At 35.8% G+C, this 144,179-nt stretch overlaps 1 protein-coding gene across 1 annotated transcript; it reads right to left on the reverse strand.

Moving 5' to 3' along the window:
• Nucleotides 1-37,406: 37,406 nt before the first annotated feature.
• On the reverse strand, nucleotides 37,407-111,365 carry LOC133332887 (nuclear pore complex protein Nup154). The gene is made up of 16 exons (XM_061541255.1): nucleotides 111,327-111,365; nucleotides 111,116-111,275; nucleotides 110,989-111,065; nucleotides 110,776-110,932; nucleotides 102,124-102,428; nucleotides 101,898-102,070; nucleotides 84,986-85,685; nucleotides 84,590-84,929; nucleotides 84,286-84,534; nucleotides 84,044-84,199; nucleotides 83,584-83,984; nucleotides 73,950-74,095; nucleotides 73,382-73,889; nucleotides 49,429-49,895; nucleotides 37,614-37,736; nucleotides 37,407-37,546 (listed from the first exon to the last, which is right to left on the reverse strand). The coding sequence occupies exons 2-16, from the start codon at nucleotides 111,273-111,275 to the stop codon at nucleotides 37,414-37,416; spliced, it is 4,095 nt and encodes a 1,364-aa protein (XP_061397239.1). The 5' UTR covers nucleotides 111,327-111,365; the 3' UTR covers nucleotides 37,407-37,413.
• Nucleotides 111,366-144,179: the final 32,814 nt, after the last annotated feature.

Here is a 144,179-nt window from a genome sequence, read left to right on the forward strand (position 1 = left end):
GAATAATTGTGCCAATTAGAGCTTATAGATTTTTCTGGTTTTTGTGTTGTAATTATCATCATAATAATTATTCATCAAACGAACCAATTAGCCGAATATGTAATGTATTTAATAACCTTTACTGTTACATTGATTTTGACATGGATGTTTGTACTGTTAAATCTACACTATACTACATGACTAGAGATAGTATTTACCGGGTAAATATCCAAGGGGTGGGAAATACCCATTTGCGGGTTTTTATTTGGGTGTTTACTATATTGAATCGGTAATACAACATCTTACACCCTATTTCCGGGTTTCCGATACCAAATCGACTTAGAATGGATAGTTTTACGATACTTTAAAGACGTGGGTAAATACCCGAGTATTTACCCAAAAATTGGGTATAAACTCATTAACTGTCGAACCACTTGACATAGGCGGCCAAAATTTTGCTTACATGTTTTTAATGTCAAAGCAAATATTGAAATGCAAAATATTTTTTTATAGCCCCCATATAACCGTACCTCCTGGTTTAAGGTAATATTTGTCTATTAGACACATTTTACGACCGAAATGGCTGTAATTTGGCACAGAGTGTTTTCTTTGGGTACCAAATGTCCATGCAAAAATTTATATATGTAGGTCACCGTTTTCTGGTAGCCCCCATACAGAGGCAACCCTCTTTTGAGTATTTACCCAAAATTTGGCTCAGATGTTGTTTTTTTAATGAATTTATACCCAATTTTTGGGTAACTACTCAAAATAGGGGTACCTTTGTATGGGGGCTACCAGTAAACGTGGACTTACTTATATAAATGTTTGCATGGACATTTGGTATCCAAAGAGAACTCTCTGTGGCAAATTACAGTCCAGTTGGCCGTAAAATGTGTCTAATAGACAAAAAAAACCTTAAATCGGGAGATACGGTTATGTGGGGGATATATCAAAACATGGACCCAGGGACGCCATATTGCATTTTAATATTTGCTTTGACATTAAAAACATGTAAGCAAAAGTTGGCCCGCTATGTCAAGTGGTTCGGCAGTTAATGAGTTTATACCTAATTGTTGAGTAAATACTCGGGTATTTACCCAAGTATTTACCCACATCTTTAAAGTATCGTAATAGCGTGTAAGATGTTGTATTATCGATTTAATTTAGTAAATACCCATATAAATACCCACAATTGGGTATTTACCCAATTTACCGGGTGTTTACCTTTTGGGTATATACCCACTGTCTATCTCTAGAAATGCCCGTAAGAACATGGCATAAGTAATAATTAGTATTTAAATAGTAATCGTATGTAATAATACAATTAAGATAGGTGTATAAGAATATAGGAGTAGAAAGGAAATGAAATAAAGTTTAATTGTTTTAAATTGAACCGCGCCTTTTCCAAATAATGATAAATAAATTAACTTTATAAAAAGAATAAGTACAGTAGTGTTGGCGGGTTATTTGGGATACCATTTGTATTTTGTTTTTGCAAAATAGTCAGGCTTAATCCCAGTTTGTTGTTTTTATAAAAAACAACTATTTATTAGTGGGGAATGTATGACATTGTCCGCCGAGGGGTAAGGCAGGGAAGACTATAGTTTCGGATCTCGCCACTGATCCTCATCAGTTCCCTTAGTTTTTAGTTGGGATATTCTCCCCAGAAGTTAATAATAGCTTCTTTACAAAAACCCTTTCAAACCCAAATGTCTCTTGTGACAATTCGAAGTTCTTACGTTACCAGCGATACGACCCCAATAAGAAGTTCGTTTTGTTGGCGCCTGACTTCGTGGTCAATAAGGCATTTGCAGACAACTACAATACATTTCCCACTGTTATGTGTCGTTACTTTGTGACGAATGCACATAACATTGTTGTTGGTATTGCTAGTTAAAGCAGTAAACCCAATAGTATGACCGTGCCTCGTCTACAACTTCAGTAGTGTTGGCGGGTTATTTGGGATACTATTGCATTTTGTTTTTGCAAAATAGTCAGGCTTAATCCCAGTTTGTTGTTTTTATAAAAAACAACTATAGTCTTCCCTGCCTTACCCCTCGGCGGACAATGCCATACATTCCCCACTAATAAATAGTTGTTTTTTATAAAAACAACAAACTGACTAAATTAACTTTATAAAATAAAAAGAATAAGTACAGTAGTGTTGGCGGGTTATTTGGGATACCATTTGTATTTTGTTTTTGCAAAATAGTCAGGCTTAATCCCAGTTTGTTGTTTTTATAAAAAACAACTATTTATTAGTGGGGAATGTATGACATTGTCCGCCGAGGGGTAAGGCAGGGAAGACTATAGTTTCGGATCTCGCCACTGATCCTCATCAGTTCCCTTAGTTTTTAGTTGGGATATTCTCCCCAGAAGTTAATAATAGCTTCTTTACAAAAACCCTTTCAAACCCAAATGTCTCTTGTGACAATTCGAAGTTCTTACGTTACCAGCGATACGACCCCAATAAGAAGTTCGTTTTGTTGGCGCCTGACTTCGTGGTCAATAAGGCATTTGCAGACAACTACAATACATTTCCCACTGTTATGTGTCGTTACTTTGTGACGAATGCACATAACATTGTTGTTGGTATTGCTAGTTAAAGCAGTAAACCCAATAGTATGACCGTGCCTCGTCTACAACTTCAGTAGTGTTGGCGGGTTATTTGGGATACTATTTGCATTTTGTTTTTGCAAAATAGTCAGGCTTAATCCCAGTTTGTTGTTTTTATAAAAAACAACTATAGTCTTCCCTGCCTTACCCCTCGGCGGACAATGCCATACATTCCCCACTAATAAATAGTTGTTTTTTATAAAAACAACAAACTGGGATTAAGCCTGACTATTTTGCAAAAACAAAATACAAATGGTATCCCAAATAACCCGCCAACACTACTGAAGTTGTAGACGAGGCACGGTCATGCTATTTGGTTTATTGCTTTAGATAGCAATACCAACAACAACGTTATGTGCATTCGTCACAAAGTGACGACACATAGCAGTGGGAAATGTATTGTAGTTGTCTGCAAATGCCTTGTTGACCACGAAGTCAGGCGCCAACGAAACAAACTTCTCATTGGGGTCGTATCGCTGGTAACGTAAGAACTTCGAATTGTCACAAGAGACATTTGGGTTTGAAAGGTTTTTCGTAAAGAAGCTTTTAATAGCTTCTGGGGTGAATATCCCAACAAAAAACTAAGGGAACTGATGAGGATCAGTGGCGAGATCCGAAACTATAGTCTTCCCTGCCTTACCCCTCGGCGGACAATGCCATACATTCCCCACTAATAAATAGTTGTTTTTTATAAAAAAAAAACAAACTGGGATTAAGCCTGACTATTTTGCAAAAACATAAAAAGAATAATTTACCTTAAAATAAAGGTAAACAACAGCTATTAGTACTAATGGATTTGATGAGTTTTAGGATATCTTATTTGACAGATGGTTATACCAAAGAAATCATGTTTTAAATGTTAAAGATCGCCTACTAGTTTGCTTTTTTCCCTCCACAATCGACATTTCCATAAATTGATGCTGTCCACTTGTTTAACATGAAGATAAATACCACCCTACCCCCTCGATTAATCTTGAATTGAAAAATAATAATAATGGATCTCTGCGTGTAAAAAATGTACATTATGAATTCAACTTCAAGAAAACAAATCTTATTCAACATAGATCTACATTATCCTACATAAACTTGTTCTCCACTGGTGATATTAATTCATGTTTTTTCGTCCTAACCGAAGACGATTGCGTAATTTTAAAAGAAGATTTTTCAAGAAGTTCAGAAAGTGTAATTCTTTGTAGAACTATTCGCCCATGCGATATGTGCTGAGAGTTTTTGAATTCGCATACTTTTTTAGATTCTCATTTTGTGCAAAATAGTGTGTTCAATTTGGATAGAAAGTGCGGTTCGAAAGATTAGCTTGGTTCAATATGTTACGAACTGTATTCACTTACTATTAACAAAAACATATGCTTTATTGATGTATTTTCTATTTGTTTAACAACAAAATTAAGAAAATTGTTTACTGGCTTGATAATTGCCCTGTTTTTCTACTAGAAGAAGGCTAATGATATTAGAAGGTGTTAAACAACGTCGCCTTAGGAAATCTGTGTAAGTACACATTTCCAAGAAATTTGACATCATCATCTGATTATTTGGAAATATATATTTGACTTTGCCGACTTCTTTCAATTGTCTTGGTTTTATTGAACGGTGGACAAAAAACTTCGATGATACTAATGCCCCTAAAGGCCTTTTTTAAATCTGGTCCGTCCAGTTTTAGAATATGGGTGTGTATTGTTCAGTCCATTCTATAAATATTACTCGGAAAAGATTGGGTCGGTCCAAATTGAATTCCTCTTGTTCTCGAGAAAGATCCATAGTTTTTTTGGGAATATGCATATAATCACTTTCCTATTTGTGAATGTCTGTCCATGTTTATTGTAAACAATGTACAGGTCACATTTATGATTAAATTTGGCAAAGCTCCCAAGGAAGCCCCTATTGAATTTGGCAAAAATTCGTTCGCATTTGGATATAGGTCTCATAGTTTTGACCAAATCGTTTCAGATTTATATATATCTCTCATATTAACCAGACTGTTTGACTGAGTATATAATGACGGTAATTGGTGCAACAAAGATCCTGTACTTGTCTGACTTGCACAAAAGGCCACACTAAAGCGATTTCTTGAAAAAGCAAATACAATTAAAAAAAAAAAACGTAAAAGAAAACCAAAACCCCCAAAGTAGACGACGCTAGCAAACTTATAAAGGACTACGTTGTACATAAAAAGTTATCGCTTTGGAGGGTGTACTCAAGAAGTACAAAGCCGATATTATTGCCTTACAGGAAATGCGATGGAAAGGGACTGTATTATAGCTGCCATGAAAAGAGGCGTGAATTTTATTGCCTTACAGGAAATGCGATGCAAAGGGACCGGCGTTAGTAAAAGGAAATGTATTATAGCTGCCATGAAAAGAGGCATGAATTTGGCGGCGGATTTATTGTTAATGGGAGAATAAAAGACCTCGTCTCCAGATTCACTCCAGTAGATAAGCGAATTGCTATAATCCGTATAAAAGCGAAGTTCTTCTACATCAGTCTTATTTGCGCCCATGCTCCGACGGAAGACAAAGGTGAACAACCAAATGCATATTTTACAAGCGCCTAGAAACAGCATACGACCGCTGACCTGGTCATGACATTAAAATTCTGCTAGGAGATTTTAATGCAAAAATTGGAAAGGAGGATATTTTTGGAAAATTCAGCCTCGTCGGAAAAATCAGCCTCCATGAAGAAACATCCGACTACGGCATGAGGTTGATTTACTTCGTAGCACCAGATTGAAGCATCCCGATATCCACAAGGCCACGTGGATTTGTCCTGAACAAGCAACGAAAAATCAAATTGATCATGTTGTTGTAGAAGGAAGGCATTTATCTGTGTTTTAGAATTCCGATCGATTCGAGGAGCGAATATCGATTCGGATCATTACCCTGTGGCAGTCAAGGTTCGCATCCGTCTTAATGTAGCCACAAAGGTGCGATCTAATGTAACACGGATACTCGACGTGCAAACACAACAGCCTACTCCGCTCAAATTAACCACCTGCTTGACGAAAGCACTGGCAAAGAATTTCCCACGCTCTACAAACTGCAACAAAAGCAATATTGGGGACCAAAGACCACTATCAAGAAACCGGTGTTGCGATCAGGAGTGTCGTAACTGTCGTACTGATGTGAAAAACGGAGCGTATAGGGTAACCCTGCAGACAGTAGCAGCACAAAATGCGAGGGAGTAGTATAGGGAGAACAGGAGAGAAGAAAAGCGTATTTTAAGAAAAAAAAAACAGAAACGCGTGAGTGGGAGCAAATTGAGATATACAGGAGTCAGAACGAAGTCCGGAAATTTTACCTACCAGTGAAACACCAATCTGGTATCAAATAGTGATAGGAAGAATATACCCCAGAACCAATAAGAGATGATGGTATAGTTTGTCAGATGAGGTCAGAGTAGCAATCAGAGTAGCAGCATGCACCAGCTGATTAGTACAATTTGGCTAAAGGAATGCATGCCCAATGATTGGAACCTCAACATCCGGTGTCCCATCGCATATAAAGTGCTATCCAGCGTACTGTGTGAATGACTGAAGCTAATGGTCAATGACATTATTGGACTATACCAATGCGACTTCAGGTCTGGCAAATCCACCATTGACCATTTTCACTCTGCTCCAGATCCTGGAGAAGACCCATGAAAAACACATCGACACATTCCACCTATTCGTTCGACAGCCCAATATGTTCTGAGGTGTTTAAAGACATGTCTGCGTTCGGCAAACAGGATAACATTAAGTGTCACAAGGTCAGCAGTTAAAGTCGGAAAGGACCTCTCGGTGCCCTGGCACAAGCCAGCTAAGAATTATTTTTGTTATCATAATTGTATGCTGCAGTTAATTTACACATACGATTTTAAACCGACTCGATTAACGAATTCCAGAAATACACCCTAATTGTTTACACATGTTTTTAATCATGATCTAAATATCGATCAGCTGATATTTGTTAGTATTCATACGAAGTTATGAAGTGTCGAAAAAAATATTTGTTTGCAATTTGAAAATAAATGGAAAAACTACAACTATGGAGATGTTTTTACAATGTTGTAATCGTTCGAATGTAAAAAATCACCTAAAACACAAAAATTCTATAAATAATTTTTGTTTCCTTTGATTTTTCATTTTTGGGTTTGACAACCGATAAATAAAAAAACATTCAGCATGTGAAACTGTTGAAAATTTACAGTGATCATGAATTTAAATAAACCCTGCTGCAAAATGATTTAAATTTGTATGATAAATCATGGTAAATTCGGCCTAATTAAGAAAATAACCCTGATTAAGCCTTTAATCATGATTAAAAGCGTATTTACATATCGTTAGCTAAAATGCAAAAAGGCGTAACTAACAAAAGCATAATTGTGTAGGAGAAGCAAAAAACTGTTTTGAATGAAAACTATAAAAATGTCAAATGAAGATTTTTCTAAGTTCACTTTTAATACACTGACAGATGTATACCTAAATAAAACAAAATTGTTTTTCAATTATTATATTATTATTATAAACCCATTTGTAATTACGTCTTTTTGTTTTTTATTAATAGAAGCTCCTTTTTTGACCGCAGACGTGTAAAACTTTGTCAACACATGTAGTTTATTGACATTCACAATATTCATTCAAAAAGTCAATTTTCAATTTTTTGTTAGTTACGCCTTTTTGCATTTTAGCTAATGATATAACATTTAATCATGATTAAATGGTTAAAGTACTGGTCTGTTCCCGTACTACAAGGATCTACTAGACTTTACTATTTTCTTCGATATCATAAAGGAAAATTTGTTATCTTAGTAAAAAGTAGTAGATTCTTGCAGTATACATTCACATATACTACTATAAATCGACTCCATTATCGAAATTCAGTAATACACCCTAATTGTTTACAAATACCTTTAGTCATGATCTAATAGCGCATTTAAGACTACGTTTAGACTACTAAATCCACTCGATCTCAAACATTAATTCCATTGCGTATACGTCACGTTAATCCAGTTCACAAATCCAGTGGATTATATTTGACGTATATGCTATGCTATTGACATTTGAGATCAAGTGAATTTCGAAAATGTAAACGTACCTTAAGGTTATTTACAATGACTTTGTCTGCTTTTCCACAGGCAAATTTTTATTTGGCAAATACTGAGTTTGTAGGCGAGAGGGGTGTGAGGAAGAAAAACAAAAATTTGCCTGTTCAGAATTTGCCGTACACGCAAATTCTGCTTTGCTCTGTTCGTTGAAAACAATTTTGTTGACATTTCCTTTTGAACCTATTCGCTTTACTGACACACAGCCGGCTTTTGTTTAGAAACCTGTTGCTTTAATTTGTGCAAGTGAAATTTAATTTTTGCAATTTATATAATAAAATATATAAAAAATAAATAAAATATTAAAAAAAATCTTTAAAATGCAAACACTTTTGACTTTTATTTTTTTTCTTTTGTATTTTGATTCGCAAATTTGGCAAAGAAAAATTTGCTAATGGAAAAGCAAGCGAAAATTTCAAAAGAGAAAACAAAAAATTTGCCAAATAAAAATCTGCCTGTGGAAAAGCAGACTTTGAGATCATTTCAAATGGCTGTCAGCTGGCATTTGTTTACATATACATATAAAATTATTACGAAATTTTTATTAGAGTTTTACATGTGTATTTTTTTTATTTCTCCAAATACGTATTTTCGGTTTCTCCTATATGAAAATCATCCGAAAAAGACGAAATTATTTCAGCCGATCTTTGCACATATCGGTTAACTCCATGAAAGGGCAAATTGAGAAATCCGATGATATATGTTGTTTTTAAAATACCTTCAATAATATGAATTGAACTATATCATATAGAATGAATAACGGCGATAATTTATATTAGTCAGAAAAGTTATTATATGTATAAAAAGTTGTGACTATACCAAGAACTGATGACTGCAGGTGAGAAATGGATCACATACGATACCCCTGTGTGAAAACGATCGTGGCAAAGAGCGGTTAAATACCTCAAACAGTGGCCAAAGCAGGACTCACGGCCGTGAAAGTTCTGCTATGCATTTGGTGGGACGGGAAGGGGATTATTTATTATGAGTTGCATTCATATGGCCAAACGCTAAACTCTGATCTCTACTGTCAACAACTGGACCATTTGAATATAGCAATTGACTTGTAATCACATTTAAAAATATATTTGCACCAACAAATATTTGATCAAACTGCCAGTAAACATAAATGTATTTGCCCGAGATTGAGAGAAGTTTGCGTCAAATTGGATTATTTTTTTAAGTAGCAAAAAAGTCATTAAGTTCGGTCAGGTCGAATTTTATGCGCTGTAATTCAAAATATCTATAATCGACCAGGGAGAAATACCAAATAATGCGTGGCAGTTGAAAACCATATCTGAAATCCTGAAAATATCGAAAATTGAGAGTACCCCAAAGTAGACCTATATTGATAAGTTTTGATAGGATAAGCAAAAATAATAAAAAAATATCTAATTAGATACAATTTCGTTGAACGAACTCATGACATATAATAGGGGATACCGATAAATAGGGTTCCCTTGAAAGTGGGAAAGGGAACAATTCTTGGTGAGATGCCATATCTAACAAAAACAATAACACGAAATATAGAGAGCAGACAATATGCTTAATTAGGCAACACGACTGGCCGCCTGACAATACCCTGAGCAGTTCGGACATCTACTACACGAATCTTGCCGTCATCACCGGGATAAGTTTCAACAATACGTCCTAATCTACAAGACGTAGGTGGCAATTTCTCATTCTAAATCATCGACCTCAAAATTTCTTTGTGGATATTTCCTTCATATTCAGACCTGACGTGAAACCAATGACCATTCCCTATATTATGTTGAATGCGGCAGACCCTATTTGTCACAAAGCTTGTTCAAGTAGTGAGAGTTTTCCTTAACCACGCTAACACTTTGTCGAATCGGTCCAACAATAGATATTTTAAATTGGAATCTCTAAGTCATTTAATAAAAGCTTTAAGAGTTCCGATGTTAATACAGCATCAGACAATTCTAATCGAGGAAACGAAATAGTCGGGTATGTTCTGAAACTCACGGTGTGTTCTTTTCACTTCACACATACACTTCACCTCAGAAGTTACCTCCTGTTCTGCATCTCACGTGAATTGAAATTTTCGAACTGTGACAAAAATAAACGCCGACATTGTACTTTGCAGTAATAGTGTTGACATACAATATAAACTGTATTCGTTTTTAACAAATAGTGTAATTTTATTATTTTTTTTAAAATTTTATTATTCGCAACATAAAATATATGTATGGAAGACTCTGTAATATAATTAATTTGTTGATTGATTTATGTGGATCATTTGGTAACCCTATCTTCTTCGGCCTTACTTCAAATCAGCTGTTTGTGTCAAGCGAGCAATCCAGTTGAAGAAAATGCAACACAAACCTTATACGCAACTGGACCCGTGGCGCATCGCTGCCCCTGCTAAAGTGATTAACATAGGATAGTTCACGTAGAAAACTATTTGTATATAGTTTAAATGCTACTATTTATTGATAGGATTGATATATTCGACTATACCGTAGCAGCTGGTTAATGTATACGTTGTTTGAAACAGCTTGACTTGTGTCAGTAAGATTATACACTAATATATTTTCTACAATATTCACATGTTTTGCATTAATCGTTCAAAGACCAATTAAATCATTCATTCCCATTACCACCTACCTTTATGTCTGTATTCTTATCTGATTTCCCATTATATGGCTGGGAACCCTTCACATTGTAATATTTTTAACGAACTTAGATTTAGTCCTCTTCTTAACTCATGGTTGTATCATGTTCTTAACTGTACATACCTTTGTATTTTTAGGAAACCAATTTCAAGTCCACAGATAGAATTTTGTGGCTATTGAGTATGTAGTTTCCTCTACACATCCTCGAAATAATAGTTTTATTAATATCGGTTTGATCAACTAAACTTAATTTCTCAAGTAATGTACACATTTTGTTTTTAGGTCAGCTATGAAGATAACCCACCATAGATTTCAGATCATTATAACTTTTAATCCATCATCCGCATTTCGCTTCTGGATATCCCCCAATTATTGCTTATGCATACTTTTATTGAATTCATGTTCGTTTTTTCAAATGGTGGTAGAATTATTAAAATTAAAAAAACTGATTTTTTTCAAAATGTAAAAAATATAATGTCAAAAATTTTTCATTTTACACAAATTTTATTCCAATGTGTATGAATATGACAATGGATAGATGGAAAGCAGTAGACGTTAGCGGAATTACTGAACTGGTGGCTATTATAATTACTGATAATAATTATGAGTAGAAAATTTCTGATTTTGACCAAATTTTACTTCCTGGACATTTAAGATTGGATGTGTACTTATCGGAGTATCATACATACTTTTATTAACAGAATTATTCAAGATATTCAGAGGTATGATTACGGTTGATGCCATAACTCTTCGCGGAATTTTGAAAGTTTATTTTGCATATCTTACTTTCATGGGATGGCATGCCTGACTGCGAAAATTCCCAGTAAAATCTGTTGAGCGGTTTTTGACTAATCAAACAAAAAATGTTATTTTCGTGGTATGTAAATTATTTAAGTTCAAGAGTGAGTGCATTTTCCCCAATCGCACCACGCTCATTTTTGGATGATATGTATTTAAACCTACGTTATTCAGACAAATTTTGAAGACGGTATCTACTACCGTTCTAAAGATATACGCATATTACATGTACAGAAATTTTGAGGTATGTCCACTATTGACGCTATAACTCTGCATACACGCGGATTTTTATATAGTTTATATAGCCTATGGTACTTTCAGGACACGTCCTGTGTAAATCTCATTAACACCCGTTCAGCGGTTTTTGCGTCTATCGGTAACATACAAACAAACAATTTCTTTTCTATTTTATATATACTGTAGATAGTTTTTTTCAAGGCAATGACAATCCAATTAATTGATACACGAGGGATCTTACGCGGATACTGTCCGCGGAGTGAAAGCACTTCTGTATTGTTTGTGGTGCATTTACACACTAATTTATTAATATAAAAAGTGTTTCTTAAGAACTAATTATTACAATATGACTTAACCTATCTTAGACTAATGTGTAAAAGAGAGAGAGTGCATCTGCCATAACACATGGAGTGGACACACACAATTCTTTATCTCAATGTGGCAAGCACGCAACACTTACTTATCAGTCTGTAGTGAAGATTACCCCCCGTAATCTCACCCAAACATACCACATGTGGCAATAGAAAACTCCTATCTTATTAATGTGTACAAACATTTTACCAAAATAATCTCTTATCTCAAGTGGACTGTAGACAAAAATAGATCCCTGTTTAACTAAATGTTCTCTCTTCTACACAAGAGACCCACAGCAAGACATTCACTATCTTTATTATTTAAAAACCATGTTCGCTACGTGAACACCATAATTGACAATTACTTAAAGATATACGCTGCCCATTTTCGGCCAAAATATGTCCAAAAAGAACTACGAAGAGATGAACCATAAAGGTTTGATATAAAATGTGTGGAAATGCTCATATCTTTCAAAATATATTTTGCAATATTTTCGCGGATTTTTCTTTTTTAAAAACCTTTCCACTTCAATTACAGACTACTAACAGAAACTTTAAGTCAAATCGGTCCAACCGTTTCTTTAAAATAATTTTTACCAGATTTCCGCGGATTTTTCACAATTTTTTCATAAAAACCTTCCCACTGTAATTACCGACAACTGAAAAAAATTTTGAGTCAAATCGGTCCAGCATTTCTCAATTGATGCGTTAGTATACATATTTCTTGCTCCATTTATATATATTGTTACGAATATAACTTTAGATTTAAGTTAATTTAGATGAATTCCGTTAATTTAAGAATTTGAATTGTAACGTAAATTTCTACTACGCAGTTTATTTGAATAACTTCACAACAACAACCACTGTATAGATTTTTCTACATCCTTCCATTTCCTCTTTCATTTTCTATTTTGTTATTGTCGTACAATTCTTGTTAAACGTCATTCCTCTTTCTTTGTTATTCCCTCGCCTGTATATGTGTTGTTGTTATTGTAAGTTTGTTTACTCAAGTTTGTTGTTGTTATTGTTCACTCAGTAAGTTTGTTGTTGTTATTGTTACTCAATGTGTTTGTTGCATTGGTAGATTGTTCGTGATCTAGGTGTTACCAGATCGTCTAGAAACTTCTGTAGCGACAGGCAGGGCTCATATAAATAGAGGGAATGGAAAGGCAGTGAGTCAGTTGTGAATCAGATCGCGAATTGAAACCGTCGTGTAAAGTAAAGTGCAAAGTAAAGTTGTGTGAATAAAATCATTGTAATAATCGTAATCAGAAAGAACCCGCGTTTTATTTGGTACGAATTGTATCGGGAAATAAAACAACGTCTACACGGGATTTAGTAAAATCCAAGAACGTAACAATTGGTGTCAGAAGTGGGATTACGATAATACTACGATGAAGTTTAAGGATCTACGAGTGGAAGACTTGAAGAAGGAGCTGAATAAATTGGAATTGTCCTCTACTGGCAACAAGGCTGAGCTACAAAAACGTCTGTTGGATGAGTTCGAGCGCCGTGGTATGAACATCGATACATATGAGTTTGACAGTAAGGATGAAGTGGATTTATCGGAAATGGGCGAATCCAACGGTGGGGAAGTCTCGTCAGTAGCTGCCAGGGGTGACGATTTCAGAGAAATGCTGGCTAAAATGTTCGAAGAGAATTCCAGAAACACGAGACGAATGTTCGAAGAGAATTCCAGAAAATTAGAAGAAAACTCGAGACGAATGTTCGAAGAAAATTCGAGAATAACGAACGAGAAACTCGAGTACATTACAGAAGTTATTGGAAGGAGAGTGGAAACTGTGGAGGTCCAAATTAAAGAGTTGGATAAGAAAGTGCAGTCGGTTGACGAGAAATTTCTGGCCCACGACCACAGGTTTACGAATCTGGAGAAGAAAATTTCGGAACTGGAAATTAAAGGTGGTCCGGTGCGAGTTCCTGATAACGCACTAAAAATCAAACCTCCTGTATTCGACGGCTCTACGTCATTCAATGTTTTCAAGTTACAGTTCGAGACAGTGGCTTCTAGAAATTCGTGGAACGACAGCGACAAAGCGGTTGCACTACTTCTGGCATTGAAGGGCAGTGCTGCGGATGTTATACAGAGTATTCCTGTCGCTTCTAGAAGCAACTATGAAGATGTTATTGCTGCACTGGAACGTAAGTACGGTGGCGAACATAAACAAAACATCTACCTTATGGAACTAAGGGGAAAAGTACAGAGGGCAAACGAGACGTTACAAGACTTTGCAGCTGAGGTGGAACGTTTGGTGCTAATGGCGTATCCAGGAGAGAATCACCCATTGCTGGACCGTATGAAAATCGAAACCTTTGTGAATGGCATACGTGACCCTGAGATTAAATGTGCAACATATGCGTCACCAAAAGCGTCGTTTGCCGAAACTGTGTCGTTTGCCCTTGCCCAAGAGACTGCAAGAATGATTGTTAAGCCCCAGACCCACAAGATTAGCCAACTGGAGACCGAATGTTGCGAACACAAATCTCTCGTTAACTGGATCAAGGACGCCATGAGGCGGGTAATAGAAGAAACAAAGTTTGTAGGGATGACTAAGCATAGGGTTAGATGCTACAACTGCGATAAAGCAGGTCATATTGCGCGCGAATGCAGAGCTAAGCGCAAACGATCCAGGTCATCGTCACCACCTCCAACGAAAGATGGTAGAAGAATGGCTCAACAGTCCACCAATGAGTCACCGTTAAACAGAATCGAGCACAGAGAAGGCGGAAAACACGGTAATGCTGATGCCCTGTCTCGTCGGCCATGCAAGGTAGAATACAGCCACTGCTCAAAGGCTGAGTGCAAAGAGAATATCGTGGATGTCCGACGATTGCAGTTTGAGTCGGGAGAAGATTGGTCGACGGAACAACGAGGGGATCCCATTCTGGGCAAAATAATTTCGGCCATTGAAACGGGCAAGCGACCTAGTCGTAAAGAAATTACCTCCGAAAGCCCTCTTTTAAAATCCTATTGGGCCCAGTGGGACAGTCTACTTATAAAAGATGGCTGCCTATATCGCAAATGGGAAAGTGAGGACGGTAAATCTCACCGGAACTTGATCGTCGTCCCAGACTCCAAAATAAGAGATGTCTTGTCGGAGTTTCACGATGGGCCAAGTGGAGGACATCTTGGCATAGCAAAGACCGCTGAAAAGGTAAAGCAGAGATTCTACTGGGTCGGCTGTCAAAAATCCATTGCCGACTGGATCGCCGATTGTGAAAGGTGCATAAAAGCTAAAGGTCCAACACGGAAGAGTCGAGGCTGCATGCAGCAGTATAATTCAGGAGCCCCTTTTGAAAGAATCGCAATGGATGTAGCTGGACCGTTCCCCACAAGCGACTCTGGGAACCGGTATGTCTTAGTGGTCATGGATTACTTCAGTAAATGGCCGGAGGTTTATGCTATCCCAAATCAAGAAGCCAGGACAATTGTGGATGTGTTCAGCAAAAATTGGATTTGTCGCTATGGTGTTCCATCTGAGGTTCATTCCGATCAAGGTAGGAATTTTGAATCAGCGATCTTCAAGGAAATGTGTGACTCCTACGGAATTAAGAAAACCGGAACGACGCCCCTACATCCACAATCAGATGGCATGGTGGAAAGATTCAATCGCACCCTTGAAGAACATCTACGGAAAGTGGTGGACAGTGGCCAACGAGACTGGGATGAGCATATTCCAAAGTTTTTATTGGCTTATAGATCGGCCATTCATGATTCCACATCCCGGACCCCAGCCAAAGTTCTGTTCGGAAATGAATTAAAGCTACCTGGCGATTTGATATTCGGCGCTACCCCAAACGACGATGTGAACCAAGATGAAGACAGCCAAAACTCTTTTAGTAAAGTCCACGATGCAGTCCGACATCGAATAAAAATGGTTAGCAACCGCATGAAGGCAAGGTACGATCGAGCGGCAAATACCGATGGGTTTCAAGAAGGGCAACTGGTACTATTGTTCAACCCACAACGAAAGAAAGGACTATGCCCCAAATTGCAAACGCACTGGGAAGGACCCTACAAGATTGTCACGAAAATAAATGACGTCGTTTATCGCATCCAGAGGAGCGACAGTCCCAGGTCGAAGATGAAAGTTGTACATTTGGAGCGGCTGACCCCCTACGGAACGGGAACTGTGCCTATTCGGGACGAACAGGCTTAAGCGGGGGGCAATGTTACGAATATAACTTTAGATTTAAGTTAATTTAGATGAATTCCGTTAATTTAAGAATTTGAATTGTAACGTAAATTTCTACTACGCAGTTTATTTGAATAACTTCACAACAACAACCACTGTATAGATTTTTCTACATCCTTCCATTTCCTCTTTCATTTTCTATTTTGTTATTGTCGTACAATTCTTGTTAAACGTCATTCCTCTTTCTTTGTTATTCCCTCGCCTGTATATGTGTTGTTGTTATTGTAAGTTTGTTTACTCAAGTTTGTTGTTGTTATTGTTCACTCAGTAAGTTTGTTGTTGTTATTGTTACTCAATGTGTTTGTTGCATTGGTAGATTGTTCGTGATCTAGGTGTTACCAGATCGTCTAGAAACTTCTGTAGCGACAGGCAGGGCTCATATAAATAGAGGGAATGGAAAGGCAGTGAGTCAGTTGTGAATCAGATCGCGAATTGAAACCGTCGTGTAAAGTAAAGTGCAAAGTAAAGTTGTGTGAATAAAATCATTGTAATAATCGTAATCAGAAAGAACCCGCGTTTTATTTGGTACGAATTGTATCGGGAAATAAAACAACGTCTACACGGGATTTAGTAAAATCCAAGAACGTAACAATATATATATAGATTATAACATATTAATCTATCATCATGTGCCATTTTTATTTCAAAAAAGATTTTCTTTTATATAGAAAAACATGAATACACCCGACTCTCACTATGAAAATGTAAGTGTAAAGAATACACCTCAAATGGGTGTAAAGTGTGTTACAGAACACCTCGGCGTGTGTTCGATACACTTCTGCCGTTGAAGTGAATGCCAGACATGCCAGAGTATTAATGGGTGCTACTCTTGTTTTAGAGGACGACCTATCGGTAAGACTCTGTTCCCAGAGTGTTACTGTAAGCTTAGGAAGACGCTGCTTAGGGATACTTTTAAAAATAAAAAAATACTTGTTAATAGTCGTTTGAAGCTTTTATTCGACCTTGCCTCATTGACAAATGAGACGAGTTCAGGCAAGGTCGAATAAAAGCTTCAAACGACTATTAACAAATATTCTTTTATTTTTAAAAGTATACCTAAGCAAGACCAAAACTTCTGTGCGAGAGCGGAAACTTAGCCACGATTTCCCTAGCCTCACCTTTTGTTTTTTGTACTAAGTGACAAACTTTCAACGTCACTTAGCCTAGAGTTATTAATAAACATGAAATAAGGCCACGGAATGTGGACCATGACAAAAATTCTACGTGGAACTCATCAATATCACACGGTGACAAATTCAGATTATGCATAATATTAGAAACACTGGGCGCCAATTAGAGATGGAAATATTGGAAAATAAAAATAAACAAAAAAGAAAAACATAACCAACGAGTTTTTTAATTGACATAGAGCCAAAACAAAAATCCACAACAAAGTGAATTTATTTAAAAACTCCAAAAATGCGTTTTTAGGCAATTTTTTTCAAAGACAATTCAAAAATATTTTTAACAATTTATTTTTTAATTTGTGGACGACGAACCCCGCACAAAGAAGAATAGAGTAGTTAAAACTATCACACCTAAACCAAACCGACGGCAACGATCCGAAAGTGAGAGTTGGGGAGAATACAAATGTTGGTAGGTTTGTGGATTATAAACGGAGGCTAAAAAGACGATTGGAATATTAGGTGTGTCTGGTTACTTTTCCAGTAACATTTACTCAGTAAGTTCTAGTTCAGAGAGTAAGCCTTTTTTACTCTCTATTGCGATAATACTGAGAAAAGTAAAAAGACAACATTTAGTAAGATTCAGCAAATAAACAGCTGATTCAAGAAAACATTTGATTTGCTCCAAAATAAACAACACACAAAGGACGAACACAATTATTTGTATTGCATTTTATATAAAAAATATAATGAATAATAAAAGAAAGATTGATTTGGTATGCTCCCCGGGAACATTTAAGCTTCCTGCATCAATACATTGCCCTCTATCTGGAACTTGCCTAAAAATATATAAGGAATTAGTATCTAATTTAATGAAACTTTGCACTACTTACGAATGTTCTTCCATTTTCTGTAATTTTTATACAACTTAACTTTAAATTGAACTTTGCAAATTAAAAAAATGTTTTGAATAACTTTTGTGTTTGGTCATAAAACAGCTGATCCAAAAATGGCTGAGTTTGCAAAATCTTACAGCATAAAATTGTTTCAGTAAACTCCAGCAAGTTTCTTGTTGTTGAACTGCCAAACTTGCACTCTCACTTGACTCTCTTTTACTGGATTTTTGGTTAAACAGACAACATTTAGTAACAATTGTTACCAAATATCGAGTAAACAGACAGAGCTATTATTGAATTGCTGTTGCGAATATTACACGACAAACAAACCAACGACCACGATCCAACAGAGCGTGTTGGGGAGATAAATAAATTATTGGTATTTTTAAAGACAATAATTAAAGGCAGAATAGTATTATTTTTTGTTGTTGATGTGGAAAGTGTGGAAAAAATATAAAGGGAATATAATCTCTATAATCTCAACAGATGAAGTGTGTGTAATTATATTGGTATATGGCGGGTGGCTGCAGCAGTGATGATGTCTCGGAAAATCCTCTCAAATACCCGAGGATCTGAGGGAATGGGCACATCTCTGAAATGGTTCAGGAAAGTTCGGCGTTCAGAGGTTATGAAATCGTGTGGTCTATTTACGGAGATGATGATGGGAAGGTGGTCTGAATCAAGAGAAATTACGGTTTGCCAGAATACGTCATTTATCAGATCCGGGTCACATAGGCGATGGTCGGCCAGCTGTGGCAATCTCCTCTAATTCTCGTGGGGGCATCCTCATTCACCGTGCAAAAGTGGAGCTTTCAATTTGCTATGCCAGCGCTGCACCTCCTCGAATGCCAGAACTCATGATGAGCATTTAAATCCCCTAGCACCAGACGTTTACTACCATCCAAAAGTAAACTAATGTCGGGTAAATAACGCAAAAACCATGCATTTCCTGGCCGTTGTACAGCAACCTGATGGTGTTAGATTCTGTGTCTGCTGTATATGAAACTATGGGGGTGTCTCATATTCCGATGACGATAACAATGGCGACATGTCGTTGAAGGCGATGATGATGAGGTCACTCTGGGAGATACGCAAAATAACTTCTGTCACAGTAGACCTGAAGACGGCCAGCCAGCGACCTGTTGACCTGTTCAGGTCAGCCTCGAAAATGCACCCATCCCATGCATCTATTCATCTCACCGACGTTGATCTGTGGTGGATTCAGTTCCGACAAACGTAACAGAACCAAGATCCGGTTTTCTTTCTATCCCGACGCGGACCAGGAGTGTTCGAAGCAGGCAACCCGGGATACAATGCCTCTCCCATGTAAAAAAATACGGCACGAACATGTAGTAGTTGAGGTGGCAGACCCTGATCGAAGAATTCCTCCGAGTCAATCCGGTGCATAGAACCGGCCGCCGTGGGATTGCTTTACAGTATAAATTGTTGCCAATTTGAATAGATTTTACAGATTTTTTTATTTCTTTTCTTCTTAAAATGACTAATCAGACTTAATTTACTAACACGGAGTTTTTTTTTTGTTTGTATATTTTTTTTAATACCAACGGCATTTTATTAACAATTCCAAAGTGTGCTAATTAGGCGTCCCTTTCAATATTTGACTTGTTTCCTAAATACCGTTTTATTTTACAAAATTTCCCATGATTATTTTCTATTTCCACACTTAACAGAGCAATAAACATAAACATTTGGAATAAAAAATTATTTAAAAATATTCCAAACGAATCGAGGGTTAATCAAAACACCTTACCCTTCATGTGTGTGCTAATTAAGCGACCCCCATTGTACTTTATGGGGTGTTGCAAACGGAGGGAAAATAGGTGGAGGATATGAAAACTGTCGACCATATGTGGAGAATATGACATTGTAATTTGTAACAATAAGTTTTTGTCTTGCTAGACTTAGCACAATATTTTACACAAGATCTGGTTCACGAGGACCATTATGTTTGTGTTTCTGGTTTTTATTTGCGTTCCTTGGTCGGTTTCACGTTAAACTTGGTTATTTTTGAATTTTATTAATTATAATTTTTATGGAAATTCCATCGAGATCTTTTATTGAAGTCCAGTTTTATCCCCACAGTCTTCATACTTTTTGCAACCACTGTGCAAAACAATATATCAATAATTTTCGGAAACTCTAACAATAGCATACTCGGATAACGTTTTGGCAAATAACAATCGGCTTATATTGCTTTGATAACGTAAATTTATGAATTTGGATGAATATTAACTACTCGGTATTTTTCTTAGGCCAAAAATTATACCTCAATAACTCCATCTATTTTGGCCACCATTAATATGAAATCGCCAAATAGTGCGACATCGTATCTTTTCTTCTACCATAGTCTTCTTTATTAAAAATGTTAATCCTTTTTTGTTTAGTTTTTTTTATAAAACGATTACTTAGCTTTTTTATAAATTTTATTTAAACGCATATTAATAATATAACAATACTTTAAGATAAATTTCTTTGAAGGTTACATTGGAGTTCTTTTAAAGTTTGCTGCATGCGTTCAGTACCAGATAACAGATATTAAAACAAACAGACACCATATCGTGACCTTTCCTATGATACGTCTTCTTTGATATAAAAAATGAAAATCATATGTAGTAATAAGTCCAACGTTTAGATTTTTATATAAATACCTAGATCGGGACCATAGTGCATGCGCGTTATTCGACAACAAGGATATTACACGTATTGACGATTGGACCAAATGTCATTCATTGCCTTCATTAGCCCAAATTCTTTCATTAATGGAGATCATCCAGTAAAAGAAATTATAATATTGACGAATTTAAATAACATTGCTCCATATTTTCTTAAAACATCTTTAAATTTTATAAATTGTTTATGTTGGTTTTTACAATATGTATGTACGAATGCTAGGAACGATTACCATTTTGTTCGTTTTTGCAAAGTTTATATTCATAATTATAGTTCCGCCAACTTTGTTTTCTATTTCAGGAACGTTGCAGCCTGATTGGCTTCGGCCAGTGTGAATCAAAAAACATCATCGTGTTCTTTCTTTATTAGACTTTCGTCTAGCCAGATTTCTTCTAATGCCATGTACAGACGAGCGTTGTTCGCTCTCTCATTCGTTGTTCGACCCTTAATTATGAAGTAATTACTTAGTTCCCCATACAAAATTTTCTGAGCGAACACCGAATTTTGTACATTGTTCAATTCGAATCACTCTCTGAATAACCAAGAAAATTGTCCCATCCCTAACAATTGAGAGCATTTATCGAAAAAAAATTAATTTTGATATTTATAAAATTTTCAAACTTTTTTAGTAAAATTGAAAATGATGAATGACATGTAAAAAATTGTCTAGTTTTTATATGCAGCAGGATGTAATTTTTGTTATCTACATAATGCAACATGAATTTCTTTCCTTTTTGTTCTAATTAGCGTAAAAAAAATTAGAACAAACAAAAAATTCTCCAAATTTTTATATGTGACATTTGAATTTAGAAAATATAAACAATATTTTTAGAAAAAATGGAAAACATGAATTAAAAGTAAATAGATATGGGTTTATACTATAGTCAGGAGAAAGAGAATTCATTTTTCTATTTAGATCCATATGTGATTCATGCAAATTTTAGAGTTTGAAATAAAAGACTCTGATGACATGAATTAAGAATGACATGACAAGAATTCATGTATGTAATTCTGAGAGCGAACTACGTTGTTCGTCAGAACATGGCATAATACGATGCGGAGTTTGGTTTTTACAATCAACCCTATTCCGTATGTCGTTTCTTTGTAGACATCATTTCGGCATTGATTTGGTATTCGTAACACTCAAGGTATATTTAATAAGGTAGCCGCATCGGCCCAGCTTTTGGACTAATAAATGTCAAAAATGTTGTTGTAATGTTGAACCAAAAATTTAAAAAACAAAATTATAAATGAAAATCTCCGAATTTCGAATAGATTTTTTGGCAATACTTTTATTAACATTTTCTACAAGAATTTGTGTAAAAAAATCTTGTCAATCTGTTTGTTTTGGCAAAATATTTTTGACATATCAAAATACAACAACCGATGTTTGTTGTAGAAATTCGCCGATGCGGCTACCTTGTATATCTACCTTGGTAACACTCATGCGACGATGTCGACTATTTATCGATAATATCAACAAAACAAAAAACACATCTCTAAAATGATAGTCAGCTGTTTATTTTGTTTGATATTTTGGCTTATGTTGAGTTTAGGGGCTTATCTCCAATTTTTCTGAAATTTTTACCACAGGTAGATCTCGTCTCCCTGATGACGAAATATATAAATTAATCACCGTTGATGGTAATATTGACGGCTATTAAGAATTGCATGATTAAAATGTTCGATCGCGTAGACGAATTTTCCATTTGTCATAGACAGCCATCCAAGAATGGTTATTAAAAAAAAAACAGTTGAAAAAAAATTGATTTCTGCCTGTCCATAGGAGAATGTTTTAAATCACTGACCGAAGGTTGGCTATTTTGAATAATTTTTAATTAAAACGAATTTATGTGAAAATATAATGTGTACGCTTTGCAATCATACCAATATTACCTTCATCGGTCTATAAATGACGAACTTATGAACAAAGGAATTTCGGAACTTCAAGGGTCTATATTTTGGGATGTTTGGCTTCTCCAATATCATAACATTTCCTGATAGGGAAGACGAGACCCACGTGTGGTAAAAATGTCATCCCTTTTTAGTATATATGTACATAGAATTACATTTTGAGTCGATTTATGCACTTTTTTCCGTTCATGTATAATTTTAAACAAGTTACAGGTCACCTTTTGATCCGAATGGGATAAAATTTGGTACACTCCATCCGATAGGGCGAAACTTTATTTGGCACAAAGACGAGCCCAATTGATATTGGTCAAAATAGGTTCAGATTTATATATAGATCCCATATATTTTTCTTTGTTTATTTACACCTAATGTTACATTACGCAAGAGTTTTCCCTAGACCGAAGTTTCCTTAATTTCAAAAATTACTAGCCTTTACCAATGCCCACTCTGCGGTATAGCCTACTATTCTCTATAGCATAATCCGTCTCGACATGCTTCGTTTCGTTGGCTTCTCCTAACTCTTAACTATTTAAAATATTGAAAAACATGTTTTATCTTACTATCAGAATTTTGTTGTTGATAAACTTAGTCATTTATATTTTTTATTAATACGAGAAAATTTTCGGTTGTCTTGATGATAGTATTGGAATTTTGCTCATCTTCACACCAGATCGACGTTTCTTTGTCGACCTCGCTTCGCATCGACATTTAAATATTCTATTTGGAGTCGTCGACACAAGACGACGTCGTTTATTGTTAATACGATTTCTCATTGTCAATATTGACATTAATCGACAACTATCGATATAGTTTGGTGACAACGATGTCGCCTTGAATTGTCGTCGCCTTTTTTGAAGACGACTTGAATTTATTTAGTGTTTTTTTTTTACAAAATATAAAATAAAATTCAAAAATCTCAAAAAATTTTTATAATAAGTTCTAGACAATTCTATGATATAGTTAAAGAATTGGAAAATAATTATTTAGGGAGCACAATTTTATGTCTAGTTCATTCAAAGTGAACTAAAGCGATCGGAACATTTAATAATATTATTACAAAAAAAATGTAAGAGTATAATAATTAACAATATAATTTAAAAATCAGGTACATATTAAAACAACTGTTATGTAAAGATGTATATATAACAGATTTTGTATCTACATAGATTCAATTATCCCCTGTGTGTTCCAGGTGTCGTCTTGGTGAAAAATTCCGGTAATGAGCAAATATCGTCGTCAAATGTTTCGTTTACTGTGCCTACGGGAGAAAGGTATGTAGATCCTGTCCAATCTATGTTATGTTCAGAATTATAAATATCGTTTAATAGGCTGTCTTCATGTACCACCAGATGTTCTGTAATTTTTTTCAGAAGATTAAATCCATGCTTGAATCACTACCAAGCTCTATTAATTTGTATACAATCCCTTTGTGATATTCGTAGTCAAATGCCGTTTGAATGTGCAGGGAAATGGCTATTTTACACTTTTTCTCCCTCAAGTTTATTGTTACGTGATTATGTAGCTAAAGTAAGGCATGATTCGTTGAATACGCTGCTTTAAAGTAGCAGTTGTTCAGGCATTATTAAAAGCAATGGTAAGGGAATTTATAGCCGTTTCAGGAATTTTTTTCATTACAAAGTTGGATATGCCATCCTGGTCAATGGATTTGTACGGGTGATAAATGACTACTGAAAATACTCAGGAAATGATCATGAAAAATATTCACATTCTCGCCTTATTCTGCTTAGGAAGATGCTGAATAGGATTCCAATGATCCGTAACAATGTCATAGCACACAAACAACCATTGATGCCCATTGAAAAGTATTTTTTATCCTGAACTCGTCTCATTTGTCAATGAGGCAAGGTCGAATAAAAGCTTCAAACGACTATTAACAAGTATTCTTTTATTTTCAAAAGTATCCCTAAGCAAGACCAAAACTTCTGTGCGTCAGCGGAAACTTAGCCACGATTTCCCTAGCCTCACCTTTTGTTTTTTGTACTAAGTGACAAACTTTTAACGTCACTTAGCCTAGAGTTATTAAGTTGGCTGAAATAAGGCCACGGAATGTGGGCCATGACAAAAATTCTACGTGGAACTCATCAATATCACACGTTGACAGATTCAGATTATGCATAGTATTAGAAACACTGGGCGGCAAACCCCAATTAGAGATGGAAATATCTGCGGGATTCTGAACATCAGGAACAGTATTGAAGGTAGATTTAAACTGGCACTAGCAATATTTTCCGAATTAGAAACACCTGACAGACAAACGAAATATTTTTCACGAGTACTTTGATATTTGCCATCGGCAGCAAAAATATCTTCTGAAGAAGCACCCTCTACGCTAATCAAATTATCAATACAATTATTATAAGAATCAGAAGCCTTATTCCACAGATTCTAGAATTCGATACCTCGAACTGAAAACCCTATGATCTACCGCCTGAATATCACTAAAGGCAGTAGTAAATTTGAAGACTTTATCGGTGGTAAGGCGATGACAGACATTTTGCTATATTGGATCAAAACTCAAACAAATGTAGGCGAAAACTGGTAATTTGCATCCGCAAAAAATAAAATCAAATAGAATTTGACGGAAATCCCGTTAAAAAAACAGAAATTGGTAAGCAAAACTAGATTGGTGGAAAGATTAGGAAATTTCCCGAAAATGGGCAAAAAAATACTACAAATTTTAGTAAGAAAATGCGAATATATTTTTGAGGAAATGCTTGAAGAAATTGAAATATCCTGTTAAAAAAATTATTTATATGTAGCTAATAATAATAATAACAAAATATTTAAAATTTGGGTGCACGATTTTTCAACAAATTGTCATTTATTCAATTTCTAACATTGTGTTAACATACATTTACCACGAATGTTTTTCAAAATCATTCAAAATAACAAAAAAAACATATATTTTCTCATAAATTAAGATGTTTAACTATGCATATTATTTAACAAAAGTGAATTTAGTTGTTGTTATTGTTGACCTGTGATATGTTAATTCTTGTGGATTTTTGTTTTGGCTCTAGGTCAATTGAAAAACTCGTTGGTTATGTTTTTCTTTTTTGTTTATTTTTATTTTCCAATATCATCTTCAGGGGAAATATTTTATGAGAAAAGCAAGCGACAGTCGAAATATAGGAAAATAAAAATAAACAAACAAGAAAACCATAACCAACGAGTTTTTCAATTGACATAGAGCCAAAACAAAAATCCACAAGAATACCTGAGGGAATGGGCACCTCACTGAAGTGGTGATTGGTTAAATAGTTCAGGAAAGTTCGGCGTTCAGAGGTTATGAATCGTGGTCTGAATCAAGAGAAATTACGGTTTGCCAGAATACGTCATTTATCAGATCCGGATCACATAGGCGATGTCCGGCCAGCTGTGGCAATCTCCTCTAATTCTCGTGGGGGCATCCTCATTCACCGTGCAAAACGTGGAGCTTTCAATTTGCTATGCCAGCGCTGCACCTTCTCGAATGCCAGAACTCATGATGGGCATTGAAATCCCCTAGCACCAGACGTTTACTACCCTCCAAAAGTAAACTAATGTCGGGTAAATAACTGCAAAAACCATGCATTTCCTGGCCGTTGTACAGCAGCATGTGGTGTTAGATTCTGTGTCTGCTGTAGATGAAATTATGGGGGTGTCTCATATTCCGACGACGATAACGATGGCGTCATGTCGTTGAAGGCGATGATGATGATGTCACTCTGGGAGATACGCAAAATAACTTCTGTCACAGTAGACCTGAAGTTGGCCAGCCAGCGACCTGTTGACCTGTTCAGGTCAGCCTCGAAAATGCACCCATCCCATGCATCTATTCATCTCACCGACGTTGATCTGTGGTGGATTCAGTTCCGACAAACGGAACAGAACCAAGGTCCGGTTTTCTTTCTATCCCGACGCGGACCAGGAGTGTTCGAAGCAGGCAACCCGGGATACAATGCCTCTCCCATGTAAAAAAAAAATACGGCACGAACATGTAGTAGTAGTTGAGGTGGCAGACCCTGATCGAAGAATTCCTCCGAGTCAATCCGGTGCATAGAACCGGCCGCCGTGGGATTGCTTTACAGTAGAAATTGTTGCCAATTTGAATAGATTTTACAGATTTTTTTATTTCTTTTCTTCTAAAATGACTAATCAGACTTAATTTACTAACACGGAGTTTTTTCTTTTTTTTTTGTATAATTTTTTTAATACAAACGGCATTTTAATTAACAATTCCAAAGTGTGCTAATTAGGCGTCCCTTTCAATATTTGACTTGTTTCCTAAGTACCGTTTTATTTTACAAATATTTTTCACAAGACCTGTTTCACGAGGACCATTATGTTTGTGTTTCTGGTTTTTATTTGCGTTCCTTGGTCGATTGCCTTTTCACATTAAAAAATTCTACGTGGAACTCATCAATATCACACGGTGACAGATTCAGATTATGCATAGTATTAGAAACACTGGGCGGCAAACCCCAATTAGAGATGGAAATATCTGCGGGATTCTGAACATCAGGAGCAGTATTGAAGGTAGATTTAAACTGGCACTACCAATATTTTCCGAATTAGAAACACCTGACAGACAAACGAAATATTTTTCGCGAGTACTTTGATATTTGCCATCGGCAGCAAAAATATCTTCTGAAGAAGTACCCTCTACGCTAATCAAATTATCAATATAATTATTATAAGAATCAGAAGCCTTATTCCACAGATTCTAGAATTCGATACCTCGAACTGAAAACCCTATGATCTACCGCCTGAATATCACTAAAGGCAGTAGTAAATTTGAAGACTTTATCGGTGGTAAGGCGATGACAGACATTTTGCTATATTGGATCAAAACTCAAACAAATGTAGGCGAAAACTGGTAATTTGCATCCGCAAAAAATGAAATCAAATAGAATTTGACGGTAATCCCGTTAAAAAAACCGAAATTGCTAAGCAAAACTAGATTGGTGGAAATATTAGGAAATTTCCCGAAAATGGGCAAAAAAAAATAAAATTTTAGTAAGAAAATGCGAATATATTTTTGAGGAAATGCTTGAAGAAATTGAAATATCCTGTTAAAAAAATTATTTATATGTAGCTAAATATTTAAAAATATAATAATAATAACAAAATATTTAAAATTTGGGTGCACGATTTTTCAACAAATTGTCATTTATTCAATTTCTAACATTGTGTTAACATACATTTACCACGAATGTTTTTCAAAATCATTCAAAATAACAAAAAAAAAAACATATATTTTTCTCATAAATTAAGATGTTTAACTATGCATATTATTTAACAAAAGTCAATTTAGTTGTTGTTATTGTTGACCTGTGATATGTTAATTCTTGTGGATTTTTGTTTTGGCTCTAGGTCAATTGAAAAACTCGTTGGTTATGTTTTTCTTTTTTGTTTATTTTTATTTTCCAATATCATCTTCAGGGGAAATATTTTATGAGAAAAGCAACCGACAGTCGAAATATAGGAAAATAAAAATAAACAAACAAGAAAACCATAACCAACGAGTTTTTCAATTGACATAGAGCCAAAACAAAAATCCACAAGAATACCTGAGGGAATGGGCACCTCACTGAAGTGGTGATTGGTTAAATAGTTCAGGAAAGTTCGGCGTTCAGAGGTTATGAATTTACGTGGTCTGAATCAAGAGAAATTACGGTTTGCCAGAATACGTCATTTATCAGATCCGGATCACATAGGCGATGTCCGGCCAGCTGTGGCAATCTCCTCTAATTCTCGTGGGGGCATCCTCATTCACCGTGCAAAACGTGGAGCTTTCAATTTGCTATGCCAGCGCTGCACCTTCTCGAATGCCAGAACTCATGATGGGCATTGAAATCCCCTAGCACCAGACGTTTACTACCCTCCAAAAGTAAACTAATGTCGGGTAAATAACTGCAAAAACCATGCATTTCCTGGCCGTTGTACAGCAGCATGTGGTGTTAGATTCTGTGTCTGCTGTAGATGAAATTATGGGGGTGTCTCATATTCCGACGACGATAACGATGGCGTCATGTCGTTGAAGGCGATGATGATGATGTCACTCTGGGAGATACGCAAAATAACTTCTGTCACAGTAGACCTGAAGTTGGCCAGCCAGCGACCTGTTGACCTGTTCAGGTCAGCCTCGAAAATGCACCCATCCCATGCATCTATTCATCTCACCGACGTTGATCTGTGGTGGATTCAGTTCCGACAAACGGAACAGAACCAAGGTCCGGTTTTCTTTCTATCCCGACGCGGACCAGGAGTGTTCGAAGCAGGCAACCCGGGATACAATGCCTCTCCCATGTAAAAAAAAAATACGGCACGAACATGTAGTAGTAGTTGAGGTGGCAGACCCTGATCGAAGAATTCCTCCGAGTCAATCCGGTGCATAGAACCGGCCGCCGTGGGATTGCTTTACAGTAGAAATTGTTGCCAATTTGAATAGATTTTACAGATTTTTTTATTTCTTTTCTTCTAAAATGACTAATCAGACTTAATTTACTAACACGGAGTTTTTTCTTTTTTTTTTTTGTATAATTTTTTTAATACAAACGGCATTTTAATTAACAATTCCAAAGTGTGCTAATTAGGCGTCCCTTTCAATATTTGACTTGTTTCCTAAGTACCGTTTTATTTTACAAATATTTTTCACAAGACCTGTTTCACGAGGACCATTATGTTTGTATTTCTGGTTTTTATTTGCGTTCCTTGGTCGGTTGCCTTTTCACATTAAAAAATTCTACGTGGAACTCATCAATATCACACGGTGACAGATTCAGATTATGCATAGTATTAGAAACACTGGGCGGCAAACCCCAATTAGAGATGGAAATATCTGCGGGATTCTGAACATCAGGAGCAGTATTGAAGGTAGATTTAAACTGGCACTACCAATATTTTCCGAATTAGAAACACCTGACAGACAAACGAAATATTTTTCGCGAGTACTTTGATATTTGCCATCGGCAGCAAAAATATCTTCTGAAGAAGTACCCTCTACGCTAATCAAATTATCAATATAATTATTATAAGAATCAGAAGCCTTATTCCACAGATTCTAGAATTCGATACCTCGAACTGAAAACCCTATGATCTACCGCCTGAATATCACTAAAGGCAGTAGTAAATTTGAAGACTTTATCGGTGGTAAGGCGATGACAGACATTTTGCTATATTGGATCAAAACTCAAACAAATGTAGGCGAAAACTGGTAATTTGCATCCGCAAAAAATAAAATCAAATAGAATTTGACGGTAATCCCGTTAAAAAAACCGAAATTGCTAAGCAAAACTAGATTGGTGGAAATATTAGGAAATTTCCCGAAAATGGGCAAAAAAAAAATAAAATTTTAGTAAGAAAATGCGAATATATTTTTGAGGAAATGCTTGAAGAAATTGAAATATCCTGTTAAAAAAATTATTTATATGTAGCTAAATATTTAAAAATATAATAATAATAACAAAATATTTAAAATTTGGGTGCACGATTTTTCAACAAATTGTCATTTATTCAATTTCTAACATTGTGTTAACATACATTTACCACGAATGTTTTTCAAAATCATTCAAAATAACAAAAAAAAAAAACATATATTTTTCTCATAAATTAAGATGTTTAACTATGCATATTATTTAACAAAAGTCAATTTAGTTGTTGTTATTGTTGACCTGTGATATGTTAATTCTTGTGGATTTTTGTTTTGGCTCTAGGTCAATTGAAAAACTCGTTGGTTATGTTTTTCTTTTTTGTTTATTTTTATTTTCCAATATCATCTTCAGGGGAAATATTTTATGAGAAAAGCAACCGACAGTCGAAATATAGGAAAATAAAAATAAACAAACAAGAAAACCATAACCAACGAGTTTTTCAATTGACATAGAGCCAAAACAAAAATCCACAAGAATACCTGAGGGAATGGGCACCTCTCTGAAGTGGTGATTGGTTAAATAGTTCAGGAAAGTTCGGCGTTCAGAGGTTATGAAATCGCGTGGTCTATTTACAGAGATGATGATGGGGAGGTGGTCTGAATCAAGAGAAATTACGGTTTGCCAGAATACGTCATTTATCAGATCCGGATCACATAGGCGATGTCCGGCCAGCTGTGGCAATCTCCTCTAATTCTCGTGGGGGCATCCTCATTCACCGTGCAAAACGTGGAGCTTTCAATTTGCTATGCCAGCGCTGCACCTTCTCGAATGCCAGAACTCATGATGGGCATTGAAATCCCCTAGCACCTGACGTTCACTACCCTCCAAAAGTAAACTAATGTCGGGTAAATAACTGCAAAAACCATGCATTTCCTGGCCGTTGTACAGCAGCATATGGAGTTAGATTCTGTGTCTGCTGTAGATGAAACTATGGGGGTGTCTCATATTCCGACGACGATAACGATAGCGTCATGTCGTTGAAGGCGATGATGATGAGGTCACTCTGGGAGATACCCAAAATAACTTCTGTCACAGTAGACCTGGGGATGATTGATACCAAGCAACGGCTCTGATTGGCTTTAACATGGCGAAGCCCAGGCTTATCTTGGTCCCTCTTTCATCTCAATTGTGGACACTGACCTCCCCGCGGTGCCACCTGGGGAGCTATTCTCATCACCCGATGAAATAGTGAGCTAATATGTGCCGCGAGTTCACCCATAAGAACTATAAAAAAAATGGGTTGAGGCGTCGGGTTAGTTGCCCACTCTCGGAAAACCAAACCTACTATGAAAAAGCAAAGAAAAAGAAAACCAAACCCCCCTAAAGGACCACGATCTGCGAATCTGCACTTGGAATGTGCGTACGTTGTACAGAACAGGGGCAGTGTTCGCTTTGGCGGATATACTCAAGAAGTACAAAGCCGATATTATTGCCTTACAGGAAATGCGATGGAAAGGGACAGGCGTAAGTAAATCAGACGATTACGCCCTGTATTATAGCTGCCATGAAACGATACATGAATTTGGCTGCGGATTTATGGTTAACAGGAGAATTAAAGACCTTGTCTCCAGATTCACTCCAGTAGATGAGCGAATTGCTATAATCCGTATAAAAGCGAAGTTCTTTTACATCAGTCTAATTTGTGCCCATGCTCCGACCGAAAATAAAGATGAACAGACCAAAGACATATTTTACGAGCGCCTAGAAACAGCATATGACCGCTGCCCTGGCCATGACATTAAAATTCTGCTAGGAGATTTTAATGCAAAAATCGGAAGGGAAAATATCTTTGGCCCCACCGTCGGAAAATTCAGCCTTCATGAAGAAACATCCGACAACGGCATGAGGTTGATTGACTTCGCGGCAGCAAAAAACATGGTAGTTAGTAGCACCAGATTCAAGCATCTCGATATACACAAGGCCACCTGGATTTCTCCTGATCAAGTAACGAGAAATCAAATTGATCATGTTGTGATAGATGGAAGGCATTCATCCAGTGTTTTAGACGTCCGATCGATCGAATATCGATTCGGACCATTACCTTGTGGCAGCCAAGGTACGCACCCGTCTTAATGTTGCAGCAAAGGTGCGATCTAATACAACACGGAAACTCGACGTCGAAAAGCTGCAAACACAACAGATAGCCGAGGCCTACTCCGCTCAACTTACCCATCTGCTTGAAGAAAGCACTTCTTGTCCCGATAATAGTATAGAAGCACAATGGAAAAGAATTGCCCACTCCCTACAAACTGCAGCGAAAAGAACAATTGGGTACCAAAAACCATCACCAAGAAACCCATGGTACGATCAGGAGTGTCGTAATGCTACTGATGTGAAAAACGCAGCGTATAGGGCAACCCTGCAGACAGTAGCAACACGTAAATGGAGAACTATCGGGAGAAAAGGAGAGAGAAGAAACGTGTTTTCAGAAAAAAGAAGAAAGAACAAGAAAAACGTGAGCGTGAGCAAATCGAGATGTACAGGAGTCAGAATGAAGTCCGGAAATTTTACCAACGAGTAAAACACCAAACCGAAGGCTTTGGTACAGGCACATCCTCCCGTAGAGATGAAGAAGGAAACCTGGTGACAGATACAGACAGCGTGTTGAGGATCTGGAAGGAGCATTTCGAAAAACTACTAGTATCAAATAGTGGCGATGAAGAAGATACCCTAGAACCAATAAGAGATGATGGTATAGAGTGTATACCCCCTAGCCAAGATGAGGTCATAAAAGCAATTAATCGGCTCAAGAACAACAAAGCAGCAGGAGCCGATGGGTTACCAGCCGAACTATTCAAGACTGGTCAGATGCTGGTCAGGAGCATGCACCAGCTGATTAACACAATTTGGCTAGATGAATGCATGCCCAATGATTGGAACCTCAGCATCCTGTGTCCCGTGCACAAAAAAGGAGACAAGACGATATGTGCCAACTATAGAGGAATAAGTCTCCTTCCCATCGCATATAAAGTGCTATCCAGTGTGCTGTGTGAACGATTGAAGCCAATGGTCAATGACATCATCGGACCATACCAATGCGGCTTCAGACCTGGCAAATCCACCATTGATCAGATTTTTACTCTGCGCCAAATCCTGGAAAAGACCAACGAAAAACACATCGACACATACCACCTATTTGTCGACTATAAAGCCGCCTTCGACAGCCCTATCCGTTCAGAGGTGTTTAAAGCCATGTCTGCGTTCGGCATTCCTGCAAAATTAATACGGCTATGCAGGATAATTTTAAGTGGCACAAGGTCAGCCGTTAAAGTAGGAAAGGACATATCGGAGCCCTTCAATACCGAACGAGGATTCAGACAAGGTGACAGTTTGTCGTGTGATCTTTTTAACATCCTACTGGAAAAGGTCATACGAGACGCAAAGGTGAACAGAAATGGCACTCTGTACACCAAACAACACCAGTTACTCGCCTACGCCGATGACATCGATATAATTGGTCGAACATTGCGAGCGGTAACAGCCACCTTTGAACAAATTGAAAAGGAGTCTGCCAAAGTGGGTCTGGCAGTAAACGGCGAGAAGACCAAGCTGATGGTAACAATGCGCAAGACGTCCAGTAGACTCGGACCAACTGTGGAACTTGAGAACTACAGCTCCGAGGTAGTTAAAGACTTTATATACCTTGGTACCGCCATAAATAAAACGAATGATATCAGTTTTGAAATTCGGAGAAGGATTGTGATGGCCAACAGATGCTACTATGGTTTAAGTAAGCAGTTTAGAAACAAGGCCACCTCTCGCCAGACCAAACTCACACTTTACAAGACGCTGATACTACCCGTGCTATTATATGGATCAGAAGCATGGGTACTTGCGCAAGCAGATGAGGCAGCGCTTGGGGTGTTTGAAAGATCTACGGGCCGATCTGCGTCGACGGTGAATATCGGCGTCGAATGAACCACGAGCTCTACAATTTATACGCGGACATCGACATAGTCAGTCGTATTGAGCTGCAGCGACTACGGTGGCTAGGCCATGTTGTGCGGATGAATGAAGATGCCCCAGCTCAAAAGGCATATAAAAATGAGCCTACTGATGGTTCCCGTAGAAGGGGAAGGCCACGAATTAGATGGAAAGACCAAGTAGAAAACAACATCTTGGAACGTGGTCTTCCAAATTGGTGGACCGTTCTGTAACAAGCCAGCTAAGTAAGTAAGCACAGTAGACCTGAAGTTGGCCAGCCAGCGACCTGTTGACCTGTTCAGGTCAGCCTCGAAAATGCACCCAACCCAATGCATGGTGGATTCAGTTCCGACAAACGGAACAGAACCAAGGTCCGGTTTTCTTTCTATCCCGACGTGGACCAGGAGTGTTCGAAGCAGGCAACCCGGGATACAATGCCTCTCCTATGTAAAAAAATACGGCACGAACATGTAGTAGTAGTTGAGGTGGCAGCCCCTGATCGAAGAATTCCTCCGAGTCAATCCGGTGCATAGAACCGGCCGCCGCGCAGTGGGAAAAAATACCGATCTAGCGCGCAGAAAATCAAAAAATGAAGTTGAAGGAAACTTTAAAACATTAATGCAGTTTTAAAGTAGAGTGTTGAGAGTACTTAAGTCCGTATAAAATAATCCGAATTAATAAGCTAGAACGGAATAACGGTACATTTAAAACAGAAAATTTTTCCAATGTTAAAAATGGCATTTTTTTGCTATAAAATTGCGATGGTCGTGTGCATTCTGTGAATATATTATTATAAAATTTTGTCCATTTTTGATATATAGTATTGGTATTTAATTAAATGGTATAGTTATATAACCCATAAGTTATTTTAATTTAGGTGTTTCGGGCTAAATATATGTAAGGCCCGTTTTTTTTAATTCCTTCAATTAAAATAGGGGTTTTGTATGGAGTGCAGTCGAGTTCAGCTTTGATTTTTGTTTTATTTTTCTTGTGTGTCTGTCTAGAACATCATACTAAATTTTTTCCTGCGACTTCCTGCGATTCTCGGATTTATGACAATTTTTTGAAAAAATGCCAATTTTGTGTAGGAAGCTTTTTTAAGGTTTTGTTCAAATAAAATTAAAAATTTGTGAATTTTTTTGATATAATTCATCAAATATGACTTGGAATAGATCACAGCATAGCAGATAAGAAAAAAAACAAGTTCAAAATGTCCATCCTAAGGTTCAAGAGTACTGGGTGTGAGTATGAAAATGAGGGATTTAAGTAAGCTGCTCCAAACGTTGATTTTAAACTCATGCACTGAATATACATTTATTCCAAATGTCTTTCTAAATGAAAATTAAAATTACAACGAAATCGGTTGTAAGAGTCTTTTAAAATACCGCAGGTAAAGGGTCCACTTTATGAACCATGGAAAAATATCATTGGTGTAACATTCATATATACACTGTTTTACCTATATTTATGATTTTCGTGGAGGTGGAGTTTATGGACTTTTATTATACCTGTTATGGGGTTTCCAATGACTGACATGACTTCGGATGACTTTATGACTTTGTCATGCGAATTTCGTTAGGGTCGGATACAGGTATCAGTTACGAATGAATGCAAAAATACATATTATTTATAGATTTTTCTACCTATGAATGAAAAATCCGCATTTAACAAATGTTCATTCATAGATTTTTCTCATTCAATAAGTGTCAAAGAACGGGATTATACAAGTTATAAACAAGTGAATAGCGATTTATTTTAGTTCTTAAACAAGTGAAGTGGAAAAATGTCAATTTTGTACAGAGAGCTCTTTGAAGTTTGGATAAAATCTAAACATGGTTCTGATGTAAAAGAATATATATTAAATAGACTTACTGAGGAAATATTTATTCTTTTCGTGGAATTATATTCTTGGTTCTATATGCCTTCAAGCATACACAAAATATTAGTGCATGGAGCTGATATAATCAAATGTGCAGCTTTGCCCATAGGAATGTTGTCTGAAGAAGCCATGGAATCCAGAAATAAGGACTTTCGGAACTACAGGGAACTGTACACCAGAAAAATTAGTCGTGAGGAAACAATGAGGGATCTTTTTAATAGGTTGCTATTTTCTTCTGATCCAAAAATATCATGTTTGTCTCGTAGTACATCTCTTAGCCATCGATATAGTGAGCCACTATCTGAAGAAGTCCTTAAACTACTGGAGGATCCAATGCTACCAACTAATTCAGATCAAAACTCGGATTCTGAATGTGATTAGTATTTAATAAGTAACGCCTAAATTTTGTAAAATATATATAGTTTAATGTTTTAGATATGTAATATTTACAATAATAAAGATATATATAATAACAATAGTGTTTGGCCTTAACCCACTTTTTACCCTCCAAATGTTTCCGAATTTTTAAAAGAAGCTTCCATTCTAGGAGTACTATTAGTTATAACGAAAAATATTGCTTATTATAAAATATTTCAATTGCCTCAAAATAGTAATTTTCACCTAAAAATTTAAGCTTTCTCTAAAAAAAAATCGGCGCTTAATGGGTTAATAAAAAAAAAAATTGCCAAATTTTTTCATAAAATACTTAAAATTGTCCATCTAAATCTATTCTTATCCAAAATATCGATAAACATACAGTAAAACATCTACTTTGATTTTCTGCGCGCTAGATCTGCATTTTTTCCCACTGTGCGCCGTGGGATTGCTTTACAGTAGAAATTGTTGCCAATTTGAATAGATTTTACAGATTTTTTTATTTCTTTTCTTCTAAAATGACTAATCAGACTTAATTTACTAACACGGAGTTTTTTCTTTTTTTTTTTTTTGTATAATTTTCTTAATACCAACGGCATTTTAATTAACAATTCCAAAGTGTGCTAATTAGGCGTCCCTTTCAATATTTGACTTGTTTCCTAAATACCGTTTTATTTTACAAATATTTTACACAAGACCTGTTTCACGAGGACCATTATGTTTGTGTTTCTGGTTTTTATTTGCGTTCCTTGGTCGGTTGCCTTTTCACATTAAACTTGAAGAAAATTTGGTTATTTTTGAATTTTGTTAATTATAATTTTTATGGAAATTCCATCGAGATCTTTTAGTCCAGTTTTATCCGCACAGTCTTCATACTTTTTGCAACCACTGTGCAAAACAATATATCAATAATTTTCAGAAACTCTAACAATAGTATACTCGGATAACGTTTTGGCAAATAACAATCGGCTTATAGTGTTTCTTGATAACGTAAATTTATGAATTTGGATGAATATTAACTACTCAATAGTTTTCTTAGGCCAAAAATTATATCTCAATAACTCCATCTATTTTGGCCACCATTAATATGAAATCGCCAAATTGTGCGACATCGTATCTTTTCTTCTACCATAGTCTTCTTTATTAATAATGTTAATCCTTTTTTGTTTAGTTTTTTTTTATAAAATGATTACATAGCTTTTTTATAAATTTTATTTAAACGCATATTAATAATATAACATACTTTAAGATAAATTTCTTTGAAGGTTACATTGGAGTTCTTTTAAAGTTTGCTGCATGCGTTCAGTACCAGGTTTTTGATAACAGATATTCAAACAAACGGACACCATATCCTGAGCTTTTCCTATGATGCGTCTTCTGTTGATATAAAAAATGAAAATCATATGTAGTAATAAGTCCAACGTTTAGATTTTTATATAAATACCTAGATCGAGACCATAGTGCATGCGCGTTATTCGACAACAAGGATATTACACGTATTGACGATTGGACCAAATGCCATTCATTGCCTTCATTAGCCCAAATTCTTTCATTAATGGAGATCATCCTGTAAAAGAAATTATAATATTGACGAATTTAAATAACATTGCTTAATATTTTCTTAAAACATCTTTAAATTTATAAATTATTTATGTTGGTTTTTATGTACGAATGCTAGGAACGATTACCATTTTGTTCGTTTTTGCAAAGTTTATATTCATAATTATAGTTCCGCCAACTTTGTTTTCTATTTCAGGAACGTTGCAGCCTGATTGGCTTCGGCCAGTGTGAATCAAAAAACATCATCGTGTTCTTTCTTTATTAGACTTTCGTCTAGCCAGATTTCTTCTAATGCCATGTGTAGACAAGCGTTGTTCGCTCTCTCATTCGTTGTTCGACCCTTAATTATGAAGTAATTACTTAGTTCCCCACACAAAATTTTCTGAGCGAACACCGAATTTTGTACATTGTTCAATTTGAATCTCTCTCTGAATAACCTAGAAAATTGTCCCATCCCTAACAATTGAGAGCATTTATCAAAAAAAAAATTAATTTTGACAGCTTGAAAATATTTATAAAATTTTCAAACTTTTTTAGTAAAATTGAAAATGATGAATGAAAAGTTAAAAATTGTCTAGTTTTTATATATGCAGCAGGATGTAATTTTTGTTATCTTCATAATGCAACTTGAATTTCTATCCTTTTTTTTCTAATTAGCGTACAAAACAAGAAACAAATTTGGGAAAACTCAAACAAAAAATTCTCCAAATTTTTATATGTGACATTTGAATTTAGAAAATATAAAAATGTATGAAAACAACAATATTTTTAGAAAAAATGGAAAACATGAATTAAAAGTAAATAAATATGGGTTCATACTATAGTCAGGAGAAAGAGAATTCATTTTTCTATTTAGATCCATAAGTGATTCATGCAAATTTTAGAATTTTGGTGTAAAACAAGAAACAAAAAGTTTGAAATAAAAGACTCTGATGACATGAATTAAGAATGGTGCTGTATGAACGGGTTCATTCATGTACGTAATTCTGAGAGCGAACTACGTTGTTCGTCAGAACATGGCATAATACGGTGCGAAGTTGGTTTTTACAATCAACCCTATTCCGTATTGCCATGTACAGACGAGCGTTGTTCGCTCTCTCATTCGTAGTTCAACCCTTAATTATGAAGTAATTACTTAGTTCCCCATACAAAATTTTCTGAGCGAACACCTACTTTTGTACGTTGTTCAATTCGAATCACTCTCTGAATAACGAAGAAATTTGTCCCATCCCTAACAATTGAGAGTATTTATCGAATATAAATTAATTTTGACAGCTTGAAAATATTTTTAAAATTTTCAAACTTTTTCAGTCAAATTGAAAATGATGAATGAAAAGTAACAAATTGTCTATGCAAATTGTATGCAGAAGGATCTAAATTTAGTTGTCTACATAATGCAATATGCATTGCTTTCCCTTTTGTTCTAATTAGCGTACAAAACAAGAAACAAATGTGGGTCCACAAAAAAAAAATCCAATTTTTTATATGTGACATTTGAATTGAGAAAATATAAAAATGTATGAAAACAACAATATTTTCCGAAAAAATGGAAAACATGAATTAAAAGTTAATAGACATGGGTTCATACTATAGTCAGGAGAAAGAGAATTCATTTTTCTATTTAGATCCATATGTGATTCATGCAAATATGTTACAATTTTGGTGTAAAACAAGAAACAAAAAGTTTGAAAAAATAAAATCTGATGACATGAATTAAGAATAGTGTTGTATGAACGGGTTAAATCATGTACGTAATTCTGAGAGCGAACTACGTTGTTCGAATGCCCGTCAGAACATGGCATATGTCGTCGTAGTTGTCGACGTCGTTTCTTTGTCGACATCATTTCGACATCGATTTGGTATTCGTAACACTCATGCGACCAAGATCTATTAATAAGGTCACCAAGATAGCAATCGAAATCGGAAAACAGCTGTTTTTTCTCAAGTCTAATGTCAAAAATTTCGACTTTGTTTACGTTTTCATAATGGAAGTCAATTCACAATAATGCATTTTGCCAGCAAACTTGAGAGGTATCGATAATCAGCTGGTCTCCCTTGGTGACCTTATTTATAGGCCATGCATGCGACGATGTCGACTATTTATCGATAATATCAACAAAACAAAAAACACATCTCTAAAATGATAGTCAGCTGTTTATTTTGTTTGATATTTTGGCTTATGTTGAGTTTAGGGGCTTATGTCCAATTTTTCTGAAATTTTTACCACAGGTAGATCTCGTCTCCCTGATGACGAAATATATAAATTAATCACCGATGATGGTAATATTGACGGCTATTAAGAATTGCATGTTTAAAATGTTCGATCGCGTAGACGAATTTTCCATTTGTCATAGACAGCCATCCAAGAATGGCTATTGAAAAAAAAAATAGTTGAAAAAAATTGATTTCTGCCTGTCCATAGGAGAATGTTTTAAATCACTGACCGAAGGTTGGCTATTTTGAATAATTTTTAATTAAAACGAATTTATGTGAAAATATAATGTGTACGCTTTGCAACCATACCAATATTACCTTCATCGGTCTATAAATGACGAACTTATGAACAAAGGAATTTCGGAACTTCAAGGGTCTATATTTTGGGATGTTTGGCTTCTCCAATATCATAACATTTCCTGATAGGGGAGACGAGACCTACGTGTGGTAAAAATGTCATCCGAGATGAACCTCTGAAATCATACTGTTCCCTTTTTAGTATATATGTACATAGAATTACATTTTGAGTCGATTTATGCACTTTGTTCCGTTCATGTATAATTTTAAACAAGTTACAGGTCACCTTTATGATCCGAATGGGATAAAATTTGGTACACTCCATCCGATAGGGCGAAACTTTATTTGGCACAAAGACGAGCCCAATTGATATTGGTCAAAATATTTTTTTTACAGTAAACTTATGTTAGCAACAGCGAATTTTTTCATTTTGTACTACCGGGTCCCCCCCGAAAAGAAATCCTGTGTACGTTGCTGATAGATCCCGTATATTGTTCTTTGTTTATTTACACCTAATGTTACATTACGCAAGAGTTTTCCCTAGACCGAAGTTTCCTTAATTTCAAAAATTTGTAGCCTTTACCAATGCCCACTCTGCGGTATAGCCTACTATTCTCTATAGCATAATTCGTCTCGACATGCTTCGTTTCGTTGGCTTCTCCTAACTCTTAACCATTTAAAATATTGAAAAACATGTTTTATCTTACTATCAGAATTTTGTTGTTGATAAACTCAGTCATTTATATTTTTTATTAATACGAGAAAATTTTCGGTTGTCTTGATGATAGTATTGGAATTTTGCTCATCTTCACACCAGATCGACGTTTCTTTGTCGACCTCGCATCGCATCGACATTTAAATATTCTATTTGGAGTCGTCGACACAAGACGACGTCGTTTATTGTTAATACGATTTCTCATTGTCAATATTGACATTAATCGACAACTATCGATATAGCTTGGTGACAACGATGTCGCCTTGAATTGACTCTGATTTGACTCTGACGACTTGAATTTATTTAGTGTTTTTTTTTTACAAAATATAAAATAAAATTCAAAAATCTCAAAAAATTTTTATAATAATTTCTAGACAATTCTATGATATAGTTAAAGAATTGGAAAATAATTATTTAGGGAGCACAATTTTATGTCTAGTTCATTCAAAGTGAACTAAAGCGATCGGAACATTTAATAATATTATTACAAAAAAAATGTAAGAGTATAATAATTAACAATATAATTTAAAAATCAGGTACATATTAAAACAACTGTTATGTAAAGATGTATATATAACAGAATTATTAAAAACAATGGTAAGGACATTTATAGTCGTTTCAGGATTTTCATTACAAAGTTGGATATGCCATCCTGGTCAATGGATTTCTCGTTATTCACACATGAAATATGGTATTTGACAGTTAGAGAAATGATAAGTACCTTTATTGTTCAAAGAGTTGAATTCTTCATTGAAGGAATAAATATGGTTGGTACGGGTGATAAATGACTACTGAAAATACTCAGGAAATGATCATGAAAAATATTCACATTCTCGTCTTATTCTGAATGAATAGGGAGACGTAAAAATGTAATTTAAGTTGCAATGTGTGTTGCCCCATTGTAATTTAATTTTGTAATATTTTTCAATATTTTATTTATCGATTTTTTTATGAAAAAATTTTCCTTTTTATTGTTATTTAAACTTTATAGCAATACAAATGTGAAATATCAAGAATCCGCTATATAACTGCTTTGTAAGTAAAAGAAAATAAATTAAAGATTGAAAATATGGCGACATACAATATGACATGAGAAACAGTTTATTGTTTTGATGCAATTTAGTGTAACAACTACAACAGATTACAAATAAAAGAAAATATTTTATGATGGCAAAAAGCGCATTGACACAACGAATAATAGGAAAAAAATTGCGATTAAATTATTTAATTCCCAGTTTATTATTTAACTACATAATTGTGTACCATTTTATTTAATTTCGATATTTTATTTCTCCAAATTCTTAAAGTAGCAAATTATTTTTATGATATGCTCCTTCCCCTTTATTTTGTCCTTCAAATTATATTTAGCGACTCATTAGGCAAATTTGGCAATGTGCTTTTCCGTAATTTTTAATTTTTGTTTTTGAAGGGACATATCTTCACCCAAAATGTCTTTATTTCATCTCCTAATTGCATCAAACTTAAATATTCCTTATTACCTTTATACATTCCGTGGCAAAATTGGGTGGAGCATACATCGTAATCTATAGGATTTCCAATGGCATTTTTTGTTGTTTTCGATTTAAAAATTGTCTACAATCATATATAATATTCTAAATCGTCATAAGTATTGTATATATATTTTTTTTCATAAAAATATTTATTAAGTTTTTGTAGTCAGCGAAAAAATTCGCACAAAATGTCATCTCATTCTCCTACTCCCTGTAATGCAAAATAACTAATTTTTCCCCAAAGCGGATATTTTTGCTTTGGAACTTCATTCAAAATAAGGCGATAGCGACAATGCGAAAAATTCACGATGAAATGAATGTTTGCCATTGATGTTTAATTCTGTAAAAATTTCGAAAATTTTTAGGAAGTGGAAATTTGTTATCCTTGATTTCAATTTTTTGGCAGTGTTGGTTGTGTAAGGTGTGGAAAGTATTTTCAAATTCTTTTATGTATTCATGTACTTCTTTGTTTCCTAAATTTCTTGTTACAGGTGGCAAGATTCGACGAACAGCATACTCAAAATCATGACAGAAAGCGTTCCAGAGATTTCTGGATTATGTTACTAGCGAAGCTTAAAGTTAATTTCCAGTTTTAATGGAACATGATCAGTCGGAAGACTTGATATTTTATAATTTCTATCATTCATATTTATTAAACATATTTATTCCACAAATCCGTGAGACATCAGTCGAGTTATCTAATATCCGGTTATTTAAAATACTCCCATTTGTATTATCCATGACATCTCCCATGAATTTATGTGAGATGTTACTTCTATGTACATTACATTACAGAGTAAAGTGATTGACTGACTGACTTATTGACTTAACGATTCATCAACGGCCAGACTAAACGGCTGAAGCTAGAATCTTGAAATTTGGGGTGAGGGTCACTTTTGGTCCAAATGTAACAGATAAGGCTGGGAATTTCGTACTAGAACGGTACGAATAGTACTAAATGTGATACCATTTGTATTTGGCGAACCGGTGGAGTTAGAACTCCGAAAATGTACTAAATTTGGTACAATTTCATAGCATGTGAACGGATAGCGTTAAGAACTTGAAATTTGGAGTGCGAATTAAGGTTGAGAAGTAGGATCCATTTAAGGAGATGGTTTTTAAAGCGTGTGCTCATGTGTACGAAAAGTACTATATGGTACTATATTTGGTGCAAATTTATTTTGGAGGTACAAATCGAGCTGGAATCCTGAAATTTGAGTGTAGGAATGGGATATGTACGTAGTTTTGGAAATTTTTTACTGATGTGTACGAAAAGTACTATTATAATTGTTACAATTTGGATCCGGATGAACCGATAGAGCGGGATCAATGAATTTTGGAGTCAGGATCACTGTAGGTGTGTAGGATTGTGACCAGGATTCAGTTTAAGCAATTTATATTCACTATTATATTCCTGAAACTCGGATTTAAGATCACTGTGAGGGTGTAGAATTTGGGTATGTAGGATGTTTTGGAAATTGGTACTATGTACTGTGTACTAAATTTGGTTCAATTTGAATTGTGGGCGAACCGATAGAATTGGAATCCTGAAACTTGGATTTAGGATCACTGTTGGGGTGTAGGATAGGCGTAAGTAGGAAGTATTGGAAATTGGAACTATTGTGTACTAAATTTGGTACAATTTGAATTGTACTATGTACTAAATTTGGTTCAATTTGAATTGTGGGCGAACCGATAGAATTGGAATCCTGAAACTTGGATTTAGGATCACTGTTGGGGTGTAGGATAGGGGTAAGTAGGAAGTATTGGAAATTCGAACTATTGTGTACTAAATTTGGTACAATTTGAATTGTAGTTGGACCGATAGACCGATGTGGACCGATGTGTTGAAAAAATGTCAAATAAAGAAGAAACCACACGTGCATAGTTGCTTTTTTGTTATTCACCTCAAGCTGCCCCACCTTGTATTATTGTACCATGGGTGAACCGATAGATTTGCAATCCTGAAACTTGAAATTAGGATCAGTGTGGGGGTTTATGTTTGGTGTAAGTAGGTAGGATCGGGGTATACAGGAAGTTTTGTTGGATGGTTGAGATGGTACTCTTGAAAATAATGTGTGCTAAATTTGGTACAATTTGAATTTGGTTGAGCCTGTAGAGCTCGAATCATAAAATTTGGTACTAAATGGTACTCAAATTTAATTTATGGTCGATATCAATGTGTGTTAGTTTTTCTGACATATGCAGTTTTTTGTGAAAATAAAATAATATGTTAATACATATAGTATGAAAATAAACTATATGAAACGTTTGCAATCGTTTTGTACCGTACTTTTCGAAAGAACAAAACGAAACAAAAGAAAACCACACATAAAGTTCTTTCGTTTTGTATATCGTACTGTTTGCGCTCATGAGTGCAAACAGGACGAAATCGAAAAGTTCTCAGTTACAACAAAAATACATAGAAACGTTTCAGTTGTTGTTGGGAGCGAAACGAAAATGAAAAGTTTCCAAACGTTTGGCGAGCGAATAGATCAATTGTTGTGCTTGAGTTGCTTTTCTAGGGCGAGTGGTGGTTGTTCAAAACAACCACCGAAGTCTCAACAACAGAAAACAAAATGCACATCAACGAATAAACATAACACGACAATTGATCATTTACCCCGAGCAAACGTTTCATTTTCGTTTCGCTCCCAAACGTTTCAACTAAACATTGACCAACAGAAGTACACTAAAGCAATTGTATTGTTTCGTTCTTTTTGATTTGAAATGTTTGTGGTTTTGTTTGGTACTAAAAACGAAACGATTCAAATGAAATGTTTGCGACTATGTGTGATTCGTACGGGTATCGTACCGTTTGTTTATGTTCTCTGTTAATACATGTTTAAATATATCCCACATTCGCTAAGTAGCGGGCATATGCTAGTTTTAAATACATTATTAAAATTTACGTTTTCTGAAGAGATACGCTTGTAAGTTATGGTATCTTATAATAAAATAGCAACACCAATATGTGAATAGTCATAAATGAATGTGTAATCCCTTATGTTCACCCTTCTATAACGTCGTAGATGACACTCCTGGATGAAAGCATCATTAATATTGTTATGCACAATATTTGTGTTGCTCAATTTGTCTACTTCGATCTTTTATACTTTAATAGCTTATGGTCCATATGTTGTTTTTACTTTTTTTCAAAACACATAAATTCATTTTTAGCGTCACTTTTAGACATTTTATTAAATTCATTGAGAAAAATGTTTATTTCCTGCTCAAGAATATGCTGAGTATGCTCGAAAGAAATGCAGTTAACGCAAAATGGGTCAGATGTATCAGTCTTTAACCTTTGCCATTCACTAGGAAGATGTTGCTCATCTCATTTTTCTTTGCTACGTGGCCCCGGCGTTGGCACCAATGACATTGAATTTCTAAAGTTGTTCTCTTAGGTGTTTCCCAGAAAATTGTCTGCTTAAGTACAAATTTTACGAGATATATATCACTTAACGTTATGCCTGGACGTAATGTCACAAGGAGCAGTCCTGTGTGATTTACTTTTTATTGATCTTGGGATTGCAAATTTGCTCACTATTACATCAGGTGCTTCAATATCAATGCCATAGAACCAACTCCTTAAAATTAGGGATACTTTTTGTAATACTCTCGGTGTGAAAGAATATGCATGCATAAATTTTTCGAGCAAGATTTCCAACATAGCTGCATGTACAGTCAAATATAATAAGTATTTATTTGGGCCAATATTTTTTATTTAAAAATTTATTTTTGGTGCCTTTGCTTCCAACTGATTAACTAGACGCCCTACGTTAATATTATACATAATTATTGGTGGGCAAAAAGTGTGGCTCTTTTTTGTCCCTCAATGTTATTTTCAGGATTGTTTTGGATACCATTTTTTGGCTATTGGTGTAAATTGATTATTTGCAGGGATGGTCCTTGTGACGAATTTTTAGGTTTTCGACTGACAAAAAGGTGTAAACGTCGAAAACGTCATATACCTGTATAAAATGTAATAAATGTAGTAAACGTTATTTATTTGAATATCATTACCATATATAGATATATATATCTGACTATTCCTTACTGGAACTGATCAACAATTCCAAACTTTTTGGAGATGAAAATTTTGAAATTTGATATGGATTTGAGTAAAGCATACGTAATTTGATAATTTATTAAAGGAAACAGCTACTTTGACAAAAAGTTAATGGTTTTGAGTAGGTTTCCGACGTTTCTGACGTATGTATTATACGTCGGATATGTAGGTCATTTACGTCACTGTTTCTGACGGACCATCTCTGATTATTTGGCAATGGCCTTTCTACTTCCATTGTCGATGAATTATGTATTGCAGGTATCATCAGAGCTGTTAACATCTGATAGAATACCTGCTAAACCAATAAAATGATTAAAAATCACAAAAAATTAAAAGCACGTTAAAAAATTTAACCAGTCGGTCTACAGTCTATAGATCGAATCTAGTCAACAACGAGAATACCAATTTGCAAAAGACGACGTCGTTTTGTGTCGACGACATCGGAAGTAGGGGTGAATATTCCACAAAGGCCTCATTAGTTTTTTCCTAGACATAAAGACATAATCTCATTATAGTACTGATGTAACGTTTTTTAATGGATTGAAATCTGTTATCATAACAACGTAATCCATCAAACTACCAGATGTTCCTGAACCATCGGCGGCACTTTGCTATGTTGACTTCCTCGCATTCGACTTCACAACAGCTGTTTTTTCTGAAATTGTTGTTAGATGTTGAACATTTTTTGCTATGTCCTTCATTTAACTCAGTTTTTCAATTTCATGGAAATAATCCTGAGACACCTCTTCGTCACTTCCATTGGAAGCCATTACTCTGACAACTATCTCCGCTTTATGCTCTGTTCGTTGTAAATTCCTTTCCGCCAATAACTTGCCTAACTTTACATTTGCTTATCTTTACTATTTACATTTTTAACTCCGAGATGTTTAATTTCCTTAGCTTTACTTTCATACTCTTTCAAGAAAGTTTTTGTTTTATAATTCAGATTTAAAAAAAAATGATTCATTACGGAAAAAATTTCATGTAGTAGGCTCTTGTTCTGGTCTAAATAGTAAATTGAGAAAAACGTTTCTCAAACCCTTCTATAGCGATTATTAGACCTCGGATTTTGCATATTTGCATATTTTTTGATAATGAAGATATCTGAAATTCGTTTCAAAGGATTTAGAATTGTATGAAGGGTTCACATTTTTTTATTTTTTGCATATAATGCATATGCACGAGATATGCAAAAAAACGCAAAATACGCACGATATGCTAGGTCGACATGCAAAAAATATGCAGGGTCGATATGCAAAAATATGGAAAATATATGCAAAAAATTTGCAAAATATATGCAGGGTCGATATGGAAATTAAATTTAATTTTTTTTTTTGTGTAAATACCATACTATCTACCTATACTTACTATTATCTTACATTTATTGGTAGTTTAAAAAATCAAAAATTACCATGTCTATTATAAAAATGTTATTCCTTAACACATATGCCTATAACAGGTAGTTTTATAGATTTTGCTAATTATTATTGTTGAACCATTAGTGTTAAATCGGGGTTTCCTATATGGTTTCGACCGTGCATATTTTTTGCATATCGACATAGCATACCGTGCATATATTTTTTTTTTTTTTTTGCATATATTTCGCGTATTTTTAACATGACTCCAAATATCGGTCAATTAAAGCATGAAACGCCTAAATACAAAATTTGAGTCAAATCGGATAAAACATAAAAATATGCAAAAATCCGAGGTCTAGCGATTATAAAGCCATTATATACAGACTTGGCTTAAACCTGGTGTATTCGATACAGATGTATTTTCTGATAATTATCAAGTTTATAGAAAGTATAGATCACATAAACAAAGTGGTGGAGTTTTAATAGTAGTCCATAATACGATTCCTTCTGAATTTGTGGATGTTTCGACAGATCAAGATATTGCAGTTGTCTGTGCATTCCAAGGAAATACTATATTTTTATCTTGTTCTTATATTACACATAATTCTGGACTTGAAATATATTCAAATAATACTAACTTAATTGCAAATGGTGTCGGTTGAATCCCGGAGAGTTGCCAGAGGGTGTCGCTGTCCAGAATACTAGTTTCACATGAAGTGACCACTGATTTAGGATCCGATTATAGACTGAACAATATTTTTGTGCGTCCTATTGTGTATGGGTTTGATCGTTCATTGTATTATGTCTGAAAGCTGCGACGGCCGCTTCATATTTAATTTACCTGCGTATCATGTTCTCTGGACTTTCTCTAGTGATTTTACAATACATTTTGTGTCCTCTTTTGATTTTTATTTTTAATGATATGACGAATAAGACTCCTTAAATGGGTTTTATTTTTAACGGAAAAATAACAATAATGTTTAAAAGTAAAAAAACGACGTTTATTTATTTCCGTTTAATAATAAGGGTTAAGAGTGCTCTCTTAAGATCAATATAAATTATAAATGAGCTCGTCAATCCAATGTATTGTCCAATGTATCTAATATGAAGAGTTTTTCGTTCACATTTTAAAAAATAACTGTTAGTTTTGTACCCGGATAACCTAAGGCTGTCCTTCAAGTCTGTGGAGGGAGATAAATATAATTCCCAAAGCTCGGAAACCTTGTCGCACTTTACCTAAAGACACAATAGTATATATAGTGGTGTATATATGGATTATATACCCTATTGATTTATGTAATTCTGAGATTTATTTAAACTAACTTTAGGATTTTAATATTATCCAAAAGGTTCAAAGCAAAATTCAAAAAATCTTTCCCTGAGTGTTGCAAAAATGCATTTGTTTTATAACTGAAATTTGAAATATTTAATGTTTAAAAATACGACGAGAAACCATTTAAATTAAAGGTTGTTATTTAAGTATACGACGACAAATTTTATGAGCGTATAAAAAGTTAATAATTAAAAAATACCTTGAGTAATATTCCATGAGAAGTTCGAGGTCAATATTAAGAGCTGCCAATTTTTCAGGCACGATACCCTCAGGGAGCTTTAACTGACATGCCTTTATTTCTAACTCACGTATTATAAAAGCAAGGGGGAAGCAGTGACCGGATTCTCCAAACTCCTTAAATAGTGTTTCAATTTTAGAGAATAAACGCGTTGATTTATCTTGTACTGAATTGGAATCATTAATGGCATTGTCAATTATTTGACTCCACACGGATTCAATCAGTAAAGGATCATTATGATGAGAACAGTTTAAAATAGTAAGTTTGCATTCCCACAAGTTGAATCGATCTGCATAGTTTTCATATAGTTGAGTAATATCAAACAGACTTTTGTTAAGTTCCTTTACAGCTTCCGATCCATTTCTATTTTTAGCAGCATGTTCCGAAACAGCATCCAATACAGTTTTTTGAACTCGAGCAATTTCTAACTAAAAGTATAAATTATTATAATTATATGTTATAATTAAAATTAATTATTATTTTATAATTTCAAAAATTATAAATTATAAGTCAAGTTAAGATAAAATGTGTGTAAAATGTGTGTTTCTTGCTAAGTTATTATTTTAAATAAATTATTGGGAGTTTTTGTCCATTTTGTGAAAAATGTAATGGAATTGGGTAATTGTTATAGTATGAGTTACTGACTTAATAAATATTACTCCACGAATTATATTATATATGTTTATTTACAAACATCGCGAGTCGCATTGTGCCAACCCACAAGACATTTGCTTGATTTTTATTATTATTACTATTAATATTATTATAAATATTACATTTGCAATATGTCATTGTTACATTTAAGTTTTCTACAAATCTTCTTTCATATCCAATAATTGGCCGGATTGCAACTTTATAAAGTAGCAGCTTAGTACTTTGCGGCAGATAAGTATTGCACAGTTATCTTGGCCTTTTTCAATGATGCTCTGGCGTGTTCATTAAATTTAAATAATTTCTTTATATGTATTCCCAAATATTTGAAGGAATCTCTGAATGGAATTTTTAATGCCATCCAATGATAAAAAATATAGATTTTATGGTAAACGTGAGCAAATAATGATAGCGATAAATCTTACTCTCATCGGTTTCTTACTAAATTTAACTCTAATGAAAATATAAATTTATTTTCAAATACATACAATAGTATTTTCAAGGCAATGACAATCCAATTGATTGTAGAAAGTTTTCACCCAAAATATGTCCAAGAAGAACTACGAAGAGGTAAAATCATAAAGGATCGATATAAAATGTGTGGTAATGCTAATATATTTCAAAATATATATATTGCAACATTTTCGCGAATTTTTCTCAAAATGTTCTTTCATTAAAACATTTCCACTTCAATTACAGACTACTAACAGAAACTTTAAGTCAAATCGGTCCAGCCGTTTCTTTAAAATAATTTTTGCATTTTTCGTAAAAACCTTAAAACTGTAATTACCGACAACTGAAAGAAATTTTGAGTCAAACCGGTCCAGCCGATCTCAATTGATGAATTAGTATACATTTTTTTGGCATCTTTTATATATATATATATTGTTACGAATATAAATTTAGATTTAAGTTACTTTAGATGAATTCCGTTAATTTAAGAATTTGAATTGTAACGTAAATTTCTACTACGCAGTTTATTTGAATAACTTCACAACAACAACTACTGTATAGATTTTTCTACATCCTTCCATTTCCTCTTTCATTGTCTATTTTTTTGTTGACGTACAATTCTTGTTAAACGTCATCATTGATGATCGCTTAATTCCTCTTTCTTTGTTACCCCCTCACCTGTATATGTGTTGTTATTGTTTACTCAATGTAAGTTTGTATGTGTTGTTGTTATTGTTTACTCAATGTAAGTTTGTATGTGTGTTTGTTCCATTGGTAGATTGTTCGTGATCTAGGTGTTACCAGATCGTCTAGAAACTTCTGTAGCTACAAGCAAGGCTCATATAAATAGGGGAAATGGAAAGGCAGTTAGTCAGTTGTGAATCAGATCGCGAATTGAAACCGTCGTGTAAAGTAAAGTGCAAAGTAAAGTTGTGTGAATAAAATCATTGTAATAATCGTAATCAGAAAGAACCCGCGTTTTATTTGGTACGAACTGTATCGGGAAATAAAACAACGTCTACACGGGATTAAGTAAAGTCCAAGAACGTAACAATTGGTGTCGGAAGTGAGATTACGATAATACTACGATGAAGTTTAAGGATCTACGGGTGGAAGACTTGAAGAAGGAGCTCAATAAATTGGAATTGTCCTCTACTGGCAACAAGGCTGAGCTACAAAAACGTCTGTTGGATGAGTTCGAGCGCCGGGGTATGAACATCGATACATATGAGTTTGACAGTAAGGATGAAGTGGGGAAGTCTCGTCAGTAGCTGTCAGGGGTGACGATTTCAGGGAAATGCTGGCTAAAATGTTCGAAGAGAATTCCAGAAACACGAGACGAATGTTCGAAGAGAATTCCAGAAAGTCAGAAGAAAACTCGAGACGAATGTTCGAAGAGAATTCCAGAAAGTTAGATGAACTCAAGGCAGAGAATTGTAGAATGAACGAGAAACTCGAGAACATTACAGAAGTTATTGGAAGGAGAGTGGAAACCGTGGAGGTCCAAATTAAAGAGTTGGATAAGAAAGTGCAGTCGGTTGACGAGAAGATTCTGTCTGTAGATGAGAAATTTCTGGCCCACGACCACAGGTTTACGAATCTGGAGAAGAAAATGTCGGAACTGGAAATTAAAGGTGGTCCGGTGCGAGGTCCTGATAACACACTAAAAATCAAACCTCCTGTATTCGACGGCACTACGTCATTCAATGTTTTCAAGTTACAGTTCGAGACAGTGGCTTCTAGAAATTCGTGGAACGACAGCGACAAAGCGGTTGCACTACTTCTGGCATTGAAGGGCAGTGCTGCTGATGTTATACAGAGTATTCCTGTCGCTTCTAGGAATAACTATGAAGATGTTATTGCTGCACTGGAACGTAAGTACGGTGGCGAACATAAACAAAACATATACCTTATGGAACTAAGGGGAAAAGTACAGAGGGCAAACGAGACGTTACAAGACTTTGCAGCTGAGGTGGAACGTTTGGTGCTAATGGCGTATCCAGGAGAGAATCACCCATTGCTGGACCGTATGAAAATCGAAACCTTTGTGAATGGCATACGTGACCCTGAGATTAAATGTGCAATATATGCGTCACCAAAAGCGTCGTTTGCCGAAACTGTGTCGTTTGCCCTTGCCCAAGAGACGGCCAGAATAATTGTTAAGCCCCAGACCCACAAGATTCGCCAACTGGAGACCGAAGGTTGCGAACCCAAATCTCTCGTTAACTCGATCAAGGACGCCATGAGGCAGGTAATAGAAGAAACAAAGTTAGTAGGGATGACTAAGCCCAGGGTTAGATGCTACAACTGCGATAAAGCAGGTCATATTGCGCGCGAATGCAGAGCTAAGCGCAAACGATCCAGGTCATCGTCACCACCTCCAACGAAAGATGTTAGAAGAATTGCTCAACAGTCCACCAATGAGTCACCGTTAAACTAAATCGAGCCAGTCCAGCGGGGCATGAACTGGCTCCCATCGACGATGGCCCCACAATCTCCATAGCAATAGTACAACAGAAAAGTCACAACCTAACAGCAACTGGGTACATCAATGGTGACAAGCGAGTTCTGACGTTAGATACTGGCGCATCAAAGTCCATCATAAGATCAGATCTGGTAAAGGGAAAAATAACGCAACTTAATGGAGTCAGACTGCGCACAGCAACGCGGGAGCCCGCGGCAGTACACGGCAAGATTACCCTGAGACTGACTATTGCCAATAAATCGGTGAATTACGAGTTTATAGTTGCCGATATCGTAGACGAAGTGATAATAGGCGCAGATTTTATGATTGCCTTCGGTATCAATCTGGATATGAAAGAGCGTGTGATGACCTGGTCTAACGTTGAAATTCCGTTAAACGTGGGCTACGATGAAAGTACATCCATTAGACGTCTGACTACGGACCATCCAGAGATAATACCGCCCTGTGCCGAAGCAATAATATGGGTACCAATGAATGGATATTGTGGAGCCGAGAAGTTGTGGGTGGTGGAACCAGCAGAAAACAGAAACAGTAACATCCTAATAGCGAATGCCCTGGTGAAAAGCAACAAGGACGGATTAATTCCTGTTAGAGTTTTGAACCTGTCGAACAAGCAAGAGCAAATTTGCCAATTTTCCGATGTTGGACAATGCACACCAGCTGAAGCTGTAGTTAATTTGGAAACTAGCACCGAAAAGCCAGCAGCCATGGAGAAGAAGCACCTCGACGGCTACATAAAAGAGTGGACACACCAATTATCACCTTCCGAGAAGAACAAGGCTAAGCAGCTATTATGGAAATATGCCTCTACCTTTGCGTTGACAAAAGAGCACCAGGGAAGAACATCAGTGGTGAAGCATGAAATCCATACAGCAGACGCGAGACCCATTAAGCAGCCTCCAAGAAGTGTTCCCCTGGCGAAAAGAGACGAGGTCCAGAAGCTAATAAGTGAAATGGAAAAGAGTGGTGTAATAGAACCATTCCATGGTGCTCCCCAGTGGTATTGGTCAAGAAGAAAGACGGAAGCACCCGATTTTGTGTGGACTACCGAAAGTTGAATGATGTCACCAAGAAAGACAGCTATCCGCTCCCAAGAATCGACGACACATTGGACACATTAGCCGGGACGTCATGGTTCTCCACCCTCGACCTGCAGAGTGGGTACTGGCAAGTAGAGATCGCCGAGAAAGATAAAGAGAAAACAGCGTTTGGCGTTATTGGGGGTCTCTGGCAGTTCAACGTCATGCCATTCAGACTCTGCAACGCCCCGGCTACATTTGAAAGGCTGATGGAGCGTGTGTTAAAAGGGCTGCAGTGGAAGACGTGCCTCATATACCTGGATGACATCATAGTCATGGGACGCAACTTCGACGAACACATCAAGAACTTAAAGGATGTTCTACAGCAGCTTTCGTCTTCTCCAACGAGAGGTGAAGTTCCTGGGGCACCACGTGACGCCGGAGGGCATATCGACGGATAAGGAGAAAATGCAAGCCGTCAGAGATTGGCCGCAGCCCCGAAATCTCCATGAGCTGCGAAGCTTTCTGGGTCTCTGCACATACTACCGTCGATTTGTCCAAAATTTTGCCAACATCGCCGCCTGTCTACACCGCTTGACGCAAAAAGGCCAGAGGTTTCAGTGGGGCAACGACCAGGAGGAGGCATTCAGAAAGCTCAAAGACATGCTATGCAGAGCCCCCATTTTGGCATACCCTATACCTGGCGGCAAGTTTGTTCTGGACACAGACGCAAGTGCGTGCGGCATCGGTGGCGTCCTTTCCCAGGAAATCGACGGACAGGAAAAAGTCATCGGGTACTACAGCCGGACATTGTCGAAGCCTGAGAGGAATTACTGTGTGACGAGGAGAGAGCTGCTTGCTGTCCTTGAGTGCGTTAAACACTTCCACAAATACCTATATGGCCAGCAGTTCCTGCTGAGGACCGACCACGCTGCTCTCCAATGGTTGCTGCAGTTTAAGAATCCGGAAGGTCAATTAGCCCGTTGGATCGAGAGGCTCCAGAGTTATGACTTCAGAATCGAGCACAGAAAAGGCGGAAAACACGGTAATGCTGATGCCCTGTCTCGTCGGCCATGCAAAGTAGAATGCAGGCACTGCTCAAAGGCTGAGAATAAAGAGAATATCGTTGATGTCCGACTATTGCAGTTTGAGTCGGGTGAAGATTGGTCGACGGAACAACGAAAAGATCCCATTCTGGGCAAAATAATTTCGGCCATAGAAACAGGGAAGCGACCTAGTCGCAAAGAAATTACCTCCGAAAGCCCTCTTTTAAAATCCTATTGGGCCCAGTGGGACAGTCTACTTATAAAAGATGGTTGCCTATATCGCAAATGGGAAAGTGAGGAAGGTAAATCTCACCGGAACTTGATCGTCGTCCCAGACTCCAAAATAAGAGATGTCTTGTCGGAGTTTCACAATGGGCCAAGTGGAGGGCATCTTGGCATAGCAAAAACCGCTGAAAAGGTAAAGCAGAGATTCTACTGGGTCGGCTGTCAAAAATCCATTGCCGACTGGATCGCCAATTGTGAAAGGTGCATAAGAGCTAAAGGTCCAACACGGAAGAGTCGAGGCTACATGCAGCAGTATAATTCAGGAGCCCCTTTTGAAAGAATAGCAATGGATGTAGCTGGACCGTTCCCAACAAGCGACTCTGGGAACCGGTATGTCTTAGTGGTCATGGATTACTTCAGTAAATGGCCAGAGGTTTATGCTATCCCAAATCAAGAAGCCAGGACAATTGTGGATGTGTTCAGCAAAAATTGGATTTGTCGCTATGGTGTTCCATCTGAGGTTCATTCCGATCAAGGTAGGAATTTTGAATCAGCGATCTTCAAGGAAATGTGTGACTCCTACGGAATCAAGAAAACCAGAACGACGCCCCTACATCCACAATCAGATGGCATGGTGGAAAGATTCAATCGCACCCTGGAAGAACATCTACGGAAAGTGGTGGACAGTGGCCAACGAGACTGGGATGAGCGTATTCCCAAGTTTTTACTGGCTTATAGATCGGCCATTCATGATTCCACATCCCGGACCCCAGCCAAAGTTCTGTTCGGAAATGAATTAAAGCTACCTGGCGATTTGATATTCGGTGCTACCCCAAACGACGATGTGAACAAAGATGAAGACAGTCAAAACTCTTTTAGTAAAGTCCACGATGCAGTCCGACATCGAATAAAAATGGTTAGCAACCGCATGAAGGCAAGGTACGATCGAGCGGCAAATACCGATGGGTTTCAAGAAGGGCAACTGGTACTATTGTTCAACCCACAACGAAAGAAAGGACTATGCCCCAAATTCCAAACGCACTGGGAAGGACCCTACAAGATTGTCACGAAAATAAATGACGTCGTTTATCGCATCCAGAGGAGCGACAGTCCCAGGTCGAAGATGAAAGTTGTACATTTGGAGCGGCTGACCCCCTACGGAACGGGAACTGTGCCTATTCGGGACGAACAGGCTTAAGCGGGGGGCAATGTTACGAATATAAATTTAGATTTAAGTTACTTTAGATGAATTCCGTTAATTTAAGAATTTGAATTGTAACGTAAATTTCTACTACGCAGTTTATTTGAATAACTTCACAACAACAACTACTGTATAGATTTTTCTACATCCTTCCATTTCCTCTTTCATTGTCTATTTTTTTGTTGACGTACAATTCTTGTTAAACGTCATCATTGATGATCGCTTAATTCCTCTTTCTTTGTTACCCCGTCACCTGTATATGTGTTGTTGTTATTGTTTACTCAATGTAAGTTTGTATGTGTTGTTGTTATTGTTTACTCAATGTAAGTTTGTATGTGTGTTTGTTCCATTGGTAGATTGTTTGTGATCTAGGTGTTACCAGATCGTCTAGAAACTTCTGTAGCTACAAGCAAGGCTCATATAAATAGGGGAAATGGAAAGGCAGTTAGTCAGTTGTGAATCAGATCGCGAATTGAAACCGTCGTGTAAAGTAAAGTGCAAAGTAAAGTTGTGTGAATAAAATCATTGTAATAATCGTAATCAGAAAGAACCCGCGTTTTATTTGGTACGAACTGTATCGGGAAATAAAACAACGTCTACACGGGATTAAGTAAAGTCCAAGAACGTAACAATATATATATATATAGATTTAAATTAATTTTACTCCAATTTGATAAGTTATTTTTTTGCGTTGACTCCCACGCGCTATTCACGAAAACAGGTTATGTATGAATTGGTGTTGGAATACTTAACGCCGATTAAGCACCCAATCTCTGATTGCAAAACGCAAAGAAACTATATAGAGAGTGCCATCTGTCGGGCGAACTTAAAATTAAACAGAAACACTTCTCACGCCCCATAAAACATATACATAATGTTTGGTCAAAATCGGTGCAGTGGTTCTTGAGTAACGGTGCAAAAACACACAAAAAATTGCGCCATCTGCCGGATGAACTTCAAACACAGAAACACTCCTCACGCCCCATAGAGCCTGTACATAACGAACATACACGTAATTTTTATATATATATATATATATATATCTCTTATATATATAAATATATTGTATGTTCGTGATCGCTAAACTCAAAAACTACTGTCTTTACATCGCCCAGGAGCTAAAAATCGACCATAAAACTGTTTTAAGCCATTTACAATTGACCATAAAGGGCCAGGATTTACCAACAGAAGAGGTGTCGTGTTCCAACAGGACAACGCTAGGCCACACACATCTACAGTGACTCGCCAGAAACTTCGGGAGCTTGGTTGGGAAGTTTTAATGCATCCGACATACAGTGCGCTCCAAGCGATATCAGACATTCCGAAGCATGGTAAATAAAGTACCCAACCTAATATTATGTAATGTCACACAGACATTACCAAATTGTGCTATTTTTCCGACTACTTTTTTTGTCGCAAATTTCTCTATTGTGCTTTCAATATTCTTATTGTTCTCTCAATTATACTGCTGGCAGATGATTACTTTTTGTTGAACATTGATTCATGAGATCCATTATGTATGGAGGTGATCACCATTGTCAAGAGGATGTACCTAACATCCAACAACTTCTATAATTTATTTTGCCTTTCATCCGAATGTTCTCAAACATTCGGATTCAATTTGGAATATATGCCAAAATTTTGTATTCGTAGTCGAATCTTAATTGAATCTTAATATTAACGAAACTTCCAATCATTGAGTTAAGATTGTCGTAAGGTCGTTGTCTGTATAGGTCATAAGTGATAAATTTTTCAAATCAATTAGTCAAATTAGTGAACAGAAAAGTAGAAATACTTTCAAAGAACAATTCACATCTATGTATGGTGGAATACCAAAAACCAAACAGAAATAAATTTGCGATGTGTTACAATTGTCAAATGAAAAGAAAAAAAAAAAAACAAATAAAAGACTAACATTGATGAACCAGGTCAAACTCTGGCCACCTTCCACGTTATTTAGTAGCAACTGCACAAACAAAGTGAAAACAAAATCCATACAAAATTTTCCTGATGGGAAAAGGTCTTGACTATATTTAGGAGTACAACGAAGCCACAAAAGTAAGAAATGGATACTTGCTCATTAAAACAAATAATTTGAAAGCAGCATAAAAGTTTATACATTGATCTCAAAAAAGTTAAGAAACAGAAAATAAAAAGCAAGGTGGTACTAGAGCTGCCAATATCACATACAATAGCATACGTCTGCCGGAACAGAATATTAAAAACAAACCTTTTCCACAACACCCTCCGAAACTAAAAACCCACTATCATAAAAAATATAGACATCACTATCCACCACAAAAACCATTAAAAGCCAACAAAAAAAAAATTACCTAAAAAACAACAAAAATTTTCCAAATCTCAACGTTGTTATAACGCCTGAAACATATAGAAAAGCCGCACCAAGTACGACTAAATCCTAACCTTTCTTTTTTACTTTTTATTTACAATTATAAATTTAGATGTCAGAGTGCTTCAATGGAATATCCAACAATTCTTCTGTCATAAGTATGCCTAGGAGTTGCTCGTTGCCCAAATAGAGAAGGTGCTCAGATTCAACATATATTTCGCAAAGCAGAAAATGAATCCATTCCGGTTAGTCGAAATCCTAATAAGAAAAACGCCCTAATTTGGAATGACAGTATATTTTCTAAATAGATTGTTCTAAGACAGAAAGGCTAGAAGAAATTCAAGAGACTGCGGGGACTCAGCAGAACGGAATTTCCTACAGTAGAGCATGTGTAATTGTGAAAAAAGAATGCAATATTGCCATTGTCATTTCTAAACTTCCTTAATCGCTTCCTGGATACCTTTGCAGTAGAGTTAAAAACTTGAGAAGACCAAGAATGACATCTGTTTTCTATATTCACAATTCGCTTCTTTCTGGAGCTCATTGGTGTCGTCTTCGACTTTGAAGTCATTGAATCAAAATTTTACAGCATTACCTTTTGCAACGGACTGCTTTCCTGGACTAGTTCATAATATTAAAGTTTCTGAACTTGATCAGGTCCTAAGGACCCTCAAAGGACCTACCTCCTCGTTAGATAAAATATGTTATCCAATGGTAAAAATGACCCGCTAACAATCAAAAAACATCTTTGTAGATTGTACATTATCTCGTTTCTATACACATAACTGGAAGTTCGCAGCTTTATCGCCCATTCCTAAACCTGGCAAAAATCCCTTCTCTCTTTCCCGTTATTTCCAAGATCTTGGAAAAGATATTAGCTACGATGCTCCTGCGAAGTACTTAATACAAACATTCTGGGATTCAGCAAAGAGAGTAAAAAATGTTCGAAATAGAGTAAAAGTTCAGTCTAAGAGTGGACAAATAAATTTGATTTTTGTCTGTGTTGCAGCAAACGTGTTTTGATGCTGATAGCTTGTGTGCTGTGTGGAGATATATCATTTACAAAAACAAAAAAGCGACATTAATTATTTTGTTTATTGAATGTGTTTAAATAAAAGTTTACACATGTGAGGTACAAATAAAACTTAAACGGCATTTACATTGGAATTTTTTGCAGGGTTAACCTACTTTATGAGGATTTATTTGACAAATAGGCAATGGAATTGACAATTGAAACCCACTGGGTTAACTAAATCCGGTACAATGTAAACGTACTATATATGGTTATTTTTTTTTTTTAATTTCGTATTTATAAAAAGAAAAATAGGAATTCAGCTGTATGGTTTATTTATTTCAATCGCCACTATTCCGTATGTCGTCGTCGTTGTCGACGACGTTTCTTTGTCGACATCACTTCGCATCGAAATCGACATCACTTCGACATTGATTTGGTATTCCGTAACACTCATGCGACGATGTCGACTATTTATCGATAATATCAACAAAAGAAAAACACATCTCTAAAATGGTAGTCAGCTGTTTATTTTGTTTCATATTTGGGCTTAAATTGAGTTTACCGACTTATCTCCAATTTTTCTGATGATGACGAAATGACGAAAATACATGACATTCACCCCTTGTGTATATGTTTGTGATTTGTCTCGCAATTTGGTTGTACATAATTCAATACCTATATGATGCCTTTGATGTGTGTGATTTAGATGAATCGTATAGTGTGAATGATCCAAACTCCATCTCCACAGTCTGTGAAGTCTCGAGATTTCTGAGGCAGCTGGCCGTGGAAGTGGATACTGGGCCCGATGAGCTCCCCATTGTAAAGACGGATGAATCCGGGAACCACTAAACGAGTCAAGGCCAAAGAAATTTCTAACAAGAAGATATACTGGAGAGCGCTTAATTACTGCAACCGGTTTATCGGACGAGACAGAAACTCGATAACGAACAAGGAGTTCCATCTAATTAAGAGGAACCTCAAATACATCCGGAAGTTCTCCAGGGACTATTCGAATGACGTTGCGATGGACTTCTTAATTCTACCACTGTAGCCTCTTCAAAAGAGGAGAAGATTGTTAGTGGCTCGAGCACATTTAGGACTTTGGTTTTTTGGACGTCTGAGCCTTCAGTATGCCCAAGGAAAACTGAGCGCTATGAAACTCCTGACACCATCATCCACGAAAACTGATTATAAGGGACTGGCGAAGTCAGTCAACCAAAGGTAGCGAATGCAAAGCAGGTGTTCGTGTCATTTGGCTAAACCTCTGTGGCAATTTCATTTCAGTTATTTCATACAATGTAATATAAAAAAGCCAGCATGGCCAATAACTTATATTAACTTATATAAAAAAATCCGAACAAAGAATAAACTAAATAAATTAAACATACATAACAGTAAAAGAACTCTACAAAATGAAATTTAATGCAAACAACTAAAATAACAGATTCCACTGCACTCTACTTAACTGTTGCTAAGAAAAGTGGAGGGGAAAGGAAGCTTAAGGAATCCTCCATATAAATATACTATACATTCCTCTCGAGCCCAAGAGCAATATTAGAACCACAGACATTAAATTTCATATGTATAAATCTATAACATAAATGCTATCGAACTTAAATATGGCTCCCCAGCCAAGATTAAAAAAAAAAACAAAGTAACACTATGCAACCTGTAATCAGCGATTTCTTCCAAGCCAACTTCATCAAATACGAGACAAATGCCCAAAAAATTCCCTCCTATACGCAAAAGTGGAAGAGGTAAACTTACGAAGGCTCAAAGGGAGCCGATTCCAAGATCTTACGACTCTAACTATCCACATCTCCCAGGCAAATCAATCGTCCCAATGATAAGCGCATGGTGAGATATGCTAGGGCATTGTCCCTGCGAGGAAAAGCCCAGCCGAATGGGATCACTGATCAAACAATAGTCAATCAGCGAGGTAGAACTATGAGCAAGGTCAAAGTGCGTAGGCTTGTAATTGTGGACAATAGAAAGCCCAAGAGACCTACATATGCCCCGCATCAATGTAGATTTCGAACATTTAAATAAGTTACAATTAAAACCACCACAGACAAACACATTTGCATATGAGTCAAAAATACCTTTATGAATGCTATGAAAGGAATCCACATCTCCCTGCGGCAGGTATGCAACGGCAACAAGCAACCTAAATGCACCGAAACTCAGCTCGACGCACAAAGATTCGCATATACCATAATGGTCCGATTTAAAAACCACCTTATATGACAATTTGTCACATACATACAACATAACACCGCCACCTACAAGGCCAATACGGTCACTACGCAGAGCCTTATAGCCAGGAACTCTCAATGACCTCGATGAGACAGCTGAGTTAAGCCAAGACTCAGTCACACCAAAAAAAATCAATTCCACTACCAACAAGTAGATACTTTATCTCATCCAATTTGTTATTGAATCTAGACGGACGAATGCTCTGACAGTTCAAATGGGCATACGTAAGTTTACCACCACCGCAATGAATGTTCTGCCTAAAGAATTGAGCAACGCTAATTACAGGCCCTAGATTCACATCAGAGCACATAAAAATTAAATAAGAGACAGGGGAGCATAATTATTTTAAGTAATTAAGTTCGATTAAACATCGAATACTTATCAAAATAATAATAATAAAAGAATAACAAATTAAATAATAAAGAATATACCAATTCAAAAAAAAATAATTGTTTTCAGAAAAATAATATTAAAATTAAGAAAAATGAAATCAACAATAATAAATATACATCACATGGCTATGTAACAGGAAACTGCACCGCCCCACATTCATTATCCAATACATTCCGCATCTGCGTATCTCGGGATCGATTGACAAAATTAAAAAGTTCCTGCTGCTCGAACCTAGTTTTCGTTCCATCAGGAAGAAGAACTTCAACCAAGGGCTGGTCACCGTTAAGCAGCTTAAATTTTCTAATATGCTTCCTTTTAAGCAAATCTCTACAGGCATAGATATATTTGGAGGTCGACTTAATTAAGTGATCATTTATAAACACTCGAGACTCCACAATGCAATTCTCAATTACTTCCTTCAGAAGAATACGACCCTTTTCAGAGTAATTACGATTCAGTGAATCTCTATCCTGTACAGAGTTAAATTTCACCAACACCGCTCTATCGTCAGATATGTAACAACAGTGTTGCAAATCTCTAGGCACCAGTTGCATCCCACAAACCTTAGCAATATTTACAGTTAGCGCTCTAAGGTCTTTTATATTGTCCGGCAGTCCTCTAATAATGACATTCGACCGACTCAGTCTGCGCTGGGGCATAGCATTATATAATTCCAATTCATGGACTCTATCTATTAACTTCTTTTCCACACTAATAGCATTGTTTTTCATTTCACTGACAGTTAACTTCAGATCACAAACGGACTGCTACAGCTCAGTGATATTGCTCTTCACCGCAGAAAATTCAGCACTGTACAATTCAAAAAGAGCATCTGTTTGGGATTTAAACTCCTGCATACACTGCGCCATGTAAGCATCCATCTTTAGCTTCATGGTAGATAACATATCATTCTGCAAACTACGTAAGGCATATATAATGCACGTATATCTAAGAGCCTTATTAACTCGAGCTTCAGTTTCAGATACACCCACACAATCCAAGTGGAAATAATTTGCACAGCCGGTGCATCCAATTTTGTATTTAGATTTTGCAATATGTTCATTGCAGACATTGCAAATACACTGCGACGTCATCTTCAGCAAAATAAACGCCAAACAAAAAAAAAAAAAAAAACTGCAGCAACACGGAAAACCCAGCCAGAAAACCTTTCAAGGATCACCAAGAATATATATAGCCAGGAACAACCAAATAGAACTCAAATTTCAAAACTTAAATTATTTTTCTTAAGAGCGCAAAAATTTATAGATTATCCATGTAGGGATCACAAACTCGATTGTCCAATTGGCACTCCGGGAGCCAAATCTCGAACACAGCCCACGGCTGTGAAGTGAATGAGGCCCTCGGACGAGCAACAACCTGCTACTAAGAGACCCACAGTAGCAATTATGGATCGAGCTGACCCTGACGGGATTATCTGTGATGATAAATAGTTGCTGGTCGGCAGTTATGTGAAAGACATCTTCCTAACCGATGAAGTTGATCGACGGAACCTACGGTTTGGCCTGATCACCTTGTACAAAGGGGCCAACGTTGTTAACTGCCGTACTAAGGAGAATGCTTATGAACATACACTGCTGGTTCAAATTAATACTATACAGCGTACTTGGTAGAAATCCTGACAATCAATCTACCGATTGAGGACCTGTACAACCTCCAATTAGCTACTTAATTGGCAAAATCCTTATGAGCTACTGCACTGCTTTTAAAATTAGTCTAACTCTCAATCAATCTGTTGATCAATTTGATCTTTCGTTTGTTCCTGAGGGTGTTTATGATGGTTTTTCGTTTCGTAATGTTGATTTTCAGTAAAACTAAGTCTAAAGCTGTTGGGTATGATGGTTTTAAGTTCAAGTTTTTGAAACTTGTATTTTTCTTAGTAGGACGTCATTTGTTAATTTTTGTTAATACGATAACAAGAGTGTATGTTTCTCCTGGGGTTTGGGAGCAAAAATTGTGCATATTCGTAAAAGTGATGATGTGAGAGATTTTCGGCCGATATCGATAATGACAATACTCTAACATGGTTGAGCATGTTTTGAAAGACCGAATTCATAGGTATGGTATCCATAGATATCCATTGATCACATCTGAAGAGTCAGGCTCCCCTATATACTTTGCTTATTATGCTGTTGAAAGGTCTAAATATATAACTGAGACCCGGAAGCTTTATAATCTTTACTTAAACAAATTGTAAAATAAATCTTTTCATGATATTGTCAATATAAAAACGTCCAATATCAACGTCCATCATTCTGAAATTCAATAATAATTTCAGAACACATTGCAAAATTTTTGCCACATCTTATTTAAATTCAACTTGTCTAAATAAAAACTCATGTAGTTAGAAATTATGTGCGATAGATTAAATATCTATCGATATATTAGAATATGGATCTGTTGTATGGGATACTCAATATATTTTGCTACTAGAATATGCCCGCTACTTCGTTAGCGAATGTGAGAATTATTTAAGCATGTCTAAATATTTTATTTTGACAGAGAACTGCATATTTCAGAAGAGCTTATCAACATACAGACCAATTGTGACATAATTAAAATTTTAGTACCATTTAGTCCATATCTGAACACTACACACCAATTCAAGCTCTATACAAATCAAGCTCTATACTAAATTTGGTGTCATTTATTACCTTGTAGTACTTATGTTCAAACTAATTCCAAATTTCATGACTCGAGCTCTATAGTTCACCCAAATTGTATGCGTTTTCAAAACTTCCTATACAGGCCAATTATACATCTTAATAATGATCCTAACTCCAAATTAATTTTATAAATCGTGCATTTTAAAACGCAATGGCTTCAGTTTTCAATTTTCCATTCGAAAAGCTACGTGGACGTGAAAATTTCGATGTTTGGAGACGACATGCGAAATCTTGTTTGGTGATTAAAAAATGCTGGAATGTTGTCGAAAAAGGGATAAATGGGGACGAGGATCGTGAAATTAATGAACTTGCTTTGGAGGAGATAACGCTAATGATCGAACCCAACAATTTCGCTCATATTGCAAAAGCTAAAACGGCAAAGGAAGCTTGGGATTCGATAGTAAGCGCATACGAGGATACTGGGTTGACCAGAAAGGTGGAACTGTTGAAACAGTTAGTGCAACTTAAGCTTGGTGATTTTTCATCAATGGAAGAATATGTAAATGCAATGATTTTAAAATCTATCAAGGTCAACAATGCTGGTTTGGTAATTAATGACGAAGTAACCGCTTCTCTAATGCTGGCAGGATTGCCGGAAGAATTTCAATCATTGGTGATGGCAATTGAAAATTCAAAGACCAAATTGACTGTTGACTCGGTAAAGAATCTATTGTTGCAAGACGCTAAATTTGATAACAATAAGAAAGAAAAAGCATTAGTGTCAAACAAAAAATTCAAAAATTGGAAATTGAAGTGTCATTCGTGTAATGAAATTGGTCATTTTAGTAAAAATTGTCCAAAGAAAAACAAGAACAATCCTAAGAAACCAACAAAGAATAATGATGAAGTTTTGTATGCAGCTTTGATATCTGAAACAGACAAAGTGAATGAATGGTTTATCGATTCGGGAGCGACGTCTCATATGACTAATAATAGAGATTTGTTATTTAATGAAACTAAGGTTTGTAACAAAGAAATTGTGGTCGCCAATAATAACAAATTGAAAGTTTCGAGTTCGGGAGATATACAGATGTCCTTGAATAAGGGTGAAGATTCGTGCAATGCAGTTATTAAAAATGTGGAGTATGTTCCAGATCTCTGTGCGAATTTGCTTTCGGTTGCTCAGTTAACCCAGAATGGCAAGAAGGTTATATTCGAGAAAGACATTTGTCAGATTTTGAACAAGGATGATAATTTAATTGGGGAGGCTGTAATTAACACTAGAACGCCGAAGGCGGTCATTTTGACCGCTTTCCAATTTCAAATACAAACGCAACTGTGCATTTAATGACACTTTTATTTTAATTTTGGTGAATTTTTTATAATAAACGTGATTCTATGAGGTACAAAAAGTCACCATATTTAAAAAAAAAATGTCATTAAATGCACAGTTGCTTTTGTACTTGAAATTGGAAAGCGGTCAAAAGACCGCCTTCGGCGTTCTAGTGTTAATAATGGATTGTACCATCTGAAGTGCGATGTGAATACCACGAAAGAAAAATCTCTCATTGTGAACCAAACTTCAAATTTATGGCATCGTCGGCTAGGCCATATTTGTAGTGAAAACCTCCGAAATGTGAAGTCGTCTTGTTATGGTATAAATTGCGAAGTAACTTCAGATCAATGTGTTACCTGTGTTGAAGGAAAACAGACTCGAAAATCGTTCAAAGACGTTGGTGAACGAGCTACAGGCTTACTTGAAGTAGTGCATTCCGATTTACTTGGTCCATTTAGGCAAAAATCATTTTCTGGGAACTGTCATTTATTGACTATTGTTGATGATTTTTCTAGAAAAATTTTTGTTTACCCAATAAAACGAAAATCGGAGGCTTTCGAGAGGTTTGTTGAATTCAAGAACGCTGTGGAAAATGAATGTTCGAGAAAAATAAAAATATTACGCACTGATAATGGAAAGAATATGTGAACAACCGATTTGCGACATATTTAAAAGAACACGGAATAAAACACCAGAAAACTTGTCCGTACACTCCAGAACAGAATGGAGAATGTTGTAGAAAGGACGCGTTGTATGCTATTCGAGAGCAAATTAAGGGAACAATTTTGGGCAGAAGCAGCTATGACTTCTGCGTATCTTATAAACCGTGTTCCATGCTGAGGTAACTCACGTGCCCCAGAAGAAATTTGGTCAAACAAAAAACCAAATTTAAAACGCCTAAGAGTATTTGGTTGTAAAGCTATGGTTCATGTACCAAAACAGAAGCGGTAAAAATTAATGAAAAAGTCCATTGAATGCATCTTAGTTGGATATAGCTCAGAGTCTAAAGCTTATCGTATATTTAATCCCACAAAAAATGAAATTATCACTAACAGATATGTTGTTTTCTTCGAATCTGAATTTTATGGTAAAATGTCTGATCAACATAACAATCTATATTTTCCCGAAATAGAGAAAGTGGTGAATTATGAAGATGACAATTCCGGGGGAAGTACTGTAGTTGAATTGTCAAATGATAGAGAACCAACAATCGATTTGGAATCGGATAATGATTTGGAACCCAATGATAATAACTCAAGAAGTAGTGACGATGATTTTATGGACGCGATTACACCTGATGTTCATAATGCGGAATCTTCAGAAAATATAAATGAAAATCTTAATGTACGACGTTCAGAGAGGTTAACTAACAGGCCTAAACGATCCTTTGTATTTAGTGAGATGGAATTTGTGTCTGATGATCCGACTAATATAGTCGAAGCAATTTCATCACCACATGCAGAGGAATGGAAGCTAGCGATGACGAAAGAATATGATTCGTTGATTGCAAATGAAACATGGATTTTAACAGAGTTACCATCAAATAAAAAAGCAATTCCTGCAAAATGGTGTTTCAAAACTTGGTGCTAACAATGAGATTTTGCGGCGAAAAGCAAGACTTGTGGCAAAAGGTTATAATCAAAAGGAATTGACTATAATGAAACTTTTGCTCCTGTAGTCAGGTACGAATCAATCAGATTTGTAATTGCTTTAGCTGCAAAGTACAAACTGAAAATCCATAAAATGGATGCAGTTATTGCTTTCTTAAACGGTAATCTAGAGGAAGAAATATATATGGAACAGCCCGAAGGTATGAATGATGGAACTGGTAGAGTTTGCAAAAGTCTTCAAAAGTCCATATATGGATTAAAACAATCAAGCCGTGTATGGAATGATACTATTAACAACGTTTTGTTGAAGATGGGGCTTACTCGATCCGAAACCGATCAATGCATTTACTACAGAATTCAGAAGGATGAAATAACATACATCGCAATTTACGTAGATGATGTTTTGATTTTGTCAAATAAATCCAGTCATATTGAACGTATTAAGGAATCTCTGAAGAAAAATTTCAAAATGCAAGACCTGGGTGAAGCTTCTTCAATGTTGGGAATTCGGATTTCTCAAAAGGACAACTATATCAAAATTGACCAGACCCAGTACATTCAAAATGTTCTTAAGCGTTTCAGATGGTCGACTGTAACCCAATAAAAACTCCAGTTGATTGTAGTACAAAAATGTCAAAGGAACTTTGTCCTAAAACAAGGGAGGATGAAATATACATGTCTAAAGTTCCTTACATGCTTATTATTTGCTGCAAATGTAACTCGCCCTGACATCTGTTACATCGTTAACGTGCTGAGTAGATATTGCGAAAATCCTGGAAAAAGTCATTGGGAAGCATGTAAAAGAGTGATGCGTTACTTAAAAGGAACCATGAATAAAGGTATAGTTTATGCACAAGATGGAGAAGAAATAACTGGATATTGTGACGCTGATTGGGGTAGTGACGTGGATGAAAGACGTTCAACTACTGGATATGTGTTTACTTTCCAGTCAGGTGCTGTGTCATGGGCTACTAAAAGGCAGAAAACTGTTGCTTTGTCTTCAACGGAAGCGGAATTTATGTCTATTGTTGCGGCCATTCAAGAAGGTATTCGGCTAAAACGTTTGGAGAAAGAACTCAGTGTTAAACCTTCAAAAACTATAGTTTTGCACCGTGATAATAAGGGAGCTATTCACGTTGCTCAAAATAATGCCTATTCGTCTAGAACGAATCACATCGATATCAGAGTCAAATTTATACAAGAACGTTTGCTTGATGGTACTATTAACTTGCAATACATATCTAGAAATGAAATGGCTGCTGACATGTTTACAAAGGGCGTTACTTTCAACAAATTATTAGTTTTTACGAAAGTGTTTGGCTTACAATAACAATTTATCATATATTTAAAACTATGTTACTATAAGTAGATATATTACATGTTCAGGGGAAGTTTTGAAATAAACTTGTAATATTTATACCTGTTATATACAAATGTTAAATTGATATAGTAGGCTTAGAGATACAAACTGAATTGTCATAACGATAGATACATATTGAATAAAATTTTTCCTGACTTCATCCTAAACATTCAAAACGATTAGTTGAATTTATTCTACCACTTCCACATTTACATCAGTCTCGAATTCTACAAGGTCAGATATCAATGAATCCCCCCAAGTGTTGACGACCCAAGCAATCCCCCCTGGACCTCTCTTTAGCCAATTGTCCTTCTCTCGACGACGTTAATGCAAGCCTGGAGAGGCAGTCGGATCTTCTCCTCAATATTCTAGAGAAAACCGGCTCCTCCGCCTTAGTCAGGAGAGCATCCCGAATCAGCTCTGGGATGACTCGCCCTTGTCGGACGAGGATGACATCATGGAAACTACGGTGATTAGAACTACGGTGATAAACACAGTAGCAACCATGGTGTCTCCTCTGAAGCAAGGAGGGTCCTCCCAGTTGCTGACTAGGGAAGTAAACCCTGGCAAGGTTGAGGATCTCGACTCAATCTCCACGGCCTCCAGTGATGTCGCGAGACTACTCAGGCAGTTGGCTGTCGAAACAGATGCTGGCACCGATGAGACTCGTTAAGATGGATGACTCATCAGTACAATTATCTGCTAGACAAGCCGACGCTAAGGAGATCGCTGCCAAGAAATGTGTCGGAGAGCAGTAAATTACTGTAAACGATACATTGGGCGGGACAGGGTCTCCATCACGGGGAAGGAGTTCCTGTTAATCAAGAGGAACTTCAAACTCATTAGGAAGTTCTCTAGGAACTATCCTGATGATATTAAGAGGGACTTTTTGATTCATATGATCCCACGACCCAGTACTAGGACCACAGCGGTAGTCCCTTCTAAGAAGAGAAAGAGAGCCCATAAAAAGGCCTCCAAGAAGACCGATAAGGCACAACCGCCCTCTGTCAATCCACCTTCTGCCTAATTGCCAAAGCTGATAGCCAAGGCGGTGACAATTGGGCAGTCGATAGTGGACAAGCAGAAGGTAGCGAACGTGAAGCAGGTGCCTGCGTCTGCTGGGCATACCTCTGTAGTAGCTGCTACCCCGGGTGCCAAATCTCGGCCACAGCCCACGGCTGTCAAGAGAATGAGGTCCTCGGAGGACCAACAACCTGCTGCAAAGAGGGCCACGCAGTCGTCGGCCGTACAGAGCTCTGCTTCTTTTGCTTCGGTGGTAGCGTCGAAGGAGAAACCTGCCAAGAGCATTGTGGGGTGGAAACCAAACACGCTGTCTCGAAACAGGTAGCCCAGACACCCACAACGGAGCAAAGCGACTCTGCTGATCCGAAAGAGGTTCCGGAAGATCTGCGGGTAGCGATCATCGACCGAGCTGACCCCGACGGGTTTATCAGTGAGGATAGATGGGAGCTGGTCGACAGCTATCTGAAGGACCTCTTCCTATCCGACGAGGTTGATCGAGAGAGCCTGCGGTTTGGCCTGACCTCCTCTCACAAAGGGGTAAAGGTTGTTGATTGTCGCACTAAAAAGACTTCAGATTTTCTTAAGAGGACAATCAACAGCCTGGACCCCCTTTGGGAGGGTGGTCGTCTGGCAGCTGTAGCGGTCCGAGAGATACCGAGCGGTATGGTAACCTCGGTGTTTATCCCAAAACCTTTCAAGGGGCTGGAGAAGACACTGAGGTTATTGGAGAAGCAGAACGACGGCCTTCAGACGAGGAGATGGAGAATCCTCGTTTGAAAGGAACGGCGGTGTAGTCGCGAAGTTCGCTACTAATTCTGCGGGAGAGGAGTACTTGAGGAAGAACAAGGGTGAGCTTGTTTATGGAATGGAGAAACTTTGTTTCCGCCTCCCAACTCCAAAACAATAAGCAGGCAGCAGCAAGCACTTAACGTGATTCAGATCAATCTGCATAACTGTAGAGCAGCGGAATTATACACTGGCTGTATACGACGATTGTCTTACCCATACTTACTTATGGCTGCCTTGTCTGGTGGCAGGGGGTGAATAAAAAGAATCTGCTGACAAAACTGAACTTAGTACAGCGATCGGCTTCAATTCTGATCACCGGAGCATTAAGAAGTACACCACAGGCAGCCTTGAATGCAATCTTGAATCTCCAACCATTGGATATTCTGATCAAATTCCAGGCGGCCAGGTGTGCCCTGAGACTCCGGGAAACAGATGCCTTGAAATCGCTGAACTATGATCATGCCACCATCCTAAACATAACGCCAGGTTATGACCTTTTTAGGGGGGATAGTCATATCAGTGATTATATTCCCCCCATAGGGACTTTAATGACATAAAAGTTGAATTTCCTAGTAGGGAATTCTGGACTAGTGGCTCCCTACCTCTGCCAGGTCTGTCAATCTTCACAGACGGGTCCAAGATGGAGGAAGGTACGGGCGCAGGCGTCTACTGTAGGGAATTAGGTATACAGAACTCATATAAACTCAACAATGACTGTAGCGTTTTTCAAGCAGAGATTCTCGCAATCACGAAAGCGGCCGAGATAGTAAAAGCACTTAATGCTGACATTACGGGACCGGTGACTGTTTATGTAGATAGTCAGGCGGCCCTGAAAGCGTGAAGTCGCAAACTATAAACTCGAAAGCAGTTCATGATTGTAAGACCGCTCTGAATGATATACGACAGATAGTTGGGCTATGCAGGGTTCCAGGACATAACGATAAGTGGGACTCCAGTGGAGAGGATTACTGGAATTGGAAACAATTGAGCACATCCTCTGTAAATGTCCATCGCTGATCAGCAGAAGACATAAACAGTTTAGATGTTATGAAATTGATAATCTAGTCTTCTTCTCCAAAATAGACCCTAACCAAATTCTAGGCTTTGTCAAAAAATTGACTTGGCTAAAAAAATCTCTCTTCCGCCCCCTTTTTTCTCACTATTCTTCTCTTTACTCTCCCACTATCTTTTTTTCTTTTCTTTATAGGTACACCTATACATAAAGGATGATCACAATGGACATAGTTTCCGAGTGGACGGTTGTTACAACAACCGTACATCCCTAACCTAACCTATGTTTTATGTGAAGTAGTAATCTTATGTCCAAATTTCATTTATCTATCGACCCACTCAAATCTAAATTATACCAAACATAGTACCAATTAGAGTATTCCGTAAACATAGGTACAAATTTCCAAAACTACCTACATATCGCTATCCAACGGTAATGTTAATTTCAAATTTCAGGATTCCAGCTTTGTCCGTTTTTCCAAATTCAAATAGTACCACATTTAGTACAGTTTTGTACATTTCGTATACATCAGTACACGCTTTCAAAACCACCTCCTTATATCGACCCTACTTCTCAACTTTGATTCGCATTCCAATTTTCAATGTTTCACATACTTCCTAATTTCATCTATTAGAATAAATGTTCCTTTTCGATCTAGTAGACATTATCAACTATTATATGTAGATTTTCATCGCACAAATTATTCTATGGGAGATCCACTTAGATGTGTATTTTTTGCATGCATGTAGAACTTAGAAAAATGAATATAATTGTACTTTTAAGAATTTTGAAGTAGATTCCGTAACTGGTTTTCTATTTCCTTTTCATATTCCATCATGATGAAGATCATGGTCTGTCCGCAGGGATGGGAAAGTGTGGGACCATTCGATAAAAATACATTCACTACATTCACTGCGCATTCTCTTTGTTTTTTTTTTTTTTTTTTAATTGGTAAGTTTTTTTCTATAGAAGTTAAGTAAGTCTTATTTAACGTTTAGCATTTTACTAATTGTTATGAAAAAAAAACATATCACATTTTAAAGACTTACTAAATATAAAACATTACCTTGTCTTCTAACTCTTTCAGAAGAACACCATTCGTTATTGAATATCCAACGCCGTCATTTCGCATGCACATCACTGCTCTGGCCAAATACTCAATTCTCTGCTGTAGGGGAATTCCATCACTAACCGTTGATGCTAGATTATCTAAAATGCGAGCTGCTTGTGCATGATATCCATTCTTTTCATAATATTTCCAAAGAAGATCAATTAAGTTTATATTGTCAGCATTTCGAACAACATTACGTCGCAAAAATTCTCCTAATGACTGTTCTGTCAAAGATAATAATTCAGATAGCATATCATGGACCAATAACCATTCATAGACGCAGACATGTAAAAGGGGATCGTTTACTTGTACTGCCATACCAACAATCTCCATAACATGTGAATTTGAGTTTCCACTTGCATTTCCACAAGGATTATATAATATATCATGGTTGGCGTTATTGTTACAAACTGATTGAAAAACGTGATCAAGCATAAGTCGCACTTCTTTGTAGCAATTCATACTGAAATGAGTTACAAACAAATAAAGGTACTGATATCTATTATGAAGAGATAAGACTTACCGAGCTGCATATGAAGCATATCCTTCTCTGTCATCCTCAGGTTCTCCATTTGAGTAAAAATGTATTCCATATTCTTCGGGATCCATTTTAGCCGCACATGTCGAAGTAAGTTCTATAACACCTTCATAAAATCCACTAAGCGTAAACTGAAATGTTAAAACATTTTTTATATACATGTATAGTTACCACCTTATAACATTTATTTCCTATTGGCCAGTTTTGAAAACGGTATATTAGTACATTCGATTGTTTTAGCACATATTGTAATTTATCACATTCCTTTGTGTGTGTGTGCTGAGGATCAAATCAAAAAAGAGTATAAAGAAAATCATTTGGTTGCTGTGGAGCAACTTGAAAGGAGTTGATCAACATTGTCCTAGGAGGAAGCTGAAGGTAATTGGTGATTCGTTGTTTTTTTTTTTTTTTTTTTTTGGGACAGTGGCCAAGCTAATGGTGAGGTTATGGACGCCATTGCGGCCATGCCTCACACAGATAGTCGAAGTGGTGATAGACTAACGGAAAAAGAGGGTGTACTTACAAGGCTTTTATGGACACTGAAACTATTAAAGTGCGGTTCTATGGAGATTATCATACGTCATGAGTGCTTTTAGTTACACAGTGCTTGTGGTGGATACCTTTTACCCTGCAGTCGGGCAGTGCTAAAAGTGTGGAAGATTGGGACACACTCAGATGGGATGTCGTTCCAGGGAAACATGTCTGAAATGTGGTGTGGATGGATGTGATAGGAGGAAATAGAACTTAACATGATAAAAGATGCCTAAAAAAGAAGTCAGAACAGATTTGAAATTTTGTGGGATGATAATAATTTTCCACCTCTCTCTGCAGGTGTGAGGAAAGGTGCTGGTGAGAAGCAGATGGGGAAAAGCAAAATAGATGACGATGTGAATGCGATTCTAACTCCGATACTTAAAGAAAGACAACAGAACTGAAAAAATCACATTACAATTATTAAAATTTATGCAGGATATCTTCAAAAAAGAAGATAACCATGTGGCGTTAGAGGCAATGTCTCATTTCCAGGAAATAATTCAAAATTGTGGAGTTCCTGTGAATGGGGAAGGCGATAAGCAAAACATAAATCAAAATGGTGAAGAATCTCAAGGCATTTCAGTTTAATTTTCAATCTTTGAAACATAATAAAAACTATGTACAATTCTTTACTAACAAAAAAAATTTTGATATATAATCTTATCAGAAATCTTTGATGAGGACAGAAGACAAAACAATAAATTGATTAGCTTCATCTTAGTAAAAAATTTAGACCTGATGTACTACGGAGGAGTAGCTATCGCTCTAAGAAAATAATTAAATTCGCCAAAATTATATACGAAACGGAATATGATTTTTTAGTGAAGACACAAAATCTTCTTTAATTTAGAATTGTATAAAAATACTACTTTTTATTTACCCCTGTTTTGGTCCTTAATTCTTCGTTAAAATGTATGCGCTACGGTTTATTGCAACCTTGGTTTAGCGCCTTTGACATTTTAACGAGTAATTAATTGTCACTTGTTTTGCCGCCTCCTTCTAGCATCAAGGAGTTCCATACTGTCATTCGGACAGACAACACGCATATCGTTGCGAGCACATATCGTTGTGCATAGTAAGGTAATTTCGTTACCAACAACCAAACAATCAATAAACCATTGAATATTATTACATTGAAAACTATTGTGTTTTTATTCCTTCTACCCTACGGTCCACTGCTCCACGCATTCGGCGTACTAGCTCCCATCGGCCGAACCCCTCTGAGCTAAAAATTTTGTCAATTCAAGCCAGATTAAACTATCGAATTGATATCCTACTGGATTTTGAAACATTCATCCCAACATATTATACAGTCCACAATTGTCAAAGGTACGTATAGTGCAGTGTTTGTGAGCCCGCGACCATAACAAAACACTCGGTTTTGTTCAAAGATCGTTTTGCAACGTCACTTATCCCCTTTTGTTGTTTTCCCGCCAATCGTGGCTTCTAATTTGGATGCTTGCATTCGGCAGCATTAGAATCAAAACAAAAATCAAAAATACCATAATCGCAAAAATCGTTGACATTCTTTGTTTGTTCGGTTTCTTAAAACAACAAAACATATAATAGTTTGTTTCCTTGATTCTCTCTTCAAGCATTGTTGTTGTTAAAAAGTTAAATTTTCTCCTTCAGCTTTTCTACATAAAGCAAAAAACTGCAATATTATTTCGTATGTTTGTCTTCAATAATATTGCTTATTGTTTTTGTTACATTTATTCTCATTTTTTCGTTGTAACAAGAGTCAAATTTCTCGTCTGTTTACTTTGTCGTAAACAAATACTACACTGTGTCATAATGTTCGGCGAACATTGACTATGCCCTGCGTAAAGCGCTGAAATTGCGGCACAGGATAAATGCAATAAATGTGTAATTTTTAGGGACAGCCTTACGGCCTGTAAGGCTTTTGCCCCGATAATTCTGACAAATTCCTGGTTGCGGAGTGTCATAACATCCTGGAAGGATCAAGCATAGAGAACTGTCAACTAGTTTGAATGCCTGACCACAAGAGCATTAGCCTAAATGAAGAGGCCGACTGGCTAGCTAAACTTGCTGTTGAGGCAGGGCCACCTATGGAGGTGGGGCTTTCGCCCAATGAGTCGTTAAAATGCATTGAGGACAAAGTCTATGCAGACTGGAAAGAAAGCTATAATAATATTAGTTTATCTAAAGGACGTTTTTTCTACGAAGCTACAAATGGAATTTTGGGAATACCATGGATTCAGAAGGTTAATTTTAACCCTTCTGAAATTAACAACGTATTCTTACATAGAATAGGAGCATCTGAGTCTGAATTATGCGTTGTATGTGAACAACCGGAAAATGCACAGCACAGTATTTTTGAGTGCTGTAAGTTTATTAATATAGGGAATAATTACCCTTTTCTTTTTTTCCAACACCAAAACTTAGCAACCCTCCTCCAATCTAATGATATTAACCCTTTCCGCTGTATCATAGGGTTTGCCAAGGAGGCAAAGCTTAACCTTTGATCCTAACTAACTACCCAACCACGTACTGTGATAGTAACGCTGTGATAAATAAGTATTCACCTGATTTGCACTGCATTAATTGATTTTTTACGATCCCCATACACGTTTTTGGCCCAACTTCTGTTTTCTTCCACAGATCTCGATCCTACAGCTCAAACAGGTTTACGTGAGTCGCGTTTTTGTAATTGTTTTTAGTTTTTTGCATGTCAAAATGATGGTAGGTTCGGGCACTTTTTTCAAACGAATTGGCTGTAATTTTATATTTGGAAGTACACCACAGGCAGCCTTGAATGCAATCTTGAATCTCCAACCATTGGATATTCTGATCAAATTCCAGGCGCCCAGGTGTGCCCTGAGACTCCGGGAAACAGATGCCTTGAAATCGCTGAACTATGATCATGCCAGCATCCTAAACATAACGCCAGGTTATGACCTTTTTAGGGGGGATAGTCATATCAGTGATTATATTCCCCCCATAGGGACTTTAATGACATCAAAGTTGAATTTCCTAGTAGGGAATCCTGGACTAGTGGCTCCCTACCTCTGCCAGGTCTGTCAATCTTAACAGACGGGTCCAAGATGGACGAAGGCACTGGCGTAGGCGTTTACTGTAGGGAATTAGGTATACAGAACTCATATAAACTCAACAATGACTGTAGCGTTTTTCAAGCAGAGATTCTCGCAATCACGAAAGCGGCCGAGATAGTAAAAGCACTTAATGCCGACATTACGGGACCGGTGACTATTTATGTAGATAGTCAGGCGGTCCTGAAAGCGGTGAAGGCGCATACTATAAACTTTTTATATTTCCAGTTTTCTTAATTCAGACTTTTTATTGATTATATAATTCACTTGTTACAACTAAAGAGAATTAAGTAATGACTTACAAAAATGACAATAGAAATGTCAAAACAAAAGAATATTTATAGGGTTGCCAAAGATTAAAAACTAAGAATTGTAATACTGATTATAATTAGGATTGCATATGCAACATTTCTTCACCACCTTAGGGGGAGAATAACACGCGAGGCTTTCTCTGTCTGGTTGAACGTCTGGGAACTATTACTGGAGTGGGTATTCGGCGGCCGGTAGGAGTACTATTTTCGACTTCGGATATTTCCTGATCTACTTCGATTAATTGTTCATTCGTCTGTTGACTATCCGAACTATCCTCATTTCTGCCAGATTCTCCTGATGGTGTAGAATGTAAAACCACATTGTTTGAATTTCTCCTCGGCATCTGTCCTACCATTGGTGTACTCGTTCGGCACATAGTACTGGGCTTCGGTCTTTGTGGCACTCTACTGTTATTTCCGGTATGAAGTATATTAAATTTCGCCGATCGAATTTGATCAATATGTCTTTTTAATAACTTTCCTCCGTATTCTATTTGGTAATGCAGGTCTCCTATACGAGAGATGACTACACCCAACAACCACTTGCTCATTCTGGGGTTTCCGGACAAGAAATAAATACGATCGTTTACCCGAAATGTACGAAAATTGCGACTGTAATTCATAAATTGTTTTTGTGTTACTTTTTCTTTGGTATCATCGGGACGAAGTAAATCAAAGCGGGAACGTAGCTTTCGGCCGAAAAATAGCATTGAGGGCGGTTGTCCCGTTGTAGCATGGGGCGCATTTCTATATTGCTGCAAGAATTTATTCAGGTTGACTTGTATTGTTGCTTTCGTTGTTTCCATCGCCTTTAACGCATTTTTTATTGTTTGTACACATCTTTCAACCTGGCCGTTGGTCGCTGGATGATATGGAGCAGACTGTTTATGGTATACAACGCCACTATTTTTCAGAAATTGCCTAAATTCTTCCGATGAAAAGTTCGTCGCATTGTCCGACACCACGGTCTTGGGAACACCATATGTAGAAAACATTTCATCCAGTATTGAAATTGTTGCAGAAGACGTAGATGTTGAAGTCATTTTGACTTCCATCCATTTACTAAATGCATCCGTTACAATTAAAAACATAGAATCCAGGAACGGTCCAGCGTAATCGATATGAATCCGTTGCCATGGTCCACTTGGGTATTGCCAATGGTGCTCTCCGAATTCGGTTGGTTTGTTAGCTATCATGGCACACGCATTACATGCCTTCGCAACCTTTTCGATATCTCTGTCAATTAACGGCCAATATACAAAGGATCGTGCCATTCCTTTTATTTTCACTATACCCAGGTGTGCTGCATGGAGATCCTTGAGTATCTTTTCTCGAAGTACCGATGGAACCACTACCCTGTGTTCAAACGTAAGACAACCTGATGACAGCTGATAATTTTCTTCAGGCGCTGCGTATCCTGCTCTTCTCAGGCAGTGGCCCGACTCCAGAAGTTGGACAATTTTCCCTAAATGTGGGTCTTTTTTAGTTTCCAGGGCAATATGAGATGCTTTAATTGGCAACTGCTTAATCTGCCGGATAACAAATTCGTCGAATTCATCCCCAGGATCCATCGAAGCATCTATCGCCACCAGATTCATATTTACCTGTAAAATGTTGGTGGTCTGCATTATTCTCGAACAGTAGTCAGCATTTGCATTGGCCTTCGTTGGTTTGCAGATTATATTGTAATTAAAGTTACTGAGGAAGTCGGCATAGTTAGCCATGCGGCTAATGCACAGTGAAGATAAACTCTTTTCTGGGTGCAAAATTTGTGAGAGCGGCTTATGATCTGTTACCAGCGTAAAATGTCTAGCATACAGGTATTTAAAGAATTTTTTAACAGCCCATACTATCGCCAACGCTTCTTTGTCGATTTGCGGGTACTTGAGTTCTGTTGAAGTTAACGTGCGGCTGGCGTACGCAATGGGTCGTTCTAAACCATTCGGGAACCTATGTGACATCACCGCGCCCAATCCTGTTTTACTAGCGTCTGTTGCTAAAATCAATGGAAGTGAAGGATCATATGGTGTTAGTACTTGAGGAGATATTAGAGCATTCTTAATTTGTTCATATGCCTCACTCGCATCTTTCGTCCATTTAAATTCTTGTTGAAGTAGCATGTTTCTCAAAGGTCTCGATTTCGTAGCAAGGTCCGGTAAAAATGCGTTGTAGTATGTAGCTTTTCCCAAGAAAAGCTGGAGATCCTCCGGAGTTAACGGTTTAGGGGCGTTTTTGATGGTATCAATATGTTTACTTGATTTGTGTATACCATGAGAGTCGATTCTGTGCCCTAAAAACTCAATTGCTGGTGCTGCAAAAACACACTTACTGCGATTTAAATGAAGGCCATGTTGTTTAATTTTATTTAATATTGCCTCAAGACTCGAAATCATTGTATTAAATGAATCGGCATATACTAAGATGTCGTCGAAAAAACTTAACACGTTGGGAGTATCTCTCAGTACTGCCTCCATGCGTCTCTGCCAGATGGCTGGTATATTTGCGGCACCATAAACTGCCCTCCTTGGCCTAATTAATCCATGAGTAGGAGTGTTCAACGTCAACACATGTGCAAATTCGTCATCTAATTGTAGGTGTGAATAGGCGTCAGTTACATCTAAGTGGCAAAAAATCGTTGACCCTCTCATCTTATGCAATAAATCTTCAATTTTTGGTATGGGATGCTCGTCAATAATAATTTGAGGGTTTACTGTAGGTTTATAATTTCCGGTTATCCGTATTCTTCCTCCTTTCTTTATTACAACATGTGTTGTTGATGCCCACTCTGAGTATTCCACTCGTTCATACAATCCAGATGCAATTTTTGAATCAATTTCCTTGATATACTCTTCACGTAACGCTATCGGTATATCACGTGCCTTTAGAAAAATCGGTTTTGCATCTGGTTTCAAATGAACTTTTGCTGGCGGTCCTATTAACTTCCCTGCAACGTCAGAAAATACACCGTCGAATTTGTCAAGTAATTTCTTGAGAAGAGCTTGCTCACTGTGTGGCAATTCTGGTGTCGCTGTAGTAATACTATTGACCTTGCTTGAAGATTTGAAAAGTTGTACAAAATTTATTTGGTCCACAAACTGCTCGATCCACTCTCTTCCCATTAGTGTGTCAACCATGCCATCAACCACGTATAAATTCAATCTACAAACCTTGCTTCCAAGCTCAACGGTGACAGGCAGGCGACCTATACAATTTATTTGATGGCCAGAGTAGCTAGTAAATTGTCTTTTTGTTGGCAGAAGTTTAAAACGGTCCTTGATTAAATGCATATTACTGTTGCTGATTATAGAACAAGGCGACCCAGTATCCAATTCCATCCTCACGAACTTGCCTTCTATAGAAGTTGTCACAAATTTTCTTCCACTAGTTTTAAAATAATTTACCAGCTCAACTTTATTCAAATTTTCTGTATCGTCGGCAGGAGTTTCATCATCCAATTCCGCTAGGTGGAATGTTTTGCTTCTGCACATCTTGGAAATGTGACCTATTTTGCCACATCGGAAACATTTAGCTTGCCTGAATTTGCACATGCTTCGCGGGTGCATTCCGCCACATCCATGACACGCAGTCTGTACTTCAGCGTCCCTCGGTACCATGCGCCCTTTCTGCCTAGAATATTTCGTTGATGCAAACTGCTCTATTAACATGCGATCTAAAAATTCGGCATAGTCGCAGTGGACTGCGCCCTGCTTTAAACGCAACACAAAGCTTGCAATTGACTCCTCCTCTTGCTGAACTATTTTTCGAAACTTAATACTCTCAGCATATTTATTTCTCTTGCTGTCGAAATGATTTATGAGTATTTCCTTTATTTCACCGAATTTCAAGGATTCTGGGCTTTTTGGACTAACCAAAATCTTCAACGCGTTGTTTAACTCACATCCCATGTGGACTCTGGCGTAATTTGGGTACTCGCTTTCATTTATCTTACTTAATTTCAGTGCCCATTGGAATCTCTCGAAGTAATCTTTAACAGAAGAGTTGTGCTCCGACCTATATTCCGGCATCGAAAATGTTGGGCCTCTCGATGGAACTTCTGTTGGCGCAGCAGCATTTGCAACAGCAGCTTGTGTTGCCTCAACCACCGCTTTCCGTATTGCTTCTGCCAGTGAAGCCGACAATGCCTGCATATCACCTCCTGTAGCCATCCTTTTTGTTTTTTTTTTTCAGACTCACTTCTGACACCAATTTTATATTTCCAGTTTTCTTAATTCAGACTTTTTATTGATTATATAATCCACTTGTTACAACTAAAGAGAATTAAGTAATGACTTACAAAAATGACAATAGAAATGTCAAAACAAAAGAATATTTATAGGGTTGCCAAAGATTAAAAACTAAGAATTGTAATACTGATTATAATTAGGATTGCATATGCAACAAAACTCGAAAGCAGTTCATGATTGTAAGACCGCTCTGAATGATATACGACAAATAGTTGGGCTATGCTGGGTTCCAGGACATAACGATATTGAAGGGAATGAGATAGCCGACGAGCTTGCTCGAGGGGGGTCACAGTCGTCCAGTCTTCTGATTGAGAGATCTGTAAAACCCCCCATCAGCTATTTCATTGGCAGAATCCGTGCGTTCCATTGCGAGGTAGTCGGTAACAGATGGTTAAGGGAACCTGCTTGGCCAGAATTCTCTCGCGTTTTCGCTGCTGGATCACAGCAAGAGGGAGATCAAAATCGTTGTGGGGATTATTACTGGTCACTGCAAAGTTAGATATCTCACTTCTAAGTGGGACTCCAGTGGAGAGAATTACTGTCGTCTATGTGAGGACGAAGAAGAACTGGAAACAATTGAGCACATCCTCTGCAAATGTCCATCGCTGATCAGCAGAAGACATAAACAGTTTGGATGTTATGAAATTGATAATCTAGTCTTCTTCTCTAAAATAGACCCTAACCAAATTCTAGGCTTTGTCAAAAAATTGACTTGGCTAAAATAATCTCTCTTCCGCCCCCTTTTTCCTCACTATTCTTCTCTTTACTCTCCCACTATCATTTCTCTTTTCTTTATAGGTATACCTATACATAAAGGTTGATCACAATGGACATAGCTTCCGAGTGGACGGTTGTTACAACAACCGTACGTCCCCAACCTAACCTACAATAATTGATGATTCCGAGCTGATCTACATAATATGAACTTGTTATACATGGGCAAGTTAACATTGCTAATAATCCCATAATGACACAAAAGGAAACGATTTTTTTACATATCTACCATAACATAATTAACAAAAAATTGTGAAACATGATGACAACGTCCCAAACCATACCCATACAGAACAATGGAGTTACCAGAATTAGAGACAGAAAATACCTCCAAGCAGTAGTTTACCTGGAAAAAACATTTACCCTAACAGCAAGAGGCAAATATGCTTGGGCACGGGGCAGAACAAGGCCAATATGAATAACAAAGCATAGTTTGGAATCAATGATTACAACCAAACACTTAATTTCGCTAGGAATACTGACAACAAACGAACTAACCAAATATTAGGTTTAGAAGCACTAGAGGACCAATTGGTGCTTGGCCAGCCAAATTTAGGACTTTTTCAGAAAAAATTTATTTCTCGAGAAAAAACTGATGGTGAGGCATAACATCAAACATTAACTAAGATGTACTTATTATTTTGACCATGTGTTTATGCATATTTCTGATTAAAGTAATACTTACTTGTTGGCATATGTTTTGCAATGGCAAATTGGGGGCAGCATCTTTGCACAATTGCAAAGCAGTTCTTAACTTTTCCTGTTTTTCTTCCAATGACACACAATTTTTGGAATTCATTAAAATTTCTGTAGCTTTAAATGACACTGCATCCTCATGGCGGTACAAGTTCGGGCATACATCCCTTAATTTTGACGATATGGTGCTAACTGAAGCATTGTCTTTCAGATAACTGTTTATCAGTGCAACGATTAAGAGCGCACACAATTCTGACCGTGATAATATCAAATCACGAAACGAGCATGTGATTAATGAAGACTGTTGTTCCTTAAGTAACTGAGAAGCTAATATGTGGAATTGATGCTCACACAATATTTTCCATAAGGCTAATACTTCACATGTATGTTCTGACAAAATAAAAAAAAATAAAGTCGGTATATTATTAGTTATGGTTAGTGATACTCACTTATAAAATATATCAATGCGGTGAGGGATCTTTTTTCCTCGGCTTGTGCTTGTTCATTTGCATTCACTTGTATATCATTCGATTGGGTAATTATGTGGGGCAAAGTGTTATAACCACCAACAATGCTGTGGTGGTTATTTAAAGAGCGAACGATACCTTAAAAAGCCACAATTATAAATAAATTTATATATGTTGTTTTATATACACACATATTTGTATATTATGTATTATATTTTTCTTACAAGATAAATCGTTAACAGAATTAGATTCCAAAAATTGTTTGACTGCATATAAATCTTCTAAAATAACAGTGCAATCAACTTGACTTAATTTGCTATTGAGTTTTTCATCGACACAGCGAGTTTTCCATATCGGCCGTAAAAGACGAGCTACATATATGTAGAGACTATCGTGTTTTGAAGAGTAGACGACAACATTAATATCATTTACAGATGCGATGCCAGATCCAATCTGATTGGATGGGTTGTAAACTGTAAAAAATGTATGAAAAAAAGGTATGATTTGTATACATTATTAAACTCTTACTCGGACTTAAAGGTTGTTGTGCTGACTGAAAAGGTCTTTGAATGTTAATATTTTCGATTAGTCGATTGATTCCATGTCCAGCAACAGTATTTGGCATGGGCGTGGACATGAACATTTGCGTCATATGATGATTTTCCTGAGGACCAGCACCACCAATATACGAACGGTTTCCTTGTGGGTCCACCCCTCCTCGGTTTAACTGCATTTGACCCGATAATGTTGGCTCTCCACCATACAACATAAATGCTTGGGCTGCCCACATAGCCAAATCAGTTCCGCGATATTGCTCACAGCAAGTCAAAAGCAGTGCAGTAAAACATGCCTCTCTGTCCCCTTGAACCTGCAAAAATTTGAAACTTGTAAATATAAAATCACAAGCAAAAATTAATTAAATACCTGGAAGAACGCCTTGACCGCTTCATGCTGCGGTCCGTGACAAGCGATTAACAATTGCTGTAGGATATCGATAGGTTTCAGCAATGCTATAATGTGTGCACCTTGATTTGTTAATAGCACTACTTTATTTGGTTTTTGTGCTTTACGCAGAATTGACTGAAGATTTGCATTACAACGGTTAGGTACTTCAGACAAACTCCAAACTATTCCATCCAAAGGTATTACAGTTGTAGACTCGGTGAGATGTGTTCGATTTGGAAATGGTGCGGAGCTTATTGACCATAAAATGTCTTGATCTTGTTGAGGAGTTGAAACCAATAGTAAGGTACCCTCATTGTAGTGTGCTAAATGCACTTGCTTGGGCTTGTTAATTGTTGTGTTTGGTGTATAACCAGGTGGAAGACGCACATGCAATAAGTACAAACCTTGCTGCCGTTGTTCGATATGTATTGCGTTTGTAGGTGACCCTGAATTTGCACCTGATTCGGTTGCGTTTCCAATTGGAGAACAATTTGGTACTGCAACTTGGGCACCTTGCTGTGTTTTATTGGCATGGCTATGTAAATAGTTTAACGGCGTGGTAGCAAAAAACAAGCGAACACCACATTGCGTTACAGCTAATAAGTTTAGGTTATTATCATCCTCCATAGTTAATGGGCAAATTGATTTAATAGGTTTCAAAACTGCTGGATCAACAGTTCTGTAAAAAATCGTTTTCAATGTGTATATTATAAAATGTAACTGACAATCAGTATGGATTATTATATAAAAAATTCAAGAATAATTTATATTTTTTTGTGTTTCGCATTATTTAAATTGCCTGATTTTATTAATTTATACATATATTTAATTATGTATATTATATAGTATCAATAGGCGACAGCACTTACAAAATTAGGACACACAAATTAAACTTTCTTAATTTTTAATAAAAAAACAAAAATATTTTATTCATGTTTGTATTTGTATCCTCTGTTTATCCATACCTTCTTAAGAGTAAGAAATATTTGTCTGGATTTGTTCACGCGCGAAAATCGAAATACTATAAAGCCCCGTGGGGCAAAAACCACGACAAAAATGCAATTTGTCCTTTAAAAGGACAAAAATGCCGACGCCGCACAGTGGGAAAAAATACCAATCTAGCGCGCAGAAAATAAAAAAATGAAGTTGAAAGAAACTTTAACACGTTAATGCATTTTTAAAGTAGAGTGTTGAGAGTACTTAAGTCCATATAAAATAATCCGAATTAATAAACTAAAGGAAGGAATAGCTCACAGATATGGAGTAGTTTGAGATCTGGTGGTGTACTTGGTGTAGATTCGAGATGTGATGGTAGTCAAATAAACGTGAACGATATAAATGACTTCTTTGTTCAGTCTGGATCTGTTCCAACTGCTGACAGAGTAGAATTATCTGGGTATTTGGGTGAACAAACTTCTTTTTCCTTTGATTGTATCTTTGAGGAGGATATTTTCAATGCGTTAAATTCCATAAAATCTCAATCTTTGGGAACTGATGGAGTTCCAATAAAGTTTATAAAAATCATATATCCTTATCTGTCTAATTATTTGCTTCATTTTTATAATACCATTTTTACAACGTCGATTTTCCCTACAGCATGGAAGGTCGATCGTGTAGTACCTATACCTAAAGCAAAAGGTTCTTTCTCAGTAGATAACTTGCGTCCAATAAGCATTCTACCTTCACTTTCTAAAATCTTTGAACATCTAATGAAAAGACAAATATTAGATTTTATTGGAAACCAAAAATTGTTAAATTCCTTTCAATATGGATTTAGACGTGGATATAGCACAGTATCTCACCTGTTGCATCTTACTGAAACAATTAGAGAGGCCGTAGATGCAGGCGATAATGGTGTTTTGATTTCGTTGGATCTGTCCAAAGCTTTTGATAGGGTGGACTATGCTACTTTGATTCAAAAATTACGTTATAGATTTTTCTTTGATGATACAGCCTGCAGGCTTATTTTCTCTTACTTAAATGGTCGCTCTCAGTTTGTGGATTTCAACGGAGTAGTATCGAGTGTTCGTTATGTTAGTAGTGGTGTTCCGCAAGGCTCTGTTCTTGGTCCATTGCTTTTCATTTTATACATCAACGATATTAATGATTCAATTGATTTAAATATATGTTCTCCATTTATATATGCTGATGATATACAATTATTTTTTCGATCACCTAGTGATGTTGATTTACTACTGCCTGCAATTAATTCAACGTTGAATACAGTGGGCCAATGGATGGAGCTGAATAATTTTATTGTTAATACCGACAAAACGAAATCAATGCTATTTGGATCAATTCGGCAGAGTGGTAATTCTTTTACAATGTATATCAATGGAAATATTGTTGAAGTAGTTGATATGATTAAATGTCTGGGTGTGTATATTGATTACAAACTTGATTTTAGTTCTCATATTGACTCTTTATTTCCCAGAGTCATATCTATTTTGCGTAGACTACACTGTACAACTTATTACTTGCCCTTTTTTGTAAGAAGACAACTTGCACATGCATTATTGATGTCTGTCATTACATATGGCATTGAAATTATATCTGGCACTAGTCAATTATGTTTAAATAAAATTCTACGACTTATTAATATGGTAGTTCGTTTTGTTTATCGATTAAATTATCGTGATCACGTTTCCAACTATGTTACGGAGTTCCTTGGAGTGCCTTTTCAATCTTTTGTAAATGCACGAGTTATGGTATGTTTTTATAAAATAGTAAAAACTGGGATTCCAGAGATGGTTCACACAAAGTTCACATTTTCTCGATCTACACGAAATCCGCAAGTTCTCCTTCCTCGCTTTGGGTCATTAATCTATGATAGATCGTTTGTCGTTCGAGTAGCTAGGTTGTGGAATAACCTACCAAATAGTTTGCGCAATTTTGCCAGTTCGTCTTATACATTTAAGCAACATTATTTATTGTACCTTCGTCAATAAAGTTAATTTGATTCATTAGTATGGGTGTAATTATCAACAAATTATGGGTATTTCCTCAAATTTTCCTATTTTCTTTGGCTGGGGAGCCAAGTTCAATTTATATCATATATATCTTTGTTAAATTGTAATTAATATGAATTTAGAATATAAAATATTTTTCTTGCTTGGTCATGTATATATGCTAAAAACTTGTACTTAAAATGATGTCGACTTTGGTCTAAAAGACTTATGGGCATTAGAATGTATGAAAAAATAAATAAATAAATAAAACGGAATAACGGTACATTTAAAATAGAATTTTTTTCCAATGTTAAAAATTGTATTTTTTAGCTATAAAATTGCGATGGTCGTGTGCATTCTGTGAATATATTATTATAAAATTTTGTCCATTTTTGATATATAGTATTGGTATTTAATTAAATGGTATAGTTATATAACCCATAAGTTATTTTAATTTAGGTGTTTCGGGCTAAATATATGTAAGGTCCGTTTTTTTAAATTCCTTCAATTAAAATAGGGGTTTAGTATGGAGTGCAGTCGAGTTCAACGTTGATTTTTGTTTTATTTTTCTTGTGTGTCTGTCTAGAAGATCATACTAAATTTTTTCCTGCGACTTCCTGCGACTCTCGGATTTATGGCAATTTTTTGAAAAAATGTCAATTTGGTGTAGGAAGCTTTTTTTAAGGTTTTGTTTAAATAAAATTAAAAATTTGTGAATTTTGTTGATATAATTGATCAAATATGAACAGCTAAGGTTCCAGAGTAATGGGTGTGAGTATTAAAATGAGGGTATTTAAGTAAGCTGCTCCAAACTCTGATACTAAACTCATGCACTGAATATACATTGATTCCAAATGTCTTTCTAAATAAAAATTGAAATTGCAACGAAATTGGTTGTAAGAGTCTTCTCAAATACCGCAGGTAAAGGGTCTACTTTATGAACCCTAAAAAAATATCATTGGTGTAACATTCATATATACACGGTTTTACCTATATATATGGTTTTCGCTATAAGCAAACGGAAATGGAAGGCACCTCCAAATCAAATTTGTACCAAATATAGTACCATATAGTACTTTTCGTACACATGAGTACACGCTTTCCAAACTCTCCTCATATCGACCCTTTTAGCTCAATCGATTCACACGCAACGAAATTGTACCAAATTTAGTACATTTCGGATACTTATAGTTCGAATTTCCAAAAAGCCCTTTGCTACATATATTCTACATTCCATCAGAGACCCTCAATTAGTACTTTTCATACCGTTCTAGTACGAATTTCCAAAAACCCAGCCTTATCTGACACCTTTGGACCAAGAGTGACACTCACCTAAAATTTCAAGATTATAGCTTTAGCCGTTTCGTCTGGGCGTTGATGAATCGTTAAATCAGTCAGTCAGTCAATCACTTTATTTTTTATTGGTATAGATTAAATTTGTACCAAACCCATCTCCTTAAATACATCTATATCTCAATCCTAATTCGCATTCCACATTTCAAGTTTTTAGCTCTATGCTTTTTTTTTATTGGTATAGATTAAATTTTTACCAAATATAGTACCATATAATACTTTTCGTACACATGAGTACACGCTTTCAAACCCATCTCCTTAAATACACTCTACATCTCAATCCTAATTCGCATTCCACATTTCAAGTTGTTAGCTCTATCCATTCACATGCTACGAATTTGTACCAAATTAAGTACATTTTAGTACTTTTCGGACCTATCCTACACTCCATCAGCGACCACCAAATTTCAGAGTTCTAGCTCTACCGGTTCGCCAAATACAAATTCGTTCTAGTACGAATTTCCAAAAACCCAGCCTTAACTGTCACCTTTGGACCAAGAGCATAGGTGCCCAAAATTGAAATGCGTTAGTATGTGTGAGAGAAAACTGAACAGTACTGAACAAAATTGTGTGTACATTTTTGTGGTCGGAAAAAATTATCGATGAATTTAATTTTTGTTATTATATAGATTAAAAGCATTATTAAAAATGTTTTTATATGAATTACAAATTGTATATGTTACAAAAATCAAATAAAGTTTATAAAGTAGCATATACTGAGATAATAGTCATATTATCAAATATTTAATTCTTGAAATAATTAAATATTTGATAATGTTATGTTTTGTTGTTTTTAAAAGTTTTAAAACATACAAAACATTGCGCCTTTCCAAACGCATTTTGAATAATAAAATAAAAATATACTGAAATACTTTTATCCCTAAGTGTGATTTCGTTGAATTTCTAGTTGTGTGGACACGACGTCGTGCGCGCACCCTACGTTGTAACTAACACAACGTTCGATTATTCCAATTTCCCGACTTTTTTATGTTTTTCTCAACATTTTTTCGTAAAAACCTTCCCAATGCAATCACAAACAGCCGAAGGAAAACGTGAGTGAAATCGGTACAGTCAATACACAATGCAAACATTTTTTACATCTATAAAAATACATTTGAGAAACCATAAAAGCAAACATAAGTTAAACACAAACAGCATGTAATGCGGAATTGCCTCCCCAATATAAGAAAATGTTCAATAATAACTTCGTGATTTGTTGGCGTATTTGTAATCGTATATAGCGAAATACTAACATCATTGAACTATATTGAATATATTGATAGACGTTTTCGTTTTTACTAAAACATAAAACAACATATGTCTATGTATTGTGCATTTTTTCTCAAAAATATCCCTGCTGTTGTTTCCTATTAACCCTTTCAGTGTCAAAAAAAATTTTGTCGGAATAAAAATCTAAAATTTTGTACTTAAAATCATATAAAGGCAAAAAAAAAAATTGCAAAGAAAGAGAGAATTTTTAAATGTCGAATATATTCGACAAAAACACTGAAAGGGTTAAGGACACGATCATGTTTCGGTCTGTGGCCCACATGGGATATGTGTTGTATTTATAAGTGCAAAACAATTTGTTCCATTATTGTGCGTTTTTAAGCAACCTTGTCCGATTTATTTGCCTTTAATTCGGTATTCCGCATAGGGTATACAACTTTCCTCATAATTGCCGGTATAATTTTTGGTATAGGCTCCACATAGTGAAATCGCTTAATTTTTACTTTACCATGTCTTACTATGTTTTATTTAAGAAAAATTTCACAACCTATACATACCATGCAAATTGCTTCACATAACATAACTTATATTTTCAAAATAATAAATATAGATTTTATGGAAAACGTGAGCAAATAATGATAGCGATAAATCTTACTCTCTCTTTTCGGTTTCTTACTAAATATAAATTTATTTTCATATACATACAATAGTTTTTTTCAAGGCAATGACAATCCAATTGATTGTAGAAAATTAACATATTTTGAGAATTTTCAATATTTTCAGAATTTCAGGCGCCAACGAAACGAACTTCTCATTGGGGTCGTATCGCTGGTAACGTAAGAACTTCGAAATGTCACAAGAGACATTTGGGTTTGAAAGGTTTTTTGTAAAGAAGCTATTAATAGCTTCTGGGGAGAATATCCCAACAAAAAACTAAGGGAACTGATGAGGATCAGTGGCGAGATCCGAAACTATAGTCTTCCCTGCCTTACCCCTCGGCGGACAATGCCATACATTCCCCACTAATAAATAGTTGTTTTTTATAAAAACAACAAACTGGGATTAAGCCTGACTATTTTGCAAAAACAAAATACAAATGGTATCCCAAATAACCCGCCAAACACTACTTTTCAAAAAATGACAATTACTTAAAGATATTATACGCTGCCAAGTTTTCACCCAAAATATGTCCAAGAAGAACTACGAAGAGGTGAAATCATAAAGGATCGATATAAAATGTGTGGTAATGCTAATATATTTCAAAATATATTTTGCAACATTTTCGCGGATTTTCCTCAAAATGTTCTTTCATTAAAACATTTCCACTTCAATTACAGACTACTAACAGAAACTTTAAGTCAAATCGGTCCAGCCGTTTCTTTAAAATAATTTTTGCAAGATTTTCGCGCTTTTTCCTACAAATTTTTTCGTAAAATCCTTAAAACTGTAATTACCGACAACTGAAAGAAATTTTGAGTCAAATCGGTCCAGCCGATCTCAATTGATGAATTTTTTATACATTTTTATACATTTTTTGGCATCTTTTATATATATACATATATATATATATAGATTTAAATTAATTTTAGTTCAATTTGATAACTTATTTTTTTTCTTTTTGTGTTTGACTCCCACCCGCTATTCACGAAAACAGTTTATGTATGAATTGGTGTCGGAATACTTAACGCCCATTAAGCACCCAATCTCGAATCGGGCAAAACCCAAAGAAACTATATAGAGCGCCATCTGTTGGGTGAACTTAAAATTAAACAGAAACACTTCTAACGCACCATAGAGCATATACATAAAGTTTGGACAAAATCGGTGCAGTGGTTCTTGAGTTACGGTGCAAAATCACAAAAAAGTAAATGTTGCGACATCTATCGGATGAACTTCAAACAACACAGAAACACTCCTCACGTCCCATAGAGCCTGTACATAAAATTTGGGGATAAAGATACAACAAATTAACCCAGATATGCCGATGGTACTACATGTAGTACAGATCTTATTTTAAAAATGCTGTGTTTACTGTTTGTTGATTTCAATAATGATTCATTGGGACATCGAACCGATAACCACCAAACCGTTATCGATTAAAAATTGACCGGTTTACACTGTCCGACTATACTCAAGTTATGCCATGTTCTGACGGGCATTCGAACAACGTAGTTCGCTCTCAGAATTAGGTACATAAATTAACCCGTTCATACAACACTATTCTTAATTCATGTCATTAGAGTTTTTTTTATTTCAAACTTTTTGTTTCTTGTTTTACATCAAAATGTTAACATACTTGCGTGAATCACATATGGATCTAAATAGAAAAAATAATTCTCTTTCTCCTGACTATAGTATGAACCTATAGCTATTTACTTTTAATTCATGTTTTCCATATTTTTCGCAAATATTGTTGCTATGAATAAATTTTTATATTTTCTCAATTCAAATGTGACATTTCAAAAATTGGAGAATTTTTGTTTGGGTTTCCCCACATTTGTTTCTCGTTTTTTACTCTAATTAGAACAAAAGGGAAAGAAATGCATATTGCATTATGTAGATTACAAAATTTACTTCCTTCTGCATATATAAAAACTAGACAATTCGTTACTTTTCATTCATCATTTTCAATTTTACTGAAAAAGTTTGAAAATTTCATAAATATTTTCAAACTGTCAAAATTAATTTATTTTCGATAAATACTCTCAAATGTTAGGGATGGGACAAAATTCTTGGTTATTCAGAGAGTGATTCGAATTGAACAACGTAAAAAAGTCTGTGTTCGCTCAGAAAATTTTGTATGGGGAACCAAGTAATTACTTCATAATTAGGGGTCGAACAATGAATGAGCGAACGACGCTCGTCTGTACATGGCATTAATGAGTCCAAAGAGAACACTATTATCGACATCGACAGAAGAAATTGTGGGTACACCGAAAAAAAATTAACCTACCAAAAAATGTCAGTTAATAGCAACCAACAAGACGTATTTTCTTGGAACAAATTGTGTGAGGTATAGGATGATAAGTTACGAGATGTGGCAAAGAAAGATGACATAAATACGCTACGGTCTGAAATAGAGGAACTTAAACAAGAAAATGAGACGTTAAAAAATGATATCAAAATTTTGTCTAAACGTCTAGAAGTAATAGATCGTAAATCTCGCTCCTCGAGCATCATTGTAAACGGTTTACCCTTTACTAATATGCATACAGGAAAAAATACATTCTTGGATATCTGTAAGAGGGAGCTAAATGTTGATGTCAAAATACATCAATGCAGAATTATATCGTCTAGTAAATCGTTCATATTCACACTAGACTCCTTTAGCCAAGTGCAATAAATTTTATCTGTTAAAGGCAAACTAAGTGAACGTCGAATATATATTCACAAAGATTACACTTACGAGGAACAAAGCATTCGATACAACTTGAGACAACTGGTGAAAGCTATTTCAAATAGAAGTGAATTGAAAGTCCGAATCGCTGAATTCTGCGTATATATCAACTATAAAAAATATACGTGGGTTGACGGTAAAATAATAATAATTTCTTTCTTTTTGAAACACAGTTTGTTCGTAATAAACAGTATATTTTCAAATCACTCTTCCAAAATTTCTGCATTCAATGGATTGATGCTGTTAAAGTATATAGTGCTGGTCGCGCCCGAGGTGGCTGCCTTTATGGTTTCAAGAAAGATATACGTGAATAGTTAAACCTTAAATTCATTCACATTTACGAGTACACTGTATTATCTGCAACTTTGAATGGTCATATATTTCATTTTATTACATCATACATCAATTGTACAAGCTGGAAACGTGATTTGAGAGTTTCTTACAAAATTTTAGACCCACAAACTTTTGTGTAGTTGGCGATTTTAATGCGCGTATTGGAGAAGAGCAAGTGTTAGATTCAAACATATGTCGCGGTTTGCCTAGCTTGAAGAAATTTAGAAATTCTAAATTTTTTCCCTTCTAATTTTTTTTCTCCCTTGGGAGAATGTTGGTGGTATTGTAGTGAATTGCAGAATTGATGGTGATGAAAACGGAGAATACAGTTTCTGTTGAGTTACGGGTATCTCAGTAATAGATTATTGTTTCTGTTCGGAAAATTTGGTAGGCTACATCAATAACTTTCGAATTGCAGCTGAACCCTTTTCTGATCATATGCCACTATGTATTGATATCAAGATTTCTTCTTACTCAACTCATAATAGAAATCCCAAAAATGTACGTCAAGGACTTTACTGGAAGGACCATGTTAGCGATCAGTACAAACAGAACCTTAACTCCCTGTTTACAAACCAAATATACACGAATCACTCTGATGATTTAGTTAATATTGTTACGAATATAACTTTAGATTTAAGTTAATTTAGATGAATTCCGTTAATTTAAGAATTTGAATTGTAACGTAAATTTCTACTACGCAGTTTATTCGAATAACTTCACAACAACAACTACTGTATAGATTTTTCTACCTCCTTCCATTTCCTCTTTCATTTTATATTTTGTTATTGACGTACAATTCTTGTTAAACGTCATCATTGATGATCGCTAAATTCCTCTTTCTTTGTTACTCCCTCGCCTGTATATGTGTTGTTGTTATTGTTCACTCAATGTTAGTTTGTATGTGTTTGTTGCATTGGTAATCTAGGTGTTACCAGATCGTCTAGAAACTTCTGTAGCGACAGGCAAGGCTCATATAAATAGGGGAAATGGCGAGGCAGTTAGTCAGTTGTGAATCAGATCGCGAATTGAAACAGTCAAGTAACGTAAAGCTGTAAAGTAACGTGCAAAGTAAAGTTGTGTCAATAAAATCTTTGTAATAATAGTAATCAGAAAGAACCCGCGTTTTATTTAGTACGAACTGTATTGGGAAATAAAACAACGTCTACACGGGATTATCCATCCAGAGAAAATACCGCCCTGTGCCGAAGCAATAATATGGGTACCAATGAAAGGAGATTGTGGAGCCGAGAAGTTGTGGGTGGTGGAACCAGCAGAAAACATAAACAGTAACATCCTAATAGCGAATGCCCTGGTGAAAAGCAACAAGGACGGATTGATTCCTGTTAGAGTTTTGAACCTGTCAAACAAGCAAGAGCAAATTTGCCAATTTTCCGATGTTGGACAATGCACACCAGCTGAAGCTGTAATTAATTTGGAAACTAGCACCGAAAAGCCAGCAGCCATGGAGAAGAAGCACCTCGACGGCTACATAAAAGAGTGGACACACCAATTATCACCTTCCGAGAGGAACAAGGCTAAGCAGCTATTATGGAAATATGCCTCTACCGTTGCGTTGACAAAAGAGCACCAAGGAAGAACATCAGTGGTGAAGCATGAAATCCATACAGCAGACGCGAGACCCATTAAACAGCCTCCAAGAAGTGTTCCCCTGGCAAAAAGAGACGAGGTCCAGAAGCTGATAAGTGAAATTGAAAAGAGTGGTGTAATAGAGCCATCGTCAAGTCCATGGTGCTCCCCAGTGGTCTTGGTCAAGAAGAAAGACGGAAGCACCCGATTTTGTGTGGACTACCGAAAGTTGAATGATGTCACCAAGAAAGACAGCTATCCGCTCCCAAGAATCGACGACACATTGGACACATTAGCCGGGACGTCATGGTTCTCCACCCTCGACCTGCAGAGTGGGTACTGGCAAGTAGAGATCGCCGAGAAAGATAAAGAGAAAACAGCGTTTGACGTTAATGGGGGTCTCTGGCAGTTCAATGTCATGCCATTCGGACTCTTCAGCGCCCCGGCTACATTTGAAAGGCTGATGGAGCGTGTGTTAAAAGGGCTGCAGTGGAAGTCGTGCATCATATACCTGGATGACATCATAGTCATGGGACGCAACTTCGACGAACACATCAAGAACTTAAGGGATGTTCTACAGCAGCTTTCGTCTTCAGGCCTCAAGTTAAACCCAAAGAAGTGCAGTCTCTTCCAACGAGAGGTGAAGTTCCTGGGGCACCACGTGACGCCGGAGGGCATATCGACGGATAAGGAGAAAATTCAAGCCGTCAGAGATTGGCCGCAGCCCCGAAATCTCCATGAGCTGCGAAGCTTTCTGGGTCTCTGCACCTACTACCGTCGATTTGTCCCAAATTTTGCCAACATCGCCGCCAGTCTACACCGCTTGACGCAAAAAGACCAGAGGTTTCAGTGGGGCAAGGACCAAGAAGAGGCATTCAGAAAGCTCAAAGACCTGCTATGCAGAGCCCCCATTTTGGCATAGTGCGTGCGGCATCGGTGGCGTCCATTCCCAGGAAATCGACGGACAGGAAAAAGTCATCGGGTACTACAGCCGGACATTGTCGAAGCCTGAGAGGAATTACTGTGTGACGAGGAGAGAGCTGCTTGCTGTCCTTGAGAGCGTTAAACACTACCACAAATACTTATATGGCCAGAATTTCCTGCTGAGGACCGACCACGCTGCTCCCCAATGGTTGCTGCAGTTTAAGAATCCGGAAGGTCAACTAGCACGTTGGATCGAGATGCTCCAGAGTTATGACTTCAGAATCGAGCACAGAAAAGGCGGAAAACACGGTAATGCTGATGCCCTGTCTCGTCGGCCATGCAAGGTAGAATGCAGGCATTGCTCAAAGGCTGAGTGTAAAGAGAATATCGTTGATGTCCAACTATCGTAGTTTGACTCGGGTGAAGATTGGTCGACGGAACAACGAGGGGATCCCATTCTGGGCAAAATAATTTCGGCCATAGAAACGGGCAAGCGACCTAGTCGCAAAGAAATTGCCTCCGAAAGCCCTCTTTTAAAATCCTATTGGGCCCAGTGGGACAGTCTATTTATAATAGATGGTTGTCTATATCGCAAATGGGAAAGTGAGGACGGTAAATCTCACTGGAACTTGATCGTCGTCCCAGACTCCAAAATAAGAGATGTCTTGTCGGAGTTTCACGATGGGCCCAGTGGGGGACATCTTGGCATAGCAAAGACCGCTGAAAAGGTAAAGCAGAGATTCTACTGGGTCGGCTGTCAAAAATCCATTGCCGACTGGATCGCCAATTGTGAAAGGTGCATAAGAGCTAAAGGTCCAACACGGAATAGTCGAGGCTACATGCAGCAGTATAATTCAGGAGCCCCTTTTGAAAGAATCGCAATGGATGTAGCTGGACCGTTCCCAATAAGCGACTCTGGGAACCGGTATGTCTTAGTGGTCATGGATTACTTCAGCAAATGGCCAGAGGTTTATGCTATCCCAAATCAAGAAGCCAGGAAAATTGTGGATGTGTTCAGCAAAAATTGGATTTGTCGCTATGGTGTTCCGATCAAGGTAGGAATTTTGAATCAGCGATCTTCAAGGAAATGTGTGACTCCTACGGAATCAAGAAAACCAGAACGACGCCCATACATCCACAATCAGATGGCATGGTGGAAAGATTCAATCGCACCCTGGAAGAACATCTACGGAAAGTGGTGGACAGTGGCCAACGAGACTGGGATGAGCATATTCCAAAGTTTTTACTGGCTTATAGATCGGCCATTCATGATTCCACATCCCGGACGCCAGCCAAAGTTCTGTTCGGAAATGAATTAAAGCTACCTGGCGATTTGATATTCGGTGCTACCCCAAACGACGATGTGAACCAAGATGAAGACAGTCAAAACTCTTTTAGTAAAGTCCACGATGCAGTTCGCCATCGAATAAAAAAGGTTAGCAACCGCATGAAGGCAAGGTACGATCGAGCGGCAAATACCGATGGGTTTCAAGAAGGGCAACTAGTATTATTGTTCAATCCACAACGAAAGAAAGGACTATGCCCCAAATTGCAAACGCACTGGGAAGGACCCTACAAGATTGTCACGAAAATAAATGGCGTCGTTTATCGCATCCAGAGGAGCGACAGTCCCAGGTCGAAGATGAAAGTTGTACATTTGGAGCGGCTAACCCCCTACGGCACGGGAACTGTGCCTATTCGGGGCGAACAGGCTTAAGCGGGGGGCAATGTTACGAATATAACTTTAGATTTAAGTTAATTTAGATGAATTCCGTTAATTTAAGAATTTGAATTGTAACGTAAATTTCTACTACGCAGTTTATTTGAATAACTTCACAACAACAACTACTGTATAGATTTTTCTACCTCCTTCCATTTCCTCTTTCATTTTCTATTTTGTTATTGACGTACAATTCTTGTTAAAAGTCATTCCTCTTTCTTTGTTACTCCCTCGCCTGTATATGTGTTGTTGTTATTGTTCACTCAATGTAAGTTTGTATGTGTTTGTTGCATTGGTAATCTAGGTGTTACCAGATCGTCTAGAAACTTCTGTAGCGACAGGCAAGGCTCATATAAATAGGGGAAATGGCGAGGCAGTTAGTCAGTTGTGAATCAGATTGCGAATTGAAACAGTCAAGTAACGTAAAGCTGTAAAGTAACGTGCAAAGTAAAGTTGTGTCAATAAAATCATTGTAATAATCGTAATCAGAAAGAACCCGCGTTTTATTTAGTACGAACTGTATTGGGAAATAAAACAACGTCTACACGGGATTAAGTAAAATCCAAGAACGTAACAATATGATAACTTACAATATAAAGTCAGCCACTATTAAAAATTCCAAGAAAATATTCGAACCTTGACAAAAATGGTTTGACTGGCAATTCTTTCGCCTAAGATCCGTCATGCGTAAATATTTAAAGGATTATCAAAGGCACCATTGTACGGTAAACAAAATACGTTACTATTCATCAAGATCAATGTTTCTTAAAGTATGTAAAAATAAAAAGTTAGATTACTACAACCATAACTTAAAAAAATAAGATTATGTTACGTGTAGTAAAGATTGGTGAAACCTTTCCAACTCTTTAAAAACCACGCTGGTATAGTAAGAGGTGATCTACGTGCGGAAGATTTTCTACTACACTTCGGTCCAATGTTATTGGAAAACGAGGATTCTCATATTAGTTGGTGTGTACCTTATTTTATTGATCCTATTCTGGATTCCCCGTTTGAAATCTGCGAAATTAAAAATTTTTTATACAAACTTAAAGCGAATAAATCACCTAGTGAAGATGGAGTACCATACGAGTTCTACAAATATGCCCCTAACAATGTACATCAGTTCATATTAAGGTTATTTAATAAAATCTTCCTGAAATACCAATGTGTTTCAAAACATCAGTTCTCATTCCCTTATTTAAAGGTGTCGTCTCCAATTATAGAGGTTTGTCGCTAATAAATACAATATGCAAAATATTTTGCAATATCTTACTTAATCGATTAACTAGTTGGGTTAACCGCTACAACATTCTTAATGAATTTCAAGCCGGGTTTAGACAGAATTATTCTACCATTGACATCATCTTTAATCTAGTTAACATAGTAACGCTCAATCATATTAAACACAAACATACATAAAAATTTTTTGTTGACTTCTCATCCGCTTTTGATTTTATACCGAGAAATAGTTTTTTTTACAAACTTTCCTGCATGGGATTATCATCTAAAACAATTCGAATTTTACATTTATTGTACGAAAATTCTGAAAGCAAGATTTGGGACGTCATTTCCAACTCAATCAGGTGTTAGACAAGGTTGTTTACTTAGTCCACTATTGTTTTCTTTGTATTTAAATGATCTGCCAAATATTCTCCCTGGAAATACAAGTATTAAAATATTACTATATGCGGACGATATTGTTTTATTATCAAAACTCTCATCATGAACTACAAGATAAGATTAATGTGATAAGATCATATTGTCTAAAGTGGAGTCATTTCGGTGATAAGATAATTGAAGTGTTAAATTCTTACAAATATTTTGGCGTGGACTTAAACTACAATGTTATACACATCACAAATTTGGGGGTATAAGAAATACGAAGAGTTTGAAAAATTGATTAGTTTTTTCATAAAGAGAATTCTATTTTTACCAGAAAATACTCCGACATATATGCTTCACATAGAGACTGGATGGAATACATTGTTTACAAAATCATTACAACTACATTTCGATTATATTAATAAAATTTTACGCTTTAGTCCGCAAAGATTACCGCGTATATTAACCGAAAAGATTATGAATTTAAACATCAGTTGGGCTGCAGAATGGTCTAATCTTTGTTCTTCCCTTCAATATTATTCCCCGGTAGATACTGTTCCTATTTATCGATATTCTAAAAAAATAATAGAATTACTAATTTTTAAAGAACATCAAAATTTCGGGCTTTCAGCGATAAACTCACAGCATCCCGATCTGTACTGTCAATTGAATTACGAAGTAATGCCCATAAAATCAGCCCAACTTTCCTCGCGTACGACTAGTCTAATCTGTAAATCTAGAGGCGGTATGTTGGACTTAAATGCAAGATGTTTCAGAAATTAAAACGATTTAAACTCCACTATGTGCAACTTGAATGCACCAGAACACTTTACATTTCATCGGCATTTGCCCTACGTATAGGGAATATAGGATTACATATTTTAATAAGGCTGTTTCGTCGTTAGACGAAGTTTGTGGGATCTTAAATAGCTCCGATTTTAAATCATTGTATAAATATCTTGAATGCTCTATTAAGTACAGATATTTAATTTTAAATGAATATAATATTTGAAAACAAATGCAACCAATTGTATAACTATATTCGATAACATTATTGTAAAATATTTTTTAATATAGATTATTGTAGCTCAAATGGCTTTGTAAAATGTGTTGATAATTTTAATCTATTAATAAATAATAATAACAATGATCCATTGGGAATTTAAAGGGACAATCTTGAATTATTGCATTAATGAATTATTGTATTAACAAAGTGGTATGACATGCAGCACCACTTTGTTAATACAATCCTGCAATAATTCAAGATTGTCCCTTTAAATTCCCCATGAAAAATCTCAACAACAACAAGATATAGAACATTTATATATATATATATATATATATACAACCATTCGTGAAATATTAATTCGTTGCGGTGCCAATTCTAAGTCCTTTAGATGGATAATTTCGTAGGAGTCGTAGTCTTAAAATTAACACGATACCAAATAAATTATTCTAAAATAACACCTATAATATATCGATTAAAATCAAGACCAAATAATTCAAGATTGTCCCTTTAAATTCCCCATGAAAAATCTCAACAACAACAAGATATAGAACATTTATATATATATATATATATATACAACCATTCGTGAAATATTAATTCGTTGCGGTGCCAATTCTAAGTCCTTTAGATGGATAATTTCGTAGGAGTCGTAGTCTTAAAATTAACACGATACCAAATAAATTATTCTAAAATAACACCTATAATATATCGATTAAAATCAAGACCAAATCTTACACTAACATATAATATACTAAAATATATAATATATATATGTAAATACTTACTTAATAATATTGCTAGCACTTTGTGCGATTTCAATTTGAGTCACCTTTGTCAAACGTCGCATTGAATTAAAATCTTGGCCCATGTCCCATACTTCAATACAACCTTTTTCTGTTAAAACATAAAGCATATTTCGAGTTTTGTCGGTAGCCAAGCGGGCAATGGGATCAATTTCCTTTAAAAAACATTTAATAGTATTTATTATAACGTTTATAGATTTATACATACCGAAAATACTTTAAGGAAACTGGGAACTATGTACGAAACAATACCCTGAGAGTGGTTAATCTTTTTGCAGCGTTTTCCAAACCAGCTTGACTCAGCTTGATAATATATTTCATACAAACATCCATCTCTTCCACCGAGAAAAATTCGACCATTTTCCGTGCCCAATACGACGTTAATGGAAACATTGTCTGTGCTTAGAACAAATATAGGTTTGCTCATTAACTGCATTTCCTCGAATGTGGCTGTATTTTGAATACTGCGTATTGGGGACGAAATTGTTTTTGTTGTGTCTCCAAATGTAACCCCTGAAAATATTGGAATTTGTTTACAATTTTTTACAATTTTAGGTTTACAGTAGGAGTTGTTGCCAATTTGAATAGATTTTACAAAATTTTATTTTTTTTTCTTCTGAAAATGACTAATCGGAATTAATTTGCTAACACGGAGTTGTTTTTTGTAAATATTTTTTAATATCAACGGCATTTTAATTAACTTTCAAAGTGTGCTAATTAGGCGTTCCTTGGGCAAAGATGATTAGAATTGTCCATAGAATCATCTTAGGGGCTGGATTTAATCGAATTTTTCGGCTCTATACAAATTGGCCCGCCCTAATATATTCATATATACGAGGACGGTTCGAAAACTTCTTAGCCTATCACAAAAAGCGCGATAAATTTTTCGCATCCGCAATATTATTTACAATGGAAAAATTAGAAATGCATTAGAATGCGATTGATAGACTGACTGACTTAACGATCCATCAACGCCCAGACGAAACGGCCGAAGCTAGAATCTTGAAATTTTAGGTGATTGTCACTCTTGGTCCTAAGGTGTCAGATAAGGCTGGGTTTTTGGAAATTTGTACTAGAACGGTACGAGAAGTACTAAAAAGTATTAAATATGGTATAATTTTATTTGAAGCTAGAACTCTGAAATTTGGATTGAGGGTCACTGAGTGTAGAATAGATGTAGCAAAGTGTAGAATAGATGTAGCAAAGGGTTTTTTGGAAATTCGAATTATAAGTATCCGAAAAGTACTGAAATGTACTAAAGTTGCTACAATTTCGTAGCATGTGAACGAATTCAGCTAAAAACTTTAAATTTGGAATGCAAATTAAGGTTGAGAATTATTGTCGATATAAGGAGCTGGCTTTGGAAGTGTGTACTTATGTTTAGGAAAAGTATTATATGGTACTATATTCGGTACAAATTTAATTTGGAGGTACAAATCGCGTTGAAATCCTGAAAATTTAAATTACTTAAATTTCCTTATGTGTACGAAAAGTACTTAATCGTACTATTATTGGTACAATTTGGATTTGGGTCAACCGCGTTTGGTTGAACCGGTTGAGGTGGAATTTTGAAATTTGACGTTCGGATCACTTTTGGTTTTGGATTGGGCTTTGTGAAAAGTTTTGGAAATTCGTACTAATGTTTACTAAATAATGGTACAAAATTTGGATTTGGTTGAACCGATAGAGCTGGAATATTGAAATTTGAAGTGGGACTGTAAAGTTTTGGAAATTCGAACTATAGTTTACTAAATTTGGGCTTTGTAGAAAGTTTTGGAAATTCGTACTAATGTTTACTTAATTTGGTACAAATTAAATTTTGGGTGAACCAATACAGCTGGAAGCCTGAACGAAGCTTATTTTGGTGTTAAATCTTATCAAATTACATTTCCCTTATCATTAGGCGTAGGTCCACACAACTTATAGGCGGTTTACGACCTCTAATTTGTGGTTTGGGAATAACGGGACACCGTTTTTGTACCCATATGACCACTAATTGAGACAATTTAAGTCCCTTTGCAATTTCCAAGTTAGAACAGCTTTACTCAAGCTTTACCCAAGACCCGAATGACCTCTTCAGTGGTTATTAAATATTTCTTTATGATTTATTATTATTAGGTATTTATTAATTTGTGTTCAAAACTTTGCACAATTTTTTAGTAAACGGGATTTAAATGATGCCTCTGAAAGTAGATCATCATATAAAATATTAGTGCATGATGACATATTTCAAAGTTTGATATCGAAAGATTTTTGGCCTGCTAGAGCGTTTGTTAAAGAATTTCTAGAAACATCAGATAATTTAGCTCATTTACCTCAGAGATCTGAACCAGTATCAAAAAACTAGATAACCTATTTACCATTTGCTATCAGAATGTAATGGGGTTAAACACTAAATTAACTCGTTTATTTACTGATAGCATTGGTTTTGAATTTAGCATTATTGCGATTACTGAGACTTGGCTCAAAACGTCTATGTTAAATAGTGAAATTATGTGTTCAAAATATCAAATATTTAGAAAAGATCGTACTGGTAAAAAAGGTGGCGGTGTCCTTATTGCAGTTGATGCCAAATTTTCCACTAATTTAATTAAATTAAATTGTTTTTCTGACATAGAATTTATCTGCATATCAATTGAATTGGGTAAATTTAAACTATTCGTTACGTGCTCATATATACCTCCTTCATCACATCTTGATATTTATAATCAGCATTTAGCAGCACTAGACTCAATTATTAATATTATGAATGATTCCGATATAATTCTAGTTCTTGGTGATTTTAATACGCCATCTGTAAAGTGGCTCTCATTGCCAGACTCAGAAAGTTTAACGCCGTTGACATCTGAAGCAAATGTAAACCAATATACATTTGATATTGTTAATCGATTTTGTGAAATTAATCTCCTTCAAATAAATAATATTTTAAATTGTAATGATAGAATCCTTGATCTAGTATTTGTAAATTTTACACAATTTTTTTAAATTAATTCGAATTCCTGCTATATGTACTCCAGAAGATAATCATCATCCAACATTATATATAACCATGAGCCATAATTCTACAATTAACGAAAGTTCATGTGACTCATTTAAAAATATTCTTAACTATAAAAAAGCAAATAATTTTTACGCTAATAATTTTACGCTAATTATTCTGTTGCTAGGTCCAAATATACCATAGAGTCCGTAGATTGTATAATAATTACCTCAACAAGATCAAAAATAATTTTAAAACTAATCCGAAGTCATTTTATGAGTTTGTTAACTTAAAAAGAAAAGTCTCCTCAAACCCCACAATTTTGAAATGCATTGAAATAAGGAGTTTGTAAAAAACTCTGAAATAGCATAATGTTTTGCAAATTTTTTCGCCTCTACTTATTCATCTGCAGTTTGTCCAAATATAAGCTCATATCCTTATGAGCTATCCAAAATAGATCAAATATATATGCCTTTTTTACAAAGTCAAGATGTTGCTAAAAATTTACATACTCTAAAACCAATTAAACTTCCAGGTCCAGATTGTATACCTAGCATAATTCTCAAATATTGTTCTGACACTTTAGCAACACCTCCTACGTTGCTATTTAATCATTCCTTAAATTTTGGTTATTTTCCCACTATATGGAAGAAATCTTTATCAAAATTAAGTGATATCCCAAAATTGTTTGAAAAATTAATTACTGCTGTTATTTCTCACAAAATTAAATCCATTTTAAGTCCATATCCACATGGCTTTCGTAGTGGTCTTTCAACTATAACAAATCTTATAGAGTTTACTTCAATTGTAATAAAGGGATTTGTTCAGCGAAATCAAACTGATACCGTTTATACAGATTTTAGTAAAGCTTTTGATAGGGTTAACCATGAACTCTTATTATATAAATTAGATAATATGGGTTTCAGTATAAACTTAGTCAAATGGATATCATCTTACTTACAAAATAGATCACAGCTAGTTTTGTTTGAAGGATGTCTCTCAAAATCGATTAACGTACCTTCAGGTGTTCCACAAGGAAGTCACCTCGGGCCGGTTCTTTTTCTATTGTTTAGAAATGATTTGCCAACTACTGTAGTAAATTCTAAATTGTTAATGTATGCAGATGATGTCAAGTTATTCATGACCCATAATTCTGAGAAACAAGCCAATTTACTCCAAAATGATTTAAATAACCTTTTTTCAGTGGTGCAGATTAAATTGTATGGATTTAAATTTAAACAAATGTAAATATGTGTTTTTCTAGAAATTCTTCATTGATGAGGCAATACGATGTTAACGGTTCGGTTTTATCAACAACAAGATCAACATTCGTGGATCTTGGTATTTTAATGGATCCAAAGTTAAACTTTAACAATCATGTTATTTCTATGGTAAATAAAGCATTTGGTGTATTATGTTTTATAAAACGGTGGGCCAAAGAATTCTCGGATCCTTATATAACAAAACAACTATACACGTCTCTTGTTAGACCTATATTAGAATATGGTTCTGTTGTATGGGAACCTCAATATGCAATATATTCCGATAAAATCGAATCAGTGCAGAAACAATTCTTACTTTTTGCACTGAGAGGTTTACATTGGAATAGTGATTTTGTGTTGCCTTCTTACACTAGCAGGTTAAAATTAATTCGGTTACCTACATTAAAAAGTAGACGTATTATGTTGAACACTATGATGGTACTAAAAATATTAAATGGTAATATACCCTCTGATTTCCTAATTTCATCTATTAGAAATGTTCCTTTTCGATCTAGTAGATATTATCAACTATTATATGTAGATTTTCATCGCACAAATTATTCTATGGGAGATCCACTCATTAAATTTTGTATTGATTTTAATTCTGTAGATTTTAGCAAGAATGTTGAACTTATAAAATCTAATATAATTGTATTTCTAAATGTGTAGTGCAACTTAATAATAAACTGGCTGTTGGAGTAGATTCTGTAGCTGGTTTTCTATTCCCTTCTCACATTCCACCATGATGCGGATTATGGTCGGCAGGGGTGGGAAAGTGAGGCGTGGGAACGTTCGAAAAGAAAAAAAAAACTTATATTTACTTAAAAAAAACTAATGAAAATCAAAAAAAGATTAAAAACTGATTTTACATTCCTCTTCTGCAAATTATTCAATAAATTCTGACGTGCAAAAGTGAGTACATTGGAGTTGATTTCGTTATCTTTATTTTTTTCTTAGACATTTAAGAGTTGGAGTTTTAAATTTTGGTTGTTTTGTTAAGTACAAAATACTAAATAAAATACAACCAAAATTTTTTAATTTGATTTTTTAGTTTTATGTTTATAACGTAAAAAGTGTCAAAAATCTAAACATGTACTCGTTTCTGCCCGAATCGAATCAGTCAATCCCAACAAAAGAAATGCAGTACTTCTACCCTTTCTAAAGCCACACTGAGCGTTAGTATGCATATTGTTGTAATTTAATTATGTAATTTCGAACCATATTAAATAACTTTTTTTAAATAAAAACTTAAAACCATTTTAAGTAAAACTTGTGGAGTAGTTCATGTATTGTTGGTTATGATATAATTAAGTGATATACTGTTAATTTTAAGCTTTTGGAGTAGTCCATGTAAAGAAGTTTTTGGAATCGATCATGGCTCTTTGGGCTAGGTTCTTGTTTATGAAATAAATTGAAATTGAAAATTGGAAAAAATATAGCCGATATGGCCGAATTTGCCCCACTTTAAAATGACGAATCTACCCCGAAGGTACTTTCTATACATATATATATATCGTTAGCTAAAATGCAAAAAGGCGTAACTAACAAAAAATTCTAAAAACATTATATTTTTAATTATATTTATAAGAATATACATTATAATTAACGACTTTTTAATAATATTGCCTTCAAATATGAAAAGTTTAATACACGAAATACTTACGAAATGGAATGGAAATATTACAAAAACATCTGTAAAAATATAAACAACCGTGCATCTAAATAAGCTTATTAGCTAGAAATTTCAAACTTTGCGACAGTTATTTATGTTGATATTCGATACCTATGGATTAAAGCAAGTAATGTACAATGAGATCTTCATACCCCAGTCTCCCCTACTCATTTTTTCATTAAACACCTATAATCGTATTAAAAAATTGTTTCACTAAAGACTTTTCATTTTTTTTCTTTGTTTTTTAATTCAAATCTTTTTTTACAACAATTTATTTCTCTCAAACAAATGATTTAATTATGTTTCACATACGAAAATAGAGCGCGTCATATTCGGAAAAAATCATATAATACTTACATATCGTTTTGACACATTGAAATGTCCGTATGTTTCATACGACGAGTTCGAATTTCATATGTAAATAAAGTGAAAAATATCAATAAACATGTAAAGTAAAAAACTTTCTTGGTTTGTTCCCGTACTGCAAGAATCTACTAGATTTTACTGTTTTCATCGATATCATAAAAGAAAATTCGTTATCGTAGTAAAAAATAGTATATTCTTGCAGTAAGGGAACAGACCAATTGTGTAAAGCACCCTTTTGCCCCTTCTGTCGACCATTCGAACAACCAGTCAGTGTGACCAGATAGAAAAAAATGCCGCTAAATCTGTCTTAAAATAATTCTAAAAAAATAAATTTTAATGCCAAAAAAAACACTAAAGTTTAAAACGTGTTTTATACCCTCCACCATAAATTGGAAATCATAGCCGTATAATATAGTTCAAATGGAGTTGAAAACTTCATAGCAAATAAATAGCAGTAAAGCTTTGGTGGAAATTTTTAGAACATATCAATCATTTGCTGCAAAACCGATTTTTGAATTGTTTGTTATCGGTTTGTTTTTACAAATTATTTTTGGCATATTTTTTGTTGTAATAAATTGCCGAATTAAAGAAGGTATCCGCACATTTTTAAATTTGCCTAGCTTAACATCAAATTTGGTATCAAACTCAATGAAAAATGGCTCTGATGCCACATTAATCACTACTTAAATGGTTACTATTGTTACATGTGTAAATGTGTAGTCATACAAGTTTTTTACAAAAAGTTTAAAATTTTAAGAAAATTTTATTTTTTTTCTCTTCTATAATAAGCATCCTATAGCTATATATATAATTTTATGTTGTTTTTAAAACATTTTTATGTTTTCTCAATTCATATGTCACATATCAAAAAACTTGAATATTTTATTCGACATTCGTTTCTTGTTTTATACATTAAATACTACTGAATGTAAAGAAGTAGAACGAAAAGAAAATAAGTAGAAAACTAAATTTACTTCCTCTTTTATACTATATACTTTCAATTATAATTTTTTCTGAAAAAAATTGTAAATTTTTGTTTTTACATGAAATGAAACAGAAAGGAAAAATGGATTTTACAATAAGAAAATGAAATATTTGGACACATTTTATAATTTTTAAAATTTATTCCTTGATTATGTTTAGCTCGCTATGAGTTATGGACTCGACGTATTTGTGTAATACGGCCATACAAAACATTTCGCCATAGTGGGGAAGTTGAATATTTTTGACCCCATATTTTGAAAATTAACCCTTTCAATACATTTTATAAATATACATTTTATTAATTTTTAATGTGTACAAAAGAAATAGAATTGTGACGGAATAAAAATAACTGAATTTACGACTCATAATGCGATTGGACAATAATCATATCTTTGCAACAATGAAACCCCAGTCAATCTCACAGATACACAAAGGGGTTCATCGGCATGATGTATAGTGTATGTGACCCTTTAGGGATAGGAATAATTGCTTTGTTGTTTAGAGCAGTATCGGGCGAACCACCGCACGCGTGCTCTCTCGCGAAAGTAAATTTCACTACCCAGCAGTCCTCAGGCCATTACAATTTAATAGCCATCCGAATGTATACTAGTATGTCAATAGGAAAAATGAAATAACGGCGGTTAATAGCATACAACTAGGATCCGATTCAGATGAATCGTATAGCTATTGCATTGTGAAACAAACTCCATACTAGAAATGAAGAACAAAATATAATAAAATGTTGTCATCGTACTTGCGTCTGAATTAGATGGCTTTGTATTGCACCTGATTGTTAATATAGTTTCGTTATTTGGTTTTGCAGCTGGTGTTGCACCGTTACTCATTTCTTGATGAATTTTAGTTCTTTCAATTCTTTTGAAGTAAAATTGCATTTTCTAAGTTGGTTTTGAAGGTGAAAGATGTAACGTTGTGCTAATAAAAAATAAAATAATATTAAAATATTAAATTCAAAAGTATAGTAAGTGCTGTGTATGTGGAAATTGTAAGTGCTGGGTGTTGTTCCTTTTTTTTCTGTTTTTATTTCAAAAGCTGTCTGATAATATTAATACCCATCCGACCTTCGTTTACAATGTTGGTGGAGTCGAACGCATCTTACATTCGCTTACATTGTCGGTCGATTTCGGACCCATATGACGGCACACAAAGACAATGCCATCGCTGTGTAATTGTAAGTTGAAATTGTATACAGTCTTCGGATGGATCGCTGCTACATTATAATTGGTCTCAGTTGGAAGATGCATGGGCAAAAAAATCAGCTGGGTATTCTCTTACACACACACACACAATTGAACCAACTGAAAAACCATTGACACACACACACACACAAACAAAAATGCGTGAGATCCGAATTTTTTACGCTCTGCCAGTGTCTAGTTTAGAGAGTGATTCGAGTTTCCGTGCGTAGAAAAATCGGTGTTCGCTCAGAAGTCTGTATTGCTTCTGATTATAAGCGTAGGAAAATTAACTGTTATATTGCGAATTTGCATGCTAGTAAAACATGGTATAAGTATCGTCGTAACATTTTTATGGCTTTTGCATAGAATTAATTAAACTATAAACATGCAACTTACTTACCGAGCACAATAACTTCTATAGGAGTTGTTAAAATCAATAGATATTTCACGTCACTTATAAATACTCCTGCTTTTGGCTTAACCAAACCAACACTAACGATTAAATGGCTAAGTCCATCATAATAAGCAACATCACGCGTTTGTTCATATGTCCAAATCTAAAATTATTTCATTATTTAATTATTCAATTTCACAATTGTATAGTCTTATTTACATAAATTTCAGAATCAATGGTTAGCCATGCCCTTCCTATTTCCGGGAACAACCCCATCATGCAATGACACTTAATATCTGAAAGGACAAATTTATTATTTGGCTTAATATATATGTTTGTTAGTTACGTTTAAAATGCTCCAGAATTTCCGGCGGAATTGGAATCTTGTTAATGGTTTGTATTTGATTTAACTGTTTGTGTCCCATTGTAAGATTTGAAAGATTTTGGTAGTCATAATCATTCAGACCGCTTGCAGTTGCCATTACATGTTGATTAATTCCTGTCATCTACGATATAAACAAATTAACATACATCAAGGAAAATAAGTATATTTATACCTCTAAAAGTCCGGGAGTAGACAAATCTATTGAATCATATTTTTCGAACATATTGCCCGCAACGTCTAGCAACTCCAACTGAAGATTTGTACTCATTTCTACAAATTGATTTTTGACAAATAAACAATTAACTACAAAACTGTGCTAATATTAAACCTCTGCAATTTGTTGAATTAAAAGAACACAACAAACACTTTAGTAGGTTAAGACTCGCGCGTTTTTGACAGATGTAGCGAGCTGATTACCAAATACCTGATATTTTCGTTAATAATTGTTAGTAACCAGTTGTATTGGTGATTTGCTCACGAACTGTCTTCTTCTTCCGACATATGTTACCACATGTCAATTCCACCATAATTATCACAGAAAGTATCTTTTGAAAAAGTGGCACACTATTTTGCTACAAATTAACATGGAATCTGATGAACTTATATAGGGCGGTACATACAAATTTTAAAATTGGACAAAAGCTAAGGCTTTTGTTCAAATATTTCAATATTTGAGAGGATTTTTGGCCCACCATTTTGTATACGGGAGCTATACCTACATCTTAACCGATTCTCAACAATTTGGATAGGCTAAACAAATGAGACGTACTAAATTGCATCGTATTCGGATAATTAATGTTACCTCTAAGCACAATAACAATTCCCTGTACCACAGAATGTAAAAATTCTAAGACAATTTCAATAACCCCAATTGAAAAACGGACCACATGAATTATTCCTTTTTAAATATCTTCGTGTAAGAGCATTTTAAAACAAAGTGGAAAAATGTAGGAAGAAGTTGAACAAAATTTCAAAAAGTGGCACATTTGGTATCAAAATAAAAAAGTGGCAACGCCGAAAAAGTAGCATGAGACACTAAGTCTATGTTGCCGCTTTCACGGGTATAATGTTATTTCTGGGGTATTCTTGCAGATTAGATTTATTGCGATTGCCCAGATTTAAATAAAATTCAATAAATAAAATCTAACCAACCGCATCTCTGTGCGATGGTTGTTGACCGCCAGCAAAAAGAAAATGAACCGGATATACCGGCCGCCAGATAAAATGATGGGTTTCGATGTTGCCACCGGAAATTGTAGTTAGTGGAGACGGACCGCAAAATACAACCTTGGGAGGGTTTGTAGGTTGGCTAAGTGGGGTAGAGATGAATGAATAATAAATGACGCAAACCAAAGAAAACAAAAAAAGAGGGAAAATCGTGCGTCTTTAGAAGGTTATAAAAGGGACCGAAAGAAAAGAAATATTTCAATTCTAAACCGTGTGTGCTTTATAACCTTCCACGACAAAGACGAAAAAGCGACCAAAAACCGAAAGAACCAAAGGGTTACAAAAAAAAAAAACAAATTTTTTTTTAATTTTCAATTTCAATTTTATTTGTATGTGTGTGTGTGCGGGAATTTGTTTATCTCTACGTAAGTGGCAATCTTAACAATAACGTATGTGGACGTAGAATTAACAATGTTTTTTTATGTTTTTATATTTTGTTAGAAATCCGAAGGCACACTGCGCAAAATTTGATGTCTGGCCTCCATATCCAATTGCTTAAAAGGGGGCCAGTAAAAATTATCTGGGAAATTGTGTGATCCCCAAAATACCGCCACAGAACGTCCATAAAAGAGCCAAAAATCCCCTGGTGCACCACCTGCCAACATTTCACCAGGCAGAAAATTTCGGGATTAATTGATAAGGCAAGCCTTGGATGAAGTTAACAGAGAATGTTGATATTTGATACCATTTGGTCCATTTTTGTGTGGAACACAGATTTTGAACACCGGTTTTACCTAAAATGACAAAAAGAAAATCACTCCATTATTAAATATTTAAAGTTTCAAGATCTATAAAACTACTATAAAGATTTAATTTTAATAGGAATATTTAAAGTGTTTAGTTTAAGTTGTGTTGTTTTTTATGTGTTAAGGATTATTAATGAAAACATAAAGCGTGAGAGTAGGGTTGCCCTAAAATACCCAAAAGTTTGAAGTGTAAAAAAAGACTGTGAGTGAAGTCTGATAATAATCCCACTAATAGAGCTCTTTTAGGCAGGGTGAAATAATTAATTCAATTGCCAATAGGCGAAACTAAAAGGTAATATATGGGTAATCTGAGAGATTTTGTTACATGGATCGGCGAGAGTGTATTATTGCTTTGTGCCATACTCAGCTGTTGTTGGTATGTCATCATTTTTCATCGATTTGCCTCGGCTTAGCTCATCGTCCTCACTCGACCATGCACAATAGTATATCAAAGAAAAATAACATTAAAGAGTCACGATAGCGATACAGATGTTCGATGTTGTTGTTGTGGGTACCCCAGATGGTGTATAGGTACCTTGAGCCCTCCCACGGATTTCTTCAAAATCCCCTGCGGGTTTCTTATTTTGCAGGAAACCCCATAAAAACATCTTTATTTGGCTGGACCTACCTTGTTCCACCTTAAAATAAATCACTACAACATAATTATTTCAATTTTCATCGTTATAAAATTCATTATACCCTTTTATTACTTTAAATGTATATCAGGAATAAGTACATTGATTCAAAGACCTTAAATATAGAATTACTAAATGAAAATACATAATCGTATGATCTAATGTGAATATAAATGGAATGCTTAGAGATATATATGTTTATCCCAATATAAGATTATGTATCCAATTAGCAAAAATAAAAAAAAAACGAAACCAAAATCAGGACCCTACCTATTGAGCTCAAATGGTAATTGGTAACCTTAGGTAAAAATATGACTTTAGTTTAATGAAAATCTACTGGGATTAACACTTACATTAATTTATAAGTGAAATTATAAAATATTGTTACGAATATAAATTTAGATTTAAGTTACTTTAGATGAATTCCGTTAATTTAAGAATTTGAATTGTAACGTAAATTTCTACTACGCAGTTTATTTGAATAACTTCACAACAACAACTACTGTATAGATTTTTCTACATCCTTCCATTTCCTCTTTCATTGTCTATTTTTTTTGTTGGCGTACAATTCTTGTTAAACGTCATCATTGATGATCGCTTAATTCCTCTTTGTTACCCCCTCGCCTGTATATGTGTTGTTGTTATTGTTTACTCAATGTAAGTTTGTATGTGTTGTTATTGTTCACTCAATGTAAGTTTGTATGTGTTGTTGTTATTGTTTACTCAATGTAAGTTTGTATGTGTTGTTGTTATTGTTCACTCAATGAAAGTTTGTATGTGTTTGTTGCATTGGTAGATTGTTCGTAATCTAGACGTTACCAGATCGTCTAGAAACTTCTGTAGCGACAGGCAAGGCTCATATAAATAGAGGAAGTGGAAAGGCAGTTAGTCAGTTGTGAATCAGATCGCGAATTGAAACCGTCGAGTAAAGTAAAGTGCAAAGTAAAGTTGTGTGAATAAAATCATTGTAATAATCGTAATCAGAAAGAACCCGCGTTTTATTTGGTACGAACTGTATCGGGAAATAAAACAACGTCTACACGGGATTAAGTAAAGTCCAAGAACGTAACAATTGGTGTCGGAAGTGAGATTACGATAATACTACGATGAAGTTTAAGGATCTACGAGTGGAAGACTTGAAGAAGGAGCTGAATAAATTGGAATTGTCCTCTACTGGCAACAAGGCTGAACTACAAAAACGTCTGTTGGATGAGTTCGAGCGCCGTGGTATGAACATCGATACATATGAGTTTGACAGTAAGGATGAAGTGGATTTATCGGAAATGGGCGAATCCAACTGTGGGGAAGTCTCGTCAGTAGCTGCCAGGGGTGACGATTTAAGAGAAATGCTGGCTAAAATGTTTGAGCAAAATTCCAGAATGTTCGAAGAGAATTCCAGAAAGTTAGATGAACTCAAGGCAGATAATTGTAGAATGAACGAGAAACTCGAGGACATTACGGAAGTTATTGGAAGGAGAGTGGAAACCGTGGAGATCCAAATTAAAGAGTTGGATAAGAAAGTGCAGTCGGTTGACGAGAAGATTCTGTCTGTAGATGAGAAATTTCTGGCCCACGACCACAGGTTTACAAATCTGGAGAAGAAAATGTCGGAACTGGAAATCAAAGGTGGTCCGGTGCGAGCTCCTGATAACACACTAAAAATCAAACCTCCTGTATTCGACGGCTCTACGTCATTCAATGTTTTCAAGTTACAGTTCGAGACAGTGGCTTCTAGAAATTCGTGGAACGACAGCGACAAAGCGGTTGCACTACTTCTGGCATTGAAGGGCAGTGCTGCTGATGTTATACAGAGTATTCCTGTCGCTTCTAGAAGCAACTATGAAGATGTTATTGCTGCACTGGAACGTAAGTACGGTGGCGAACATAAACAAAACATCTACCTTATGGAACTAAGGGGAAAAGTACAGAGGGCAAACGAGACGTTACAAGACTTTGCAGCTGAGGTGGAACGTTTGGTGCTAATGGCGTATCCAGGAGAGAATCACCCATTGCTGGACCGTATGAAAATCGAAACCTTTGTGAATGGCATACGTGACCCTGAGATTAAATGTGCAACATATGCGTCACCAAAAGCGTCGTTTGCCGAAACTGTGTCGTTTGCCCTTGCCCAAGAGACGGCAAGAATAATTGTTAAGCCCCAGACCCACAAGATTCGCCAACTGGAGACCGAAGGTTGCGAACCCAAATCTCTCGTTAACTCGATCAAGGACGCCATGAGGCAGGTAATAGAAGAAACAAAGTTAGTAGGGATGACTAAGCCCAGGGTTAGATGCTACAACTGCGATAAAGCAGGTCATATTGCGCGCGAATGCAGAGCTAAGCGCAAACGATCCAGGTCATCGTCACCACCTCCAACGAAAGATGTTAGAAGAATTGCTCAACAGTCCACCAATGAGTCACCGTTAAACTAAATCGAGCCAGTCCAGCGGGGCATGAACTGGCTCCCATCGACGTTGGCCCCACAATCTCCATAGCAATAGTACAACAGAAAAGTCACAACCTAACAGCAACTGGGTACATCAATGGTGACAAGCGAGTTCTGACGTTAGATACTGGCGCATCAAAGTCCATCATAAGATCAGATCTGGTAAAGGGAAAAATAACGCAACTTAATGGAGTCAGACTGCGCACAGCAACGGGGGAGCCCGCGGCAGTACACGGCAAGATTACCCTGAGACTAACTATTGCCAATAAATCGGTGAATTACGAGTTTATAGTTGCCGATATCGTAGACGAAGTGATAATAGGCGCAGATTTTATGATTGCCTTCGGTATCAATCTGGATATGAAAGAGCGTGTGATGACCTGGTCTAACGTCGAAATTCCGTTAAACGTGGGCTATGATGAAATTACACCCATTAGACGTCTGACTACGGACCATCCAGAGATAATACCGCCCTGTGCGGAAGCAATAATATGGGTACCAATGAATGGAGATTGTGGAGCCGAGAAGTTGTGGGTGGTGGAACCAGCAGAAAACAGAAACAGTAACATCCTAATAGCGAATGCCCTGGTGAAAAGCAACAAGGACGGATTAATTCCTGTTAGAGTTTTGAACCTGTCAAACCAGCAAGAGCAAATTTGCCAATTTTCCGATGTTGGACAATGCACACCAGCTGAAGCTGTAGTTAATTTGGAAACTAGCACCGAAAAGCCATTATACCCTTTTATTACTTTAAATGTATATCAGGAATAAGTACATTGATTCAAAGACCTTAAATATAGAATTACTAAATGAAAATACATAATCGTATGATCTAATGTGAATATAAATGGAATGCTTAGAGATATATATGTTTATCCCAATATAAGATTATGTATCCAATTAGCAAAAATAAAAAAAAAAAACGAAACCAAAATCAGGACCCTACCTATTGAGCTCAAATGGTAATTGGTAACCTTAGGTAAAAATATGACTTTAGTTTAATGAAAATCTACTGGGATTAACACTTACATTAATTTATAAGTGAAATTATAAAATATTGTTACGAATATAAATTTAGATTTAAGTTACTTTAGATGAATTCCGTTAATTTAAGAATTTGAATTGTAACGTAAATTTCTACTACGCAGTTTATTTGAATAACTTCACAACAACAACTACTGTATAGATTTTTCTACATCCTTCCATTTCCTCTTTCATTGTCTATTTTTTTTGTTGGCGTACAATTCTTGTTAAACGTCATCATTGATGATCGCTTAATTCCTCTTTGTTACCCCCTCGCCTGTATATGTGTTGTTGTTATTGTTTACTCAATGTAAGTTTGTATGTGTTGTTATTGTTCACTCAATGTAAGTTTGTATGTGTTGTTGTTATTGTTTACTCAATGTAAGTTTGTATGTGTTGTTGTTATTGTTCACTCAATGAAAGTTTGTATGTGTTTGTTGCATTGGTAGATTGTTCGTAATCTAGACGTTACCAGATCGTCTAGAAACTTCTGTAGCGACAGGCAAGGCTCATATAAATAGAGGAAGTGGAAAGGCAGTTAGTCAGTTGTGAATCAGATCGCGAATTGAAACCGTCGAGTAAAGTAAAGTGCAAAGTAAAGTTGTGTGAATAAAATCATTGTAATAATCGTAATCAGAAAGAACCCGCGTTTTATTTGGTACGAACTGTATCGGGAAATAAAACAACGTCTACACGGGATTAAGTAAAGTCCAAGAACGTAACAATATGTATAATTTTGAAAAAAAAAATAAAATTTTGTGCCGAAAGGAATACTATAGCTTATTATGCTTCTAATAATTATTAGATTAATTAATAATTTTTAAAGTAAATTACTTTGCGTTGTTACTCTAAATAATTAATCGCTTATTATATTTGAATTAAACAATTTATTATTTGAATCGAATAATTAAATTTTTCTGTACTATGATTTCGTGATGCAAAACGTAATTAATTATTAAATTAAATAATTAATTTCAATTGTCAAAATTATCATTAATAATCATTATAGAAAATTAATTTCGGTTATCTTTTCTTTTAATTAATTCTATTAATTATTAATTTTGATTTAAATAATTTCTAATAATAAATTTTGAATTATTTGTTTGCTTGTCAATAAATGTTAATTATCATTAAAATTTTTAAACAATATTTGTTTATATTTAATTGAATTATTTTTGGTTGCAATTTTGGTTATTAATTATTTAAAAAAAAGGTATAATTTTAAATTAATTTTCATTAATGATTATTAAATTATCTTTTATAATCATTTTGCACCAAGTTGCAACTTAATTACGATTTCGAATTTTAGTAATTATTTGCTTTAAGCATCGAAGATAGAGTTTAATTCAATTTAATTACGGTATTAACTGTTTATTAATTTTCTTTTCTTTTTTTTTTTGGTTCAATTAATTTTCAATAAGAAATTATTTTGTTTGGAACAATAGTTAATTTCGGAGAAATTAAATTTGGGAAATCAATTTATAAATTATTAATTATTTTATAATTACTTTTCAATTTTGCTTATGAGTATTATAATTAATAATTAAACGTAATTATTATTTTTCCATCCTTAATTGTTGCCTACTATTTTGGGGCAATTAATTTCCAAATATCATTATCAGTACCTAATTTTGGCGTAGGGGATGATAGATACCAAGCAACGGCTCTGATTAGCTTTAACATGGCGAAGCCCAGGCTTATCTTGGTCCCTCTTTCATCTCAATTGTGGACACTGACCTCCCCGCGGTGCCACCTGGGGAGCTATTCTCATCACCCGATGAAATAGTGAGCTAATATGTGCCGCGAGTTCACCCATAAGAACTATAAAAAAATGGGTTGAGGCGTCGGGTTAGTTGCCCACTCTCGGAAAACCCAACCTACTATGAAAAAGCAAAGAAAAAGAAAACCAAACCCCCCTAATGTTGACGACCCCCGCAAACGTATAAAGGACCACGATCTGTGAATCTGCACTTGGAATGTGCGCACGCTATACAGAACAGGGGCAGTGTTCGCTTTGGCGGATATACTCAAGAAGTACAAAGCCGATATTATTGCCTTACAGGAAATGCGATGGAAAGGGACAGGCGTAAGTAAATCAGACGATTACGCCCTGTATTATAGCTGCCATGAAACGAGACATGAATTTGGCTGCGGATTTATGGTTAACAGGAGAATAAAAGACCTTGTCTCCAGATTCACTCCAGTAGATGAGCGAATTGCTATAATCCGTATAAAAGCGAAGTTCTTTTACATCAGTCTAATTTGCGCCCATGCTCCGACCGAAGATAAAGATGAACAGACCAAAGATATATTTTATGAGCGCCTAGAAACAGCATATGACCGTTGCCCTGGCCATGACATTAAAATTCTGCTAGGAGATTTTAATGCAAAAATCGGAAGGGAAAATATCTTTGGCCCCACCGTCGGAAAATTCAGCCTTCATGAAGAAACATCCGACAACGGCATGAGGTTGATTGACTTCGCGGCAGCAAAAAACATGGTAGTTAGCAGCACCAGATTCAAGCATCTCGATATACACAAGGCCACCTGGATTTCTCCTGATCAAGTAACGAGAAATCAAATTGATCATGTTGTGATAGACGGAAGGCATGCATCCAGTGTTTTAGACGTCCGATCGATCCGAGGAGCGAATATCGATTCGGACCATTACCTTGTGGCAGCCAAGGTACGCACCCGTCTAAATGTTGCAGCAAAGGTGCGATCTAATACAACACGGAAACTCGACGTCGAAAAGCTGCAAACACAACAGGTAGCCGAGGCCTACTCCGCTCAACTTACCCATCTGCTTGAAGAAAGCACTTCTTGCCCCGATAATAGTATAGAAGCACAATGGCAAAGAATTGCCCACTCCCTACAAACTGCAGCAAAAAGAACAATTGGGTACCAAAAACCACCACCAAGAAACCCATGGTACGATCAGGAGTGTCGTATTGCTACTGATGTGAAAAACGCAGCGTATAGGGCAACCCTGCAGACAGTAGCAACACGTAACGTGATGGAGAATTATCGGGAGAAAAGGAGAGAGGAGAAACGTGTTTTCAGAAAAAAGAAGAAAGAACAAGAAAAACGTGAGCGTGAGCAAATCGAGATGTACAGGAGTCAGAATGAAGTCCGGAAATTTTACCAACGAGTAAAACACCAAACCGAAGGCTTTGGTGCAGGCACATCCTCCTGTAGAGATGAAGAAGGAAACCTGGTGACAGATACAGACAGCGTGTTGAGGATCTGGAAGGAGCATTTCGAAAAGCTGCTAGTATCAAATAGTGGCGATGAAGAAGATACCCCAGAACCAATAGGAGATGATGGTATAGAGTGTATACCACCTAGCCAAGATGAGGTCATAAAAGCAATTAATCGGCTCAAGAACAACAAAGCAGCAGGAGCCGATGGGTTACCAGCCGAACTATTCAAGACTGGTGGCCAGATGCTGGTCAGGAGCATGCACCAGCTGATTAACACAATTTGGCTAGATGAATGCATGCCCAATGATTGGAACCTCAGCATCCTGTGTCCCGTGCACAAAAAAGGAGACAAGACGATATGTGCCAACTATAGAGGAATAAGTCTCCTTCCCATCGCATATAAAGTGCTATCAAGTGTGCTGTGTGAACGATTGAAGCCAATGGTCAATGACATCATCGGACCATACCAATGCGGCTTCAGACCTGGCAAATCGACCATAGACCAGATTTTCACTCTGCGCCAAATCCTGGAAAAGACCCACGAAAAACACATCGACACATATCACCTATTTGTCGACTATAAAGCCGCATTCGACAGCCCTATCCGTTCAGAGGTGTTTAAAGCCATGTCTGCGTTCGGCATTCCTGCAAAATTAATACGGCTATGCAGGATAACATTAAGTGGCACAAGGTCAGCCGTTAAAGTAGGAAAGGACCTATCGGAGCCCTTCACTACCGAACGAGGATTCAGACAAGGTGACAGTTTGTCGTGTGATCTTTTTAACATCCTACTAGAAAAGGTCATACGAAATGCAAAGGTGAACAGAAATGGCACTCTGTACACCAAACAACACCAGTTACTCGCCTACGCCGATGACATCGATATAATGGGTCGAACATTGCGAGCGGTAACAGCCACCTTTGAACAAATTGAAAAGGAGTCTGCCAAAGTGGGTCTGGCAGTAAACGGCGAGAAGACCAAGCTGATGGTATCAACGCGCAAGACGTCCAGTAGACTCGGACCAACTGTGGAACTTGAGAACTACAGCTTCGAGGTAGTTAAAGACTTTATATACCTTGGTACCGCCATAAATAAAACGAATGATATCAGTTTTGAAATTCGGAGAAGGATTGTGATGGCCAACAGATGCTACTATGGTCTAAGTAAGCAGTTTAGAAACAAGGCCACCTCTCGCCAGACCAAACTCACACTTTACAAGACGCTGATACTACCCGTGCTATTATATGGATCAGAAGCATGGGTACTTGCGCAAGCAGATGAGGCAGCGCTTGGGGTGTTTGAGAGAAAAATTCTCCGAAAGATCTACGGGCCGATCTGCGTCGACGGTGAATATCGGCGTCGAATGAACCACGAGCTCTACAATTTATACGCAGACATCGACATAGTCAGTCGTATTGAGCTGCAGCGACTACGGTGGCTAGGCCATGTTGTGCGGATGAATGAAGAAGCCCCAGCTCAAAAGGCATATAAAAATGAGCCTACGGATGGTTCCCGTAGAAGGGGAAGGCCACGAATTAGATGGAAAGACCAAGTAGAAAACAACATCCTGGAACGTGGTCTTCCAAATTGGTGGACTTGCGCACAAGACCGACGCGCTTGGAAATCTTTTTTAAGCTCGGCTTATGGAACAACCGTTCTGTAACAAGCCAGCTAAGTAAGTAAGTAAGTAAGTAATTTTGAATGATCATTATAGTCAATACATTTTAAAATATCATTAGAGATAAATGGTTTTAATGATCATTATAGCTCTTTGTCTTAGCAGCAACGAAAACTTTCAGAAAAAAGATTGTACGACTGTACTGAAATACTGAAAAAACGAAATACACATGGTAATTGTACCGTTATGATACCGTTACTACAACCGTTTACTGATTTGTGAATTACACCAAGTGCATTTGGGTACACCTAATTGTAATTCTCCAATTGGCAGAAAACTGGTATCCATATGTAATAATATATATGTTTCAATATATATCGGCTGACCGTCGATGAAATAAATGATAAAAAACGTATATCGCCTACTTCCCCGTCTGTGACGGAGGAGCAGGGATTCCGTGGGTTTCCTGGTTCCAAAAAGGGTTAGTCTTATTGGGTAGTTTGGTACTTATCTGGATGTTTGAATAGCTCGAAGAAAACGGAAAGAAATATGCTGCAGGGTGCTAGGACAATTGATGATATCTGCTGGGAATTGAAGATGACGCTCCCGGGTGGTATTTGGGATTGGTTGGGTATGGTGTGATGGTGACTCGCCAAAAGTTCTAATTGTCGTGGTGGCTAAGCACCCACGCAGAGACCACGCGGTTTGCAAAAAAAAATTGCAATTCAATTCTGAAAAATGCCAAAAATGTTCTAACTTTACAAAAAAAAAACACAATCACTTCCACCACTGAACTTACTTTTCTACAATGAAAACCGCAGGTATGGATTTAGTGGAGATGAGCTTCCAAATCTTGTAGCTCCTTTCGATTTAATTGCGGAATTAATTTCGCCACACTTTAATTTTTTTTTCCTTTTTCTAGAAACACACTTAAACTGACACTTCTTCTTTTCTGTTGGCGGGACGTCTTACTTTGGCAAACTTTTCTTTAGGCTGACGTCAGAGTGCAAGCGAGAAGCGATGCGATACTACATGCTATAATAGTTCATGCTACTTCAATGCTGTAGTATGTCAGAGTGAGTGCTATAGAGAGCAAAACGTGTTGTTGGTTTACATCGCCTATTTCTGTTGTAAACTGGTGTTTATTTACTGAAGAAGGATTCAAAATCCCGACAGATTCGTCCATACCATTAAAATTCGATAAGATGCAAAATAACGATGCCAAAAACCGATCAATAACGGTAAATAAAAATAACAAACAAAGAAACTCAAACAGAGTCAAAGCGAGCTCTTGCTATAAACCATTGCACAACACGCTTTATCGCTTACACTCGCTTTGTCTCGCTTGTAGCGTAGCATCCACTCTGACAGCTTTTGCGCTATGCCATAAGAAAACACACGCAGAGGTTTATAGCGTCGTCTAGCGGCATATCATAGTATCGCTTCTCGCGCGCACTCTGACGTCAGCCTTATAATGAACGCTGCACTTACATTGCAACCTAAATGACATTCGTCAATGTTGCCACCATGCGAAAAGAAAATGTCAAAACTTTGCGACCTTACTTAAAAGCGTACCGATGTTGGTACTTGTATTGTGACGCAAGCCAGGTGACATACAAACCCGAACATGTTGGCATAGGCCTGCCGCAGCCATACTGATTCGGGAAGTCAACTGCGATAAAGAGATAAGTGGGGAAGAACTGCGGCCTTAAGATTAAGAGTCTCATGCTCTACCGACTTAGCTAGCCGAACTACTACTTGCTTGGTGCCATATGCTGCAGGTCTTTCGAATGATAGACCCCTATCTTCTTACCGCTAAAATCTTCAATATCGTAGAGTGAGGTCCCTACCTTCTGAACAACTCTGCATTTGACAAATTTCTGACATAATTTTGATGGCAGGAAGCGTCACTCAAAACAAAATTCCTCCTCAGTATTTCCCGGTTTAAAACGAACTTCGCGAGATCGAGTGTTGTAACGTGTTGCCGATTTTTCGAAAGAATCGTGCAATTTACTTGTATTCGTATATCGGACCAAGTGCAACATATCGTGTTTCGGAACAATATCTATCGTGCCGTCTTCTAGAATTCCAAGTTTGTGTGCCAAATCGTATTCACTCGCGTGTGTGATCATGGTGTGCCAAAAAGTGAAAAATATGGCGTAAAGCCGGTCGAAGTGTGAAGCGTGGATCTTAATGAACATTCGATTGAGGATAAATATCTATCCCAATCCTTTTGATTCTCCGAAACGTAAGATCGAATCGCCGCGATAATGGTCCGATTGACCCTCTCGGATGCATTTGCTTGTGGAGTGTACACCGCGTTTCGAATTAGCTTACAACCATACTTTTGTAGAAATGAAGTGAATTCAGACGAGATAAATTGTTTTCCATTGTCCGAATGGACTAATTGTGGTACACCAAACTTGTGAAATACTTCGGATTCTAGAAATTTAAAGTGATCTAAAACAATAAGTATAAACACGTTACCTGACCTCGATCTCGGAAACGGTCCAATAAAATCGATAAAAATCTTTTGCCATGGCCTATGGGTGACAGTTTCGTTTCCCATCTTGGCTCTTAAAATTTTATTAGGAGCTTTTGTCTCCTTACAAACGATACAACCAATAATAAAATCTCGAACTTGCTTTGCCATTTTAGGCCAATAAAAATACTGTCGAAGTGCCGCGATCGTTTTACCTATACCACAGTGACTAGAGGATTTGTGTGTGTTCTCAATGAGTGATTCGGTTAAGCTACTTGGAACCCAAAGTTTCCAAATGAAATTTTCGTGGACTGAGGTGCCATCAGGCGGAAGTGTCTTTTTGTAAACAAACGAATCGCAAACTTTAAAATCAGGTAAACTACCTTGGTTCTCGAGCACCATACTGACTATCTGTGAATATTCTTCACTTTTAAATTCGGGAGATTGTAAATCGATTAAAAGCTTTTCATCGATAAACATGTTGATTTCGCCTATGTGCAAACGGGATAATGTGTCCGCGACTACATTTTGTGATGCTTTGCTGTGCTGGATATCAAAATTAAAAGCTTGGAGCTTTAAACTCCATCTTGCCAAACGACCGCTGAGATCTTTCTGTCCCATCAACCATTTCATAGCGCTGTGGTCAGTAATTACAGTGAAAGGCATAAGTTCAATAAAAGGACGGAACTTCTTGATAGCACTGATGACAGCTAAGCACTCACGCTCTGTTACACTGTAATTCCGTTCTGCCTTGGATAACTGAGCGGAATGAAATGCGATGGGGCGTTCCAGACCTTCAGCGTCCAGTTGGAACAAGACTGCACCAAGACCCAAATTAGAGGCGTCACATTGGACATAAAATCGTTTATCAAAACAGGATGATTTAGAACAGGACTAGTAGTCAAGGCTACTTTCAACTTGCTAAAAGCATCAATGGCCTGATCATGAAAACAAAAAGATTTACCTTTCTTCAAAGTGCTTGTGAGGGGGGCTGTGATTTCGGCATAGTTTCGGATGAAACGCCTGAACCAAGAGCACATTCCCAAAAATCGGCGAACATCGCGCGTGTAATGCTGTTTATCTTTGAAGGATCTGGCTTGAGTTTCCCCTCACCGACAATATATTCTAGATACCGCAACTCTCGAAGACAAAATTTCGATTTCTTCAAATTAATGGTCAGGTTTGCTCTGGACAACATCTCTCCTACCTTGCGCAACAGATCGACATGAGTCTCAAAATCTGGCGAAACCACTAAAAGATCGTCAAGGTATACGAAAACCTTGTTCCGCAGTTCCGGTGAGATCACTTTATCCATCAACCGACATAACCGCTGAGCTGCATTACACAACCCGAACGGCATGACAGTGAATTGATAATCAGCTCGATGATTCCCAAACTAAGCATGCGATCAAGTTCCTGATAAATTAAAGATTCCACTGCTGGAGAAACGATATAGTGACGTTGTTTAACTGGAACGGCATCACCAGTATCGATGACTTGTTCCTCTAAATGAGTTTTCCCCAAACCATATTTGTCAAAATTACGAAAACTTTCTTTACTCTTCTCGAGTAGAGCTATCTGATCATCATTAAGCATATGCAAATCGGAATCATCAACTTTTGGACTTATCTCTAAACTGCTTATAAGCTTCGGAGCAATATTAAATGCTTTCCAGAAATCGACACCGCAATACATAGAGTTTTCGAGACCCGGAATAACATACACATCCATGGTCTTAGTCATATCATCAACTTTTCAATCAAGAATGTTCAGATGGCTTGGTGATAATAGAATTCGGATCAACAACGAAAGGATCTATAGAAGTAGACTTATCAATTGCATATAGTCAATCTACTGTTTGAGTAGAAAAAGATTCAGACTTGGATTCAATTTTCGAACGACTGCCTTGCTTAAATTGACTACACTGAGGAGCAGTAACACCAGGTGCACCACAGCGAAAACAAAATAATGAACGTTGAGAACAGGTGCATTGCTTGAACCCGTGACCGCTTTTACCACAGTTCCAACAATGTCCAGTATCGTTCTTTGAAACACCAATTTGCTTATGTCGCAACCTCAATTCATCAACTTCTTCAACCAAATTATCAACTTCGGAATCAACTCCTCGTTTACTGCACGAGGAGAAAAGTTGCTTCTAGATCGCTGAAAAGATTCCCTATCCAGAAATTCTTCGGCTTTCCTGCACTCGCTTGGTAATCCCTCAACTGAATAAGCACCAGCACTGAATATTAAATTAGCTAACCTGGGTTTTAGACCTGCTTTAATAATGTCAATGACCTCATAATCTTTCAACGGATTGCTCAATTGAGATCTCAAACTAGTGATAGCATCAATATATTGGCTTGCAGATTCCTCCCGACCTTGCTTACGATCCATGATCTGCCTCAACACATCTAAATTTGACTGATATTTCTGAAACTCGCGTATAATAGAAAGTTTTAAATTCGCCAGGTCCATATTCGGATGAATCTGATTTGTGCACAGTACCACTGACTTGCACGTCCTTCTAACAAATGATGGAAACCATCTAAAAGATCTTGGTCCGAACAACCATAACTTCTCTGGAGTTTCTCTACTCTAAAAATAAAATCTTCCACTTGTGGGGTTTTATTAGTAGCATCAAAACGGATTCCCCATTTACTAATGTACTGATATTTGGGTTTACTGAAGTAATCTCGATTCTCATACAATGGCATATAATTGTGGTTAAATCTACTCTGATCATCTTCTCGGCGATTCTGATTGGAATTCCTGTCGAAAGTTGGAAATTCATGTGGCTAATCTATGTTTCTAGAAGAAGAATTCGACTTTTCCTGAGATAAAGATGTCTGAAATAACGCTATCTTAACCGCCTGTGCAACTGCCGCATTTCGCTGCGCATAACCTCAATCATCGACTCCCTGGTCGCACATAAAGCTGACTCAACTACCTCAACTATTCCTGGACTGATTAATCGACCTTGCGGTTCATTCACACTATTGCCGCGGATTGTCAATGGACTATAGGAAGGCTGACTGATAGAGCATAATCGATAAAAATTCAAATTCAAAAAAATTGCAATACCAGAAGTATACTTTAAAACAAAAATTACCAGAAAAATAAATCAAAATAAAAAAAAAATATGAAAATCAAGCTGAAAGACAAATATAATTGAGAATGTAAACGTAGAAAAGTTGTCTTTGCTGTAATCTAAATTAGAATCTGTAAAATTTCGAAGTTTAAAAAAACTACCAACCATCAAAAATAATTACTATAAAATACCATAAAAAAATCCAAAAACAAAACGATATGAACCAGATATAAAATCTTCCAAAATTTTCACTGAAATTCCGCAAAAAGAAATCATAAAAATGTGTTCGAAAAAAAGTATAATATACATGTAATGATAAGGTGAAATATGAATATAGGTTAGGTTCCAGCCAAAAACAAAAAACAACTTTGTAACCATCAAACATCTGTAAAGATCGCCTTAAATTTTACAAATAAAATTCTGTTTGTCTCAATATACCAAGAAAAAAAACATATCTAATACCGCAAATTAGTAGCTCGACATAAAAATCTGCAACTAATGACTATGTATTAGCATTGTTTAAAAATAGAAACACAAAAAAACTTGACTATATTTTGTCGCAAGATTGAACATTGTTATATACACAACTGTTCAAGACGAACAAAATAGTTTATAAGAAGATGTAGATCTTATAACAATCGAATGCATTGATTTGTTTATGAAGCAACTGAGTATTATAATTTAATAATACCTCAAGACTCAAAAATCAAACCGATGACACTAAAACCAAAATTGCTTCAACGTTGGGCGCTATTTTGTAACATGGCGCGGCGAGAGTGTATTATTGCTTTGTGCCATACTCAGCTGTTGTTGGTATGTCATCATTTTTCATCGATTTGCCTCGGCTTAGCTCATCGTCCTCACTCGACCATGCACAATAGTATATCATAGAAAAATAACATTAAAGAGTCACGATAGCGATACAGATGTTCGATGTTGTTGTGAGTACCCCAGATGATGTATAGGTACCTTGAGCCCTCCCACGGATTTCTTCAAAATCCCCTGCGTGTTTCTTATTTTGCAGGAAACCCCCTAAAACATCTTTATTTGGCTGGACCTACCTTATTCCACCTTAAAATAAATCACTACAACATAATTATAATTGGAACTTTAAAATAAGTCACTACAAAATAATTATTTCAATTTTCATCGTTATAAAATTCATTATACCCTTTTATTATTTTAAATGTATATCAAGAATAAGTACATTGATTCAAAGACCTTAAATATAGAATTACTAAATGAAAATACATAATCGTATGATCTAATGTGAAAAAATGTTCCAACTTTACTTTACAATACACCATCTGAGTACCCCAGATGATGTATAGGTACCTTGAGCCCTCCCACGGATTTCTTCAAAATCCCCTGCGGGTTTCTTATTTTGCAGGAAACCCCCTAAAAATATCTTTATTTGGCTGGACCTACCTTATTCCACCTTAAAATAAATCACTACAACATAAATATAATTGGAAATAAATCACTACAAAATAATTATTTCAATTTTCATCGTTATAAAATTCATTATACCCTTTTATTATTTTAAATGTATATCAAGAATAAGTACATTGATTCAAAGACCTTAAATATAGAATTACTAAATGAAAATACATAATCGTATGATCTAATGTGAATATAAATGGAATGCTTAGAGATATATATGTTTATCCCAATATAAGATTATATATCCAATTAGCAACAATAAAAAAAACTGTTTTGATAGTAGGATCTAGTGGGATTCAATTCAAACACATAAATTTGAACTGACACTTAGTATCCAAATTAATTTCCTTGCAAGCACATGAACTTGAAGGAAGCCGCCTAAATAGTAATTAAAACTCTTAGTTTAGTCACTACAAAAGACGACTGAATTTTCTTTATTTCTGGCTTTCTTTATATACATAATTTCTTAACATTATTAATTACAAAATGCTATTGATAAATGCTGATACAAATTAATAGTAATGTAGGTCGACTACTAGTAAACATTAAATGCTATGTAAGCAAAATAAATAAATGTGTTAAAGAAACTTTAAAACATTGCAAAAAGTGAATGAACCAATGGCCAATGAACTAAAATAAAGAAAATTAACTGTAACAATAAAATAGTCCAAATATGTGATATAATAATGCTGTAAAAGCAGTTTAAAACTTATAAATATGTAGGTGTGCTTGATTTTTGTATTTATTGTTTGTTTTGGTAATTAAATCTAAAGTATGTTTATAGAACAATAAAAAAAATATATATATTTATGTATGTTTTAACATTCCCCGCCTGTAACATCTCTCCATTGTAACATCGATTGTTGATTGATGAGATCTTATAGCTGGTGTAGGTATGAATTGAGATGGCTTCTTAAATTTTGTGTGGATCTTCCAACTCAGCAGGCCAAGTAAAATAAGAATGCAGCAAGCTAAAGATGCGTAGCTAACTGCATGGTGATGTTGATTTGATGAGTGTATTAATTGTGGTAGGTGTTTTAGAGTTGATTCATGCAACTGTTTTTGTATATTATCCAATTCTTCTTGATGAATCTTGTAAGAGGTGGTATTGGTATTTGTTGAAACCTTTTCAATTTCCTCTTGTCGACTTATATATTGAATGCCTTTCAACCTTACATAGGATGTGTGTAAACTACTGGAAGCTGCAAAATGACCATGTATCGTAACAAATTTGTTTTTTATTACGCAGTTAGGACCAATTCCCATTATTCCGGAATTTTTAATGATGATGAGGTTGAGTTCAGATCCGCATACCATTGAAGATTCAATATCGACTGTAGTAGCAAAGATCCATTTATTTTGATGATGTAATTGACTCCAAACTGCTGTTCCAGTAATTTTGTGAAGACGGCAATTGCTAGTTGATTGGTTATTGAAGATACTGATCTCGCAAGGGTTAACAAGTGCATTTTTCTTGAGCTTTGACTGCTGATTTCTGCAAATATATTCATCATCGTTTGGTTTGAGGCAGCTTGAAATATCCTCTGATTTGAAAAGAATATATTATTCTCTATGTGGATCGGTAGATATGTATTCCGTTTCAGGTAGAATGGCGATTAAGGTGTCATTTTGTATTGTTGGAACTGCAACTATTTTGAACAACTCAAAAAAACTGTTGGTTAACTAAGGGTATTTTCACTTCAAAAATTATTTCATATTTTGTAACTGCCCCCTTGACACTCATAAGCTTATAAAGTTGAATCAAATTGTCACCTGCTGTTGGCAAAGCATGTGAAATTGGAAGATTAGCATTGATGACACTAATTTCTTCTTTCAATTGATGAGGAGCCAATAACAGGGGACTGATTTTTCCATGATGAGTATCAGTAAGTACATTAATGATTTCGGCCTGTGTTCTCTGTAGGTTTATTGCGGATAACATCAAATGCGTTGATAGAAGTCCAAACAGTTGAGAATTGTTGAATTGGGCGGATTCTTCAGCTATATCGTTATTCTGTTTGTCAACCATTTTCAAAATCTCCCGTATTTTTTGGTGAGTGTTAATCTCATCCTGTTTTATAACATATTTCTGAAACTCGCGTATAATAGAAAGTTTTAAATTCGCCAGGTCCATATTCGGATGAATCTGATTTGTGCACAGTACCACTGACTTGCACGTCCTTCTAACAAATGATGGAAACCATCTAAAAGATCTTGGTCCGAACAACCATAACTTCTCTGGAGTTTCTCTACTCTAAAAATAAAATCTTCCACTTGTGGGGTTTTAGTAGTAGCATCAAAACGGATTCCCCATTTACTAATGTACGGATATTTGGGTTTACTGAAATAATCTCGATTCTCATACAATGGCATATAATTGTGGTTAAATCTACTCTGATCATCTTCTCGGCGATTCTGATTGGAATTCCTGTCGAAAGTTGGAAATTCATGTGGCTAATCTATGTTTCTAGAAGAAGAATTCGACTTTTCCTGAGATAAAGATGTCTGAAATAACGCTATCTTAACCGCCTGTGCAACTGCCGCATTTCGCTGCGCATAACCTCAATCATCGACTCCCTGGTCGCACATAAAGCTGACTCAACTACCTCAACTATTCCTGGACTGATTAATCGACCTTGCGGTTCATTCACACTATTGCCGCGGATTGTCAATGGACTATAGGAAGGCTGACTGATAGAGCATAATCGATAAAAATTCAAATTCAAAAAAATTGCAATACCAGAAGTATACTTTAAAACAAAAATTACCAGAAAAATAAATCAAAATAAAAAAAAATATATGAAAATCAAGCTGAAAGACAAATATAATTGAGAATGTAAACGTAGAAAAATTGTCTTTGCTGTAATCTAAATTAGAATCTGTAAAATTTCGAAGTTTAAAAAAACTACCAACCATCAAAAATAATTACTATAAAATACCATAAAAAAATCCAAAAACAAAACGATATGAACCAGATATAAAATCTTCCAAAATTTTCACTGAAATTCCGCAAAAAGAAATCATAAAAATGTGTTCGAAAAAAAGTATAATATACATGTAATGATAAGGTGAAATATGAATATAGGTTAGGTTCCAGCCAAAAACAAAAAACAACTTTGTAACCATCAAACATCTGTAAAGATCGCCTTAAATTTTACAAATAAAATTCTGTTTGTCTCAATATACCAAGAAAAAAAACATATCTAATACCGCAAATTAGTAGCTCGACATAAAAATCTGCAACTAATGACTATGTATTAGCATTGTTTAAAAATAGAAACACAAAAAAACTTGACTATATTTTGTCGCAAGATTGAACATTGTTATATACACAACTGTTCAAGACGAACAAAATAGTTTATAAGAAGATGTAGATCTTATAACAATCGAATGCATTGATTTGTTTATGAAGCAACTGAGTATTATAATTTAATAATACCTCAAGACTCAAAAATCAAACCGATGACACTAAAATCAAAATTGCTTCAACGTTGGGCGCTATTTTGTAACATGGCGCGGCGAGAGTGTATTATTGCTTTGTGCCATACTCAGCTGTTGTTGGTATGTCATCATTTTTCATCGATTTGCCTCGGCTTAGCTCATCGTCCTCACTCGACCATGCACAATAGTATATCATAGAAAAATAACATTAAAGAGTCACGATAGCGATACAGATGTTCGATGTTGTTGTGAGTACCCCAGATGATGTATAGGTACCTTGAGCCCTCCCACGGATTTCTTCAAAATCCCCTGCGTGTTTCTTATTTTGCAGGAAACCCCCTAAAAACATCTTTATTTGGCTGGACCTACCTTATTCCACCTTAAAATAAATCACTACAACATAATTATAATTGGAACTTTAAAATAAATCACTACAAAATAATTATTTCAATTTTCATCGTTATAAAATTCATTATACCCTTTTATTATTTTAAATGTATATCAAGAATAAGTACATTGATTCAAAGACCTTAAATATAGAATTACTAAATGAAAATACATAATCGTATGATCTAATGTGAAAAAATGTTCCAACTTTACTTTACAATACACCATCTGAGTACCCCAGATGATGTATAGGTACCTTGAGCCCTCCCACGGATTTCTTCAAAATCCCCTGCGGGTTTCTTATTTTGCAGGAAACCCCCTAAAAACATCTTTATTTGGCTGGACCTACCTTATTCCACCTTAAAATAAATCACTACAACATAAATATAATTGGAACTTTTAAATAAATCACTACAAAATAATTATTTCAATTTTCATCGTTATAAAATTCATTATACCCTTTTATTATTTTAAATGTATATCAAGAATAAGTACATTGATTCAAAGACCTTAAATATAGAATTACTAAATGAAAATACATAATCGTATGATCTAATGTGAATATAAATGGAATGCTTAGAGATATATATGTTTATCCCAATATAAGATTATATATCCAATTAGCAACAATAAAAAAAACTGTTTTGATAGTAGGATCTAGTGGGATTCAATTCAAACACATAAATTTGAACTGACACTTAGTATCCAAATTAATTTCCTTGCAAGCACATGAACTTGAAGGAAGCCGCCTAAATAGTAATTAAAACTCTTAGTTTAGTCACTACAAAAGACGACTGAATTTTCTTTATTTCTGGCTTTCTTTATATACATAATTTCTTAACATTATTAATTACAAAATGCTATTGATAAATGCTGATACAAATTAATAGTAATGTAGGTCGACTACTAGTAAACATTAAATGCTATGTAAGCAAAATAAATAAATGTGTTAAAGAAACTTTAAAACATTGCAAAAAGTGAATGAACCAATGGCCAATGAACTAAAATAAAGAAAATTAACTGTAACAATAAAATAGTCCAAATATGTGATATAATAATGCTGTAAAAGCAGTTTAAAACTTATAAATATGTAGGTGTGCTTGATTTTTGTATTTATTGTTTGTTTTGGTAATTAAATCTAAAGTATGTTTATAGAACAATAAAAAAAAATATATATATTTATGTATGTTTTAACATTCCCCGCCTGTAACATCTCTCCATTGTAACATCGATTGTTGATTGATGAGATCTTATAGCTGGTGTAGGTATGAATTGAGATGGCTTCTTAAATTTTGTGTGGATCTTCCAACTCAGCAGGCCAAGTAAAATAAGAATGCAGCAAGCTAAAGATGCGTAGCTAACTGCATGATGATGTTGATTTGATGAGTGTATTAATTGTGGTAGGTGTTTTAGAGTTGATTCATGCAACTGTTTTTGTATATTATCCAATTCTTCTTGATGAATCTTGTAAGAGGTGGTATTGGTATTTGTTGAAACCTTTTCAATTTCCTCTTGTCGACTTATATATTGAATGCCTTTCAATCTTACATAGGATGTGTGTAAACTACCGGAAGCTGCAAAATGACCATGTATCGTAACAAATTTGTTTTTTATTACGCAGTTAGGACCAATTCCCATTATTCCGGAATTTTTAATGATGATGAGGTTGAGTTCAGATCCGCATACCATTGAAGATTCAATATCGACTGTAGTAGCAAAGATCCATTTATTTTGATGATGTAATTGACTCCAAACTGCTGTTCCAGTAATTTTGTGAAGACGGCAATTGCTAGTTGATTGGTTATTGAAGATACTGATCTCGCAAGGGTTAACAAGTGCATTTTTCTTGAGCTTTGACTGCTGATTTCTGCAAATATATTCATCAACTATTTTGAACATCTCAAAAAAACTGTTGGTTAACTAAGGGTATTTTCACTTCAAAAATTATTTCATATTTTGTAACTGCCCCCTTGACACTCATAAGCTTATAAAGTTGAATCAAATTGTCACCTGCTGTTGGCAAAGCATGTGAAATTGGAAGATTAGCCTTGATGACACTAATTTCTTCTTTCAATTGATGAGGAGCCAATAACAGGGGACTGATTTTTCCATGATGAGTATCAGTAAGTACATTAATGATTTCGGCCTGTGTTCTGTAGGTTTATTGCGGATAACATCAAATGCGTTGATAGAAGTCCAAACAGTTGAGAATTGTTGAATTGGGCGGATTCTTCAGCTATATCGTTATTCTGTTTGTCAACCATTTTCAAAATCTCCCGTATTTTTTGGTGATTGTTAATCTCATCTTGTTTTATAACATTAATAGTTGAATCAATTATTGAAGTCTGATTTTTCAATAGACTGATTATGTGGTCCTGTTCGCCTTTTGCCTGGTTGATGGTCTTTGACATTTCTTCTGCATAGTCCGCATCAAGAACGCCAAAAAGTGGGTGCGCAATATTGCCAATTATGTTGAATGGAGATCTTTTTACACGTTTATTGATGAATAATTCCTTGTCTTGTAGTAATTAATTTTTCGTCTGCTTCAGATTGTTTACAAAAATGTTGCACATCTCATACTGATGCATTACAGGGCACATTTGCTGCAACGTTTGTAAGCCGGATGCCAATGACTCTATTTCTGAAACAAAGGGCTTCAAGTCATAATATACTAACATCTTCCATTCTGCCGTATTCAGTTTCACTGTTCCTAATCCTTCAAAATATAATCCCGGATCATTGTGAAATTGTGTAACTTTCAAATTGTTGCACAGGACCGTAGGTATTAGGAACAATGTTAATAATACTGATAGTATTATAGGACTGTTTGCAATTCTCACTCTTTTTGCCGGAATGGCATCTCTTCCATGTTCATCTGTTACCGGCTTTTTCTTGTGGGAAATTGTGCTTTCTTTGTGCTTGACCTTCAACTTCCCGAGCTCAGTCAATCACGTTTGCTGGTTGACACAACGGGCATCTACTCAGCAAGTTCCCTCAGCGGAGACCGCAGAGTTCAGATGCCACCGGGCGGTGGTTGTTGTTGGTTTTTCTCACCTTGGTACATGAGAGATTCTTGCTCTCATTGGAAGTAGTGTAGTAGTAATATACGACAACGATCCTCAGCGATCACCGCGATCCTCTGCGATTGCACTGAGCCCCAGCGTTCACTTGTCGTTTAGATTTGAAAGCGAAAACACCAAGGCCTCTGACGCCACACCAATTTACTAAGGTAAATTATTTGTTGTAATTTTGAAAAGAATATATTCAATAAACCTCCCAATTATTTTTTAATACAAAACTAATCACCTTGTGTTCTCATTTATTTTCCATTTTTTTGTTTGCATCACACCCCCATACAAACACTTGTTTTCACTGAAACTTGGTTAAAACCAAATATTGAAGACGCAGAAGTTTTGTCTGATCAATATCAAACTTATAGAACTGACAGAGTAAATAAATCTGGTGGGGGAGTTCTTATTGCTGTGCACAACTCCATTGCCTCAGAGCGTATTCCTACGGACAATTCCATTGTTGAATTTGTTTGTGTCAAAATAAATTATTTAAATAATATAATAGTTCTAACATGTTCATATATCGCTCCAAATTCTGAAGTAGACATTTACCTAATGCATTCTCAATTAATAAAACAAGTTTCAGACTTACAAACCTCTAAATTTGATTTGATTTGTTTTGGTGACTTCAATTTGCCTCATATAAAATGGATTCCAGGTGAGAATAACATTGACTATTTGCCAGTTTTGTCAACAACCTCGGCCCCTGGTATGGATACCTTTTGGGACACCTTATATGATCGATGTTTGCTTCAAATAAATAATGTAAGAAACACCAAAAACAGAATTCTCGATCTTGTTTTTACTTCCTTCCCAAACATATCATTATGTAGATGTTCACCCTTTGTAGAACCTGAAGATAAACATCATGCCACATTATGTGTAACTTTAGAACTGCCAGATAACTCTTTAAAAAATACTATGCGGATGAAACCTGTTCGAAAATTAAATTTTGCGAAGACTAACTTCAATAAATTGCGATACACATTATCTTATACTGATTGGAAATTTGAAAATAACATAGATTCGTGTGTTTCATATTTTTATAATGTGTTAAATAATGCCCTATCAATGTCAGTCCCCGTTCTGAAAGTTAGTTTGGACCGAGGGCCAGCATGGTTTACTCCATATCTTACACGTTTACGTAACACTAAGAGTAGATTATTTAAAAAGTTTAAAAAACACAATACATTGTTAAATTATACCAATTATTCTAAAGCTAGACATAAATACAATACAGAGAATTTAAAATGCTATTCAAATCATCTGACCAAAATGAGACAAAACCTTCTGTTAAATCCCAAAAGCTTTTATGCATTTGTTAATTCTAAAAGAAAAGTTAGAGAATTTCCTAGTAGTATGAAGTATGGTAGTAAAGATTCCGCTGATACGGTTGAAATAGCAGACATGTTTGCAGATTTCTTTCAAAGTACATACTCTACATTCACATTCAACTCAAAGTATGCTTTTAATATTGATAAAATAAACAATTTCCCTAATTTTCTTCTAACAGAAGATGAAGTGTTGAATGGTTTAGTTTCAATAAAGTATTGTTGCCAGGTCCTGATGGAGTGACTGCGAATATATTGAAAACTTGTGCTTATGAACTGTATAAGCCCCTGACTGCTATTTTTAATCTTTCGCTGTCTACAGGGTACTTTCCTCTGTCCTGGAGATCTAGCTTCATTATCCCCTTACATAAGTCTGGTAGCAGAAATGTTATTGAAAATTATAGGGGTATTGCAAAATTAAGCGCGATTCCAAAACTTTTCGAACTTCTAGTATCACGTAGAATAATTCATTTCGTTTCGCCAATAATTTCACCTTGTCAACATGGTTTCATAAAAGGGAGATCGACTTTAACTAATCTGATGGAATTAACATGCCATGCACACCATGGATTTTCTACAAAGCAACAAACAGTTGTAATTTACACTGATTTTAGTAAAGCATTTGATGCGGTGTTACACAAACTTTTATTATTTAAATTGGACGCCATGGGTTTTCCATTCAAAATTTTGACTTGGATTTCATCCTACTTGCAAAACCGCACTCAAAGCGTATCTTATAATAATATTATCTCTAGAAATATTGATGTTCATTCTGGAGTTCCTCAAGGTAGCCATTTAGGTCCACTATTATTTGTGTTATACCTTAATGATCTTCCATCAGTGATTCAATTTTCTAAAGTGTTGATGTTTGCTGATGATGTAAAACTTTTTAGAAATTTAGACTCACTAAATCAAGCCCTTAATCTACAAAATGATTTGCACTCTCTTGAATACTGGTGCAGTATTAACGGTATGTCACTTAATCTTAAAAAATGTAAAAAATTATGCCTTTCTAAATGTCGTTCAATTCCCACCAATTATTTTATAGGCTCTTACAAATTAGACAATGTTGATTCTTTTGTTGATCTTGGCGTTATCTTAGATGATAAATTGCGATTTAATTTGCATATTGAGTCATGCGTAAATAAAGCCAAATCTTTACTAGGATTTATAAAACGATGGTCTAAAGAGTTTGACCCTTATGTGACTAAACGTTTATTTGTTAGTCTGGTTCGGCCTACATTAGAATATGGATGTGTATTGTGGAGCCCGTTTTACAGTTGTTATTCTAAAAAAATTGAATCTGTCCAAACACAATTTCTCTTATTTGCTCTTAGAGGTTTGCCTTGGAGTACAGTTGAAGGACTCCCTCCTTATGAAAATCGTTTAAAACTTATTAATCTTCCAACACTAGAACGAAGACGTTTAATGCTGAGATCTATATTTTTAATAAAACTTTTACGCGGTCAAATTGACTCGAAATTTTTAATCGGTGAAATCAAGTTTAATGTACCTTCACGTCTTACTCGTAATTATATACCGCTTTATCTTCCATTAGTGAGATCTAATTATGAGTTATGTAATCCCTTTAGATCACTATGTGAAATATATAACAACCTGTATAATCGCATCTCTTTATCTGATCCAATACATGTAATTAAAAATTCTATTCTAAATTTAGAACTGTAGAGTGCAAGCAGTTGCCAGATGTTTATGTTTTGTGTTTGTCTTTATTATTGTGTTTAATTAATTAACTTTAAACTGTTTAACCGGCTGATGTTTACTGTAGCCGGTGTTTCCCAACATTACTAACCCTCCATAATCCGCATTATGGGGTGTACGTTCTCCCTACGTTATGGGGAGGAGGCCCCCTCGGTCGGCAGGGGCGGGTAAGAGTGGCGTGGGAACGATCGAAGAAAAAAAAGAAAGAAAATAAAAGTCAAAAGTGTTTGCATTTTAAAGATTTTTTTCAATATTTTATTTATTTTTTATATATTTTATTATATAAATTGCAAAAATTAAAAATTAAATTTCACTTGCACAAATTAAAGCAAAAGGTTTGTAAACAAAAGCCGGCTGTGTGTCAGTAAAGCGAATAGGTTCAAAAGGAAATGTCAACAAAATTGTTTTCAACGAACAGAGCAAAGCAGAATTTGCGTGTACGGCAAATTCTGAACACGCAAATTTTTGTTTTTTTTTCCTCGCACCCCTCTCGCCTACAAACTCAGTATTTGCCAAATAAAAATTTGCCTGTGGAAAAACAGATATAATAAAAAAATGGGAAAAATCAAAATTAACAAGTATATCTGCATCAGCTCCAGATCTATATGGATTACCAAAAATCCACAAGGAAAATGTTCCATTAAGACCAATAGCAGCATCCGTAAACGTACAATGCTATAATCTAACCCAATATGTTGGGAAAATACTTAGGACAATAATATCACCCACTTATAATATAAAAAAACAGCATGCACCTGAAGGACAAACTAAAAGACATCAAATTGGATAAGGACGACGTCATGGTATCAATTGACGTAGTATCCCTCTTCACAAATATACCAACACATTTAGCCATAAAAAATATTTTAGACAAATGGAAACACCTGCAAGGAAATACATCGATCACAAAACAAACCTTTTTAAAAATACTAAACTTTGTTCTTAAACATAATAATTACTTTAGATGTAATGACAAAATATACCATCAAACTTATGGTATGCCAAATGGGCAATCCACTCTCATCTACGATAGCAGACATCGTATTAGACACACTACTGGACACACGTTATCGAAGAACTAAAAACGAAAGACATTAAAATAAAACTTTTGACAAAATATGTGGATGATGTATTTGCCATAATTAATAAACACGACGAAACGAATATTCTTAGTCTTCTAAATGCATACCACAAGAAAATTCAATTCACCATCGAAAAAGAAGTTGACAACAAACTACCATATTTGGATATGCTAATTATCAGGAATGACAATAAATTATGAACAGAATGATACACCAAAGAAACATCATCAGGACGAATCATAAATGACCACTCGACGCAACCACGGAATATGCAAGTAAATACTGCGAGAAGCCTTTTAAACAAAATAAAATACATCACAGACGAACAATACATAAAGAAAACATCGAAAAATACGAAGGAATACTGAAGAAGAATAGTTATCCCCCCCGGATTAATAGACGACATAATATATGAACACAACAACCAAAAACAAAACTACCAAAAAAACGAAAGTCAAAAAATTAATTTTATCAGTGTACATACCGAACTTGACGGAGACAAAAAACTTGCGAAACATCATAAACGACGTAACAACAACAATAGCACACAGATCAAACAGTGCACTCCAAATGTTATTCAAAAGAACAAAACCAAAAGAAGAACAAGTGAAAAAGGCGTTAAGTTCGGCCGGGCCGAACTTTTTATACCCTCCACCATAGGTATACTGACAGTTTTTTGGAATGTCCCCAAGGGGATTCAATTGCCATAACAAAAATAAGACATATTTAGACTACATGTATGTCTTCAGAGATATTTCATAAACCACAGGGTTCCAATAAATAACTCGAATATAAAATTACAATAAATTCGATTGAAAAATGTATCCTAAAACCACAAAATATTGAAAAACAAAACGAAAATTTTAATAATTAAATCTTTCCTACAAATTGTGGAGGTACTTGATTTATAACATTTTATTTTAAATATACTGTACGTACATGCATAATAATGGAATCTAAATTATAAAAATAATATAAGTAATTTGTTAAATTTGGTGGGATAATTAGTTTCTTTCCAACCATGGAAGTACTTAGCTCCACCGCCACGTCAAGGCTTATTCCCAGGTGGAGTAGAATATGCCAATTTTGTATAACATTTTTGTTTATATAAAATGTATCAATTAACATAAACCAAACATTTTTTATATGCATTTCGATATGATTTTTCATAACGAATACATACTATAAAACGAATCTTATACAATTTGGATAAGTACTATTTTATGATCGAGCATAAAAGTATATACAAATTTTAAGAAACATTTTTATTAAAAACATAAAGATTATTTAATGAATATATTATTTGTATATGGATCAATATTGATTATCATATTGAATATATACCAAATAACACTGCGACTAGGATTGTGTACTAAATTTTCTACAGCGCGATTGCAATACCGTCATGATGACTATGTATAGTCGAATATGTTTTGCAAATTATGTCATCTTGCATGATATTAGAAAAAACCCAATCTATTTGAGTTTCATGCTTAGTTGTACACACATTTTTATCAAGAAGAGGTTGAAATCCTTTCCTACATAACATTGTCTCTGTATGCTTCGTCTGCATATGTTGAAATCGTCAACAATTAATATTTTATCATTGTGTTCTAATCTAATAGCATCAATACACTCAAATAGAAGTTGTCTAAAGTTAGCTTCTGGAAAAGAGGGGTTTCGGTATAGTACCGTTAATACTAGATCTCTGTATTTGATAGCGGTGACTTGAAAAGTTTGAGATCCCTGACTATAATCTCTTTTGAAAAGTATTCTTACGTCATTCGCAATATCAGTTTGGCTGAATATGATAATTCCACTTTTATTTCTTTTCCTGCCAGGACAGTCAATTCGGCATACCTCAGAAAATCCCATTATACTACAGGATTCTTGTGGGAAAGTCCATGTTTCAACCAAACAAATGAGTTTTGAATTTATAAGAGTACAATCGGTACTAATATCTTCAATGTGAGCGCGAAAACTTTGAATATTTTGATAAAATATTTTTATTTCTTTTTCGTCAGAATTTAGAAAGTGGTGGTTTAACTTCAATTTTTTATTGGTGTTTAATTTATCCAGTTCAATTTTAACCGGGTCTGAGTTTTGAAATGCTTTGGGGGGGTTGAACGATCCAATTATAAACAATCCTGATGCATTTGTGGCACGACTACATGCAACATAGAGAGCGGCTCTGGTCATTAGGCTACGAGTGTGCACAGCAACTTTCGCATATGTTGCGCCTTGACTCTTATGAACCGTGATACCTTCGGCAACAACCAAAGGAAATTGTCGACGCTCTATGCAAATGTCATTATTTCGTTTGAACTGAAATGATCTTATACACTTTTCAATCGGAGTCCAAGATGGTTCTAAACAATGAGGCTGTTGTCCTCGCCCTTCTTTTCCAATATTTTCGTCCGAAAACTTCAACCAAATTGTTTTTGGATTTGCCGATCCATGTTCAAAGTCAATACTCATTAAAACTCCTGTAGCTCCATTGACCAAACCATCAGCTGTGTTTACGTTGATGGTTACCATATACTTCGCTGATTGTTTCAAATGCAACTCAAAGCAGAGACCTTGTGTCTCGGAAGTCTTAATTTTTGCAACATTGCTTAGTATACATATTCTCTGGTCAGGATTCAAAGTATTGCATTTAATAGCGTCATGAGCTTTTGAAATGAATAATGTTGAAGGTATTTGATTTAATTTCATGATGTTGTAGTTATCCACTTCTTCATTGGAAATAAATAAATGAATTGCGTCAATTGGAACATCATTCGAATCATGTACGATTCTTGATTTAAATATGTTCACGTCTTCAGATGTCATTTCTCCATTTGACATTCTGTTAAGGGCTAGTGCAAAATCTAAGTCTTCCCTTTGACGCATTATTTCTGTCAACTCATAAAACTGGAAAAGATCCCACAACCTAGAACCAACAATAGCTCCGTATGGATTTGAGGTGTTGTCACTAAAAATCCATCTATCCCCAACTGGCGGAAGTTGTTTAAAGTCACCAAACGCTAGAACTGAAATGCCACCAAATGGATTAGCGTTCTTAAATATTTGCTTTAGTCGAGCGTCAAGATAACCCAGCATTCTCGATCCTACCATAGATATTTCATCTATAATTATTAGTTTCAAATTAAATATTTTTGCAATTATAGAGTTAACCGTGTCGTTGCTAAGAGGACGTAGTTCCCCCGAGAATTGGTTTACAGGAAGAGAAAACAATGCATGCAATGTGGATCCTCCAATACCAAATGCCGCTTTTCCAGTTGGAGCGGTTAATAAAACTTTAGGTAGATCTGGGTTACTACCAGGAACAGAGTTGAGTCTGTGAGTGATAGTTTGATAAATGGCTCTAATTAAACGGCTTTTTCCAACACCAGCACCACCACCTACATATTCATAGAAATTTACTTTCTCAACTACATTTTGAAGAATGTGATTTAAGTATGCTCGCTGTTTGTTATTAAGGGCTCTAACATCGGCAAGAAGGTCGTTTTCGCTGATTAGGGGAGGTAGTTTTATAAATCGAACATCCTCTCTTCTGTCGGTATCACTGTTACCTTCAACATCAAAAATATTCAAATCGGTGTCCACTTCAGGTATTGCCAATGCACGAAATTCATCATCAAGCATTTGAGTTGCAGCAACATTTTCGCCTCCATTATAAGCGGTAATGTTATGTTCATCTTGTACATTTGTTAATATTTCGTCCAAATCGCCTGCTTTAAACATTTCAAATTGCAACCTATTTGCGTCTATTACATCTTTATGGACCAGACAAGTATTTTCATTGTCATTCTGCAATATTTCTTCTGCTTCATTTCTCCAAGGCAAATACAGCATCACGAGAGATCCAAAAATATTCATTCCGGTTTGTATGAGCGTTGAATGTTGGAAACCGTATAATAGCCGGATTGTTCCTTTTGTAAACATATCCCGAATTGTTTCTCAATCGGATAGGAGCTCCAACTTGATCTAAATTAGCATCATCATTCTCAAAGAAATCATCGTCTTCTTCTTGAGATCGAGATTTTCTCAATTTCCTAGAATAAGTATAATAT

This window comes from Musca vetustissima, unplaced genomic scaffold (genome assembly GCF_032173495.1).
Source record: "Musca vetustissima isolate MV318-11 ecotype Yass unplaced genomic scaffold, APGP_CSIRO_Mvet_v1 utg6462, whole genome shotgun sequence".
NCBI lineage: Eukaryota > Metazoa > Arthropoda > Insecta > Diptera > Muscidae > Musca > Musca vetustissima.

Bases quoted from the DNA above. Each gene is read 5' to 3' on its own strand.
- LOC133332887 (XM_061541255.1), bottom strand. From the start codon at position 111,275: ATGACAGGAATTAATCAACATGTAATGGCAACTGCAAGCGGTCTGAAT. The intron at 111,066-111,115 runs GTAACTAACAAA...TTGTCCTTTCAG, and splicing joins AATTCTGGAGCATTTTAAAC to ATATTAAGTGTCATTGCATG. The intron at 102,071-102,123 runs GTATGTATAAAT...TGTTTTTTAAAG, and splicing joins GTTTCCTTAAAGTATTTTCG to GAAATTGATCCCATTGCCCG.